Genomic DNA, 132964 nt, shown 5'->3' on the forward strand with positions numbered 1-132964 from the left:
GAAACTTCAAGATTTTATGTAACTCTCTCAAAGTCAGGCAATTCACCACCTTCTGCTGCCTCTCTGCCACAGCCCGGACAATAACTCATGCTTTTAATGGGTCTACTAAGTTTTCAGGCAACGATCAAATGTGCACGATGAGTTCTGCTTAAGAACCCAAGACACCGTGTAATTTATTTTACAAAGATAGACATGCAAAATAGTTACAAATTTCCAAAACTGGGTGTTCAGAGCAGTGAGCTCTGATTCCTGGAAAATGCACTTAAGAGCACATTCCTGGATGATGCCCAGTAAGTGAGATGTGCTTGCTCCGGAAGGATGAGTCAGGGTAGACAAGAGGCAGGGGGCTTGTCAAGTCTGACGCACCAGAGATTGAGCAGGGCGCTGCTTTAGAAAGAGTGGTCTCCTCCCTGAACCACAAGGTGATGTTTAAGAGGAAACCTAAGTTTCCGGAGGGGAGTTAGCCAAGTCACAGAGGAACCCCCGAATCTGGGAAGCCACACAGGAAAGAAAATGTCGAACAGAAAGGAGGCTCTGGCCACAGTGTCCTGATGCAGGACCATGATAATTAAAAAGAAGCATTGGCAGCCACCCCAGAGTGGGGCTCCTGAGGAGAGGCAGAAGACAGCTGCCCTGCAGTTCTGGGGCTAGGGTGGTCCCTGGAGATCTGAAGCTGGGGTGCCAACACGCTGTCAGCATGGCAGAGGATCAGTTCCATGGTTCACTCTCTTCTCCTGCCAAACCATCACCGCAGAGTCCCCGTCTGCCACTTACTAGCTGTGTGACCTTTGGCAAGTTACTTAACCTTTCTGAGCCTCAATAGGCGATAGCTAATACTACCGCTTCCTGTTATTAAAAGTGGATGAGTTTTTATAGGATTGTGTCATGCGCAGCCAATCACCAGATAGCACTGTGTTGGGCAAACTTTTCCTATTAAATACCAGATGGTAAGTATTTTAGACGTTGTGGGCCAGGAAGCAAATATATATTTGTTCCGGAAGGCAGGCACGTGTTTGGGCCCAGATGTGTCTGTTGGAGACAGTCTCGGGAAGAGCAACCTGTGCGTCAGATCAGTGCGGTGGGGGAGTTGAAAGCGACGGAGACCCTTCTGAGACCCCACACCCTCTCCTCCTGCACTCAGGCAGCCCCCTAGAAGAGAGGTCACTGAGGCTCCAGCTCCCAGACTGGGCAGTGCCCAACCACATTGGGAGTAGAGTGGGGAACAGGGTAGGGGAGGACACATCACCTTGGCTTCACAGTGCTCACCAGTTACCCCCAGAGCCATACAAATACAGGTGATAGGTGACACTTGGCCTGAGGGCCGCAGTTTGCCGACCCTTGACGCAGCAGGAGAAGCCTAAATGTAACGCAGTTGTGAGTTGTGGGGTGTGATCAGTGAGCACACCCTCACCGGCATTCTCCAGAGCAGGACCCCGTTAATGGGTTAGGAAAACACTTTAGTGGATCACTCCTGGCATTTTTTTTTAATACAAGAAAGAGAATGGAATATACCCAGGTTTTCAGTTGCACCCTCTATATGGACGTATGTTCTGGGTGCAATGTCAAATGTGTCTCTTACTGAGGATTGGACTCTCGGCATACTTTTTGGCTTCTGTATCCCTCAAGAAGGGGAGTTCTCCCATCTATTCATCAAATATGCATGGAACGCTATGATAAGTCCTTTGAGGAAAGGGGTCAAGTCGTAATCTTCTGATTACCCTGACACCTACCCTCTTAGCTGGTGGGTAGAAAGTGATGGAAGGAAAGGGAATCTGCTGGCATGTGCAGCCAATGCATATTCCTGGAAGGACCCTGGCGAGGGGCAGATCTTTGATGGTAACCCCCCCCCCCACCACCATGGGCCTTACGGGCTTTTACAAGCAGAACTTCTTACAGAGACTCCTCTGTGCTCAGAGGAACCCTAGGGTTCCTTGATGTGCTTTGGAGGCACACAGGCTCTTGCCTTCCCTCCCTGACTTCAGCCAGAGTAGCACCGCATTTTCCTTCCATGTTTTGAGATGTCCTGTACATTTTCTTCTGACCCCAGGGCTCCAGTTCCCGAACATTAAACACCAAGCTGCTCATAGATGCACATTTATGTATACCCGAAGCCAAGAACCCCCTCCCACCGACCTTCCAGTAATTGCTCTTGACCCACAGGGGAGGGAAGGCCTTGCCCTCAGAAGCAAACAAACTTCAAAGAGCTGTTTGAGAAGGAAAACAGGTCATGTGTACTTGAAAAAAGGTCAAAGGACATTTGATAACAGGGGGAGTGATTATTTTTTCTGGAGTACACAAGGGAACGTGGCATAGAAGATCTGTAGAGAGGTTATGAGGCCTGTGCAAGCAAGGAAAACTGCAACTCCTTTTGGTCAGGTGAGTTTATGGTAGGGGGATGAGGGGAGTCTGGTTTCCTAAGCAGGATATGAAAATAACTGACCCCAAATTTACAACTGAAGCTGTGTGCACCTGTGTCTGAGGTTGGGAGACGCAGAGAAGGAGTCAGGGTTCCAGCGGGGCCCCAGTCAGCATGTGACATTGGACAAGAGGGTCAGGTGACACCTCGGCCTCTCCACCTACAAACCCAGTGTAAGCTCATCTATCTGTCTCTCAAAGTGAAGCAGTGCATGTGGGATCATTTGAAGCCTTTCGATAGCTAAGGTATCATGTTATTCATTTTCTCCCAGTCATTTGTTTCCGGGTCTGGAAGGAAAACCTCACAAAAAAGGGGAATTTTGATTAATACCAATTCTCTGACTTCTCCGCATAGCCCTGAGAAACTGGTAACTCATTTCAGTTCTCAAGGGGCTTTCCTAGCAAGGGAGGTGTCCCTGGTGATTCCACACCCTCATTTCTGAAGAGGAAAAAGAATCACTTTCCACTACAGCTGCTGTATCGGACAAACCATTCATCTGAACAGTATGATGCCCAACAGAAGTTACATGATGCAAATGACCACCACGTTTCATAGGAACACAACAGCCCTTGATTTGGGCCAATAAGAGACACACTGTAAGGCTTTGTGAGTCTTCAAGAATCAAGTCCAAGCTTTTTATTTTGACCTAACTTTCTACTTTGGGCTCTGGATGCAATTCACCATAGGGACTAAAAATCTCAGGAAGGGAGAAAGCTCTCCAGATATCCTTAGAGGAGGAGGAAGTGGGGACCAGATTCAGGGCCTGCCTGAGTTTATGACCAGCCAAACAGCTTATTGACCCCACATGTGTCTATACCCACCTGTAATCATAGCACAATGCTACAGTCCCAGAGAAACAAGTACATGATGGAAAGTAATCACCAAACAATGTACCTACATGACAGGCTTCGGAAACAAACCAGAAGAATATTCTTCTCACTACGTTAAGAAATAAGGAAACTGATACAAAGAAGAACACTTTATGAGCTGTGGAAAGAATGAGAACATGTGACTCAGGCCTGATCAATCAGATTATATCATGCTCATGACCACAGTGACTAGTCCAGAGAGGATCATAGGACATAGCTGAACAGAAATATCATAGAAAATGATCTTTTCTCATGTGAATTGCTGTGCAAATATAATGTACACCTTGAGCTACCCGTGGCTGATATGCCTACATTCAGGGAACACATTCAAGAGACAAAGATAAGGCATCCTGATGGCCCCTGGATTCATGCCTGGTGCATCATGCCTGATGCTATTCTGTTCCTGGGTTTTACTTAACTTCACTGTCTTTTGAACCAATAGACTCTCTCTCTCTTCTCTTCCTCTCTCCCCCTCCCTCTCTCATATGCTATTTTGAGATAAGTTGTCACTTGCAAATAAAACAAACAAACAAACAAACTACTAATAGATCTTTCTCAAGAGAAGTTTGGGGCATTTCCAGAGGCATTGGGCATACTTGTATCACTACCTAATAAAAGCTGTTCATATAAAAAAAAAATTACTAATAAAAGAACTTAGTTATGAGTGAGATTATATGTAAAAGCTTTATATTTTTATTCATTTGTATATTTTGACTATGATTCAAAAAGAAAACAAAAATGACCTAAGTGAAAAACATGTAACTTAGAAATCTTGAAATATTATCTTTATAAACATGTCAGTGAGGGAAGTTGCCTGCTCATTCAATACAAATGCAAAGTTAATCCTTGGTCAAAAGTAGTCAAACAGGGGCTTTCCAAATTGGGATGTATAATAGGATTTTGCTGCTCTGAATGCCATCCAAAGGAAACATTTCCAAAACACAGAATGCTCAGTGGACCCACTCAACCGTTCAATTCAAGAAGAGAAAAATGTTTATTGCTGTTAAGCTATAAAAACACGTCCAAGAAACTAAAATCAAATGTTTTGCTGGAAAATCAATTTGCTACTTTGCATTCACTAAGATGTTTTAATAATAAAACGCCTGTGAAACTATGGCTCTGAATTCTAGTCTACTGTTGCCGGTGGGCCGGGATTCTTCTGTCACCCTCGTTCACTACGGAGTCCTTGAGATCTGTCACCATCACAAGCGTGAACGATGACACGAGGCAGACGCTGCCACAGGCACCGTCCAGACTCTGACCCAGCGAGAGACATATTCTGCTAGAGAAACCCCAGAGGGCAAACATAATCATTCTTGCCCAAGGTCAGAGAACTATTCAAGGGAGAAGCTGGAATGAGACACCCCAGTGGGGTGTCCCCAGCTCCATTCGCCGTGGGTCTCATTTAGAAATGATGAAGAAAATACACTTGGTAAGTGTATCAGCCCCGAATCATTGCCATCCTCACCTTTGCATGTCAGAATAGAGCCAAGGCCACGTGATCATCCTCCCCGGTGCTGTGACACTTGGGCTACTGGGATGACCCATGGCCCATGACAAGAGTCTGAAGATCCTATTGCTCCATGACTGTAAGTCAAGGAATGTTCTGCAAGGAACTCGTGGGTCACTAAGGGATGCTTATTTTACAGAGGGGAAAATTGAGACCCAGAGAGGGGAAGTGATTGTTCAAGGTCACACAGCCACACCTGGTCACAAAGCTCAGCCCCAAACCCAGATCTCACTCACCTGCCAGAGCACTCCGCCTCTTGAACTTTTCTACCTTCCCACATGCTTGTCTTCCACCTGGTGCCCAATGGCAGGACCTCCCGTTCATGGTTAATCCTGCAGGGTGATAGATGTGTAGACTCGCAGGGGCTCTGCCTGACCCCAGCTCCCCCAGACTCTGGAGACATTTGCTGTACCTGTAAAAAAGGGATATTTTTTCATTTTTACATTTACATCTACATAAATATATATAGGGAAAGGCAAAAGAGATCATATCCCATAAAATGGTAGCCCAAACTCTGTCCCTCTCTCCACCCCCATCCCTGATCGAGCTTTTAGCATTGCTCACATCCCTGTCTGTGACTCATACTGAAGATGTGGTGTCCTTTGCCCAGTGCAACTGCCCCGAAGTACCTCCAGAAGGGGGAGGTGATAGCTCACAGCAGCTAAGCCCAAACCAGCCAAATTGATAGAATTCCCTTCAGGTGGTGCTCTGCCTGAATTAGCTGCGGTCTCTCAAATGATTCCAAGCTGAGAACAATCGAGAAGCAAACCAGAAAGAAAAGCAGCGATTACATCATGGCTTTGGGTACAAAGTTACAGAGGTTGGGCTTGTCGAATCCAAGTGTCAAAAAGGGACTCATCACCGCAGGACCAGAAGGGAAGCGCCCTGCAAAATGGCTGTCCTCTGGAGTACTGGGAGAAAGAACTGAGTCTCCGATGACCAGGGGTCAGGGCGTGTGAGGCAGGAGGAAAGGAGACGAACCGTCCTGAAGTGGTTTGGGGCCGCACGTATGCTTCATGCGCACAAGAGTAGGGGAATGATTCCTCACCTCGCTGTCCAGATTAACAGAAGACTCTCACCGAGCCCCTAAGTCAAGCCGGCTGCTTGTCTATGACCGAGCATTGACACCGAGTGTGTGAGCGGTCAGAGGACATGATCCCGTGAAGAGTGTTTGCCTGGATGCCTGATCAGAGTGGGCAGCCAAAAAATGTCAGGTCTGTCTGTCCCTATCATATGTGGCTGGGTAGCCAACTGCCTGTTAGGTTGACAGCAGGTTCTCTGATCTGAAAGCCTGAAAGGGTCGCGGGGAGCTGTGTGCTGTCAAAGGCCAGATGCACGGAGCCTCCCAGTAGCAGGGAAACCTGTGGCCTGTGCTGATCATGCGATCACTTCCCCTTCCCCATGCACCTACGGTGAACAGGGAATTAAATGTATGAACTGAGTAGTTCATTTGTTTTCCCCCTTGAAAGAGCCCTCTTTGGGTAATTAGATACTTAAAAAACTGTTCTGGGGCGTGGCATAAAGACGGCCTTGCGTGCTGGCAGGGAGGGCCTAGAAAACCCTCCTTCCGTTGGCAGACGGGGAGCAAGGTCGGCGCTCAGATATTCTCATGTCTTCATAGGGTTCCCACTGGGGAGGAAGCTAATGATTCTGGACCAACAGGTCACCACCACCCTCACACACACGCACACATACAAGCACACACCATCCCCTCCCAGGAGAAGCCTACACAATTGACCCATCCGTTCATCAAAGGAGACCCTCATAACCACCCCAGAGATGACGGCCTTGATGAAATGAGAAATCTGAATGGGCCTGGAGGCTCATCTTCTCCCGCTAGCAGCTGAGCTGGGAGCTGATTCTGCAGGTCTGAGTTAGCTGAAGGGAAGAACAAGCTACCATCACCCCCTGAGTTCTAGAGGCCTCCCCTGTCCATCCAGGTCACTCAGCAGGGAGCATCCATTTTCACATAGTTGCCTAGTCCCTGTCCCTTGACCCCATGTAGAGCTTTGTGAGTGGTGGGGCTCCTCCAGTAGACCAGATGTTCTGTGCCCGACCCCCAATGCAGGGTGATGAACATGCCAGAGCTTGTGTGGGCTCTTAACCAAGACCTGTGTGGCAGCTTGCCCCGCCTCTGAATGTCCCCAGAGGCACACTCTTTCTGAGTATTTACTTCTGCTTTGTGTCATTTTTCTGTTTCCTCAATCTCTTTCTTTTTTGTTTTAATTTTTTTAAGTTTATTTATTTATTTTGAGAGAGAGGGAGAGGGAGAGAGTGCATATGCAAATGCAAGCAGGGAGGGGACAGAGAGAGAGGAGAGAGAGAATTCCAAGCCATTTCTGCGTGCTGTCAGTGCAAAGCCCGATGCGGGGCTTAAACCTCACGAACTGTGAGATCATGACCTGAGCTGAAATCAAGAGTCAGGCCCTTAACTGACTGAGCCACCCAGGTGCCCCTCCTTAATCTCTTCCAGCGGACTCTTCACAGTACAGTCAATGCTACCTGCTTCAGGCAGCCACTCCCCTTTTTATTTTTTTTTTTAATTTTTTTTCAACGTTTATTTATTTTTTGGGGGGACAGAGAGAGACAGAGCATGAACGGGGGAGGGGCAGAGAGAGAGGGAGACACAGAATCGGAAACAGGCTCCAGGCTCCGAGCCATCAGCCCAGAGCCTGACGGGGGGCTCGAACTCACGGACCGCAAGATCGTGACCTGGCTGAAGTCGGACGCTTAACCGACTGCGCCACCCAGGCGCCCCCCACTCCCCTTTTTAAAAGAGCAGATTTGAATCCTCTCTCTACTGAGAGGCCAGGTAAACAAGTATCAGAGGGCAAATATACTCTTGGAGAAGACCAGAGAACTCTCCTTTGTGGAAGAGATCAAAAATCAAGAAAGGAGCAAAGTTCCACAAAGACCACAAACCTTTTGAGCATCTGTAACTAGGATGTTAGAACATCAGAAACAACGGAGGAGACAGTCATGCAACAACATGAAGGGCCCTTCCAAGAGTCCACTCAATAGAATCAGCCCAGAAAACATTGCTCTCCACCTACACGAGAGCCCTCTCAAATCTGGTCCCCCTGTGCTGCAGGCAGCTTTCGCTGGCCCTTTGTAGAAGGATGCTTTGCAGAAGCCACTAGAAGAGCCTCCCCTCATGAAGGAGCATCCAGCTTGAGCCTACGGTATTTGACTTTTCATGCAAAAGCCAACAAGAGAGCAAAGGGCTCCACACCAGCCCCGGCACACAGTGTGCACACAGTCACAGTTAAATAAATAAAATGAGTGACTGAGTGCATGAGAACAGAAGGATCTAGAACACTAGAAACACAGTTAGTGGAACCCATAGGATTCTGTTGGTAGGACCCAGTCCTTTAAAGATGATCCTTAGCAATACAGAGAATCTCTGCTGTGTCAGATGAATTAAAATTGAAAAATGGAGCGGATCATGCGGAATGCAGAAGCTGTCGAAGGTTAACCAGTGAAGAGGACCAGGGGTAGGACAGACACATCACCATCGCTCTCTAGGGCAGAGACTGTGGCCAGTTCTTTAATGGGCAAGTATCAGTGGTTAATGTCAGGATGATACTGTGCATACATTTGGGCGCTATTCATATTCACGTGGACTTTTGACGCTCTGGATGTGGTTATCAAATACTTTTTGTGTTTCTTATGAAGTCCTGAGCCCAAGGACTTCTTTAGGCATCAGTGAGGAGGTATAGCTGAACCAGGTGATGGCAACATCTGTAGGCCCAGGGCATACAGAGGACAGAGAGAGCAATGTTTGCAAAAATAGGGCTGGGATAGGGCCAATTCAGTAAGGTGCTGCATCTTACACAGGGATGTTATAGCATCAGCAGTAGCCAGCCTCCAATATGACCCTCCCCAGATGATCCTCACTTTAACTAGTATCTATGCCCTTCTACCTTAACTATTAAATCAGGACTGGCCTACAGAAATAACAGTAGGTGACCCCTAAGCTAGGTCATAAAAGGCATGTAGCTTCCACCATGGTGTTTAGGATCACACATTCCAGAGGAAGCCAGCTGCATGTTATGAAGACACTCAAGCTGCCCTGTGGGACATGTAGATGGTGAGGAACTGAGATCCCCTGCCAACCACCAGCATCGACTGATCAGCCATGAGTTATCTTGGAAGCGGAACTTCCAGTCCCAGTCAAGCCTTCAGATGACGGCACCCATGGCCAGCATCTTGACTGCAACTTCATGAAAGGCCTGAGCCAGAAAGCAGCCAAGCCAACACTCCTGAATTGCTGGCCCTCAGAGACTGTGAGCTAATAAATAGTTGTCATTGTTCAAACAAGGAAAATCTATTAAACAGCAGTGGATAACTAATGCAGTGTCTCTTTTAGAAAAGGTATTTTTCATTCCATTCCAAACTCTTAACTCTATTAACTGAATAGTTGAGAGTGGCAAATAAATGGCCCATGTATGCACTACCCCAGCCCTCCTCATATTCAGACAATACAGGAGACAATTTTGGAAGACAAAATGAAAAAACTAAACAATATATGTGTGTGTGCATATTATGTGTATACATGTATTATACATGTATATGTACACATTTATATATATATGTATATACACACACACACACGTGTGTGTATTCTCTCTTTCTCCTACACACACACATAATAACGGTACAGTAAAACTTTGGATTGCAAGTAACTTGTTCTGTGAGTGTTCTGCAAGACAAGCAACATTTCTAATAAACTTTAACTTAATAAGCGAGCGATGTTTTGCAATACAAGTAGTATGTGACATTGAATGTCACAGGATCACAAGTGAGCCAATGGTGCTTGAAATTTGCTTTCATGTACGAGTGCTTTGAATTACAAGCACTGTTTCGGTTTCCAGAACGAATTATGCTCGCAAACCAAGGTTTTACTGTACTGAACTAGAACTCTGGTGATTTGGGGTTTACTTTGATCTGCATAAAATGGGTAAAATTTGATGCATGAAAGGTACTTTAAGGGAAAGGAGTGTATGCCAGCCAGGGGAGCTTTGACTAAAGTTAAGTATGTGTTGATTACATATCTAGAAGGGACGTGTTCAGGAGCCAAACCAGGAAAACCAGATGACCCAGGAACACAAGGTGCTGTGAATTTGGCTAGGCTCGCTCCTAACATTTCTGAGGTTTAAAATGAGACTACAGGGGCGCCTGGGTGGCACAGTCGGTTAAGCGTCCGACTTCAGCCAGGTCACGATCTCGCGGTCCGTGAGTTTGAGCCCTGTGTCAGGCTCTGGGCTGATGGCTCGGAGCCTGGAGCCTGTTTCTGATTCTGTGTCTCCCTCTCTCTCTGCCCCTCCCTCGTTCATGCTCTGTCTCTCTCTGTCCCAAAAATAAATAAATAAAAAAAAAACGTTGAAAAAAAAATAAAATGAGACTACAAACAGGGACCACATAACTATGTGTCTGGACATTTCTATGGTATTTAATATACACCTAGAAATGTTATGTCTGAATTTCTACCTATTTGTGTCCCGGGCCTATGGCCAGCAACCAGTTGGTCCCCTGACCCTAAAACTATAGGGGATTCCCCACCATCCCCACCACACCACACCTTACTTTTCTGACTCAGGATTTCTAGGCAGTTCCAAAACCACATCCTCTCAGCCAAAGGGAGGAAGAAAATATAATTATTCAGGGAACCCAGCTCCTGCCTAGACATCTACTTTTAGCGATTGGTGGCAGCCAACTGTAAACAAAAGCAGCAGCTTTCTCCTGGTCTTCAGAGCAGACCTGTGATTTTCTCCTATTCCCACACAAACTCAGTGCTCCCGCCCTGCCACCTCAGGCTCAGAAGAGTCCTCAAGCAACTTTCTTCCATAATCCCTTTTTGCTCAGGTCTTGGCCAAACTTACAAAAAAATTTCTTAGGAGACTGAAATTAAATTTAAAAGGAAGACTTGAGGATTTGTTGCTTATTTCTCTAAAGTGTGGGGCCCAGGGCAGGGACCTCTTACAAATCTGAGGGCAGTTCTGACCTCAGCCATTATGGATGCTATTGCTGGAGGATGCTCTTGGTCAATGCCAGCTGAGGATTTACTCCACACTTCTCCTTGGACAGGATGTAGTTGAGGGAATAGAAGCATCTGATGATTGACCACTAAGGTCTCTTTTAATGGAGATTCCATTTTTCATGATCCTTCAATATCCCCCACTGGAAGCTGGTCCTTGGGTAGGATTTTATGTCCCTCATCCCTTTGCAAACAAACATGATGGATTCTTGCCATCCATGTGAGCACTGAGCTGCTCAGGGTTGGGGGAAAGCACTGAAGTCATGGTTAAGGGAATCAGATTTTGCTAACTTCACACTATGAGAATGAATGCCTCGGTCTCCCTATCTACCTCTTCCAACCTCCCAAAGGGTTGGAGAGTTATTACTTTAAGGATAAAGGCTAAACAATCCTCTTCTTGGTCCCTTGCCCACATTCAGTAATCACGTGGTGCTCCAGTATCACAGGAATTCTATAAATGAGGGGTCAGTAGACCCCAGCCCAAGGACAAAATCCTGCCCACTCCATGTTTTCATGAATAAAGTTTTACTGGAACACAACCATGTCCACTTTTTTACATGCTGTCTATGGCTGCTTTTGTGCTATAATAGCAGAATTGAGTGGTTGAGATAGACACTGTGTGGCCAGCAAAGCCTGAAATATTTACTATCTGACTCTTCACAGAAAGAATTTGCTGACCCCTGCTCTAGATGATGACGGCCATTAACACTCCTTTGCCTCCTATGTGCCGGGCATTGTTCTAGGTGCCATATCTCATCGTCACACCAAACTTTGAAATTATCTGATGAAATGATACCAATTTCATAGGTAGGGAAACAGAAGCAGAGAAAGCGCTTAAGGAAACCTCTCCAATGTCACCAATATAATAGGGGCTGAGACTCAGTTCTGGCCAGTCTGGGTCTAGAAGCCATGCTCTTAATGGCAGTAGTATACTGCTTGAAAATTCCATCAGAAAAATTCTACCTGTATTACTGGTGGCATTGATTTTATGAGGCCTTCAGATCCCAAAATCAGACCCCCAGTTACCTCCATAAATCACTGGGAAGGGAGATGCCAGCTATAGTGGGCAAATGGACATTCAGGAATGCAATAGCTTTTTAAATTTGGTTAGAATGAATCTATCCCTTAGCACCAACAAAACGAAGTTTCTGGCTCCAGTGTGAACCCTCCTGAAGACCTCAGTGGCTTCACTCACATAAGGGCAGTGGTCCTAAGTAAAGTCTTTCCTGAGCCACCAGCCAGGTCCTTCAATGTACACTAAATCAGTCACCCAGGGACACACTCTTAGAAAGACCAAGCTTTGCCTTAATCAGAACACCCTTCCTGTAAGTGACCCATTTTATCAGTTTGCCTCAACTAAATGTTAATGGTAACCTTCAGTCTATTAAAGGCCCCCACTGAAGGAAGAAATCACTATTTATTTAAGCTTCTTGGCTTTAGCAAAGCATGAATACTTCTATTCTGGAAGCGTTTTTTAGAGAATGCCAGCCAGCTATCGTTCAACCGTGGCTTTCAAAGCGCTCGTTGGTATCAATGAACAGCAAAAGGAAAGCTTCTGAAAACAAGGCCATTTGATGGAAGATCCCAGAAGACTTCACACATCCCGATCAAATAGGCTACTGGCTTCCTCAGGCTGTTGGCCTGAATCCCAGTTTTTGGCTTGACTTAAAAGGGTTCAAATAGTCCCACCCATCCACACACACAGGAAGATCTGTTGCATCTATTGGATCTACTGGAAGTGATATACACTCTCCCTTTCTGGTCACGTTAGGAGGCAGAGGGCATGTGCGATTGATCTTAAACATCTCCATTGTCCTGGCTCTCTGTGGAGCAAGGTTGGCCGGGTTTCAAAACACGGTGCAGGCGTCGTGGCCAACTTAAACATCTCAGATGGAAAATTGCTTCTAGGTACAACCTACTTCCTAAAGTACTTCAGACTTAAAATTATCCCTCAGAAGGAGCTAGAAAAGATGTTAAAAGGCCTCTAACTCAAATCCTTTGTTTTTCAAATAAGAAACATGAAATTCAGCAATGTTTGGTGATATGTGGCTAAGATCACACAGTTAGCCCTAGTAGCTCGAGAGAGTCAGTTTGGTAAATGGAATGGAAAAGGAATATGTGCCTTGGGTCAAACAATGCTTCAAAATGTAGCGGCCTTCGCATCCGAAAACGTCTGGCCTTCCCAGAGAAACTACACTTACCATTCTTTAATGCATCCTTTCAGAAACATTCCAGACTGAGACAGCCTCAGTATATATGCCGGTACACTTCTCTTCCACAAGTCAGCAAGTACATGTGATCACTCTGGTCCTTGCCCCCAAATAATCTCCATCTGTAAAAGTTGTCGCAGGCACAGCCAGGACTGTTTGTATTGGTCAGACTCCACCAGGCCCACACGCCTTTCATACAGTCATCACCTGCCAAGTTCTTCAGGGACACCTTCCATGTTCATTCACGTCTGCAGAACACAGCCCCAGCTGGCAGTGCCTAAACTTGGACTAAACGGGCTTAAATACGAACTCCCTGAACCCTGGCTGTGACAAAGGGCATTTAGATGTTACCTGCAATAGGCGGGTGTCATGGCACTGGGTATTTCACCAGATGGGGAAAAATCCGTTTTGGCTTGGACACTATTCAGGAAGTTACTTCTCCTACCAAGAGGATTTGGAAACACCCCTCCATCAAGTGCAGCAGGGCCACAGAGGCAGGACACAGAGCCCCGGACTAGAGGCAGCGGTCACCACCAGATCACCTCCTGACCACACTAATTGACAAAGCAGTAGCTGAAGTTCTGCAGAGCTGGCCAAAACACCCTCCTCAGCCACACCACTGGCAAACGCTGCTAGCAACCGCCTCCTCACCATTTCATTGGCTTCCCGAACAATGACCGAAAATTGAGCCATCTTAAGTCAAACCCCTTTTTCCATGGGGAAATGTCACGGGAGTTCTGCTCTTGGAAACCTACATCATGCAATAAAACAATGCCCAAACTAATAACTAAAATAAGCACGCACATCTGTGCCTTTACTACTATTAAAATCAAACCCAGTTTCAAAGCAGCCTAGCGGCCCCTGGCTGACTCAGTAGGAAAAGCGTGCAACTCTTGATCTTGGGGTTGTGAGTGCGAGCCCCACAATGGGTGTAGAGATCACTTAAATAAATAAAAACTTATAATAAATAAATAAATAAAGCAAGCAAGCAACCTCATAAGAGTGTCTTTGGCAGAATTCTCCTGCCAGGTAGACATACTGCAGTTTCCTTTAAGTCCAATGACTTAAGTGCAAAGAAATGCACGGAAACCACTTCCTTCAGCATCTTCATTTTGTCTCCCTAGAGTAAGCAGATCAGTTTTCACTCCTTCAAGAACCTGGAATTCACATTCAGAATGTAGTCCAGCTGTCTCAAACATTTTATTGCTATTTGATGCTACCAAAAAGAAAAAAAAAACTTTTAATAATATATGGTGGGTGGGGGGCACCTGGGTGGCTCAGTCAGTTAAGCATCCAGTCTTGATTTCGGTTCAGGTCATGATCTCACGGTTTGTGAGTTTGAGACCCACATCAGGCTCTACACTGTCAGTCAAAGACTGCTTGGAATTCTCTCTCTCCCTCTCTCTCTTGCCCCTCCCCCACACTCTCTCAAAATAAATAAATAAACTTAAAATAATAATAATAATAATAATAATAACAATAATAATATGTAGGAGGATGGGGAAATTTCCATGGTAACATCTACTTTTACTTGACCTACCCCATGATCTGCCATTGCAATTTATCACCTAAACCACCTACAAGGTGAGTAAACAGTCTTGTGATCTGAGGGGCTTAAGAAAATTCCCCCATATCTCTCTCTCATGACCACATCATGTTGTCAAAAACTCGACCAGCAGCGGTCAATGAAGACACCTGTTTGAAGGTAAATGCTCTGTACAATGGAGAACTATGAACCTCATCAGTAAGTAAAATCTCAGTACACCTCAAGATAAAACTCATGGTAAAATGAGAAGAAACTGAGGAGTTGGGGACATAAGTCCACTGATGTAGTCAAACCTCAATTAAATGGGTGCATAAGAGCTTCCCTGCCCATCCCATGTTGGAAGAATGAATTGGGTTCAGTATAGACTATATAAAAGTATGAGCTCATGATTTTCTTGCCCATAGCCAGACTCTAGGAAAGAAGAGAAAACCAAAAATGAGGGAGTTCACCACCTGGGACCAAGGTTCCAAGAGGAAGGAGATGCTCAGGGACAAGGTGAAGTGGCCTGAGGAGGGCTTGTCTGCAGAGCACAAGGCTGAGACACTGGGGTGACTGTTTTCCCTGAGGCCAACCTCAAAAGGTTCAGGATGTTCCCACTGATTTCTGGGCACACGTTGCTATGACACTCTCTCTACGACTTCTAGATCTTTGGCAAAACCCCCTCTTCAGTTTGTGCCACCTCTGGGGACAACATGTTCCATGAGGTTACTCCCTGCTCTGTGGGGTCATGTATTATTTTCTTGTAAATTTCCATGCATCCCTGGGCATGCCCTGCTTCTCTTGTTCCAGAAACAGGTGGAAAAAGCCCATTTTCAATCTAAATTTATCTTGTTTTGGGGTGCCTGGGTGGCTCAGTTAAGTGTGCAACTTCGGCTCAGGTCATGAACTCAGTTTGTGATTTCAAGCCCCTCCTCGGACTCTGTGCTGACAGCTCAGAGCCTGGAGCCTGCTTCAGATTCTGTGTCTCCCTCTCTCTCTGCCCCTCCCCTGCTCGCACTCTCTCTCTCAAAAATAAACATTTAAAAAATTTTTAATACAAAATAAAGGTATCTTGTTTTAATAGTTTTACAGATTTGTATTCTCAAGGCTGTTCAGTCTCAACCACTGAGCCTGCCCTCATACACCTGCCCTGATTTGTTCAGCGTGTAAATACCACTCTCAGTTTGCAATGAGTTGCTGGGATTATCACAAGCAAGGTTTGGGTCTGGGTGGCACATATCAGTGTCTCCTGTGACAGTCCTGTGCCCGGAAGGAGACTTCAGGCCAGGCAGCACGTGGGAAGAGACAAAGGGAATTAGAACTCCCCAGTAATCTAGGAAATCAACCAACAAACAGAGAAACCCCTGTAATCCAATAACCTCTAGAACCTAGGCTCAAAGAGACTGGGAGTTGGAAATCATCATCAATGTCATCTGATGATAATGACAATTTAAGCAGTATTTATTCTGTGACAGACAGTCAATATTATTTTACCCCGTTCAATTTAATCTCTAAAGTCACTTTATGAGATAGGCATTATCCTCCTAGCTTATAGAGATTTTAAGGAGTCTGTCCAATGTCACATAGTGAGCAATTAGCTGTGCCAGGATTTGAACCCAGGCTAGCCTGGTGCTTAATTAGCCACCACATCATCTCCCTGGTCTGATACATTCTGGAAAGGTCTGGGAAGGAGATGGGACAGCCAGAGGTGAAGGACAATTCTGAGGCTACAATTTGTGGCCAGATCTTTTTTAAATATAAAATTAATTAGGGTACAAGGAAGAGATCATAGGAAAAACAGATCTCAGAGCAAAGAGTGTTGTAGAAAGGCAAAAACAAATAAAATCTTTCATCTCTGGTATCTCTAATACTTCATCTTACAGACATCTGGTCAACCACTCTCAGTGAATGTTTGCTATAGAAATTTCTACCAGAAATAATTTTTAAATTAGTGTTTCAATTAAAATCAATAATCTGCACTTGGGTTCTTCCAAGATTTGAGAGCTGTCCCTGGTCAGGTGTTGCTTAACTGCCTCTTTGTTGCTAAGATCCTGAAAAGTTGACTCTAGAATGACCTGTCTGCCCAAGCCCTGACCATCTGGGCAGGCAAGGCTCACAGAAACCCACGACAGCATCCCCTCAGAGCCATGTTCCAAGCACCCTCTCCCCGCCCCCTGCTCAGTCAAATGGAGCCTGATTCTAAACTCATAGGCTGAGGATTCTCTGTGGGTTGGCAGCACCAAATGACATCATAGCCACAGCCATTAAATAGCTGATTCCAAACTTTGGGCACATTCCATCCACACACTCGATGTGAAAAAGGAAACACCAGAAACTGAGGGGAAATAAGAATGTTATCTACTTCTGTGTTCAAAGTGTGCATTGTGAAAAGCAAGTGCTTTTCAGTGAATTCTGCTTCCTGGGCTTAGTGGTTCATTGGTCTTGAATTTCTCCAGAAGAAAAATATATTCCTGGCAATGTCAAGAACAGAGACACCCGGGCATCTCCATCACTGCTGGTGAAAATGTAAGCATGCAATACCTTTCTGAGGGTATTTTACTTAAATCCCTTGAAATGCACATCTCTTGGACTCAGCAGGTTCATTCCTGGGAATTTACCATAAGGAGCTAATTAGATAAGTGTCAGCAGAGTCAAGGATGCTTATTGTAGCAGTGTTTATAATAATTAAAAACTAGAAGCAACTTAATGCCCTATGGTAGAGATTTGTTAAATAATTTTTATGATGTTGACACAAAAGAATATAATTCATACCATTAAAAACTATCTTGTAGATATGCAGTTATTGATGTGGAAATATTAACCCCAACCCTACTTGAACCTTTTAGGATTTTAGTGTGTGCCTCCTCTTTATGAATGACTTCTCTGCATTTCTTTAATTATATTTAAATAGCCATTTCATTGTCCTTGCCCCATGCAAACATCAAGTGACTAGTATGTTATAGTATGTTCAGTAAATATGATTTAAATTACCTTATGGTAATGTAAGGTACAAGCTTATGGTGCCCATTCTTGACTTGCCCAAGTGGAAATCCCAGGTTTGATAAATTGTCTTATCCGGAAGTTAGCATCTCATCTGGTTTCTGGTCACACTTTAGACCTACCCCAAATCTAACCTAATGACTTCAAAATACAGCCAGTAGAAAACGAGGCATTTATCAAGCTAAACAGGAAACCCAGTGACCAAAACCAACTTTCAAGATAAATGAATACTTCAACGTGATCCAAAATGAGGGATTTTAAGGAGTCAGTCCAATGTCACACAGTGAGCAATTAGCTGTGCTAGGATTTGAACCCAGGCTAGCCTGGTGCTTAATCAGCCACCACATCATCTCCCTGGTCTGATACATTCTTCCAGATAATAAAATGGCAAGCTACTGAACTTCAAGAAGGTCTGACAAAGGAATGAGTAGTAGACAGGAATCTACAGCTCTAATTCTCTGGGAGTATTTGCGGTTATACTTTTCCTTAAAATGACTTCCAGAAATGTTACCTCTACTATTTTTATAAAATAAAGATGTCAACCTATCGATTATAACCCTGAGAAGAAACGTGGTCATTCACTGCATCCAGTTCTTGGCAACATTTACCCATTGCCCCACTGAGTCAAAGGGTAGCAAGGCCACCACTGTCAGAAACAGTCATTCTGTGTTTGCCTAAAACCGACTTTGAGCTGTATTTGGAAAACTATGTGAACCCTGGGTCACCACAGCTTTAAAAAGAGGCTCAAGGAAGCTCTCAGAGCACAAGTGATGGTTGTGGAGATGTGTACAAGGTCTACATACACTAGGCAAGAAGACAGAGAGCTGGATAAAAATCCCAGTGGGTGTGGCTTGAGCAGACTTCCCTTTCTCAGTCTCTGTTCTCTCTGGACTTGAGAGAGGAATTGATCAGGTAACATTTGTGAAAGTTCCTTTCAGGATGGCTGGAATTGACTAAGGGCTCAGAAAAACCCCGATTTGCCTTTTTATGGGAAGCATGCTATGGGAAGATCCCACCATGCTGAGGATCTTCAACCAGAACAGATCAAGGCACTGGGGATACTAACATTATTACAAAAAACCAGGAGAATGTGTAGAATGAGACCATCCTCCCCAGGACCCTCAGGAAACCAACCAGTGTACCTTCCTACCTCCAGATAGCCAGCATTTAGTGGAAAGCGCCACAAGGACCCCAGGCCAGTTCAAGACAAGATCTAAAAGCAGTGACAACCAGCAGAAAAAAGAGAGCAGCCTGGCCAGGGGCAGGCATCCATGGAAACTTCGAGGGCTTTCTCTGTCCCCCTGCCAGCCCCAACCAACCCAGAGGTGTGCATTCAGGGGAAACAAAGAGGGTGTAAGATAACAGACCTCACTATATACACCAGTACACAACACACACACACACACACACACACACCACACAGCAGTGGGTAAATGGAAGAAATATATCATGAGATTAATTTTTTTTAATGAACAATACTAAGTATGAACAATCAGAACCTGACTGTTCCAATAACCCAACATTATTGAAAAGCTATGAAAATGGACCAATGAGTCATTCGGGGGATCCACGGCCAGAGAAAAATGGGTATGTCAGGACACAACTGGCTATAGTTATTGAAAAAATTTCAAAACCATGTCATGCCTTTGCCCCCAAAGAGGTGAGACACCTGAATAAATTAGTTCCACAATTGGTAAAAGAAGATGTCTTTTTTCCAACAGTACCTGTGTGACATAAGGAACCGTGACGAGGGTGCCTATAAGGTGGAGAAGATGGTAGCCTTATCTGAATGGCCAGTCTCCTGGACCTCACTGTGGCATGGCACACCACTGCTTCCTGCTGGAAGTCCTCCTCAAGCCCGGACGTGAGCTCAGCAAACCAGCCCTCTCATCTTCTGAGCACCCGGCTAGTCACCTCAGACTTCTGGCTTCTTCAGCTGCAGGCATTCCCCCAAATTTTTGTTGTACTTTCTGCTTTACTTTCTCTCAGGAAGCTCATCCATAATCATCGCTGTACCTACTAACCACTCATGGAAACCTCCTCAGATGGCCTCTGATACATCTGACTTATGTTTGCAGGTTGACTCAGAAGACTAAGGTCCACCCCTTAAAATTCAACGCTGAGAATGGAGCATGCTTTCCCCTCTTGGGGACAGTTTCTTCAGATTCTTGATCCCAAATCCCAGATGTGGATCACAGAGGAAAAGAGAGAGGTGCCCAAATTTTCCCCATGATTTCCTAATATGTATATTTGGAACTTAGTCGAAACAGCTGTATTTGGGCCTAAATGTAAAGATGCTACATGTCCTTCTAAAAAGGGTAAGGCTTCAGTGACTACAGGAAACAGAAAGTCGTGGCTAGGTTCCAGTTATCTACTGCTGAGGAACAAATTACTTCAAAACTTAGAAACTTAACATAACAAGTATATTACTTCATCTTACAATTTTGTAGGTCAAGAAGATGGGCGGTTGGGTGACTCATCTGTTCCATGTGGCACCTAAAGAGGTTACTTGGTGGCACTCTGTTGGAAGGGGCCTGGTCTGGTGGGTATCTGATACATCTGGCATCTTGGCAGGGGCAGTTGGGAGGCCAGACTCAGATAATAATCTCATCTAGAGCGCTTTCCTGGGCCTCTCCAGCATGGCACCCTCAGCGAGGTTAGGCATCTAATATGGCAGCTAAGCACCAAGAGCAAGCGTTCCAGTCAAGACGCCCAGCTGTAAGCTGTAGAGATACCTGAGAACAAACTTTGAGAGGCCCAGGAAGTTGCCTCTGCCTCATCCTATGGGTCAAGCAATTCCCTAAGATAAGACCGAATTTAGAAGGAGGGGATTTAAATGCCACTTTTGCTGGGCGAAATTGCGAAGAATTTTCGACCATCTTTTTTTTTTTTTCTTCCCCGACCATCTTTAATGCACCACAGACCCTATTTTTGTCCTTTTCACTATTTTATGCTTGGGTTAGGCCAACTAGTTTGCTCTGTAGATTCTTTTTTTAGAGTTTATTTATTTATTTTGAGAGAGAGAGAGAGAGAGAGAGCAAGGAGGGGCAGAGAGAGAGAGGGAGAAAGAGAGAGAATCCCAAGCAGGTTCAGCACTGTCAGCACGAAGCCAGACGTGGGGTTCAGACTCATGAACCATGAGATCATGACCTGTAGTGTGCTCTGTAGATTACACCATGTCGTCCCTCGCTAGCTCCTGGTGACGTGACTCCCCTTATGCAGGTACTGTGGTGGCAGCAGGCTTAGCATTACTTTTAGGCCTAGAGGAATTAGTGACTGTTAGAAAAATATCATACCGACACTGATGCTAACATCCATTTTAGCAGATGATGGAGGTAAGAGTGTGAATTTTGCAGGCACAGACTACCTTGGTTCAAATCCTTGCTCTGTCATTTACTGGCAATAAAAAAAAGGGGGGGTGGGCAAGAGGCTAAAATTTTCTGACCCTCACCTTTTGAATGAATATAATACCTGAGCAGGTGTCTCAGGGACCCCTCACTCCTGATCTGTGTCCATTCCTTCAGGTAAAACATTATGGGGGAACTTCTATGTGCTTTTCAGGAGATCCTGGGGACAAGAGCCCCAGTGGCCACAGTAGGTGAGCTCCATAAATCACCCTTTGCATGTTTTTCCCTTACTCCCTGCCTCCCTCTCCAGGCTCCCTCCCTCCTGCTTCCTGGTATCACCTCCCCCATAAACTACCTGCATCCAAGTCTTTGTCCCAGAATTCACCTTCAGGGGAGCCAAACTAAGGGAATTCTCACCTAACAGGTTATTCTAGCATAACTTAGAACATGCTTAGAGTTCTTAGAGGCTTAGAGGCTTAGAACTAGCTTAGAGGCTTAGAACTAGCATAGCCTCAGAACATGAGAAATGTCCGGCACAAAACTGGGAAATAGTTCTCCCAATCCTTGCTTATTCTCTGCCTTTCTGGGATGTCAGCACCACTCACCTTTCCCCAAACTCGGCCATCCCTTTCCAGATCCACTCACTGCTCAGCCTTCCCTCCCTCCACTTGGCAAGACCCCACTCACTCCTCCCTAAGCAAGGGAACAGCCCTAACTCTGTCCCTTCCCAATAGCACGACTCTCTCCTTCCTGCACCTTCCACAGTCTCACACTTTATAATACTCATTACGTTATCTTCGTCTGTTTTCATCATGAGACAAGCTCTCACACAGCAGTGGACAAGTCTGTTCTTGCTGGCTAAGGTAGGAAACGTCAGTATTTGTTGAATGAATGAATGAATGAATGAACTAAATCCGCTTTCTTCTGTGATGCAAGCACTGTCCTCATCCCCTTCCTACTTGCCCTCCACCGACCTGCCCACACAACCACGCTGCAAGCCTTTCACCTGCTGCGTTCCCACAGCACACTGGTGTGTCAGGCATGTACCACGCTATTCTCCACAGTACAAACTAGTGGGTTTTGCTTGTGTGTTTCCTTCCTTCCTTCTTCCTTCTTTCCTTTCTTTCTTCTTTTCTTTTTCTTTTTTCCTTTTCCTTCCTTCCTTTTCTTTTTTCTTTCTTCCTTTCTTCATTTTCCTTCCTTCCTTCCTTGCTTCCTTCCTTTCGTGAGAGTCCCAGCATCATGGCCTAAACCATGTGCTCACCAGAACGTCATGAATGTTGGTGTCAGTCCCACCTGGGTCTCCCTTACATGAGCTCCCTGGGATTACTGCACTGCACATAGAAGCTAATATTTGGCCTTACCCCAGATCCACCCTGTTGCAAATCAAGGACAACTGGCTGCCCCTCCAAAATAATATTCTTACTTGGAAAATGAGCTGCCCCAAAGGAAGGGAGGTTGGACACGGGATCCAGGTGTGGGAATACCTGCTGAGGGCTGAGAGCAGAGAAACATGCCGTGTTACCGCACCAGCCTTCTTCCAATCCAGCCCACAGAAACATGTTGCCAGGTTGCTAGGACACTGGGCTGTAATCAGTGAGAAAAGAAAGGCTGCTAACATGGCTGTACTATACAGTAGGAAACTGAGTGCACAAGGCTGGGATTGGCTTTCTCAGGAAAAGGGAAGCCCGTGTGACCGTTTTGTTCCATGAGACGTAGCAGGAAGCTCAGGAAAGGGTTTCCAGATGAAGGTAAAGACAGAACAGAGGCTCCCCTTCTCCTCCCTGCCTTGAATGTGGAAACTACGTCTGGCACTCCAACTGTCATCTTGTGACCATGAGAAAAGGTCAAAAATTCAAGAGTCACTGATCCTGACATCTTTGAGCTGCCAAACCTCTCTACTTCCCGTAATGTGAGAAAAAATAAACACCCGTTTTGGTTCAAACCGCCCTGTATTGGTTTTTCTGCTCCTTGAGGACACATGCATCCCATCTGATACAGGTCTGGACTACAGAAGGCTTTTAGCTGCCATCGTGGCCCCTTCACCGGTGGCACCCACAAGCTGGTGTGGCCTGGAGAAGCAGGTGCGGTCTGTGAAATGTCATGCCCACTCTTGTTCCATGAACTCCTGGAGAGCAAGGAAATGCTGCAGAATGTGTCAGTGTGTCTTCTTTCAAACCCCCACCAAGCCTAGCACCTCATTCATGGTAGTTGTTTAATAGATTTTGTTTGTTTGTTTACATACTTTGCTTCTAAGCAGGAGAAAACAGAGAATCTGCTTTAGGCTATTGCAGAACAATTGTAATTTAGGAAATATTGGAGTCAGTGTTGTCAGTGAGCATGGGGAGGTCAAGAGGCTCATGGTCCCCCAACTTCCCTGAAATCACCCCCACTCTACCACCACATGCTCTGGCTTGAGGGGATGGTGGGGAGACTGAGGACGACCTCTTCGTAAATTTTCTCTCCAGGCAGATTGTAATGTCAAGTGCATTACAGGAATTTGTCTTTTAAAGATGATGGGGGTGGGGGTGGGGTAGGGGTGAGGGGGGCAATGATGCGCTAAAACACAAAGGACTGCCCATGAGATATCATCAGATGCCATTCTCTCTAGGAGACTTCTGAAGTCAACCTGGGCTTATGACCTTAAAGATAAGTCTTCTGAATTTCCTCAGGATGAACATTGCTGCGTAAAAGCTGGCTCAAAAAGTCATGGCAGACTCAAATGTTTACCAAGAAAAGTGTGCTCAGCACTTGACATAACTCCCAAAGGACTTTATTCTAAAAATATTTTTATTGGAGTCTGAAATAACTTAATCATAGGCTCCGATTAGTCAGAGCTCAGCAAGCACCCTGTGCCCAGACTCTCAGACATTTAAACAGGAAAGTCTAAGTCCAAAGAACAGAAAACATTCTGAACCACACCAGTGACTCGGAAAGTGACCCTCCCTGTTCATACCAAGCTGTCAGGCCCTACTTTGTTGTTGGAAGATAATGTTAAATCTAAATCTCAAAGCGGGGCTGGGAGGGTTCTTTTCACAAGGGGATGAAGGAGTGAGGGCAGACAGAGCCTGGCGACACTAGATCTTCGAGAAAGGGAACTCCAATCTCTGGGTGTAGGAGGGAGTAATTCCTGCAGTAGGACTCTAGTGTCCTCCTTTGGCTGCAGAGAAAAACCTCCTTGTTCATTCACCTCAGGACATTTCGCTTCCTATGAACACGTAGCCTGTTCATTCATTCATCTGATATCCTTGACATTGGGAAATCTATAGATCTCTGCTTTCCAAATAATATTTGTAAGGATGGATTCCTTTGAGGCATCCAAGTACACACATGGGTAGATAAATGGGGCCTTAAGGGAAAAGCCCATATAGACACTCCAGGAATAGGTAATGAGCTTCCTGGATGGATGTGGAGGTAGGGGACAGGGACTCTGTTTTCCTGGTCCGTGTGTGCTCCAAACCTTAACACTGTCCCTTGCTCATTCATTCACCAAGTGCCTACTGGGTGCTTAACATGTATTAAGTCAGTTAACCCATGCTAAGCATGTCACTGGAACAAAGCCAAAGGGTATAAAGTAGAGACCCTACCCTTAAGGAGCCTATAATCCACTAGAAAAGACAGGTAAGGATGCAAGCAACTTCAGTGCCCTCAGAAAAGCGATTTCGGGGCCAAGACTGTGGCATCCAGAGCTAGATAATAGGGTTCAAACCCTGCCTCTACCCCCCTTACTACCTTTGTAACCAAGACAAGTAACTCAACCTGCTCAAGCCTCAGTTTCTCCATATGTCAAGTTGGGAGGGGTATTATTACTAGCTGTCTTATAGGTTTGGGACAGTGAAGGAGACAGTGTCTGAAAAAATATATAGAAAAAGCCTAGGCCGTCGGCTCAATAAATGACAAGTATTCTATCTGTGTTGGCTGCCTAGTGCCCTGCGGACACATAAGAGAAGTGTCTTTGCCAGCTTTGGTGGGTTGGGAAAGGCTTTCCAGGAAAGATCTGAACAGAAAGGAGGAGTCAGCCAACTGAACACAAGGGGAAGGAGTTTTCCAGGCCCAGGAAATAGCACAGGCCAAGGCCCCCAGACCAGAGAGAATAGAGACCTGGCAGAAATGCAAGTGGTTCAGTGTGGCCAGCACTGCATAAGAAGACAGGCAGAGACCGGCAGCAGGTGAAGCCAGAGGCTAAGCATTCACCTATTCACTCAATAAGTATTTGCTGGGCACCTGCCTCTGCCAAAGCTGCAAACGCAACAGTGAACAAACAGATATAACCCACTGCCCTCACGGAGCTTACAATCTAGCAAAAGGGGACAGAAGTAGACAAAATAAATGAGACAAGCTGACTGGAAAAGGCCTCTGGGTTTAGACGCCAGAAGGCGGGCAATAGGTAGCCATTAAAAAGTTTGAAGCAGAGCAGCGACACCATCAAGTTTGAGTTTCAGAAAGAGGACTCTGGCTTCCCCTGGCGGGAGGTGGGCTGGAGCTGGAGGCTGGCCTGGACGCAGGGGATCGCGTCCCAGCTTGAGCAAAGTATAAGCCTAGGATGGAACTGTCTGTGGCCTGAAGAAACCGTGAGGCTGTGGCACACGCGAGAGCTGCAGGTGCACGCGTTCCTGCCCGCGGGCCCTCATCACACACCCCTTGGCTTTTGAGCTCCCCCTCCTGCGCCCCCTCTGGCTGGCTCTCTGCGTGTTGGGGTCAGGCTCTCCGGAGAGAATCTGATTGGCTCTGAGATATGAGCTGTATCACGCTGCCCCTCTGGGGCCTCTTAGAGCTCAGCCTCTTTTTTTTTTTTTTTTTTTTGCTTTTATTGCCTTTTTAATTTTTTTTTAATATGAAATTTATTGTCAAATTGGTTTCCATACAACACCCAGTGTTCATCCCAATGGGAAACAATCCCATTGCCCTCCTCAACGCCCATCACCCACCTTCCCCTCCCTCCCACCCCACATCAACCCTCAGTTTATTCTCAGTTTTCAAGAGCCTCTTATGGTTTGCCTCCCTCCCTCCCAGCCTGTCCTAAGCTTTCCTCCTCAAAGCTCTTGCGCGGGTCTACCAATGCTTTTTGCTCTGTGACCCTCTGCAGTCTGCTTTGGAGGGACAAAAAGTCAGACCCTGAACCCTCACTCAAATCACTCATAGGCGAGAAAAGAGAAACATGTGATTAACAGCATAGAAAGTTGAAAGCACTAAATGCTATAATAAAGATACACATAGGATTCAGGGCTGGGAGGCATTATCCCTGTGTTTGGGAAGGCTTTGTGGTGGAAGCAGCATTTGAAAAGAGCCCTAAAGTGGGAGTAGGGTTTGGAGAGAAAGGAAATGCATGGACAAAGCCAGTTGCAGAAAAGCCAATGGTAAATGGGCAAGCTCCTCCTCTGGCCCTATCCATTCAGTGCAGAAGCCATTTGTTGATTCATCCATTTATCCATTAAATCATTCGTTCATTTGTTTGTCCATTCATCCATTCATTTGTTCATTCATCCATTCGTTCATTCACTTATTTATCTATCCATTCATTCAACAAGCAAATTGATCACCTACCAAGTACCAAGCTATAAGGACCTCTTGGCTTCTGAATGTCTCTTGAACAATTGCTGGACTTTTTTTTTTTTCTTTTCTTTTTGGTACAAAGATGAGGCCATATTGCACAGGAAACAAAGGCTTGGTCAATGGCCTTAGAAAGGTTCTGCCCCACTCTCTGGGTCTGGCCTCCATGAAGAGAGCCCAGTGGTACTCAAACTTTTTGACCACAGCCCAGCAATTCTGCCTGTTCTTTCTTCCAAAAAGAAGTTTTTGATAATGAAGAGTTGGGCAGGAACAACAACAAAAGTTGCAGTACAGTTGCCAGAAATAACCAAGAATTGCTTATTTTTAGGAGGCAATATTTGGTCCCCACTCCTAATGTTTCCTTCAATTTGGACACTCCTCAATGTCCACCCTGAGGGAGGAGGTGTGAGGGACCTTCCATGAGTTTCAGAGAGGGGCCAAGCATGCCTTGCTCAGTCACATGCTCCTGTTCCACCTTTTAGGGGCAAGGCTATCAACAGGGAACAAACTTCTGCTGGGCTCCTCCCTTTCCTAAATTCTTCTGGGACTGAGTGCTGGGACCTGTCCAGCTCAGGCATTCAGAATCAGGAAGCTCCTAGGCCACACATCTATGACATACCCTCCAGCAACAGCTCCGTCCGTGATGTGGGTAATGCTCAGGTTCCCCTTCTTCTGCCTACTTTTCTGTCCTTCCTCCTCTGAATTGCTTCAGAACTCAGCTGGGGAAAACAGAAGTGATAAGGAGTGGGATTTGTGGGTAAAATATACACCACGATGGAAACATCTGATGTGGCCCAGGGGACGCCTTTAAGTTGTGGTGGCCCTGCTGGCTCTTCCCTTGGAGGCTTGCAGCAGCCCACATGGGACCATGTGCTGCCTAGGTTGTTTTACAGAGGGTGGCAGGCAATTTCCAATCTGCATTATGCTTTGCCCCGTGGAAACTTCCTCTGGCAGCCATTGCAGCTCCTGGGTGATTGGTTTGCTTGCTTGTTTGTTAGCATGTAGTTTCATATTAAGGCTGTTTGAAGTAGGATGGGGGTGAAACAGGGGGGCAGGCCCTGTAGTGACCAAAGCAAAGACAGGAGCCTTTGGAGGCAGACTGCTCCAGCCAGACCTTGAACTACATTAGCTACAGGCGTGTGTGGCATGATTTCAGGCAAAGCTGAATGAAAGTGGACTAAGCCTTTTCAGTGGTGGTGGTACTGCATCTAAACTGCAAAGCTGCTGAGTGCCTGTGCTGCCCATGGGCACTGAGACGTTCTAGCCCTGCAGTCAGTCCCAGACCCAAGCAGGCAGAGCCAGATCACGTGCCCCAGCCGCCTTCTCCACTTAGGCCAAGGACAGTACTGTGGAGGGACGTATTTTAAATCCATGTGCCTTGTCCATAATCTAAGAATCTTAAAATGCTCAAATAATTACTGAGTGAGTTTCAATGTGACATGATTCTTGCTAGATGGGGTGGCAAGAATTGTTTGTTGAGGGAACGTGGCTAAAACCGTATTTCAGGCAGTTTATTAGGACAGTAATAAAGGAAGGTACAGCACAGATAAGGCAGAGTAAAGGGGCCATTAGGACAATGGCATTGAGTCTGGCCTGGGGTAGATGTTGAACCGATAGCATATAGTGGGATTATCCAGCTTAAGAGAGAAGATGAGCAGGGGGCTCTGGCAAGCCCAAGCTTATAGAGTTTATAGTGTTCACATGCAAGAGGCAAATGAGACAAAAATCTAGAAGAATGTGCCAGGGTGAATGAATGAATGAATGAATGAATGAAAGAATAATGCTTGGTCCAGAAAGCAAAGGAAATTAAATGAAGGAAGGCTTTCAGACCCACAGGTGCTAGAAAACTAAACAGGACAAGCCAAGGTTCCAGTCCAGCTGCTCTGGGAACCACCTGCAGGGCATGGAAATTGCTGGCACCCTGACCACTGACAGCAGAATCTGTGCAGGTGGAGCCAGACTTCAGCAACATTGCTTCAGGCACTCCATGTGATTCCAGTATGTGGCCAAGGCTGGGAACCCTCCTGCTTACCTGGTGCACGCAGGGTTGGAGCACATCCCTCTGCTTCAGAAACATATTTAAGTGAGTGGGAAGTGGACTAAATGAGGGATGGGCATTATGGGGGGCATTTGTTGGGATGAGCACTGGGTGTTGTGTATGTAAGTGGTGAATCACTGGGTTCTTCTCCTGAAATCAATACTACACGGCATGTTAACTAACTTGAATTTAAGTTAAAAAAAATAAAGATAAAGAAAGATTTATGTAGGGGAAATGCTGCAGAGGGTCTTGATCATTCAAAAGCTGAGGGAAAATCAGGAACAGAGAGGCATGTGGTGAGGGGATCACTCTCAGGGAACCTCAGGGGCACAGGCAGGGTCTGCGATCTGCTGAGGGTGATTTTTCAGTCAAAGTGGGGCTGGAAGAGACGCCTGCCCTTGGGAAAGGTGCAGAGGCCTAGAAAGTTCCACAGCAGGAGGCCATGGTCACTGGTGCTCTGGCCCAGGACCACATGGCCTGCTGACAACATACCGGGGAAGCTCTGTCACCAGGCAGGGCCTGAAACACAGGACTCATCAGAATAGGCCATGTAAGGAGTTCTGAGTGGGGAGCTGGGTGGGGAAGAAAGACCCCAGGAAAGACCCAGAGCCTGGGATAGGGGCTTCCCCTGGAGACACATACGTTACTCAAGAAAACATCAGAGATCCAAATGCTAAGATAAGAGGCACAGGTGGAATTTACCAGATGAGGTCCCCATGGTGCTGTCACTAAGGCCTGTGGGAGTAGTTGCCCCAACAGATTTGACATTCCCACATCGTGGATTCTGGACAAACCACATGGGACTCAGACTGTGAGCGTGCCTCACAACCCCCCCCGGGGGCACCACCGCAAGCTTCCCATCAGCGGCTCTGTCATTTCCAATGAGTTCCCTGGGATGCCAATGCTGCTGGTCTGGGGCCGGCACTCCAAGAACCAGCTGCCTGCACCAGCACCCAACTGCCCTTCTCCCCAGCACCCCTGGGACTGCTGTGGTCACTGCTGACACCCAGTGCCAGGTGGGAGCAACCATGGTCTGAGAAATCAGCTCCAGAAGCCAGGAAACAGCTTATTTTAAAATTTGGTGTGAGTGGAGTCAGGGCTGTGCTAATATTGCATTAACACCTGGGACTTTTTATTTTTTTTTTTAATTTTTTTTTTCAACGTTTATTTATTTTTGGGACAGAGAGAGACAGAGCATGAACGGGGGAGGGGCAGAGAGAGAGGGAGGCACAGAATTGGAAACAGGCTCCAGGCTCTGAGCCATCAGCCCAGAGCCTGACGCGGGGCTCGAACTCACGGACCGCGAGATCGTGACCTGGCCTAAGTCGGACGCTTAACCGACTGCGCCACCCAGGCGCCCCCACCTGGGACTTTTTAAAGGGGACATGTGAGAGGCCAATTCGATGCCCAAGGCCTCGGCACCACACCCTTCCCTGCAAGAGACAGAAGACGGCCTAGACCGCAGTCCCCTGTCCCTGGACAGAGAAGCCGTCCTGCTGGGACCAAGCAAGGTAGAATTGGGGAGGAGGAAACTCAGACTTCTATTTCAACATTTTTGAGGTTTGGTTTCTTTACACTCGCATTTACAAGGGCAGGATAATTTACTCTTTGAACTTTAATGTCTCCTTGGGAACCTGATAGTGCAAAAAGAATTTAAAATCAAACCTGGGCTACAGAATATTATTTTACAACCTTTTCGTGCTAACCCTTGACAGGTTTATGGTGACTGCTTTACCAGCTTGAGTTTGCTTGATAAAGGATGTTTGATATTCTTGCAAAAAAATAAAACTGGGGCATAGGTATTTTGTTGGCTCTTTACTTTTGGCCATTTATTTCCTTGCTGAACTTCTGGCGAGCTGTCAGATGAAGCTGGGCATAACTGTATTAACCCTGTGTTTCTGACACCTGAGCTTTGCTGACCCTGAAGGGACTGCCCTTCCCTAGTTAGCCCATTCAGGGAGCATACTTTTCAAATGCACACCAACCAACCCAGAGTCCACAACCCAGTTACCTCCTTTATCAGTCTCTCACGCTCTCAGGGCCACTATCCACCTGCCCTAAACCAGGTACCAGTGAATGAAATTACTCAGTGAAATAAGTCAAACTGGCCAACCTGAAGCTTGCCTCCACTGTCCTGTCCATTCCTTCCTCAGAAACCATACTTGGGTCGCTTGGGTGGCTCAGTCAGTTAAGCTTCTGACTTTGGCTCAGGTCATGATCTCCTGGTCCTTGAGTTTGAGCCCCACGTCGGGCTCTGTGCTGACAGCTCAGAGCCTGGAGCCTGTTCGGATTGTGTCTCCCTCTCTCTCTGCCCCTCCCCCACTCACACTGTCTCTCTCAAACATAAATAAACATTAAAAAAAAAAAGAAGCTATAGTAAAGGCCATGCTCTCCCTTCCCTCCCTCTGCCTCCTGACCCACCCTGGTGCTTCCCCATGTGGCCCCTGCTTGGCATGGGCTACCCCCTTCAGGGATCTATAACAAACCATCTTTTCAATGACAAACATTGCCTGATTTGTTGGTCTCACCACACCTGAATAATAATAAAACTGACATTTTAAAACAGTAATTTGGAACAGGAAATTTAATTTTTTTTTAAGTTTATTTTTGAGAGAGAGAGAGAGAGAGAGAGAGAGAGTGTGTGTGTGTGTGTGTGTGAGAGCAGGGGAGGGGCAGAGAGAGGGAAACAGAGGATCCAAATCAGGCTCTGCACTAGGAGGACAGAGCCCAATGCAGGGCTCGAACTCATTACCGTGAAACCATGACCTGAGCCGGAATTAAGAGTTGGTCACTTAACCGACTGAGCCACCCAGGCACCCCTGGAACAGGAAATTTAATTCCCATGCTGTCCCTAACCATTTCTGAGCCTTCAGGGGGCTAAATCTACATTGCTCACCACGAGGTCCAGAAAAAGTTCATGTGTTTCCAGGACAAGCAGCCTCGGAAAGGCCAACTTCCGGGACTGTGTGGGTGGGCTGCCCACCTTCACCCTGCGGGATTCAGGCTGGTTGGAGTCCCACAAGACAAGAGAACTAAAACCCTGAGGAATTCTGTAGGGGAGAGGGACACTTGGGTCCCATTCCTGGTGCTTCCTTCCCCATGGTGGGACCCCCACTAGAATCACTCTTGTCCCCTCATGGATTCCAGACGTACCTCTGGTGAGTTTGGAGAGGAACCAGACACATGCATCTCAGCTCTTGTCAGTGGCCGGGTCACCCCCAGGAAAGCAAATATTTGCTCTGCTCCTTCTTTTCTGTATTCTTGCAAAGGACTCGCCCCCACTTGGGGCCAGCTGTTCTCCAGCTGTGTTGAGGCCTGGGAGTCAGTATCAGTTGTTTGTTGCCATACATCTAAGCCACATTATGATGTAATATTTAAACTTAGCCTCCATGCCCTTGTCTCCAAAACATGGGTTACAGTATTCGCCCACAGATATTTTGAGGATTAAATTGAGTAAAACATATAAAATCTTGCACATTGTAAGCAATTAAATGTTGGTTTCCTCTTCTTCCTTGCTTTTGTCTCCCTTACCTAAAGCTTTCTCTGGCTTGGTCCTTGCAGCTGGCTGAGCAGCTCTTGGCCCCCTGTGACCCAAATCCTTGACCTCCCTCAGGAGCCTGGTAACTGTAGACAGGCCATTTCTGAAGAACCAGTAAGCAGCACCTCTGGGAGTTTCTTTGCAGGAGACTTTGTTTTGCTTCGCTTCATCTGAACAAGAATGAGGAAGAATTTTCTGCAGTCACGCTAGGGAGAAGAGGCATACTCCATGGCTGAGCCATGTGGGAGAAGGGCTGCAGGCCCCCACCGCCACTGCGGTCGTCTGGCTGGCCACATGAGCCATGAAAGGAGAGCTTCTGGCTCCTGGCACCGCAGCTGACAGAAACTGCAGCCCAGGGTGGCGGCTGGACGGCTTGTCCTCCGGACACCCTGGAACACTGCCTTCCGTGGGGGGACAGTGCTCCATTGGAGGCCAGATACAGTACTGAGGAGCCTTGAAGAGATGGCATGTTTAGCAGATGTCTGTAGACGGGGACAACAGCAGGAAAACAACCACCAAACACGAGGCCCATTTATGTGGCCAAGTAAGCTATTGGCAGGAGTCGTGCAAATAACCAGTGCAGATTTGGGAATAGGGGCAGGAGCCGGGAAACTTGGAAGAGTCCTACTGGTGGGATTCCATTTGTCCACACAGGCTGGCGAGTCCTGGGAAAACCCAAGCAGCACACAATTTCTCTATCCACCCAGCAGACGTTTCTTAAGTACCTACTAGGTGGCGAGACACCATGTCAGGTGCTGGGGATGTGGGGATGTGCCAATGAGCAGAAGCGATCCTGTCCCTAGAAGATCTTACCGTAGACACACAACCCTACCCACTCTGAAAAGACCCTATATTTTACCACAGCACATGAAATACTTGAGACATCAAATTTAATTTGAGTGCATAAATGTTCCTTCGTACCTGTTACTGGCATCCACTGTCACCTGCAGTTAGTTCTTGGGGAAGTGGTATTTCATTACATAGGGCTTGTTTTCCTACAGGTAGCATGCCAAAATGTGAGGTTGTCGAATGCTATTTACTCCCCCATCCCCCCAATTTTGTGGGGGGAGGTGAAAAAAAATCCAAATTGGAAGGTTCAACCAACAGAAAGAACATAAAACAGATGAAAACATTAAGAAAACACCTTGTTTCTTTTGTTTGTTTAATTTGGACTCAGATGTGCAGAATTCATCAGAATCCTAAGTTGAAGATGCACACTCTTCATTGGTCCATGAGTGGCCTGTGCCTTAATCTGTTTGATCAGACATGATGAAACTTACATCTTCCTAACCCATCCCAGCCCTGGTCACCTGATGTGTTCACTATCGTGAGCCTTGGGTTTCTCATGCTCTTGCTTTCTTAAATTTTAGACAATTGTAAACCCTTAAAATCACATATGTACTCTTTAAATACAGATACATACACATCCAAATATAGTTAAAATGTAGTTTTATCACATATGTGCTCTTAAATATAAATATATAAAAATACATGTATGTATGCATATATGCATACAGAGAGAGCTCTTAGTTTTAGTTGTTTTTCATTTTATATAAAAAGGCATCATGCCGGGGGCACCAGGGTGGCTCAGTCGGTTGAGCATACAACTTTGGCTCAGGTCATGATCTCGCGGTCTAGTCCATGAGTTCAAGTCCTGCGTCTGGTTCTGTGCTGACAGCTCAGAGCCTGGAGCCTGCTTCAGATTCTGTGTCTCCCTCTCTCTCTGCGCTTTTCCCTCTTGCACTCTGTCCCTCTCTCAAAAATAAATAAGCATTTAAAAAAAGGCATCATGCTGTAAATAGATGTTTCTGGACTTGTTATTTGCTTAAGATTTCTAAGGTTCATCCATATTGTTGCATGTAGCTGTATTTTATTCACTGTCACCACTGTAGAAGATACCACTGTGCCCAGCTTATGGATTCATTTTATTGTCTGGTGGGTATTTAGTTACTTCTATATTGTTGGTTTTTTCCTCTGTATTTTGGAAATTTCTAGACATTTGCAAAAAGAGAGAGAGTTGCATAAGGAACCCCTAGGCACCCGTCACTAGTGTTATCATTAACACACAGCCAATCATATTTCATCTATATTCCCTTCCCCTGCCATGGTACTGGACCTTTTTGAAGCAAATCTCAACTATCATCCATAAACATTCCTATATGTCTCTTAGAAATATAATGACTCTTCTTTTGAGGTGCCTGAGTGGCTCAGTCAGTTAAGCTCCAACTATTGATTTCAGCTCAGGTCATGATCTCATGGTTGTGGGATCGAGCCCTGCATCTGGGTCCACACTGATAGCACAGAGCCTGCTTGGGATTCTCTCTCTCCAACTCTCTCTGCCCATTGCCCCCCTCAAAATAAACAAACCTTAAAATAGAAAAAAAAAGAAATATAATGACTCTCCTTTCAAAATATAACAATTCCAATATCATGCTTATACCTTGATATTATCATAAATGTGAGCTGACAGCTCAGAGACTGGAGCCTGCTTTGGATTTTGTGTCTTTCTCTCACTCTGCCCCTCCCCCACTTGTGCTCTGTCTTTCTCAAGAATAAATAAACATTAAAAAAATTTTTTAACTTAATTTACAGAAACACAAGGCCAGGCTACATTTGTCCAGAAGGCTGAAGTTTGCCAACCTTTGGCCTAAACAATACAACTATTTTTATTCCTGTCTATTCCTCTTATGGTTTTGATTATTAAACATTGCACTCTAGTCCCTGTTATCAACCCCATTTTCCAGATCAGAAGATTGACATGGAGAGACTAATGGCCTTGCCTAGGAACAGAGGCACCACATGGTAGACCTTGAATTAAACTTAAGAAATCGGTCTTCAAAATCCTTTGGTTTTTTTTCCACCCTTTTCTAGCTGGATATGAATTTTAATATTGTCATAATCACATAAATCGCATAAAATATACAATTTTTCCATAACATTACAAGTATTTCAGTCTCGCATTCTTGTTAATTATAGTTTATAATTGATGCGTAATTGTTCATCATCACGGTGATGAGTTTCACTGAAATATTTCATACATCTGTTTATCTTCTTTTGTTCAATTACTGTCTAAGATTAATTCCCAAGAGCAGCATCCCCAGGCATCTGCAGGGCCCTGGAGTGGCGTACCCGGGAGGGGGGCACTGGTCTGTGGCATTTGCCAGTTTCTATGGCGTCAGTACTCCCAGGGTGGTGGATTTTAAGCTACCAACATGACATCACTGAACAGAGCTCAGAAGAGATGCTACACTCAGCTCTTGCAAGAAGATACAAGCTGTTCCCAGCACCCCACTGGCTTGATACAAATTCCCTTTCTACTTCCCAGTACCAAGTTATAAATGGAGTTACAGGAAATGGGAGTTACCATTTGGAAATGACCTTGAGTTTGCCTTTAAAACTTGATAGTGTGTGTGAGTGCTTTGTTATCTCAATGTCACTTTAATTTACATCTCTGATTATTACTGAAACAGATCACTTTTCTATGGTTTCATTATGTGTTCCTTCCATAAATTCCCTATTCATGTTCCCCCATCTATGAGGGTCATGACACCTTTCTTTAAACCCTGAATTAACTGTATAGGCTATCATTAATTCCTTGAACTCGCCTGACATAATATCTTTTACCTTTTGCTTTCATTCTTCTATTAGGCATAAATTGTAACATAATTAAGTCCATCCATCTGTACCCTGCCCATTCTTGTATTTTATTGGTAGTGAACAAAAGAAAATACATCCTAGTTTCATTTATTCTACAAACGTTTATTAAACGTTCAGTGTATGGCAGGCACGATTCCAAGTACTGGGGATACAGCCGTGACCAAAATAACATCTCTGCTCTCATGCAAATCCGCTGGGAAAACCCACAAATAAATAAGTAAATATGTAATGGAAGGTTTGGTGATGATAAGATCTATCACACACAAAGCAGAGGGAGGGGACAGAGAGGGATGGAAAAGAGGTGCTATTCAGAAGTGCCTCTGGGAAGGACTCTTGAACAAAGACTCAAATAAATGAAGGAGTGAGTCATGCTAATTTTTCTACAATTTGATTTATTTAAATTTAATTTATCAATTCAACTGGGATTCTTTGGGAGGAGTAACATGATACAAAAGGGGTCCTAGTTTTGTTTTGTTTTTTCAATGTGTATGCAATTATCCCAATACCTTTCTTTCCTCCTTACTTTCAGAAGCTTTGTTGTAAAGTTGAGTCTGTTTCTTAGTTCACTAATATGTCCTAATAACATGTATTTTTCTCACAGTCTACTCTATTTTAATTGCTACTTTTTGGCTCGTCCTTTTGAAAAAATTCAGCAATTCTTGCTGATTCTCCTTCTGTAGCATTTCTAAAGCACTCTTTCTGGTCTCAAAATGAAATTCCATCTTCCCCAAAACGCAGCCTACATCTTAACTAGTTTTGTATCTATAACACCTTCCACGGAGCATAGCCAGGGTAGACTTCTAATACGCTTTTGTTAAATGACGAATGAATGAATTATAAAACTCACCTAGATGTTTTTAACTCTAACTCAGGCCTGGGGGCACCTCACTCTTTTAAACAGGTCACAAGTGGCAGGGAGCTACTCACCCGCCCACATGCACACTTCCTCCTGTCATTCAGCGTCAGGATAAACATCACATTCTTTGTTTAGGGCTTCACCATAAACACAGCAGCTCTGTTAAACTGAGGAAGAGCACTATCTTCGAAAAGGTCAAGCCATTTCCATGAAAAAGGATATCGCTTGGATTTGAATTGTTTTATTGCCTTTATTTCACTCGTGTGAGATTGAAAATCTTAAGGGCCAGTCTTTAACGTGGTCAAACCATATGTTTTTCCAGTTCTGTGTTTATACCGTCTGTGCATCCATATTCCCACCAAAACCAAGAAGACCAGGGAGAGGGGGGCCAGCGCAATCCCCCAGGAGAATGTGGCAGCTGTAGGAAGAACAGAGTCACATCGTGGGTGGATGGAACATTCTCTCACTGCCAGGACAGGATAGTGCAGGGCAGGTTTACGGAGAAGACAGGAAGTGGGGTTTGTCTTTTCTAATAATAGTGCACTGATTTTTTAGAAAGCATGTCCCTCACATCAGGTCAAGGATATTTGAGAATGATATCTGTGGCATTAGGGAAACAAGGAAGGTAGAACAAAAATCCATTAAAGAGAAACAGCAGAGCGTGGGGTGACGGGTCACGGGCCCTTGTTCCGCCCGTTGAATAGTGTGCAATAAGATGGTATCTGTTTAGCGGCATCTGGGAGGCTTAGTCGGTGAAGCGTCCGACTTCGGCTCAGGTCATGAGCTCACAGTTTGTGAGTTCGAGCCCCCGTCGGGCTCTGTGCTGACAGTTCAGAGCCTGGAGCCTGCTTGAGGTTCTGTGTCTCTCTCTCTCTCTCTTTCTCTCTCTGCCCCTTCCCCGCTCACCCGCTGTCTCTGTCTCTCAAAAATGAATGAACATTTTAAAAAAATAAAAAAAATTTTAAAAAGATGGTATCTGTTTAGGCCTCACCAGCCAACTATGACTTGCCCAGGGTACAGTCTGCCCCTTTCCAATGAGTGTGGCTGTCAGGAAGATTAAGTAAAGTAGCAAAGGAAGAGAAAACAAACTTCAAATAAAGGAGCCTTAGGTGTCAAGATTATTGCTTGGACCCAGCTATTTTACATTCTACTCCTTGGTATCCCTGTGTTATGAAAATAGAGAGAGTACAAATAAAAACATAACAAGTACACACAAGTACATAAGTGTTACTGGACTCAACGATGAAGCCAGAGCTCTACATTTTAAAGCTATTTATCATAGTCTGTCTACACCTCCAGGAATCAACACAATGTCAGACCATTTCTCCAGATGATTCTTCTCTCTTAAAATCCCACAAGGTTTAGAAATGAGAAGAGCTTTAATTTTCCAAGCAGCCGCCCAGAGGCACCTCTCAATGCTGGTGACAGGCTTTCGGCTATGCCTGCTGCCATGAGGCATGGCCAATCCAGCACAGGACATGGAGGGAGCGGGCTCACATTACAGAAATGTTTAAAGGGTCCCAGCTTCAGGACCAGACAAACCATAGGTTCCTTTGGGTCACAGTCTGAACCCCAGAAGTGAACTCTGCTTTCCGTGGGACGCTTCCTTTCCAAATCTCTACAACTACTGACCCTTTCATGGAAATGATCTAGGACAATGGTTCTCAAACTTGAGTATGAAAGGAGTACCGCCCAACTGCAGTCTTTTGCCTTACCCTGGGAGAAGCTGGGTAGATGTGGGGTGAGCCAAGGGTTTTGTGTTTCCAACTAGTGGCTTAAGACATCAGGGGTGTTGTCATGCTCTGCCCTGAGGCTTAACCAAATCCTCAGCTTTTCAATTACAAGTCTGTCTGCAGCTGCCTTCCCAGCAAACACAGAGAATGTGGAGTGATTTCTTTGATTGCTACAGACTGCCCAGAAGGCATAATGAGACTGTAGCTGGAGATCACTTCCGGCTTGTCGCCTGTTGACCTCTCTGGCTGCCAAGGGTCTCTGCACTACCTCTATTTCCCTTTCCCACTCAGTGCTTAAACACTGGGAAGAAATCAACTTGGTCAAAATGATAGCTTGGGCTTTTCTTCTTTCTTAAAGGTCCATTAAATGGGCACTGGGTTGACTGGACTATAGTCTTGTGCTTTCTCTCCTCTCGACTGATGACTTTAACCCTGAAGCTGCCCTGAGCCCCACATATCTCCCAGCCCCCACCTCTCGGGGAAGGGAGTTTCTCAATTTTGGGATAAAGAATGTCCCACCCTCCCGCTAGAGGCGTCAGGAAGAAACAGGTGGTCTTGCTGATCCAGGGCAGAACCAGATGAGGACACAAGGATTTTTTTTAAGTTTATCACAGAACCACTTTGTCTTTTTTCCAAAAATCAGTTTGCTGCTTAAATTTTGATTTGAATATACTCTCCCAAAGCCAGCCTCCACCCGACAAAAAATAAATCAGAAAAAAATCACAGAACATCAAACACGCTGCTTGATACATACCTTCTTTGACCGTGGTACGTAGCATCTGAGTACTCAGTGTGTTGTGCACAACGCATTTAAAATCCGTGTTCAAATCCTCTCTTATGACTGGATCAAAAATCAGTGGCACTTCAATGTAGTTCTCGTTATTTTCCGAGTATTCCCTGAGGGAGGAAATAATCACTCAAACATGATGTATCAAATGCAAGTTCGTCTTTACAATGGAGACATCCAAACACTCTCAATGAGAAGGATCTATTGTGCTTAAATTGGTCTCAACTCATAAAGTCAAGGGCACTTGTCATTCATTATATTTGTTCCCTATCTGGGAGAATTTCTAAGCCTGTGCCTGAAGGTGAGAGTGACACTGAAGCTGTTGGGAGTGACACTAAAAATGTTGGTGCCTGTAACAGGACGCTTGTCACAAGGAGAACTTAACAGGAGCCAGTTTTGTTTGGATAATGGAAGAATCCATTTTTTAAGGCCATTGATGAACAAAGAGGCGGCAGTGGGAATAGAAATGTCTGGTTTGGGGAAACTTAACTGTAACACCAATAAATCATTTGCATATTGAGGAGGAGGGAGTTTCCAGGAATCCTGGCCTCCTTGGTGTTTCCTCCTCTCTGCTCCTTTGCCAGCTGTCATTCTGGAAACTCAAGTTGGGAGCAGAGAGCCGCAGGTGGGCCAGGGAATGGCTCAAGTCAGCCATTTGTAGTGATGGTAATCTGAAGATGCTTCACTGCTACTGATGAGCATGAATAAAAACATCATGTATGTGGATCTACTAGGACTATCTTTTTTTTCTCCTTGGGAGAAAATAGGCTCCTTTAAGTGAGCGGACAGTGTGAGTAAGCCCACATGAGGCATGTTAGCAATGCCAAGCTTTTCTCAACAACGACTGTGCAAGCAAGCAGCTGTGCTAACCACATAATTCTGACCTGCTAAACTGCATCCAGAAAGGTATTTTTTGATAGGTCTTTCAAAAAAAAAAAAAAAAGATAAAAAATTGGCAATTGAAAGTTCAGGCTAATTCAGAGTACCAAAACTACAGTTTTAAAAATCTTTGATAATTGGGAACATTGAATGGTCTCCTTCCTCAAACAAATGGTTCACACTTACAGGGTCTGACTGTTCTACTTTCAGAGTGAGAAAACATATTCCAAAGAGTAATTCTTATGAGAACAGAATTCTTCCTTTCTTTTAGTATTAACCTTCCTTAGTGCCTGCGGCAGTCCCCAGTTCCTTGAGAAACAAAGGAGGCCCTTGGATACTGGGACTAACCTTTAGTCTTTCTAGGGGTTTGTGAAAATGTTTGACACTCAGGTTGCTGAGTGCATAGTGGAAATGTATTAACTCCAAAGTTTTTTGGGTTCTTTTTTTTTTTTTGAAAACTGCAAAATTCGACACACAAACGAAACAGCTAGAAAATGCAACATCGATGCCAAGTCAGCAGCAACTCAGCTCCTAGAGAAAGTTTGATTCTCAAAAGCAATTGGTAATGCTTAGCAAAACTCAGTGTATAAAATCCTAAAACTCCAACAGTTTAGAATCAAAAAGATTATTTTTAATGTAGAATGTGTGTCATTACGAATAGGTTCAGTATGACCTTCTCTAAAAGGAAGAGCAAAGCCCACATCAGTCCCCTAACAGCTATGCCTAGAAGGTGCTTCTCAGCTGACAAAGATCTTCACACACTTACTGGCGCTGCCCCTCGGTCACGCGGCCTCCCTGGTACGCGCTCTCTATGCTGGTGGTGTTGGCCATCCACCACAGCATGGTGGTCGAATGTGTGCCAGCTCCCAGAAACACCTTACATGGGATTGTCAATCTTGACCCTGCATACAGCAAGACAGCACACATCATACGTCAGAACCCAGCCAGGAAACAGGGGTCACACCAGTCCTTGCGTCCATCAGCAAATCTGAGTGGTGGACCCTTCCCCATCTTCTCAAACACAGGCACAGGCCTGTCTGAACCCCAGCCTGACTTGAGTGTGGCTTTTGACCTTCATTGAGCCACCAGGACCCCTGAGCAGCTTTTCCTTCTGGAAAACAGGAGAAATGAGGCCCTCCTACACGGTCGATGCTGGCATCGAGTGGCATCCCGTTAGACATAGTGACGTTCAACAGTGAAGTGTGTGTGAGCCAGAGTGAAAAATGGAGACCTTGTCGGTCACTTTCCTCACCCCAGTCAACCAGCTGACTAGCTATTTCGGCAACAAGAGACTGTCTCTTGGGGCCAGTAGTGGCAGGATCAGCCTCACTTTACAAATGGACTCTTACGGAGGGGCGCCTGGGTGGCTCAGTCGATTAAGCATCTGACTTCGGCTCAGGTCATGATCTCCCAGTTCGTGGGTTCAAGCCCCGCATCAGGCTCTGTGCTGACAGCTCAGAGCCTGGAGCCTGCTTCGGATTCTGTGTCTCCCTCTCTCTCTGCCCCTCCCCTGCTTGTGCTCTGTCTCTCTCTGTCTCAAAACTAAATTAAAACATTACAAAAAAAATTTTTTTTAATGGACTCTTATGGAAAAAGCTTAGCGTCAGCCAAGTTTGGTAAAGTGAATGATTTAAAATATACTACAGGTGCTGGCTACATGAGGGAATCATGCTGTTAATCCTCTCATACAGTTAAGAACCGTCACCAGAATGTTCGGATTTTTACATGCAGATTTTTGTAGGTATGGTTTTCATGTAACAAAATAGACCTAATTTCAATCAATGCCACTTCTAACATCTCACAGAAGGAAATGTTCCCTCGTATCTGTTATTTCTGCCTCTCACGCTGGGGTCCTGGGGTCCCACCCAGGGGGGTCACAAGGGTCTGGGACACTGCGCTTAGGGACTGCAGGCACCCCTGTGGGTTACACGGTCCTTGCGGGCCTTACCCAGTGAAGCTAAGATGGTCTGGTGGGGGGAGATAATCACAGGAATTGTCTCCTCTTCTTTTTCTGAGAATGATAGGAGGAAAAAAAGATTCAATTAGGAAAGCCTTCATTTCGAGCTGAGAGTCAAGTTCCATTGTTTAGCTAATTAACAAAGTTCTCCTCTACAGTTTGGCCAGCCATTGTAAGATTCGACCTTTGTCTAGCAAAGGAAACAGGCTCTCCACAAAAGTGAGCATCTCTGGCCAATGCCTTTCCCAGAAGAGATATTACTGGAAGAGGCCACACTTAAATACACATTCCACTAACAGATGTTCTTTGCTCTGTGATAAATAATTAACCATTCCCCTCCCTGGCTTCCTGAATAAACCCTTAATAGCAATGTTCACAATGTCCACAAGATAGGCTTTACCCCAACATCTATTTGCCCTAAAATATCTCCATCCTTTCCATTCCTGCCTCTGAAGAGTCACTCGAAAAAAATTTAAAAAGGCACAAGTATTTGGGAACCACCTGTTTATACTGTTAATCCCACACTGAGTGACAAAGAGCACAACCCAGCATTGGCTACTATGTCTTGCTCATTGAAGACGTAAACTCTTTTGGGAAACAGAGGTGGACTTCTGAATAGCAACCCAACTTCCCAAGAGGAAGGTCTCCCAACCACTTGAAGAAACTGGGCACCTGAACTAGAGCAAAGAGCGTGACTGGGGGTGGGTGAAGGGCTGCCCATCTCCATAGCTGCTCATTCCATCCTTACGCCTTTCCTGGCAGAGCCTCTTGAAATCCTAACGTGAGTAAGCATTGGGCAGTCTCACAGCAGAGGACCAGATGGCTTCTTGACCATGACCAGGAGTCTCCTCCCAGCCCCCCAACAAACACACATAATCGCATGTCTGCTGCACAGATGCTGGGGCAACAGAGAGGCGGTGAGAAAAGAGCCTCAGGGGCTAGAAACCTCAGTGCTTCTCAAATCTGAAGGTACATCAGCATCCGTGGGCCGCATGTTAAACACAGATTGCTGTGCTCCCCCCACCACATCCCTGTTTCTAATTCAGTGGGTCTGGGGTGGAGATGAGAGTTTCCAAGTCTAGTGAGCATCCAAGTGCTGCTACTTCTGGCTGGCCCAGGACCACCCTTTGAGAACCTCTGAGAAACAGTGAGATCATAACACTGGGTAATATGAAGGTTGGTCGCCCCCTCGTGTTCATATGCAGTATCACATAAACAGGATAATTAGGAGCCCCTTCAAAATCCTGGGAAGTTTCCATGATTCCCTGTGGGGCAACAAGTTGTTGGTATGAATGAATCCTCATAAGACAGTAAAATAGCCTAGAGATTTCAGTTCATGACACGATTTTCTCTGTAGTAAAACTGAATCTCTGGATTCCCTGTGACAAAAAAAAATGTCTTCTCCCTTCAATGACTAATTATTTAACCTTAATGTATTTTCAAAGCCCTCCAAAATGCCTTAAAAGACTCCAACTGTGTACTTGTTCAGTATATAACATAAAGAAAAGCAGCATACTCTTCAGGGCAGAGTCCAGGACTTAAACACTTTTATGTTCCTTGCACCAAGCTTGATGTCCAGCATGTAGGCGGTATGCAATAAATGTTGAACAATTTTAAATACTAATCAACACTGTTAACAACATTACTTTCAAGTAGAACTCATTTAAACCAAAGAGAGCACTCACTATTTGAAATTCTAGTTTCAAGGGCCACGTGCCTTGGGGAAGACAAAAAAAAAGGGGGGGGGCATTTTCCACTGGATATGCCAATGCACAGCCTTCTAACTGAAAAGTCCAATAAAATTCTAGTATCCAAGAATTATACATAAAGTTATGGCAGCCATGTTCTGATCGCTGGCCCTGGAGCACAAGCCTTCCAAAAGGGGTTTTCCAAAGAGACCTTCCAAGTGAACCACTGTTTGGCCCCATCTGCTGGTGTGTTTTAGCCTCACACTTGGAACCCTATTAACTACCCAGGGATTCAGCTTTCCTCGTGAAAACACCCTGCTTTCTATCTTTCATAGGTTCACACATGTCTTATTAGACTGATGCTTTAGGAGAATTGATAGGTCTGTCTTCCTTTCCTGCCAAAGACATTCAAGGAATTCCACGGGGAATCCTAATTTGTTCTTTACATGTTTGCTATTGACAGGGTGGAAAAGTACCTCAATGGCAAGTACTCACTGTTGACACGTAGTTCAATATTCCTAGTCACGTTGTACTGCATGCCTTCGTGGGCGAATGTCATGGCACAGCTGTAATAACCCGCATCCTCCACAGACACATTATGTATGAGTAAGCGAGAGGTTCCCCTCACACTTAGAAACTTCTCATTGTCTTGATCCAAAAGGACAGAATCCTTAGGGGAAAATATTTTTCAAAGTTATACTATGTACTAATTTATATCTCAAAAGCTATATGAATAGTATCAGTATTAACAATTGATGTTTAATATGCAATCCAACAATTGCCCTGGTATTTACTTTACAAATGTACTTTAGGCATACTATTAACTGTACTTCTTAGCAGAGGGAATTTGTTAACATAGAAAACATAGTTGTAGGGTGTCTGGGTGGTTCAGTTGTTAAGTATCTGACTTCAGCTCAGGTCATGATCTCAGTTAGTGTGTTCCAGTCCCACATCGGTGGTCTCAAGCCCCATTTCTCTCTCTCTCTCTCTCTCTCTCTCTCTCTCTCTCTCTCTCTCTCTGTCTTACCCTCTGCCCCTCATGGGAATCTCTTTCTCTCTCTCCTTCTCTGCCTCTGCCCCTCAATCACTTGTGACTTGAAAAGTAATATTCAGAAGAAATGATATTGCAGTAATTACTTTAAAGATTGTTTCAATTTTAGGAGTCAGTAAAGATGGGAGAAACTTTGTGAAAAAAAGAAAAACTAAATGTGAGAAATGAGAGCACACTTCCTATATGGGTGAGAGATTCTGTGGGTCTTACACAACAGAATCCTCAAGAGCAAGGCCTCCAGTAACAGAAAAAAAAACTGAATGTGATTCAAAAAAACATCCTAATGAGCACACAGTGTTCTCAGGAACCTATCTTTCAAAACCATGATGATCGAAACCTTGCAATAGTCAAACATAACCTTGAGCTGTTTCAGACTCTTGCTCTGAATGGTAGCAGAGACATAACTGGAAAGGTTTGTCAGCTAATGGCTCATAAAGTATTATTTTACAATCTATCTAACCAAAAAGAGATTTTATTGTTCCTAACAGGAGGAGCCAAACATGAAAAAGCCAAACAGGGCTCAGTACCCCCATTCCTCCAAGGCCTCTAAGCCTCCAGGGGTCCCCTGCATGGCAGTGGTATGTGGAGCCTGGCCTCCTGGGCTGGAGTTCTGGCTTCACCATCTACCAGCTGCGTGACCTTGGACAAGTGCCTTACATTTCTGTATCTCCATTTCTTAATCTGTAAAATGGAGATATTAACAGTCCCTACTTTGTTAGTTTATGCCAGGGAATCCAGAATAGACTTCTACCCAGTTCAGACTAAGTAACGATTAGCATTGATATCCTATACATATCTTGTAGCTATAATACCAGTCAACTGGTTGTATTTTTTGTATTTTTTTAATGTTAATTTATTTTGAGAGAGAGAGAGAGAGTGCAAGCAGGGAAGGGGCAGAGAGAGAGGGACAGAGAATCCCAAGCAGGCTCCGCACTGCTGGTGCAGAGCCAGACACGGGGCTCAATCCCACACCCTGCGAGATCGTGACTGAGCCAAAATCAAGAGTTGGATGCTTAACCGACTGATCCACCCAGGTGGCCCTATATCAAATTTTAAACAAATTACAACTTTTCAGCATCAGTCTATGGTCTGTCTATATCAGGGATCAGCAAATTTTCCTGTAAAGGACCAGATAGTAAATATTTCAGGCCTACATTCCACATGGCCTCTGTCCTCTGGTAAGTTTGAAGAGCTATTCAGCTCTGCCCTTGGAGTATGAGACCACAGACACAGAAAGTATGGCCATGTCCCAGTAAAACTCTATTTATTGACACTGAAATTTGAATTCTATGTCATTTTCATATATCATGAAATACTAGTCTTATTTTTTTAACCATTTAAGAAAGTGAAAACTGGGGGCGCCTCGGTGGCTCAGTCAGTTGAGTGTCCAAATCTTGATTTCAGCTCAGGTCATGATCCCAGGGTCGTGGGATTGAGTTCCACATCAGGCTCCATGCTGAGCATGCTTAAGATTCCCTCTCTCGCTCCCTCTGCCTCTCTCCCTGCTCTCTCTCTCTTTCAAATAAAAGAAGAAAGAAACAAAGAAAGTAAAAACTATCCCGAGCAAATAAAAACAGGTGGCCACTCAATTTGGCCACTGGTTATAGCTATCATTTGCCCACACCTGGTCTACACAAGTGATCTGATGATAGTATTTATTCAATCAGGCAAGAAAACAAATTGTCTATATTTACTCCTTTAACACAAAAGTTAATTATCATGTGCTTTAAAAAAGCTTCATTAATATGTGTACACAGTTGTTAAATAAACAATGGGTTTTTTCCCATTGCTATAGACAAATGACAGTAAAAAGCTATTCTCTTCAACTGCCACTTACTCTGCATTCATTTTATATTCTGTCTTCTTAAATTCCTACTCTGAGGACCCTTGCCCCAGCCACATAAAGATGAACAGAACATATTAATCATTGCCCTTTTTAAACTAACTAGTTGAAAAAAATCAGAAATATAAAAGTGAATGTGTTATCTTCAGAATGGGTATTTTATATCCTTCCTGTAGTTGGTAAGACACATGTTAATTAAATGGCGATTTAAAAAAAATTTTTTTTTAATGGCAATTTTTAAAGATGTACCTTGTACCACTGAATCTTCATGTCCATTTTGTTACGGATGAATTCACTCAGCTCAGGGCAAACTAAGGACCCAGAGGTTGACAACGTAAGAATTTGCGGGTATGATATGAAAGGCAGGGAAGCTTCTGTCTTCTCAAAAATCCTGAGCTCAGTGGACATTTCATCACAGTAAGACGTGTTTCTGATATAAAAGAGAAAAAAGGGTAATAAATGACAAGAAAAAATAACAGTAAAGCTAAATGACATTAAGAATAATTTGGGGCGCCTGGGTGGCTCAGTTGTTGAGTGTCCGACTTCAGCTCAGGTCATGATCTCATGGTTCATGAGTTTGAGCCCCACAGTGGGCTCTGTGCTGACAGCTGGGAGCCTGAAGCCTGCTTCGGATTCTATGTCTCCCTCTCTCTGCCCATGCCCCACTTGTGCTCTGTCTCTCCCTCAAAAATAAAATAAAACATTAAAAAAAAAAAACAAATTTCCCCAAACCCATTAAAATCTGTGTTCTGCAGTTTCTTGATTAGTATCACAATGCTTCTCTTCCTGATCTTTTTGAGTCCTTGAGAGACAAAACAACAAAAAAGTACCACATCATAACTATTGTAAAAAAAAATGATGACATGGTCTGCATTTTTTCCAAAGGACCCTCTCCAAGCCTGATTTCAACCCCATTGAGGGTCACTAAGAGATCCTCAAATACCCTTCAAACAGGCCTGAACCTTTCCGGGTTCTAGGGGGTCCCTGAGCACAGCCCCAACACAATTCAACTTCCTAGTGCAGAAGGCCATATCCAAAAAGAGAGATTGTTTGCAAAAAGCCACCATTTACCTAGAATAAAGTTCCCTTTACTTCTCTTGGGAATCATCTATGAGGGTAAGTCGAATTTCAGAAAACTGCCGAGAACTTTGTGTAAGATCTATAAAATATTTTTGCAATACTGCATGGGGAAATGAACTTGGCAAGTTTGTTTTGTTTTTAATTTGGGTGGTGTGTGTGTGTGTGTGTGTGTGTGTGTGTTCTTTTGGTTTTGTTTGTTTGTTTTTTGGTTGGCCTAACTCTAATCTCAATATCATAATTCTATCAAGACCCTAGAGCTGGGGAAATGGCAGAGGCAAAACATTGATAGAAACATAGGAAAAAAATAGAAAAACATGAAAATACAATGGCCTCAGCTAAGCCCCTGGCTACCTAAGAAACAACACCAACAGAGACCATGAAAATGTGTGCTGTATAAGGAAGAGGCAGGGGGAGGGAACCTGTACAGCAGAAGAAAAAACAATCTATATCTGAAGAAGGAACAAAATGTAAAAAATGTATGTGAAAGAAGTAAGTGTAAAATCTTGCTACCTGAGGGGCGCCTAGGTGGCTCAGTCGGTTAAGCGTCCGACCTCAGCTCAGGTCATGATCTCGCGGTCCGCGAGCTCTGGGCTGATGGCTCAGAGCCTGGAGCCTGTTTCCGATTCTGTGTCTCCCTCTCTCTCTGCCCCTCCCCCGTTCATGCCGTGTCTCTCTCTGTCTCAAAAATAAATAAACGTTAAAAAAAATTAAAAAAATAAAATAAAATCTTGCTACCTGAAAGTAAAAAGAATTAATTCAAATATATAGAGCCAATATCTATATTATATTTCATGTCTGGTTTAAAAAAGGAAAAGAATGAACAAACATTTTAGGCACAAAGAAATTCAGGAAGTTAACTATCATCTTGAAAAATATATAATCTCATTGTAAGAAATGCAAATGAGGAGGGGCACCTGGGTGGCTCAGTCCGTTGAGCAACTGACTTGAGCTCAGGTCATGATCTCATGGTCTGTGAGTTCAAGCCCTGCGTCGGGCTCTGTGCTGACAGCTCAAAGCCTGAAGCCTGCTTCAGATTCTGTGTCTCCCTCTCTCTCTGCTCCTCCCCTGCTCCCACGTTCTCTCTCTCTCAAAAATAAATAAACATTAAAAAAATTTTTTTGAATAAGAAAAAAGAAATGTAAACGAGGACAAGTCTAAAGAAGAGTGTACACCTGAAAAGAGTCATCCCAGCACCTGGAGGAGATACATGCCAGGCCCTGTGTTGGGTGCTCTCTATATATTATCTATTCTCCAACCCTATGAGGCAGAAATTATTATTATATCATTTTTAGATGAGGAAAATTAGGTATACAGAAATTAAGTAATTTCCTAAGGCTGTACAACAACTAAGAGGTCAAACCAAGGTTAGAAGCCTGGTAAGGCTTTGGGAAAACCCATAAATTAGGGCAGGATCTGTGGAAACCAAACTTACTACGCATATTGAGAGTTACAAATCTGTTCACATTTTTGATCTGGTAATTCCCCTTGGGCAAGACACTCCGTGAAAATGACGCAAAAGAAAGATGGGTGCGGAATGATTTGATCAACACTCACATTCTCCACGTGGTGTTACATCCCCACAGCAAAGGGGTGGTGGTCATTAGTGTTGTTCACCAAATGTGTCCAATTCCCCCATCCTGAGCATACAGTGGAATTAACATGTCATGGCCCCACTGTGGGTGGGTGCAGTTATGTGACTCTTTCTAGTCAATGAGATATACGTGTGTCACTTCTACACCAAAGTTTTTTTTTTTATGTTTATTTATTTTTGAGAGAGACAGGACAGAGCACAAGTTGGGAAAGGGCAGAGAAAGAGTTTGAGACACAGAATCCAAAGCAGGCTCCAGGCTCTGAGCTGCCCAATGTGGGGCTCGAACTCACAAACCACGAGATCATGACCTGAGTCAAAGTTGGACGCCAACCGAGCCACCCAGGTGTCCTTGCACCAAAGTTTTAATAGCAATCTCCTTCTGGTATGGCAGCCAACATTTGAAATAGTGACTGCCCCCTCAGTCTGGGTTCTCAATTGTCTCTGAACCCAACTTGGGTTTGTTGGCTTGTTACATGTGTGTTAAATAAGCATTTGGGTTTTAAGCCACTGACTTGCCCACCCTGGTTGACAGAAAGGTCTTGTGGGTTCTGGATCAGAAGATTATAAAAATCACAGGAACAGGGCTGTTTCATGACCTGTGACTATAAATCCAAAGGGTATTATGGCAACTGCCGGTGATTCTCAATCCATTGGGAGCCCAATCTTAGAGCTGGAAGAGAGTTCTAGAGATCAGCCAGGTAGACTCTCTCACATGCTACGAAACTTTGACCCACACTGAGATTTCTACCGCCCCTCTCAATCTCAGATCTTTTTTCTTTTTTTAATTTTTTTTTTAACGTTTATTTATTTTTGAGACAGAGAGAGACAGAGCATGAACAGGGGAGGGGCAGAGAAAGAGAGGGAGACACAGAATCAGAAGCAGGCTCCAGGTTCTGAGCCATCAGCCCAGAGCCCGACGCGGGGCTCGAACTCATGGACCGTGAGATCGTGACCTGAGCTGAAGTCGGACGCTCAACCGACTGAGCCACCCAGGCGCCCCTCAGATCTTTTTTTCTACAAGAATAGAAAATAAAATGAGTATGAGGTATAATTTTTTAAAACAACCATAAAAACAAACTTTAAAAGACAAACATCACTCAGCTGACATCTCCCTGATTTTTGCATAGTATCACTACAAGAGTCAATAAGCATTGCCTTCAGGAAAGAAAAGGCACTTTCGTGTATATATTGACCGTCTTCTACGGTGCTCCCTATACTAGGTGCTTCACATGCTGTGATTTCATAGAACTCTCCCAACAACTCTCTTTACAGAGGAGAAAACTGAAACCCATAAATGCCAAGTAATAAGACCAACATCCTACCAGCTAGAAAATGAGAAAGCTAGGATTCACACCCATGCTATTCTAACCCAATTCCGTTCTTTTTCTAATGCACTGTTAAGTTTTCCTAGTAGTGCTCCTTAGGAAAACATTAGAATTCTTTTACACTAAAAGGAAAGAAAAACCATGCATTGATAGCTATTGTAAAATCAAGCATCCACATTTCCCTGCTATGGAAGTAAGAGATTATCTATTTCCTAGGCAGGATTCATTGACAGGATGATTCATTGATACACTGGACTATGACTCAGCCACAAAAAAAGAATGTAATCTTGCCATTTGCAACAACGTAGATGGATCTGGATGGCATGATGCTAAGTGAGATAAATCAGACAGAGGAAGATAGATACCATATAATTTCACTCATAAGTGGAATTTAAGAAACAAATGAACAACAACAACAAAAGAAACAAACAAGACTCTTAAACACAGAGAACAAACTGGTGATTGTCAGAGGGGAGGTAGGTGGGGGAATGGATGAAATAGGTGAAGGTGATTAAAAGTACACTTATAGTGCTGAGCACTGAGAAATGTACAGAACTGCTGAATACTCTACATCTGAAACTAATATAACACTGCATTCTAATTATTTTTCCATTTTTAAAGGAAATTAAAAATAAGACAACAAAAAACTTTGAAAATTAAAACTAGGCAAAGGACTTGAACAGACATTTGGCCAATAAAGGACATGGGTATATGCTTAGCATAACTAATCATTAGGGAAATGCAAATCGAAAGCCCAATAATATAACACTTCACACCCAGTAGGATGGCTATTATTCCTCTCCAAAACAAACAAACAAACAAACAAACCCCAGAAAATAATAAGTGCTAGTGAAGATGAGGAGAAACTGGAAGCTGTGTACATTGCTGGTGGGAATGTAAAATGGAGGAGGCACTGTGGCAAACAATGTGATGGTTTCTCAAAAAATTATTAAACATAGAATTACCATATGATCCACCAATTCTCTCCTGGGTATATACCCAAAAGAATTCAAAGAAGGGACTCCAACAGATTTCTTTTTTTTTTTTTTTTTTTTTTTTTGAGACAGAGAGAGCATGAGCAGGGGAGGGGCAGAGAGAAAGGGAGACACAGAATCCAAAGCAGGCTCCAGGCTCTAAGCTGTCAGCACAGAGCCCGACATGGGGCTCGAAGACTATGAGATCATGACCTGAGCCGAAGTCGGATGCTTAACCGACTGAGCCACCCAGGCGCCCCACTCCAACAGATCTTTGTACACCTATGTTCAGACCAGCATCACTCACAACAGCCTAAAGGCAGAAGCACCATAATTACCAAAATATGGTATATTTATGCAATGGAATATTATTCCATTGAATAATGTTGAAAAGGAATGAAATTCTAATACACACTGCAGTATGGATGAACCTTGAAGACACTGTGCTGAGTGAGATAAGCCAGTCACAAAAGGACAAACACTGTAGGACTCCACTCATATGAGGTATTTAGAGCAATCAAACTCATAGAGACAAAAAGTAAGACGGGGGTTGCCAGGAGCTGGAGGGAAGAATGAGGAATTCGTGTTTAATGGGCTCAGAGTTTCAGTGTAGGACGATGAAGAATTCTGGAGATGAAGGATGCTGATGGTCGCATAACAATGTGAATGTGCTTAACGCACGGAAGTGTACCCTCAAAAAGGGATAAGATGATAACTTTTATGTTATGCATATGTTACCACAACTTTAAAAAAAAGCAACAGGACAAAGAGGGAGGGGGGTAGACCCCACATCAGGAGATTTGGGTTCCAGTTTCAGCTCCACACCCACCACCTAGGAGCACTTCATAAGTGAGCTTGGTCCCCTCACACGTACAATAAGCAATTGGATTAATTCATTCCTACAGTCCCATCCAGTTTCTATATCAATTTCTTTTGTCCATGCGGATGCAGGCATGAACAAAACGGCCCAAGTCCCAGTCCTCCCGGGGTTTACATTCTTACAGGGTAGGCAAACATTAAATATGTGAACACACGTGTGTCAGGTAGGAAAACTACCAGCAGGGTAAAAAGAGAGAGTGTCAGGAATGCTGTTTTAGGTAAAGTGGCTGGGGGAGCCCTCTCTAAAGAGGTGACATTTGAGCAAAGACTTAAATGGAGAGAAAGAGCCATGAGGGTATCTGGGGAAAGCTCTCGGGTAGAGGTATTTCAGGAACAGTGAAGAGGACAAAAGGTAGATTCTCATTTTGAAATCCAGGTCAACACTGAAGAACCATGCAAAAGTCCATTCTGGAAGGAGCTCCACTCCGTACCCTAGTCCTGGGGGGCCTCACCTGACAGTGCAGAGGTAGGTGCCAGCGTCCTCTTGCAAGGCTGGCAAGATCCAGAGAGCACCATCCTGGACCCACATTCGTGTCTCTTCTTCCCCTGGAATCGTTCTAGCAGAATCATTTTTATGCCATGTCACGTTGACGTGGGGGCTGACAGACTCCCGCAACCAATACTGCGCCTGGGGGCACTTCAGGACCACAGGCTCCCCTTCCACTTTGAAGTCAGTTTTGAAATGCTTGCCAAGAAACTGGCAGTTTCCTGCAGCCACTGAAGGACAGAGAGATCATAGTCAGGCTTTGGATCCAAAACCTCCTTGGATGGGCAGCTCTGAAGAAGCCGCGTGCCCCTAACAAGTGGCCTGCACCCCGGAGGCCCCATTAAACCCTCCTGTTATAATGACTTCAAAACTCCCAAAAACAACTTTTGGGTTACTGTCAATTCCAATTTACATTTTGTGGGGAAAATTCAATCTGGTTCACATGGAGATGAAAAAATGATTAAAAAGTTGGGTCATATTTTTCACTTGTTGACTCCTTATCATTAAAAGTAGATTTGGGGGGAGCCTGGGTGGCTCAGTTGGTTAAGCATCCAACTTTGGCTCAGGTCATGGTCTCACAGTTTGTGGGTTCGAGCCCCGTGTCGGGCTCTGTGCTGACAGCTCAGAGCCTGGAGCCTGCTTCAGATTCTGTGTGTGTCTCTCTCTCTGCCCCTTCCCTGCTCATGCTCTGTCTCTCTCTGTCTCTCAAAAATAAATAAACATTAAAAAATTAAAAATAAATAAAATTAAAAAATAAAAGTGGATTTTGGCTGAGTTCAGATACAAAAAGAGCTTAGTTGTGACAGGACATGTGGTTAAAATCCAAAGGCACCTTTTCCTGAGGGCAAATACACCACCTTCTTGGCTCGCTCTTTGGCAGGAATGACCTATGCCCAGAGCAAGCACAGTGCAACAGAGGAGATGGGCAGGAGGAAGCATCTGTCACAACTTGCCTTTTGAAAACAATAGACTTCACTAGATAAACAACTGCTTTCCCCCAGAGAAGCTTCAGGCAAGCCCTTTCCAGCTGAAAGATTCATTTCTCACCTGTGTGTTCCTCAGGCTGAACGGTGAAGGAATAAACGCCGATTATCAACACGTACAAGACGAACATTGTTTCCAGCAACTTCTGAAGGACACGGGAGGTGATCTCAGGTTCAGCACCCCCTAATCTGTAGGAGGAGACAGAGGGGTCACCAGGAGCCACACACACACCCAGAGAGAAAACACCTTGACGATGGTCCCAGCAGGAGGCTCTGGAGGCTTCACCTGAAGATGGAAATCTTTTTGCCCAGACTTTATAACCAAGAAAACACAAAAGTTTTGGATTTTCTCCTCAACAGCTATATTCACTGAGCATACCTAACATCAACTCCCCAGAGCACTAACAAGGTGCCTTGGAAGAGGTGCTCCATATCTTAAGTGTTTCTCTCTCCTGAAGTGTGCCTTAGTGCTCCCTGCTGCAAACCGAGATGCTCTTTCCTTGGTTGTGGCCACTGCCTAGGCTCTCTCTAACCTTCAGGTCTTTACTCAAAATCATTTTAGTGAGGTCTTCCCTGACCTTCCCGTGTAAAGCTGCACCACCCTTCTGTGAATGCTGCACATTTTCCTTTCCTGCTCTATTGCTGTCTGTGGCATTCATCATCAACCACGTTCCCTCCCTATAGAATGCAAGCTCATGTACTCAAAGATCCTATTTACAACTGTATCCTTAAGTTCTACTTGTTGAATGAATGAGTGGCTTAATCACTAGAAGCCAAAAGGTCTTTATATTTTACTTGTTGGAGAACTCTTCCTTCTGTCTCTATGGATTAGCTTTTATTTTACATACAATTCTGACGTACCTGATGGATGCTATGTACCGCTAACTCTCTGGTCTACAGCATCCCAGGAGGAAAAGCAAAATAAGTTACAAATAGTGAATAGCTTACACAAGTTCATAAAGTACTCCTCCCCACACACTTCCCCAAGACTGGAGCACCAGACGTCTCCATATTTCCCTGCAGTCCCTTTCACATCGTAGCGTAATGGTCTGTTGTATTAGGCAACCATTGCCACAACCATACTACCAACAATCCATCTCAAGACTGAAATGCATAAAACAAGCGCCATGGCAATCACGCCAATGGTGTAAAGCGATTCTATCTCACAGTCCGTGAATCAGATGGGGTTGGCTGACCTAGATCGGGCTGTTAGGCTTGACTCCATGCTTCGGGTGGGATTTAAGTCTCCTCCATGTGTCTCTCATCTTCCTTGGACCTACAACCTCCTGGGAGATGATCTTCTGTGATGGCAAAAAAAGGACGCAATGTGGCAAGAGCACTCAAAGCCTTGCTCAGAACTAGCTTACTGCTGGTCTGCCCACATTCCATTGGCCAAAGCAAGTCATGTGGCCAAAGCTGCCATCACTGGGGCGGGGAGATTACTTCCACCTCTAGTGGGAGGAGCCTCAAGTTACACTGGAAATGGAAATACCTGGGAGCAATGATGACGTCTGCCACAACCGTGTCTTGTTGGCTCCCCTGGGTGGGGACAGTCTTGAGAAACGAGGCATGGTCTAATTCACAGCCCTCAAGGCCTATAAAATACCCAGTCCCAGAGAGTACCGGAGATTATTTGTGCTCAAAAGCCTAGCAGGAAATTGGGAGTGATGAGTGAATCCAGGAAAAAAAAAAAAATTCCCTATCACCACCCCTTCCCCATTTCCTTAAAGTTTAACTTGTTCCCTGTCCCTGGAACAGATACCATTCTGAATGTCTCACAGTAAACCCAGATGGACCTTAAGTGGCCAGGGCAGGATTGGCAAACTGAGGAAGTACACTTGCGTGCTAGTAACCCTCCCTCATCCGAAGGCACGGGTTCAGAGTTGCAGTCTGAACTCCCCCTTGAGTGATGAGGAACTGGAATGGGCAGTGAAATGACCTGAGATCTTCCCCTTAGCTGTGTGTCTACCCTAGGGCTGTTTCCCCTAAGCTCTTCCTGCTTCTGCGTGGTCCTATCCTTCACCTGTTTCTGAAACACAAATATTTCCTGTGACTTTAACCACTAACCCCAGCCTCAGGTTAACCAGGCAACTTGATTAGCATAAGAGTCACAACAACGTTGACCAAGTTGCTTTGCCCTCTTTGCACACACATTAGCTTCTCGCATCCCCAACTGTACTGGTCCCAGCCAGATTCACTGGTTCTCTAGAGAGGCTTTGAAAAAAGACGGAGTCAAATACACATGTATAACCAATACCACATATCCAAATAAGTGGATGAAGTCAAAGATGGTGACACGGGGACTGATATAATAGTGAGCTACTGAGCTAAACACTGAGAATATAAGTTTTGCCATTTTACCCCCATGATGTGAATCTCATGATGCCAATTTGACAGATCATATAATACAAGAGATTAAGGAGGTTATATAGCTTGACCAGTATCTCACAACTAGTAAGCAGGAATTGAAGTTTAAACCCAAGACTACTGATTCCAAAGCCCTTACTCTTCAAAAATATAGTATTTATGACAGATGCTGCTAGTTTCCTCCTCTAAGATCTGTCCTCCCTGCTTTGCCAATTATAGAACCCCTGACTCTTAGTGTGACACATTACTATCCCACACAAAGTCTATATTTCCCATCCTCCCTTGCAATTAGGAGTGGCCTAGTGACAGAATTTGGGTCAATGAATGTAGGTGGAAATGTATGCTCCTCCTGGGAAGTCGACTTAAAAGCCTCCTCAAAAGACTTAAAAGTCTCCACTGGTCTTCCTTCCTGCTAACTCAGTATGGATATGGTGGGTGGATTACAGTCACCATATTGGGTCACAAGGTGCAGACCACTTGCAGACAGTGCTGGGATAAGACAGGAACTTGAGTCCTTCAGTGGTTTCATGGGGCTCCCACCCTAGACTACTTTTTTTTTTTTTAAATATGTTTGGGCTTCCTGCCATACATAGGCAAACTGAATCTCAATATGCAAACTTTTCAAACTTTATAAAAAGAACACCGGGGAAGGAGCCCTGACAGGTCAGTTGTTGTGTTCTCACTGGTCCTCTTTCTGATACTCAACTGTTTCAAACAGTTTCTGCTGACTGACTCTTTAAGAAGTCACTTTGACTCAGCTTCCTGGCTGGCTCAGTCAGTAAAGCAAAAACTCTTGCTCTTAGAGTTATGAGTTCAAGCCCCACGCTAGGTGTAGAATTTACTTAAAAGAAAAAACTTATTTTATGGGGTTCCTGGGGCTCAGTGGGTTAAGTATCCAGCTTTTGATTTTAGCTCAGGTCACAATCTCACAGTATGTGAGATCGAGCCCCATAGTGGGCTCCGTTCTGAGCATGGAGCCTGCTTGGGATTCTTTTTCTCCCTCTCTCTGCCCCTTCCCCATTTGTGCATTCACGCACCCTCTCAAAATAAATAAATAAACTTAAAAAAATAGAAGTAATTCAACTCAAAGGCAGGAGGAGCTGAGCAGCCTCCCTTTGGATGAGAGCACCTCCCAGGACACAGGTGCAGGCTTAGCCTTGAGTTATGTGGTTTGTAACCACATTTAAAATTACTTTGACACCAAAGAGTCAGACTGTGTCCATCCAGGGGGAGTTATCAGCTGAGGCTTCACAGAGCTACAGAGCTGGAAGGGTCTTAGGGAAATCTAGTCCTTTCACTTTCTTTTTCACATGTTGAAAGCGATTTGGTCATTAACCTTCTTCTCAAAATCGCATGTCTGGTCAGGGTGAGAAGTAGAGATATTTCAACAAGGACCCTGTTCCAGTGGCATGAAACCCTAAAATGTTGTACTCCCCATCCCCTCTCACCCACCCACCCCCCTTCCAGGGCCCCCTCAGCCAAAGGAATTAATTGCCTTGGTTTCCCTCTGAAGACTTTGCCAAAAAACAACTGCTTTACTGTGACCTCTTCAGGAAGTGGCTTCAGACAACTAAACCACAAACATGCAGTAGTGATCATTTTTAATAATCAAAACCTCAGGAAAAGGCTGGAACCAAAATTGCCCTAGCGTGGGAAATAGTAATTCTTTGGCAGGCCTAAAGGAAAAAGAATTTGTTCTGCAGAGGTGTGCAGCAAAACATTCTTCTCCTGCCCTACTTTCTTTCAACATGTCTTTAAATTACAGACAATTTGACATTTCTTGAATCCGAGTTGACCTTCTTACTGGAAGAAAGAAATTTTAAAGGCAACTGATTCCAAGAATTTGAATGACAATTTTTTTTTCCACACAACTATGTTTCACTACACCCAGTGTATGAAAACCGAAGAATAAGATGGAAAGCAGGGCCAGGAATAAGAAAATGACCAACAATTTGTGGAGAGTTCAAGGAAGGAGAAAGAACACAGTACGGTGGAAAGAGCTGGTGGCCCCGCACTGAGCCTAGCACCCCGCTTACCGCCTTTGATCCCTGGTGTCAGCCTCCTGCTCATGAATGGTACACATAGCCTAAGAGTATGTAGCTGTTTGCTTCACCTTTTAATTTAATTTTGAAAATCCCAACAGACTAAAAAAGTGAGGATGGCATAACACCAGTCTGTATTTCACGAGACTCACCAATTATTAACATTTTGCTTTATTCTCATTCTCTCTCTGTCTCCTTCCCTATATATACACACACACATATGTGTGTATATATACATTATAAGCATGTATATACATACACATATATATACATATATACATACACACATATACACATACACACATATATACATATATACACATATATACATATACACACATATGCACACACATATATACACATATAATATACACATATATACATGCATGTGTACATATATACACATGTGTATACATATACATATATCCACATATGTGTGTACACATGCATATACACATACATACACATATACTTACACATATACATACACATACACATATACATATTGTTCCCCTGAACACTGGAAAATTACAGACATCTCAAACTTCACCCCTAAGTACTTTAGAATGCATATAGGAACACGTTTTAGCAGATTGAGAACAAATAAGCAAATAAATGATAGCTCCAGAGATCAATCTTCAGGCATTTAAAAGGATTAAACATGTTACCCTCTAGTATATTTTAATATATCTCTTAATTCACTGAAAAGATTAAACTTTATTTCTATCTTCACCTTGTTCCGGAAAGATTTTAGGCAGCTGCCCATCTCTGAGTCAGGCAGTACAGTCACCCAAAAAAGCAAAACAAAGATGACAGATCTTGAATATTAATGAAGTCAAAGAGTTATCAGGCCCTACTCATACTATTTAGCCACCTCCAGTTTAAAGTAAATTCCTAAAAACTGACACATGTTGTTGCAGGCATGTGGTATGAAACCTTTTGACACCCAAAGGAAAATAAATATTTGCATCAATGTTAAGCTTGGAATTTTTTAAAATTTAAAGCCAAAGCAAAATAAGAAGTATTTTGAACTAAGTCTCTGGAAAGCACAGGATGTTAAGAGCTTAGGGAATAAGAAGATTCTTTAGTTTCAGATGCAGAGAAATACATGATCAATTTTGAGGCAGCCTTTTTTTTGTTTTTAGTATACTGGCTTAAAGCAGAACCCTTGATGGGTTGTCTACAGAAAGGAGAGAAACTAGTTTCCCCACCACACCACACTCCCCCCACCCAACCCCAGAATTCAGGGAACTCAGTGCAGCATGGTGGGACAATTTCTGGTCTGCATGGCCATGTCAGAATGAGAGCACCTCAATGTCCTTGACTCCAGTGGGGTCTGGGGAGATGGAAATGCTTACTGGAAGCCATGGCACAGGAAGACCCATCTTTGGGCCATGATGGGCTGAATCTCAAAGGGAAAACTTAGAGAAGCTAAGACTTGGCTCCACCACTGGCTACATGCCTTCTTTATGTTTTACTTTCTGAAACCACTCTTTTTTCATCAAACCTCTTGAGCTTGGTCAACTGCCCCAACCAGGAACCATTGGCAAAGAGGTTTGACAAATCAACCCAACTCACCTCCCCACTCATTTGAATCCTCTGTTCACACTTTGCATTCCCAGTAAGCCTGAGTCATTCAGAGCCCCCAGCAAGCTGGACCATCAACCAAGACACTTTCTTCACCTTCTTCCTGCATCAGGCCCTCTTACAGGCTAGCCCCTGACAAGACCCACCCCTCTAGCTCAGAATAATTGCCATCCTCCTAGAATATGACTGATGTGGGGTGGAAGCTCCACCCATGAGGCCCTCAGCACCCACAGTATGAATCCACCAGGCTTCACATTCTCCCAACCTGATATTTGTGTGAGAGGAATTTTCTGCTCTGAACAATTCTAGAGGGCTAACTAAACTCGTGAGTCTGGTAGAGTGCATCATCCCCATTATAAACATGAAGCAATGGAAATAGACTCAGATACATTAAGTAACTTACCCAAGGCCACAGAGCTAATGGAATGATAAAGTGGAATGTAATCCTGAGTCAACACAATCCTTAGCCTTGGTATTCATCCCCTGCTCTATAGAAGCACCAGAACCTGGAGCTAGAGGGGACTCTAGAAGCCATAAAGCTCAGCAGCCCATCCAAACAGTCTTTCCAAACCCAGCATCCTCCATAGATTGCCAACTTTACCCCTCATTAGATGGACACTTCCAGTCTTGGAATATACACATGATCAGAAACTTCTGTCATTTAGGGGCATATGGGTGGCTCAGTTGGTTAAGCATCTGACTGTTGATTTCAGTTCAGGTCATGATCTAGCAGTTTATGGGATTGAACCCCACATCTGGCTCTATACTGAGGGCACCGAGTCTGCTTGGGACTTCTCTCTCCCTCTCTCTCAAAGTAAATAAACATTAAAAAAAAAACCCAGAAACCTCTGTCATTTCAAATGTAAATTTGCCTTCCCCTAAGATCCACTCATTGGTCAGAGTCCATCCTAGAAGGAAGCTCAGAAGAAGTCCGTCAACATTGCACAGTAGTTCTGAGAGTTAGGGAGTCTCTACGGGAAAGAACTGTGGAAAGCACATGGACTTGAGAGTCTGACAAAGCAAATGTGAGTCCTGCCTACCTTGTGTGCCAGCGGGATGGTTTAGGGCCGTGGCGGGGTGGGGACTGGGGGGCGTGGGGATCATACTGCCTCTGAGAGACTCAGTCTGCTAATCTGTAAAATGGCTGTAGCCTAGCATGTGGCACAGAAGGGTCAGATTCCATGTGATATGTAAAGAGGTCAACACAGAGCTGGCAAAGACAAATCACTTAAAATGTGGTGGCTCTCATCAGCACTTTACAGAAGCAGACCCAAAAACTCAGGAGGTGAGTAACTTTATCAAGAGCACACAACTGGCAGAATTGAGTTAGAAGTCAGAGTTTCCACCACCTGCATTCTTACTAACTCCTGCTAAGGGTCCCTCTCACAGCCTGAGAACTTTCTGGTACCATAGTCAATAACTTACCTAATACCAGTTGCTACATTAGAATGGTGTTCAACTTTACCTAATGGAATCAATAAACCTGATGCCTAAATCCATATTATAGAATAATGTTTGGGGCACCTGGGTGTCTCAGTCAGTTAAGTGTCTGACTCTTGATATCAGCTCCGGTTGTGATCTCCCAGTTGTGTGATTGAGCCCTGAGTTGGGCTCTGCGCTGACAGCACAAAGACTGGGATTCTCTCTCTCTCTCTCTCTCTGCCCCTCCAGAGCTTGTGCGTGCATGCATGCTCTCTCTTTTCCTCTCTCCCTCACTCAAAATTAAATAAATAAACTTTAAAAAAAGAAGTGTGTTTAACATGTAAACACACAATTGTAAATACATGCACACACACACATTGAAAGCCTACCACGGAATTCTGATGCTTTCATTCAGACCGACATCTTAGCGGTAAAGTCTTTAAGCACGTTAGAGCAGGAGATTGAAGCTGGATTCACTCTACCATTAACTAGCTATGTGATCTTAGGCAAGCCACTAAGAGATTTACCCAATCTGGGTCACAGTTTCTTCATCTCTAAAATAAATACAAGGACTGAGCTGCTGAAAGCTCCCAGGTCCCTTTCAGCTGTAAAACCCTAGGATTCAAAGTCAGTGTGGATTTGCACTTAGGCTCCGGCCGTGGGCACAGCTCCAGTTTCTAAAGCAGGAAGTAAGGGGCCTTAGTCAGATAACCACCAAATCTCATCAATTCACTTGCAGAAGTCCCAAAGCCAGAAAACATCAGAGCCAGGATTCAACACCTCTGAGTTCTCCTGAGGATGGGAGTTCTAGCTCCACTGGGCTACTCACTGGGTAATGTTTGTTGTGTGTTGACATGGGACAGGAAGCAAACCCTTTAAGCCGAATGTGGCTTTCAACCTCTTGTAATCTGAGTGTATGTAATAAACACCACACAGTCATTCAGAGAACTTATTCATCTGAAATAAGGTGGGCAGAGGAAACAAGGACAAAATGATCTGAACAGCTGAAAGAGAGCAATATGATCCTGGCACAAAGGCATGTATATTTTACTCACAAAAGGAGCTTTTCACCTCTCTCACAGAACCTCTTTCTGGTTGCGTATAGAGTATTATCACTTCTCAGAGTGGCAATTATATTTTCTAAAGATGGCCACAACAGTATCTCCCATCTTACGTGGTCTTCTATGATGTGATTGTGCACTCTGCCATCACAACTTGGAGTCCAACTCCCCTCCATTGAATGGGGCCAGCCTGGGACTTGTGTCTAACCAACAAAATAATGCTGGGTGAATGCTTCCACCTAGTTTCCTTGGGATGCTTACTCTGGGGAAAGTCAGCCACCATGTAAACTGTCCAACTACTCTGAGACCACCTTGCAAAGGAGGCCACATGTAGGGAATATGGTTGACAGTTCCAGCTATGTCTGGCCTCATAGGAATCCCCTCAAAGACACCATCCATGTGAGTAAAGCCCTCTTAGACTCTCTAGAAGAGTCCTTTCACTAGCTGAGTACCACTGTTTGAACCCAATCAAATCACATGGAGTAGAAGAATTGCTTAGCTGAGTCCCTCTCAAATTCATGACCTGCAGAATATGTGAATTATAATAAAATGTTTGTTATAAGCTTCTAAATTCTGGGGCACTTTGTTACGCAGCAATATGTGACCAGAACACTTCATCAGAAGCAGATTCGAGGTGGCAAATTAGAAAGAGGGACTGTACTGGTAGAAGAAAATGTACAGAGAAGCGAGTGACAGCTGATGGCCCAATGACACAGGAGACAGAAAAACATTAAGAGAGATGCAGGAAAAAAGAAAAGAAAAATGTGAAGACACTTGCAAGAACCAGAGTACTTCAATCAAGGACCTTTAAGAGCAGACATCAATGGTCCCTCCACCTCACTATGCCTGACTGACAGTGTCAGGGTGACACATTCCATTGTATTTCTCTCCTTGCTATCTCCAATTCTTCTGCCACCATAGCCCAAAGAAAAGGGAAGAGCAAAACCCTCCCCAGAAAGGAGGGAAGGAAGTGGATGTGACATATTCCTTCCTGGTAGGAAGGGGAAGTAGAAGAAAAGGCTTTGGGGGCTCCAGGGTGAAAGGAGGAAAACCACAAGAGCAAGTAGGCATATTGGCATGCTCCTGGGACACACGGTAGAAGGGATGGGGGTGGGGGAGCAACTGAGAGCAGAGAAACTTTTGTTCTGCTTTCAAATTGGGTCTCCAGAGGAACCCCACCATGGTAAAGCAAGGCATCCTGACCAAGTGGGGGTGCTAAGGAAGAAAGGAAATAATGGCATGGCATGTTCAGGTAGAGGGATGCAAGGGTTAGTCCCCTGCTAGATTGAGTTCTTCACTGATGGAGAAGAGATCCAGATATTCCCCTGTGCTTCCAGTGGAGAACGGGAGGTAAACTGAGATCTGGGCTACTATGGGGCTGACATGATGAAAGACGAGGTGACTTGAAGCCAAGACTGCCAGATATTCAGTCCATGAGGAGCAGTGTGGCCAAATGTGGAAACATACCCCCAACAGGTGGTAAATTCCACATCCTTAAGCCCTGAGCTCTTCACCCTCTACTACCATGGCTTTTCTGGGGCTCCCCTAAGATCCTCTTGGTCCAGCAACAAATACTACAGCATCCATTCCAGTTGGTTGATGTTCGTTCATCTCTGCTGGTTGTTAAATATTCTGAGTATAATCTGCACAAGTGGCCAGTCTAAGCCAGGAGAGAAACGTGGCTATGGCCAAGACACAGAGAACCTATGGAGCCAGTGAGGCACACAGTGGACCCAAGTTGGCCATTGTCATGGCTCTGACCCAGCTGCAAGATCAGACTATGGGTTTTCCCAGCCAAGAACTCAGCAGTAGATTCAGCAGGACACTACATGACCACCCCATCCAGAGACTCTCCATGGAAACCAGTGAAGTCTTCAGGCCATCAGGTGTGGACTGTCACCCTTCCCATCCTGCCCTGAGGACATGGCCTCCCTATTGTCAGACTCCTTCCTGGCTAGGAGGTGAGAAACTCTGAAAGCTTGAGCTCCACCCAAAAGAGACTGAATAAATCCAAGAGAGGCAAATGTGAGCCAGCAAGATGGGGATGACATTTTCCTAATAAAAAGGGGCCTCAAGACCAAATGAGATTCTTATCAAAATAGTGATTAAAGGTACAATTTTTAGCATCAATTTGTAGTGAGTATAAAGTTTCACCATGTTAAATATATTTTAGAAAGAGTTCCTTCCAAAATTAAGTTGTCAAAAAAGGTGGGTTTTTCTCTTTATGCATTGAAAGATCATCTTCCACTCCCTGGAAAATGTGCCCAGCCAGGATGGCTTGTCCTCTGAGGGTCACAGAAGGTGGCAGCTTTCCCTAGCCCTGTGTCCAGCATGTCCATGAGAGCAGAGAAAAGTCAAGCGAAAACAAACAATTAAAAACTCAAACGATTTTGGGGTGCCTGGGTGGCTAAGCATCCGACTTCGGCTCAGGTCATGATCTCACGGTTTGTGATTTCGAGCCCCGCGTCGGGCTCTGTGCTGACAGCTCAGAACCTGGAGCCTGCTTTGGATTCTGTGTCTCCCTCTCTCTCTGCCTCTCCCCTGCTCACGCTTTGTCTCTCTCTGTCTCAAAAAAAAAAAATAATAAAACATTAAAAAAAAAAACTCAAATGATTTTTATCTATACCGTCTGGGGAAATCCATTGCCATGAGAAAGCCCACTAAAGCCCAGACTTACTGGGTTTTCCACAGACCCAAAAAGTCTCACCAGGGAGTCCTTTGCTGTCCTCTGTGGCTGGGGTCAAGCATTCCATTCACACACTAACCCCTCTGGCCGTTTTCAGCCCTGCGATGCCCAGCCGCCTTGTCAAGAAGAGATCTATGAAGCTGGACGGTCTGAAATCCTGCTTCCTCCCAACCTGAGCAACATGCTGTGGTAGACAGACTCACGCTGACCAATATCTGGAACTTTTCTACTTTGGATACACACAGAATTTCACTTCTCCGTACCCTTGAAGTTAGGCATAGTCACATGACTGGTTATAGCTATGTAAAGTAAGTAGGAAGGATATGGATCACTAAGCATTTCATTTCTGGTGCCTACCCTCCAGCACTCTTTCTCTGAGCCCTTGTTTATTGATGGCGGCCACATAGGATGATCAGGTTATCCTGATAGGAGGCTGAGGTCTATCTACTTCCATCCATGGATCCACTCAGTTGTCTCTCCATGTCTTTCTCCTGTTAAGTAGGAGAAACATCTATTTCCCACCCCAGCACTCATGTCAAAACAATCTAACAGATGGTCTTCATGAATTCTCTTTTGAAAATGTCCTCAAGTGGCTACAGCAAGCCGTCCACAGTCTCACACAGCTGACCAATGACAATGAGATAGCATGAGCAAAAGAAACTTGTGTTGTACTAAGCTACTGAGATGTTTTAGGTTTATCTCTAACTTGGAATGATATGCACAGCAACCAAAGAAAACAATTGTAATTGTTTTCTATTGTTGTGTAGAGATACCATGAACTCGGTGACTTAAAATAACACCCATTCATTAGTCATACTTCTGTGGGTCAGATGTCTGGTCTCAGCTTGGATAAAGTCTCTGCTCAGGGTCTAGCAGACTATCAAAGCTCAGGGTCCTGTTCCAAGCGGTTTTTGGTAGGAGTCAGTTCCTTTTGATTGTACAACTGGGGTCCCCACTTTCGTGCCAATTGTAAGCCAAGGCCACTCTCAGCAGCTAGAGGCCACCCACCATTTCCGGCCTCATGGCCACCTCCACAAGATGACAGTTTGTTTTCTCAAGGCCAATAGAACAATATCGGATGTCGCGTCATGTATGTCTGACCTCTTGACTCTGACCTCTAGACTTTTTTTTTTTTTTTATACAGTCTACCTGGTTGTATCAGGCACACCCAGGAAAACTCCTTTTGATCAACTTCAAGTCAACTAGTCAGGGTCTTAAATTACACCTGCAAAATTCTTTCACCTTTGTGGTACAAGGTAAACCTAATCATTACATTCTTATATTCCCTCCTCATTCAGGGGAGGGGATATACAAGGGCCTGGATCAGTGGGGGTCGTCTTAGGATTCTGCTTACCACAGACATTTAAGAAAACATTCTGATGAATATTAGCTCTAGAAAATCCAGGAACTATCCACAGCTTTGCTTTCACTTCTTCCTTGCTCCCAAGTAAGAAAACCTTGTCCCAAATGTTTTGAAGCCTTGCTATTCAAAGTGTCATCCATGACCAGCAGCATCACTTGTGAAGAGAGGTGAAATCTCAGGCCCCATCTCAGACTCAGGCATCAGAATTATGGGCATATTAACGAGATTTCTAGGTGATTGAGAAGCATTGATCTTTAGATTGGTTCATCCTTAAATAAAGTAGGCAGAGGTCTACATGGAGTGAGAGCACAGCTTATATTAAATTCCCATGGCTCCAGGCTTTCAGAGCAGTTTCTGAAATTTTGCTGTCAGAATCACATAATCTGATGATGATATAGAAGATGGTGATACTAGCTAACATTTACTGAACATCAATATACGCCAAGCAGTAGGCAAAGCTCTTTTAATTTCCCCAACGTGTAATGAGCTACATGTTATTATTTTTGTTTTAGAGATGAAGACATGGAGGCTTACAAGAAGAGTTCCTTACTCCTCTATGGAAAAACAAATAAAAGTGGTGGGGCCAGGATTTGCCATAACTCAGGGTGTATGTGATCGTATTGTCAGAAGTTGTCAAAGCTAGTCCGTGAATCACAAACTAGGGTCTGGGCCAATTCAGCTTGTGAGTAAGCATTATTCAGCCAGAATGTTGGTATTACTTTTCACTGAATTTCTTTCCCAAGGGACAACCTTATTCCAATTGGCCACAAGCCCTATCACTCACAGACTCACAGAGTTGATTTACTGCCTGGACTGTGAATATACTCAAGCCTGAAATCCCCAATTAAGTCCACGTATTCTTGAATTTCCCCTTGACATTTCATGACAAATGTGGGTGGTATGAATACTTTCCAGAGATCCTTAACAACAGCAAAGAACCTCTGCTCCCTAACCCATCCCTGTCATCTGATGAGTGAAACTAATGTCCAGAAACTAAGGTACGTGTCTAAGTCACATAGCAAGATAATATCAAGGTTCTAAATTGGGCTCTTTTGGCCCTGCAATCAAATATCACAATCATCTGCCTCCTCATGTTTAGGAAACTATTTATGCTCAATATGAAACAGAGGTTCTTAACCAAAGTATGTTTCAGAAACGTTTGGATGGAGGTTAATACAGATTCTCAGACTTCTCTCCTATTCACACCACTGGTGAGTCAAATGCCCATTAATCTGAGATTCATCAGATAAATTACAGGTTCAGAACACAGAGTTTGAAGTTGAGCTAGTCCCTGAATAGTTAATAGAGGTGGGACAGTAAGGAGTATAAGGGACAGAATAGGGCAGTGGCTCTCAGCCTTGGTTATACATTGGAATTCCTGAAAAGTTTTAAATTTTTCTTTTAATGTTTATTTATTTTTGAGAGAGAGAGAGAGAGTGTGTGAGCAAGGAAGGTAAAGAAAGAGAGAGACACAGAATCCAAAGCAGGCTCCAGGTTCTGAGTATCAGCACAGAGCCCAAAGCAGGGCTCGAATTCACAGACCACAAGATCATGACCTAAGTCAAAGTCAGATACCTAACCAACTAAGCCATCAGACACCCCTAGAAAACTTTAAACACTACTAATGCCTGGGTCCCAGCCCCCGACGTTAATGATGTAATTGGTCCCAGGTACAGAGATTTTTAAAAGCTCCCCAACTGATTCTAACACTTGGCCAGGGCTGAGAACCACTGGAATAGGGTCTCTGAGATGCTAGAGTATTAACAGCACCATCATCATTTTCCTTGTGACCCCACTGGGTTTGGCCCATCACCTGGCCACAGAAGCTTCCATATTCCTTTCATCTTTTTGCTGCCCTTTGCCACCCCCTTCCTATGTTAAGCAATGTTCCTTCATTAGTGAAGAACAAAATTGATAGGAGCCTGAGGTCAAGATTCAGACACTAAGATACCTCTTGTTCCTGCTGTGATTATGTGCCCATCCGTTAAAAGAATTCTCCTATTTAAGACCTCCGGCCTCTGGTACTCATGTCAAACCCAGTGGGTCTCTGAGAGCTGTTTTGAAAATGGCCTCAAAATGTTGTTGTCCTGAAACAACTCCCTGGTCGGTTTGCACTGAGTGTAAAACTTCTTGTTGTTGCCTAAAGAAGTGGTCCCCAGACCCGGAGCATCAGCATCACCGGGGAACTGCTCAGAGATGCAAGTCCTCAGACATTCTGCACACAAGTACTGAATCAGAAATCTGAGTAGATCCAGCAGTCTGTGCTTACTAAACCCCAGGGGTACAGGTACACCCTCAGGTTTGAGAAGCACTGGCCAAAGGCTCTGTCTTGACCATGTACCCCCATACGGAAAGCAGCTGATGATAACATAAAAAGGCAACCTAAACCCATACAACTGCCATTTGTCAGTTGCGTTTTTATGTGACACGGACTCTGCTAGCCTGTCCGTGGCTAGCAGAGGAGGAGGAACAGGGCCTGAGGGTCTTAATCACACAGTAGTTTGTCGCGCAACAGCTGGGGTGTGAGGTCCAGTGGGAGCCAGGAGGTTGAGGGGACACCTGCTGGCAGGACTTGGGAGGTGCTCCCTGGCAGCTGGGAATAAATGGAGCAGAGACTATCCTCACAGCTCCTCTGACCCTACCCAAGTTTCCTGCTTGCCTCTTAGGGTAACCAAAGAGGCTAAAATGTGGGAAAATGCAATGGAAATGGGCAAGACTGTAATGAGATGTGACTGTAATGAGATGTCAGTTGTGTGTGTGGGAATACCACACCGAACCGGTGGGATGGAACCCACTGCCCCCCTTGAGATGGCAGAGCTCAGAGAGATGGGCCAGGGCAAGCGTGAACTGGGTGGGATGGGGTGAGCTGAGGAGCAGGAAGCAGCATCCCATCACAGGCCCTGAGCAGCTGGGGGGGGGGGGGGCAGGGGCTTGACAAGTCAGGTCACTCAACTGTCTGTTTATAGAAGAGGAAACCCAGACAGAGACGAGGCTTGACCTGGACCACACGACACTAATGGCAGAGCTGGGAGCTTCTGAGGACACTGGGGTTCCATGAGGAGCCAAGGCCTCCAAAGGTGTGGGATTCAAGGGAGATAATGCCAAAGAGTGAGAGCCAACATCTCGGCAGCACACACGGTGTGCCAGGCTGCTCCAAGCGCTTCCCATGATTCAGACTCATTTACTCTTCCCACTACCTTGAGATCCTCCTCACCAAGGTCACTATTTACAGATGGGGAAACTGAGGCACTGAGAGGCTAAACGTAAATTGTGCAATGTATTTCATTATAATTGGGGATAAAAATTAACTTTATTTTAAAAATCGTACCTAGTTTTATTGTTTCACGAGAATGAAGCAAGGGATAAAGGTAAGCTTAATGCTTCCTGGCTATTGATTACTGGCCAGCTGCTGGCCACTGGATAGATGATCTCTATCCAAATTGTACTCCTTATGCACTAGAGTACAGAATGGTTTAAAGACAGTCATGTTATAGACATAGGTGTGACATCATACAACTAGTAAGAGGCAAAGTCAGAACTCGAACACAGACCCTTTAGCCTCACAGCTCACACTTTACCACCACTATCTGCTTGCTACTCCTCCAAGACAACCCAGAGTCCTGGTGTTCAGCCGGCTCTGAAAGCCCCAGTGTTAGAAGAGTGACACCCACTTTTAAAAAGGAAACATGCCCTACTAGAAAGTTCCCCAAACTTCCAAAGAAGAAAGCCTCTGAATTCAGTGTAAGCCTCATAGGCACAGCCTCCCCCGAGGTGACCTGTCTACAACTATGAATTTCCTTTTATTGGATTCTGCACCAATTTTACCTGTTGCTTGGAAACATAGAAGATCCTCAGAGACCCTCTGATCCAGCCCTTTTTTGACAGAGAAACTGAAGCCCAAGAAGGTCAAGGTCACCTTCACACAAGTGAAGATCAAAGAGATGAGGAATGTCACCTAGGAAGGCACCCAGAGACATCAGGAAATCTGCTTGAGGCTCCATTCTGAAATGGAACTCAAGGGTCCTGACGCCTCAGATTTCTCTCTCTCTCTCTCTCTCTCTCTCTCTCTCTCTCTCTCTCCCCCTCTCATTCTGTCATTCCCTCTCTCTCTCATTCTCTCACTCTCTCTGTTTCTCCTTCTCTCTCATACCCTCACACTCTCAAAATCCTCTTACCTGCAGCCCTGCATTCTTTGACTTTGTTGCTTCTCGCCTGGGGAAGGCTGCCAGGCCCAACTTTTACCTTCAGTGGAAACTCAGCAGTCCAGGCAGGGATTTATATCCTTGTCCTCCAGGGATTTCCTAATAGGGCTTGTGTCACTCTCTCTGACTGAGTGGCTGTGAACACACCTTTTCCCTCCTTACCGGGGAGCACCCTCTGGCTTATGGTGCTGGGTGCATGATCACTCAGTTGGGGAAGTGGCCAAGGAAACTGTGTGTAAGTTTCCCTATTTTTTTGTGACTCGCTAAAACTTACGTACTTCCAGCTGAGAGGTGGTTTTAAAGTGATGTGTATTCTGCCTGACCATGGCTCCATCAAAGAGAAAAGGAGGTCTTCTGGGCTTTAACTGGTGAGAGAGTTGATGTCTGTCCCCATGGAACCCTTCTGGGATAGAAGGAGAGTTAAGCTTTGAGTCCTCCGTGTCCCAGTCTTATATGATTTCTAATTGTTAAGTGAAGGAAGGGGGTGGCTTTCCAAATCTTTATTACGATTTGTGGAATTTGTCAAACCGAATAGTTTGTCTGCTGGAAATGGAAATTCGGTCCTAAATCATGTCTGTACAAAACAAATGTCTCCTAACTCCCTCTAACAGGCCCAAAGGTTATGTTGATGGCTTCTCTATCCCCTTCATCAGCCACCAGGAGTTAGAGAGGAGGGAGTCATGTGGGGTGGGAGTGGAGGAAGAGAGGCGGTAAGCCAGACCAGTGGCTGCCACAGGAGCTTGCCCACTCACTGGGACCTGCTGCAAATCCTCAGATGCACAGGGCCCCTGATGGTTTCACTGCCTTGCTGTTGGCCCAGATGGGCTTACGAACACCCACCCCATCACCCTTGCCCCCTCCACATACCCCAGGGTCCAGTGCCCTCCTTGATATGAACACGAAGCCACATGGGAAAGAGTAAAAATCTGGCCGGGACCAAGGCATGGGGCCAGAACATGAACCCTCTGGGTCCCCAAGACCTCCTGTTGGGCCAAGTTGCATAGTGTAGGCAGAGGTGTAATGTGGATCCCCCTGTTGGTGGATGGAAAAGAACATTTATCCAAACGTTCTTAAAAATCCATGTTACTAACCTTAATGACACATTCTGTCTAATTTACTCAGATACTCAGGTTCTTACAGGTGAAAAGGCAGATAGAGAAATGCTTTTAGAGAAGTCTTAGGGATTTCATATCCAGAACAAATGGCTCGAAGCTAAAAAGGCCCATTGGCCCTTGTTTTATCCTTTTGCTAACAAGGAAGATAACTTTCAGGGAACCACAGCTCAAATTGGGTAAATAAAATCTGAGAAAAAAGCAATGTTGGACCTAGATAGAAACTTAGAGGTGGTTGCAAATTGAGGTCCAGGCACTTAAGGAGACCACAGGTGAGGAAGCTGTATTAATTTATGTAATTTCATGATGGAAGCTGTAATACCCCCAAAATGGAGTTTCTTGGGCAAAGAGTAAAGGTTACACTGTATCCATGCTTATTTTTTCTCCAATGACCAGTTGAAGGGGGAGCGTTTGGTTTTGTTCTGTAATCTTGACATGGTTAGATTGACGTGTGAGCTATACATTTTGAGTCAAGCCAAGTAATTTCAAGGGTGTAAATTCACCCTAGCAGGGAAATTTCCCCAAATACCTCATCATCCCAGGATGAAGGGTATGCAAATAATTGAGTATTGTCCTCACTCTCTCTGTGGTCAACCAAACATACCAGCCTCAGCTAACCTTGCCTTGGCTGGGATCCTACTTGGTAAATAGCACAGGGAAGCCCACAGCTTAATATAGCCAAAGAGAAGAAGTGAAACCATGCAGTCTGCTTTTGGTCAAGTATAACTGCTGATCTTGTGATCCATAAAGAGGAATTTACATAACCTCACTTCTTCAATGGGAAAGTGTGATCATGGAGCCACAAGAATTGCTTGAATAGCCCTTTGAGGAATTAATGCCTCAGACCCAACCGTCACTGAAAGTACTCATGGAAAAATGGTGACCCTCCCATATCCCTCCATTTCCCATCCATGGTCTACACTGTCCCCTCCTCATTATCACTAGAGTGTTTGGTTCAATTTCTCCACCAACTGATGGGAAATGGACAAGGCACAGAATGTTCTATAGTATCTCGAAATCCTCTGAGGTTTGAGGTGAAAGTCACCCAGGATGTTTATTGCAAGGATTGAAGCAATGAGTCTTCATTTTTCGAACCCAGCCCTTTCCAAAGTCTGTTTGGGGTCAGAAATCGACAGCAATCTTCTGAAAACCTCTGTGGCAAGCTTCCAACCTGCCCTGTGATGTAGAGGCCAGAGGGTACAGAAAAGTGAGGCGGGAGTTTGAGGGAGCAAAGAATCTGTGTTGGTCACTGTGTCATGGATTATAGCAGAGACTATTTGTCCCTGGTTTGATGGGACGGCCTCTGTCAAATTATCCTCATAAATTCACTCATTCTTATCCTTGATTTGGATTCAAGACAATATGGTCACCAAGCCCCTAGGGTCATTGAACATTCCAAGGTCTGCTCTGGTCAGTGGACCAATAACAGAAAAATACTCTTGTGCCTTATTCACAGAGGCAAGAGAAAAGTCTTCCCGTCCCCATACATAATTAACAAACTAACAAACTAAACTATTGACTGCAAATGGGCTTCTAACTCATCTGTGAAAAGAAGTAAATGTATTCTGTGTGGGTTTCCAGTTGCTTCTGTAACAAATTACCACAACCAGTGGCTCCATACAACACCAATTAATTCTCTTACAGTTATGGGGCGCCTGGGTGGCGCAGTGGGTTAAGCGTCCGACTTCAGCCAGGTCACGATCTCGCGGTCCATGAGTTCGAGCCCTGCGTCAGGCTCTGGGCTGATGGCTCGGAGCCTGGAGCCTGTTTCCGATTCTGTGTCTCCCTCTCTCTTTGTCCCTCCCCCGTTCATGCTCTGTCTCTCTCTGTCCCAAAAATAAATAAAAAACGTTGAAAAAAAAAATTTAATTCTCTTACAGTTCTGGAGGTCAGACACGTGGCATGGGTCTCGGAGGGCTAAGCTCCTTCTGAAGGCTCCTGGGGAAAATACACTTCTAGAGGTTGTCCTCATTGATTCACTGAGGTCTCCAGCACCCTCACCTTCCCCTGGGGTCCCATCATCACATGACCTTCTTCTATATGTTCCTTGCTCCCTCTTGTGAGTTACGCTGGTGATTATATTTGGGACCCACTCAAATACACCAGGATAATCTCCCCACCTGAAGATTATTACCTTAATCTCATCTGCAAAATCCCTTTTGCCATAGAAGGCAACATAACCATAGGATTCAGGAATTCGGACATGGGCATGTTCAGGAGACAATTGTTCAGCCATGTACAAGCACAAAGTTTGCTCCCAGTTCTGTTTTGTTTTTTTTTAATACCCACAATAAAGGCAATCTATAAAACTCATTTGGAGATAAAACTTCCAAGTCACCATCCCCGGCCTTTTATGACTGTAAGTCTCAGGTCAAATGGCCTTCCTGGCCACCGTCACTCACACCCCAACCATGGCCCACCCTAATATAGCCCCAGTTTCCATAATGGCTTCTAGTTCCCACACAGCTCTTTTTTTGAGTCATGAGAACTTTCTCTGCCTTCTAATAATCTCTTAGTAACGTATAGAAAATTTTGCTCTTTCGGCTGACACACTTCTGAAAAGCGGTGACGGGGCCTGAGTCATCCTGCAGGGCCCCAGGGGTACCATCGCCTTTTCATCTGTGTATCATGTTATATAATGCACGGCCTCACAGTGACCCCACCTGCGCAGTGACACACCTGGCCTGTGACAGGCACGCACACTTCATGCAGAGCCCCGACCCCTCCAGCACACTCATCGCCCCTGGGGCAGGTCGTCACAAGCAGGCTCAGCACTTGGGCTCAGCAGCCTTCAGCAGCTGGAAGGAGGGTCTCAACTGAAATTAATCACAAAGGAGAATCCACGCTTCTCAGCAGCCTGTCATGGGCTGGCACTCCAGCTTGCCCAGGAAGTGACATCCACAGTTGTTACACATGGTGCTTCATCCAGAGCTACTGAAGCAATTGCCTCTGCCCCCTCGGGCCTGTGGGTGGCCCATGACCTCATGCCACTGCAGCTAGCCTCAGTGCAACAATGCATACACTGGACAGGGAAAGGGTGGTGACGATCACACCCCCTAACCTGGTCTGGGAGAGGTTGAGCTTAGAAGCATGGGGCAGTTACATGCCAATGTGTATTTTATGGACGAGACAGTGTTTTTAGAACAACTTTAAAATGAATCCACAGGGAACTCCATTCCTATGTCTGCCAAGTCAGGGCCAACCATTCCCCTTCATTAACCATGACCTTTATTAACAACATCTGTATTGTGAGGCTCTGACATCCGGGCCTTGCTGAGCCCTCAAGGGCTAGCCAACTCCTAGAGGTGGCAAACGACTCCCCCTACAAGCACACCTCTCAGGCGTGCCCCAACCAATGCGTGCCCATGCCCCAACCACTTACGAATGTATCTACCTCCATGGACTTGGTCCCCATTTGGGGGGTCCATTTCCCCTTCAGATCAAACACCTTTTGAAGCATTCCAATCCTTTGGGTTGAGAAGAGTAGATTAAAAAAAAAAAATGTTAGGGTGCCTGGGTGGCTCAGTTGGTTAAGCATCCGACTCTTGATTTTGGCTCAGGTCATGATCTCCCGGTCTCTGAGTTCAAGCCCTGCATCTACCTCGGTGCTGACAGCTCAGAGCCTGGAGCCTGCTTCAGATTCTGTGTCTCCCTCTCTCTCTGCATACCACTCCCCCAACTCACATTCTCTTTCTGACTCTCAATCTCTCAAAAATAAATAAACATTAAAAAAAATTTTTTTAATAAAAATAAATTGTTTTCTGTACCCTGTCAGTATCCCGGGTCTCAGCAAAGGGCAGGACAGTGTAGAGGCAAAGCAAGTGCCCCAGCAGGGGAAGGAAGAGCCAGCACAGCAGGGGCAGGGAGCAGAGAGCCCTGTGCCAGCGAGAACCATGCCTGGGTCCCTAGGGCAGCAGTTCTCAAAGTATTGCCCACACCAACAGCAGTGGCACGTCCTGAGATCCCAGTAGAAATGGCATTCTGAGCCCTCATGCCAGACTATTAAATCAGAAATAGGGAGGTACCCGGCAACTGGTGCTTAACAGCCCCCCCACCCACATGATCCCCACGTGATTCTGATGCTGACAATTTCTTCTCTTTTTTTCAATTTTTCTTTTTTTTTTTTAATTTTTTAATGTTTATTCTTGAGAGAGAGAGACAAAGCACGAGCGGAAGAGGCAGAGAGAGAGGGTACACAGAATCTGAAGCAGGCTTCAGGCTCTGAGCTGTCAGCACAGAGCCTGACACGGGGCTCAAACCCTCGAACATGAGATCATGACCTGAGTCAAAGTCAGACGCTCAACCAACTGAGCCACCCAGGCACCCCTCTTTTTTTCAATTTTTAACTGAGGTACAGTTGACATACAATATTATATTAGTTTCAGGTGTATGACGTAGCAATTTGATATTTACCTTATGAAATGCTCACCATGGTAAATAGAGTCACCATCTGTCACCATACAAAGTTATTACAATATTATTGACTATATTTCCTATGCTGTTCGTTTCAACTTTGTGACTTCATTTATTTTATAACTTTGTGCCTCTTAATCCCCTTCACCTATTTTGCCCATCTCCCCTCCCCCACCCTTCAAACTATCAGTTTGTTCTCTGTTATTTATGAGTCTGTTTCTGTTTTGTTTTTTTTTTTTTATTTTAGATTTCACTTATGAGTGAAATCATATGGCATTTGTCTTTCTCTGTCTGACTTATTTCACTTAGCATTATACTCGCTAGGTCCATCCATGTTGTTGAAGATGGCAAGATCTCATTCTTTTTTATAGCTGACTGACATTCCATTGTGTGTGTGTGTGTGTGTGTATACACACACACACACACACACATATATATGTATGTATGTATACATATATGTGTATATATACACATATATATATACATACCACATCTTCTTTATCCATTCATCTACCAGTGGACACTTGATTTGCTTCCATACCTTTGCTATTGTAAATAATGTTGCAATAAACATGGCAGGGGACACATATCTTTTCAAATGAGCATTTTTGTTTTCTTTGGGTAAATACTTAGCAGTGGAATTACTGGGTCATATGGTAGTTCTATTTTTAACTTTTTGAGGAACCTCCATACCGTTTTCCACAGTGGCTGCACCAGTTTGCATTCCCAACAGTGCATGAGGGTTCCCCTTTTTCCACATCCTCACCAACACTTATTTTTTGTCTCCTTTTTTTAACGTTTATTTATTTTGAGAGAGAGAGAGTGCAAAGTGGAGGAGGGGCAGAGAGAGAGAATCTCAAGCAAGCTCTGCACTGACAGCCCCCCATTGCAGGGCTCCATCTCACCAACCATGAGACCACGACCTGAGCCAAAATCAAGAGTTGGACACTTAACCAAATGAGCTACCCAGGCGCCCCTCCTGTCTTTTTGATACTAGCCATTGTCATTTGGTCTTGATTTGCATTGCCCTGATGATGAGTTATGTTAGTATCTTTTCATGTGTCCGTTGGCCATCTGGATGTTTGAAGTGACAAAATTTTGAGAAGCACTACTCCAGTGGTTCTCAATTCTGGCTGCACATGAGAAGCTCTTAACAAATACTGGTGCCCAGGCCCACTTTCATACCAATTTAATCTTGAAAGAGGTGGGGCTGGGCCAGTCAATACTTTTTAAGCTCCCGCAGTTATTCTAATGAGGAATTATTAGGAATAATTGCCTGAGGAATTGAACTGCTCACAATCTTCAGAGTTGTGTCTTTACCTCTGGCAGGAAGAAAAGGTAAATAAGTGGGGGAAATTCCCACTGAGGACAGTTATTAAGAAAGACAAAGGTGAAGCTGAGCTAGATCACAAGAGCTGAACTTCCAGGCTCTATCCTGGAATCAGGCCAAGCATGGGGACAGCATTCCCATTCATTCATTCATTCATTCATTCCACTAATACGATTTTGAGCACTTGCTCCAAGCCCAGCATTGTTCTAGAACCTGAAAACTCACACTCTAGTAGAGAAAATGACAATAATAAAGACATAAACAAATGAATGTCAATTTATATCAAGCAAGATGCTAGTCAACCAGTAACCAATACTAAGGTAATTCAAATGTCATTTCTCACTGGGTTTGGTCAGCAACTGGCATCATCTGTTCTCACCCATCGAGTGTTCGGTACATCACCCCCATTACTTTTGGGACATCTATAAGCCTTGATCTGATGACACTAATCCAGTAACAGTAGGGGCGTCAGTAATGCTGACAGTTTGGAAAAAGGTCTAGAGTGAAATTTACTCTGATTCCATCTGGATAAAAAGGGTTGCTAAGTCGGGCACCTGGGTGGCTCAGTAAATTAAGCATCTGACTTCAGTTCAGGTCATGATCTCATGGTTCATGAGTTGGAGCCCTGCATTGGGCTCTCTGCTGTCAGCACAGAGCCCGCATTGAATCCTCTGCTCCTCTCTCTCTCTGGCCCTCCCCAGCTTGTACTCTCTCTGTCTCTCTCAAAAATAAATAAACATTAAAAAAAAAGGTTGCTAAATAAAAAACAAAACAAAAACAAAAACCAGAACTATAGTGAGTACATATTACATACTTATGAAAAATAGTCACATGCCATAAAGTGATGATGTATTGATAACATATCATGATGATTTGTTCTAGGCTTCTCTATTCAGAATACTCTGTTAGCCTGGATCCATTTACAGAGTATACTTGACAGATTTCCAACTGCTTTTTAAATAATTCAAACTAATCTGCTTCTCAAAACATTGAGAGTCAAAGTAATAAATGGCCACTTTCCTGAAATCATGGGTTCATACTTTTTCTTCCAGCTTTTGCAGGCAAAAGTAAAAATCCCTACACTAATGCTACAAGGAAGCACCCTGTCACCTCCATCAATGCCTCAGGAAGATGAATGACCCCACAGTCATCCTGGCCACTCTCCAGGTGACTAAGGTGACCAAGAAGGCAATGTTAGGATCACACACAAGCAGACATGCCCACCTGGTTTGCCTTCCTGGGCCTGTACTCAAAGGAGTTCCATCCCCAGACTCTATCAGAGCCCTGGTGGAGGGGTGGGGAAGAATCTGCTGGCTTCTCTGGGATTCAGTCAACCCACATATTAATCTTCTTCAGATTTAGAACCCCAGGAGCTCCCCAGCCCCAGCTCTGGTTCCTTTGGATTCTGAAAGACAGAAGGGGTCAGCTGGGCCCACTCTAACAAGCCCCAAGGAGCTTTCCAAGCTTTGGGGCCATTTGGGACCAAATACTAGTAGAACTAAGCAAAATGTTATAGGGATTTGTTATGTCAGACCATCACGTATTTTGTTCTCATACTCAGAGATCCAGAGATGCACAGATTGTCCGAGTAAGAAGAGGCTCGGGGCCACCCCGGGGACCCCCTCTCCCTTTGCACATGAGGAAGGGATTTGTGATAGGATTTCACCCAAGCTGAAGACTGAGGGATGAAGTCATCCCTTACCCTGTTCCCTCTCCCCCACCCCATGAGTACTCAAGATCTACTAGAGCCCTGTTCTTCTTTGAAAAACAGGTGGGGAAAACACTTTCCAGACTAAGCTCTGTGTGCTCTGGATGCAGCCAGCTTCCTTTCTTCGGTGGCACAGGGCCAGGCCATGCAGCATAATGCTGGTCTGGGTGGGGTGGGGCAGGGGGCGGGGAAGTAGCTATCACAGAGTCATCTCCGCTTCCAAGCAGACTTAGGTTTGGAACCCAGCCTCAAACCATCCTCAAGTGTGTTAACTCCAGAGACTACACTTCTGTAACTGCAAGAAGAGGGTCCCAGTAGAAGCTGCTCTCACTCACCGAGCTAGCAGTCACTGACTTCCTGCCTCTGTCCCAAGCACTTTATTCACATATTCACTTATTTCATCATCCCAACAGCCCTACGAGGTATTATGAGGGATTGACAGCCCCATTTTGCAAATAAAGAAACTGAGGTATGCAGTCATTAGTAACTTGTCAAAGGTGACAGACACAGTGTTATGGTTGAATTGTGTCTACCCCCAGCAATAAAAGAAGGTAACCCCCAGGACATCAAAATGTTACCTTAGTCAGAACTCAGTTCTTTACAGAGGCAATCAAGTTCAAATGAATTCATTAGGGTGGGTCTTATCCAAAATGATTGATGTCCTTATAAAAAAGGAAAAATTTCAGGTTGCCTGGGTAGCAGTGTCGGTTAAGTGTACAACTTTGGCTCAGGTCATTGCCTAACGGTTCGTGAGTTCGAGCCCCGCATCAGGCTCTGCACTGACAGCTCAGAGCCTGGAGCCTGCTTCAATTCTGTGTCTCCTTCTCTCTCTGCCCCTCCCCTGCTCACGTCCTGTCTCTCTCTGCCTCTCAAAAATAAAAAAAAATTTTAAAACATTACATTTTTTTAAAGGAGAAATTTGGACACAGAGACATACACAAGGGGAAGATAGCTGTGTGATGCATCTACAAGCCAAGCGACCCCAGTGATTTCTGGTAACACCAGAAGCTGGAAGAGGCAAGGAAGGATCCTCCCCTAGAGCCATCAGAGGGAGCATGGGCCTGCTGACACCTTGATCTGGGACTTCTAGCCCCCAGAACTGGGCCAATAAATAACTGTTGTTCTAAACCATCTAGTTGGCAGTAACTGATACACAGAAGGGGTTGGTGCTGGAGCTGAGATGCCAACTCAGACCCTCCAATCCCAGAGCCCATGCTCCTCATCACCATCCCACGGGGTGGCTATGAGAGGGACAGTGGCCAGCTCAGCACCAGGACACGATGTAGCTCACCCGTGGTGGTGGCAGAGGAGGTTAGCTACGAACCCCACAAAGATGAAATAAACAACGTTACTTGTTGGCCATCCACATTCTCAGAAAATAAATATATATGATGGGGATGGAAAATATCTCCAAGACTGAAACCATCCCCAACTCCCCAGCATGTAGCAACAGGACAGTTCAATTCAGAATGCCACGTACCGTGCAGAGTATGAGGCGGTTGTTTACCACTTTCTTTTTCAAACTGATATTTCACTCAATCACATTCCATCAAGAAGTTAATTACTTTGCTACTCTTGCCAAGTGGGAGATTCCAGACGCAAAATGCCTTCCCAGGTGGGGCAGGCGAAAGGCCCTCTCCAGACCTGCTCCCCTCAAGCCTGGTCACACCACGGGGTCAGCAGTGGGTCCCAGACCCAGCACAGAGGGAACCTGACTCAGGGTGCTTGACAGAAGCACAGCCCTCACCCTGGCTGGGAGCCCAGTCAGCACCACTGATCTTGAACAGCCATCCCCAAAACAATCACTGGTGAGCAAGAGTGGGAAGGAAATCAGTCACTCATTCAGTGAAGCCCAACATTTATTAAGCACTTGCTGAGTTGAGTTCAAGGACTGGATGTGCAAAGGTGAACATGACTGTCTACTAGTTAGTGGCCTTGGGCACGATTCTTAACCTCTCTGTGCCTCTGCATTGTCCTCTGTATAGTGGAGACAATAACAGTGTCTGTCTAGGGTTGTTTTACCATTAAACTACCACTTAGAAAAGTGCTGTACACAACGTAAAGCACTCAGTAAACCTCAGCAACTACTACAAAGCTAACACCAACTCGTTAATGCACTGGACATGAAGACCCCGTCTGAAGCATAATGACATGAGGTGCCGAGAGAGAGTCTGAGAGATGAAATCCTCCTAGAAACAGCTCTCTGTTTATCTGAGGGCCGAGTAAGGGCCTGCCCTGCTCCCAGCCTCACCTGCCAGAGTTCCTGGCACCACTCGTGAGCACAGCCCCACCTTGGGCACTGAGACCAGCCTACTGCAGTCGGAAGGAATTTATGAAGCCCCAAGCTATTGGCGCAGTATCGATTCAGCCTTGCCAGGCCTCTTCTGACCTTGTTGCTGCCAGACCCCTCTCCCAGGTCAGGCCGGGACCTGCAGGAGCTGCTGTGCACAGGCATCTAGGGCCAGTCTCTGCGGGGAAAGAAAGGTCAGAGGCCAGAAATTGGTCTGGGCACTTGGAAGGCAGTGACATCTATGGAAGGCAAAGGTGGGTGAGTAAGGTGGGAAGTAGGTGGGTAGATGGGTAGGGAAAGGAGCAAAGTCCACGCTTCCAGAGATATCTCTGGATCCCTGCCAGAATGATCCTTGTGCCTGCCTGGCTCTGGGAGACAGGCCCCTAAGGAAGCAGGCAGTCTGTACAGCTCGCTGGTTCTGATGGCTGAGCTCTCCACTTCCTTCTCAAGATCAGCTCCACTGTGCACCCCCATTCTCATGAAAAGAGACAAAGGGAGCTGATGTTTGTGAATCCCATCTGTGCTCCAGGCACTGGGTTCAATACACAACATGCATCATTCCACTTCAAGTACCAACCATCCAGGCACTGCATGGCACATCAACTTACTTCTCCAGGGATCAGGAAACAGATCAATGGGAACAGGAAATAGGGGCAGAGAGCCCACTTCACACAGCCAGCAAGGAAGAGAGCCAGAGTTCCAACCCAGGGATGCCTCTGAACACCAAACCCTGTTCCCTGATCCTAGATCCCACATCCTAGGGACAGTATGTGCCCCTCTCTGCCAGACATGTCCCTGTAGCCCCCTGCCCCACTCTCTGGTGTGGACTGGGGTGGAGCCCATTTGCCTGGCCTCTGTCTCCTGACCACTTCTAGAATTGACTGCTCCCATTGGCCAGGGGACTACATGCAGGTCTATCAGTGACACTGCTCCCCAGTCTGGCACTTCTGCATTCCTCAGAGCCCTGGCTCTCACAGGGATGAACTTTTAATAACTGGATGCTCATACCGGGCCGACAGAATGGAGACATCTAAGCAATGGGGCTCCTATGAAGTCATAGGCTCAAGGTGGCAGGTGGGAAGCAGGCCATCACTTCATACAGAAGGTGCTGACAGACAGACCAGCAAGACTGGGTCTCTTCGTCTGTGCAGTTAGGGATTCAGAGCAGCCCTTTCTGAGGTGACGGTGCTTCTCATCTTCCCAGAGAAGGTGTTGGCTGTTCAAGGCTCCCTGAATGCACTCAGTTACCTAGCCAGTGACCAGAGTCACACCAGAACTTGGTCCCAGTCTACTTGTGAGAGAAGCCTGTGGTAGTCTTGTCAGTGGCCAAATCAGGGTATGGCCTCCTAGTGACAGGACACAGACCTAGCCACAGGCCTGCCACTCTCCACCATCAGCCTGCTGGCCTCAGTCATCCTGTCCCAGACCTTCACTCAAGGCCCTCTCCTGCAGACACCCATCCCCCACCCCCCACCCCCGGCCAACACTAGGCCCCTTGCTCCCCACGCAGGGTTGTCCCCCTCACTCCCTCTCCCAAGTGGTAGCTTCTTCAAAGTCCCCTCCAGGTTAACCACTTGCTCTTGCAGTCGGCCTACTCTCCCAAATGAGTCCCCAATAGCTTTTGTCCCTGAAGTGCAAAAGTCATTCACATTAGAGCAAGAGAGCCAGCACCTACACACCAATGCCTACTGGCCTTCTCTTAAAAATGAAGAGAGACATTACTGTGTTTGCTCTTTCAGACCCTCTACTGCCCTGAGAACCAGACGGGAAGCAGTATGTCAACAGCCTTTCCTAGGGATGTAATTGGGCCAGCATGAAGACATTAGTTCCCCTCCCAAAGCCACCGAGGGAGGAGGGCAGGGTGTGCTGCAGCACCCCAGGTATGTGAGGACAAATTTGGCTAGCCACTATACACACCCCAAATCTCCAAACAGGCCTTTCTAGTCAGAGCTCTTCCTCCCTCCACATTCATAACCTGGACCTTTCCAAGACACCAAGAGAAGGAAAGGAAGAGGTAACCCAAAGTGATGGGGCAGCAGGGTGGCATCCATGGCACAAAAATCCCCAGCCTGCCTGGCCTCCACCCCTAGAAAAACATTCCAGTCTCTCCTTGGCTCCCTTGTGGGCCCTGCTCTTTGAGGTGGCAGGAGGAGAGGTCCCAGCTGTCTAATCTCCTATGGGACGGGGATCCTTCCTCCAGTTGTTCTCAACCCAAACCACACTTGATCATCACCTGGGCCAGGCCTAAACACAGACATTCTGATTACACAGGTTTGAAGTGTGGTCTGGGCATCAGGTTTTTAAACAATGCCCAAAGGAATTCCAATGGTCAGCTGACTTGGAGAATTGAAGCTCTATGCCCTGAGCAGGACCCACTTTTATATTTCTGTGTGTCCAGTTTGCCAATGCAGGATGGCATCCAAATTTCCCTCATGCCAAGCTAAAAATGGGCTCTTGGCTTTCTTTTTTTTTTTTTCTTTTTTTAAACGTATATTCATCTTGGGGATAAAGAGAGAGAGGGAGAGAGAGAGGGAGGGAGGAGCAGAGAGAGAGAGAGACAGAGACAGAGAGAGGGAGGGAGGGGCAGAGAGAGAGAGGAAGACACAAAATCTGAAGCAGGCTCCAGGCTCTGAGCTGTCAGCACAGGGGGGCTCTTGGCTTTCTTAAACACTCGGTGAGACTCCGGAAGGAGGTTCCCTCAGTTGCAAACTGACCTGACAGAGAACATTAGCTGGCAAAGTCTGAAGTTGGTGATTCCACTCCACAGCCTTGCCATCATGTTACAAGAAAAGTAAGTCTAAGACCAACTTTTATCTCATACATGTAGACATCTTTTTTTTTTTTTAACTAAAAATGCTTACTAGCAAGAAAGGACAAAAAAAAGTTCATATATCTTATTGGGTAGGCTCCAAAAGCTCCAGTTTTCCATTCTTATAAGTACTCCAACCACCACCTGGTGTGAAATAGTCCTGTAAGCTAAAAGCCAAGCCAGTATGAGGTCATGAGAATCCACAAAGGACCTGTACTGCATACAGGATGACTGGACATCATCCCTAAAGGGGCTTTTCATGTCCTGTTTATGCAAGAACGGAAAAAGCTCTCTACGATATCTTAGTCACACGTCTCAAATACCTTTAACCTCGGCAGTGAGAACTGGTTTCTAAATTGTACCCCGCACATTAGCAGGGTCACTCTCCTCACCAAAAACAAAACAAAAGCAAAAACAAAACCATTGTAACCATTGTTTAGTTGTTGATTGAGACGGAGGTGACAGGAAGCCTCCTTTGGGGGACATGCTGACCTTTGGCCTGAACTCTCTTGACCCAAATGCTTACAGCACCTGGGGCATAGCTTAATCTCAGAGCCACACATGAAGGCACATGTAGATGCTTACATGGTTCCAAGGTCAGTTATCTGAAGCATGGAAAGGAGCTTAACCTTAACTGGGCACTCCCATCAAAGGCGCACAACCTGAATCTAGTCAGTAGCAAATGCCAGACAGAAAGCGAGGGACCTTCTACAGAATCCCACACCCTACTTTTCAAAAGCGTCAGTATCACGAAGTGCTAGAAGACTGGTACCTGTTCCAGATTACAGGTGAGGAGCAACAAATGATCTTGGATTCTCTTTCCTTTTAAAGGGCATTATTAGGACAAGTCAAGAAATCTATTCAAGGTCTATAGGTTAGATACCAATATCATGGGAATGACCTGATTTTGCTCATTGTGCTGGGGTTATATAAGAGAATTCCTCATCTTTAGGAAATATAACCCAATGTATGTAGGAATAAATGGATATGCCTACAACTTAGTCTTTATTGATTCAGGAAACAATAATACACACACTTACGCACACATGCACACATACACATGTGGGAGACAGTGGAAAAGAACAAAGAAAATATAATATATTAACATTTGGGGAATCTGGGTGAATGACATGAAAATTCTTTTTATTTTTGCCACTTTTCTCTAGATGTAAAATACGTCAAAGTAATTTTTAAGTCAAAAAAAGCCAGCCCTGTAACACGATCCATACCTGGCTGCTTTTCTCATCTGCTCACAGACCTGGGCCTCCCCCTCCCAGGCCCAGATCTTCTGTGCACACCCAAGGCCACCTGCTGAGGGCAGCTGCACATGACTGTGTGCCATGTTTCAGGGACCCCTTGAGTCAGCAGCTGGCTTTCAGGGGGACCAGCTCTCTGAAATTCCCAGGAGCCTAACACAACAGTCACGACCCCCACTCTTGTGAAACCTCCTCCTATCTCCCCGCCATTGGGCCTAGGAGGGAGCCACTAAAATTGTCCCTCAAGCCTTATTCTCCACACCCCTCCAACCCAAAACCTTGCTCCAGGAACTTAGGGAATTGTTTGGGGGGCAGGGAAGGGCTGACTCAGGAGCCCTCTGAGCTGGCTGTATCTACTTTGTGTTAGGTTTCTTCATGGACAGATCCATGCTTTTGTGGAAATAAAGGAAGTCCACTCAGATGAGAACCAGCAAAAGCTATTTATTCAGAGCTGGCTATAACAAGCATGTCAGCCACCATGTCTTGGTTTTGGGAAAACTTTATGATGGAAAGAAAGGAATGCCCTGGTTGGAGGCTGTCGGCATGGAGAAGCTGTAGGCCCAGTAACCAGAAGCTGGGTACCCTGTGTGATTGGTGAGGGGTGCATAGTTGGTTTTCTCTGGCTGTTACAAGGGTTAACTTGTAACTTGACTTGGTTTCTAGGACTGGTTGCTAGAGAATTACTCTGACCTCCTACAAGGCTGCTTAGAGATAGCAGGCTTGTTTCCTGGGCTGGTTACTGCAGACTGTGGGCCAGAGTGCTGTTTTTACATATATCCTGGCCATTGTCCATTTGTATATTCCATCTCCCAGTTGTTAAGACCAAAGTCTTTCTATCAGTACCCAGTGATCTCAAGTCCCAACTGTCAACCCAGCCCTGGGAGGTTTTTAAGGAGCTAGAACAACCATTTCTCTGATAGGTGCCCCTAAGTGTGTTTTGGTGTGTCTCTGAATCTTCATTCATCCGGCTAAAGGCACCGACACTGAGAGCATGTGCACTGAGAGCCATGGGGCATTTCCTCAGCACCATCCTGCCTGGGCCTCCCAGAGCTGCTGATGCCCCAGGCGCTCAGCTGAGCTATCTAGCCAAGGTTCCATCCCTCCTCCCCAAGGGTGGCATGTCCTCCCAAAAAGCACCCTCGGCTTCTGGTAGCTCGCTGTTATCACCATCTTCATCATCAGTACAGCTGTCCCTGTTTCCTGCCCATCACGTCTCAGGAGTCAGGCCCAAGCTCAGGCAGAACGGTATTGCCACATCCTCATTCCTGACATTATCCTTGCACACCCCTCTTTCTCTGAGAAGGGTTTCTGGTATGGGGAGTTGGATTCTGTTTATTTGGGGAAGCTTTTGTGTTGTGATTGTTGTAGTGGCCATGTTTAGTCAGTCAGAGTCTGAAATAGGATCCCTAACATCACCTTCCCTGCCCCTATCTTTCTGAGCAGTAATTTGCGCATGAATTCTCCAAAATCTGCCTTTTCTCTGGTAAAAAGAAAGCCTCTAGCCCAAGGTAGAGTCACTTGCCCCCAGGACAGCAAACCAAGACTTAATTGTAGTTTCAACCTCTCAAGGAGTGAAAACTTACAACCAATCAATCCCGAATTTTCTGGTCTGCACCAGTAAGGCAGTCTGGGCCTCTGGGCCAGCCATGGGCCTCTCTGGCCCTCAAAAGAAGATGAGATGATCCATCTAATAAGACCTCCTATCCTTCCCTTAAGGGAAGGTGACCTTGCCTGAAACAATCTTCTTTTGCTAATAACTTTTTGTCCCACCCTCCTTCCTATAAAAACTTTCCATTTTGTATGCCTTGAAGCTCTGCTCCACTTGCCAGATGAGATCTTGCCCAATTCATGAATCACTTAATAGAGCCAAATTAGACCTTCAAATGTACGTGGTTGAATTGTGCTATTTAACACTCTAATCAAATGGAGCTGTAGTGAGTCTGTAGTACAGATACAAGCTGTGCAAATGTTCTCAGAAAGCCCAGACCAACCTCCAAAATCAAGCAGCCATGACATTTGCTTCATCAGTCTTAGTCACAAGAAACTTCACATTTCCTAATTTTTCCACACCAAATTAAATCTGGCTCAGACACACCCCCACCACCTCCCAAGCACACACATATACTTTAGTCAGAGCTGGTGAGAAAGCCAATCTCGGTCAAGTCCAGGGTCAAATAAGAATCCATAGGAAGGAACTTACTACCATTATCTTCACTCTCTGTCCAGGAGCCACATGGAAAACCCTCTCCGCAGACAATCCCAGCACCAAAGGCCCTCATCACTCTCTCAAGGACACCCTGCTCTGTTCTCTGTGAGACAGAGAAACTGAAGGGACCCACTTAAAAAAAAAAAAAAAATATATATGTATATATATATATACACAATATATATATTATAAAAAATATAAAAATAAAAATATAAAATATAAATATAAAAAATATAAATATAAAATATTATATATATATAATAGAGGCAAATTTGGTTTTTCCAAGGAAGTAGGGGGAAGCCAATTAAATCTCTTCCAGACAGGACATGATTTACGTATCTATCAGCTCCCTACAATTAACAAAGAGCTGCAGAATGACTCCTAGGTGATGAAGAGGGTTAGACTCTGATAATCCAATGCTAAATGTCAACCTATAGATGATGCATAATTTTCCATTGAAACACACTTTTTCTTCAACGCAAATCTCACTGAGCTCTACACTTGCTCTCCCATCCCACCCTCATCTGGATCAATCCAGGCTATTCCTGCAATGGACTCAAATCCCCTGAGGGGGAAAGGAGTGAGAGATTGAATATACAAACAATGGTCAGACGTTTAAGGCCAGGACTTGATTGGTAAATGACAGCTGTGCTAATATTTGTTCTCCTCTCCCACACACTTCTAATTTAGGACCAGCCAAGAAAGCCAAATACACGCCCCTAAACCATCACAGAGGATGCCCAGCTTCCAGTAAATTCACCTTCAGGTTCCCCATGACAAATATCTCCAATCAGGGCACACCCAAAACCTCCCCTATTTCTACCAGAAAGCTTTCCCACTCCTCCGCCTGCCTTCCAGTCTCTGCAAAAATCAAGTGATGGTGGCTAACTCCCTTGCTAGACCCAGCTCTAAATACATAGTGTTTGCTGCTCCCATTTGGATAGTTTTCCATTTATTTTCACAAGGTTATGTTCTGCACAACAGGATACAAAATATTGGTTTACCTGCCACAATAAGAGAGGCCAGAATTCAAAATCCAAAGGCTCGGCCTGCCTGCCTGTACCAGAGAGAAGAAAAATCTTACCTTGCTTATTCTCTACAGAGGCAAGAATGGGTTAGTTACACTTCATGTATCACCCTGTAGGAAGGGTGCGTGGAACATGGGTGGGTAATTAGCATTGGAAGCCCCCATCATTTTCTGATCACTGAAGGCTATGGAAGGCAAAAATTGAAAAAACACTTCTTTAAAAAGCATTTGAATACCTCAACCCCTCCCAAACCTACCTGCACCCTATGCAAAGTCCCCTCATCTAGGCCTTTGCCCCTAGTGTTTCAGGCACAGGACCACCTACGCAAATCCCACCCTATCCCTGCTCTGGGTCATTGTAACAGCTCCATCAGATGCTGATTCCCACTGCTAAACTTGCCCTTCAGGTGAGATAGCCAGCAATGGAAGCTCTATTCTGAGAAGTCTTTCTCCAGGGTGGTCCACAGAAGGCCCTCATTCCCAACACCTTGGCAGGTGGACCTAAAATGAGTCTTCCTCTGAAGTTTTCCTTGCAAGCTTGGGAGGAGGGTTATAGAGGAGAAGTGGGCAAGGATGGGGAAAATAGGAATTGCAAGAGGCTCTGGAATCCTTAGGAGTTATCAGGAGAGACGGTTAATTATATTCTTATGTTCATAAGTTACCATTTTCCCAGGGTATAGAGATTCTATTGTTGATCCATAAAATAAAAATTCATTGAAAGCGTTGGTGGCTTTTGTATTTATCTCTTTTTTATCAGTCAATACATACTTCAAACACCATTACTGTTATCAAGTAGGAGACTAAAGCTTTTTGCTACCACCTCCTGAGCCCCCAATCTGAGACCTAGTGACCACAGGTCCACCCAAGCTCAACCCCCACCCTTGCAAGAGCCCCTCTGCATTATGGCTCCCTTTGTCTTTACTGGAACAGGAGTGAGCAGCAAGCAACCCGTTCCAGAGCCAACTCTGTCATTTCTCAGCCCATTGTCCTTGGGCAAATCACAGTCACTCTGAGCCTCCTTTCTCAAAGAAGATGCAGTAATACTCTACTGAATAGCTCACCAAGCTGATGTGGGGATCATATCACATGGAGTTGGTGAATGTTCTTTGAAAATGGTTTTAAAAAAATAAACCCCAAATAAAGAAAAACAAAGCCATACACAGAAGGCACTACTGCCTATGAAATGCCACCTTCCTTCTTACCATAATTCTTCTGGAAGGATTAGGAATGAGGGTAACAGCCATTAATACAGCATTTGTATTTCATAAAGGGCTATTTATTACTTCAGGGGGGAAAGACTCAGGGGAAGGGACTAACTTGCATTTGATCCTGTCGGCGGTAAGACCCCTCATAGAGAGCAAAATGGAGTCACTCATGTCAAGCAATGACTCATGTCAAGCAGTGACCTAAGCAGCCAAGGGTGTTATAGCTAAGACCAGATATCACCAAAACCAGCACAGGCTGAGGACACCCAGAACTGATAACCAGCAGAACCAAAAGAGACCTGCAAAGGCCCAAGACAGGAACTGTCAGATTCTCCAGAAGCTGACCCTTTCATGTCTGACCACAACAAAAAGGCCCTTGAAGGCTCTGCCTGACTGATCTCTGAACATAACAGATCCTCCACTGCTTGAACATGATAAGCGGTAAGCACCAAGAGCTAACCTGGACCCAACAGAGTCTGCATCTCATCTGTGTGCTCACAGACTGACTTTGCATTGGCTTTGTTAACTTCTTACCCCTTGTTGTATCTTGCTTGTTGTGTGACTTGGTATTGTGCTTCACTTTGTGTGGCATGTATGAAGCCAAGTTCAATGTGTAGTGATCCTGAACCTGCTTGACAATTGTGTTAATCTTGCTTTATGATCGAGTAAAGCTGAGGTTGTGGAAAGACACAGCTCATATGTGAGCCTTCATAGCATGCTTGCAGACACTCGTTGACCCCCTGAACTCAGGATTGACCCCTGAACTCAAGAAACTCCTAGAAGCTTCTGCCTGTCAATTTCATCTCAATTTCTGCCATTCATTTCATCTAACTAATGAATTTCTGGAACAGGTAAAGAACCATTTGAGGACAACTGTGCTTGAACAATTAATCAGAAAATGCTGGACAGTTACCTCAGCCTCATTATAATGTTAAAATCCTTCTCCTGGAATATCCAACCTTAGCTCTAATAAAAAGAGCCTGCTTACCAGATTTGGAAATTCTTCCCCATGATCTCCTTATTTGCTGCAAATAAAGACAACCTTGTGAGGCAACTCCACCTGGTGTAGTCTCTGTGCATAACTCATCCAGGAGCAGACCCACTTTGGTTGGGTAAAAATGTCAGCCCCTTTACCGACAGCTGTGTGACTTTGGGCACTTGATTTAGCACCTATGAGCTTCCATTTCCTCATCAGTAAATTATAAATCATTGGGAGGATTAAAGGAGATAATTAACCCACTTGGCTTTGGTATCTGACAGTAGTAAGTACTTACAGTAAATTCTCAGCAACTTTTCCATTACTATTAAAAAATTCATTTTAGTAGTTTCCCACAGGGCCAGATCTGAAAAACCAGAGTACTAGAAACTCTTCAACCCAACAAGAATTTATTGAGTGTCAAGTTAGCATTGCACTAAGCATTAACAGAAATGACAATATTCAACCCAGCCCACTGCCCTCAACAAGTCTAGAATCCTACTGTGAAGATCTTAAAGCAGGATCTATGAGTGCATGGTCGTGCATTTTACTTCCTCCTGTTATGTAACTTGGTCTTTTGGACATTAAATGAGACCCTGGGGCACTTAGGCAGCTGTGCGGGAGGAGCCTGGGCACTGAGGCCTCCGTGGCGCCCCTAGTGGAGGAAGCGGATGCGGCTCCCTCCTACCTGGACAAGGTGTGGATGATGCCAGGGAGTAGCTCAAGGATCAGAGCATGCACAGACAAGGGGGAGGGAGAATGGTGCATTTTGCCAAGCAGAGCAGGTTGGTTCTACAATTCCCTTTGAAATCTCCTCTGAACACTTTTAGTTTTTTAAGTTTATTTGTTTATTTTGAGAGAGAGAGAGAGCGAGCATGTGAGCAGGAGAGGGGGAGAGAGAGAATCCCAAGCAGGCTGCCCGCTGTCAACCCAGAGCTTCACAAGGGGCGCGATCTCACAAACTGTGAGATCATGACCTTAGCTGAGATCAAGAATCAGACACTTAGCCACCTAAGCCACCCAGGCGCCCCTCCTCTGAACATCTTTAGAAGGAAGCCTTGGCAGTAGACCCAGCCAGTAGGACCACAGAGTCTGACGCTTTAGAGGACTCAGTATTTTGCAAACCTGAGGATGCTTAAAGGCCAGGAAGATTCCCAAGTAGCAAGAGTACTATATTATACTGCTGCTGGTCCTTTGCAGTTTTAAGACCCTTTCCACCTACGTTTTCTCACGTAACTGTCCCCACACTGCTGAGCAGTGTCATCTCTCTTTGACAGAGGGAGGTTAGGTGGTTTGGCCAAGGTCATTCACAGAGTAAGGGGCAGTGCTGCCTTTCCGACTCAGAGGACGCACCCTTTCCCCAGGGCACGCTGTCTCTGGAGGAGCCCCTTTCTCAAGCACCTGGCAGTGTGGGGAGGCTAGTTGGACATGCAGATTCTGGACTGATCCCCACCCCCAGAGTTTCGAGGTCTGGAAGTGTACAAGGCCTAAGAATCTGCATTTTTACCCTGTCCGGGTGAGTCTGATGTAGCTCTTGGACCATATGTGAGAAAAAATAAACTGTCCTAGAGCCACAAGGAAAGCATTGAAGGAGTCAGTCTCATGCCACTACCCGTGTGTGTGTGTGTGTGTGTGTGCACACACGTGTCCTTTTCCTCTCTCTCCTCTCTAGGGAGAAAGGACAAAAGACCCATTTGAAAGGAACAAGATGTGGGGAGGGGAGACAAATGAGAGTGTCTTTTCCAGAAGGAAGCAAAGGTGTTGCCTGAGGGCAGAGGAAGAGAATGGAAAAAGAAGGGATTGCAGACTAAAAACAGGTTTCCCTCCTCCCAGGTTTAGGCCAAGCCCTACTCCAGCCACTGAGCTTCCAGTTGAACTCGCTGCACCTGCAACATTCAAGAGCATGAGGAAAGCAGGTGGTTTCAGAGGGCGGCCTGAGCTTCTCAGCTGGGACGGAGCCAGGTCCAGTGCATGCCAGTGTCCTGTAGTGTGGGAGACTCAAACCAGTGGGATCCAGGGTCTCGACGGCTCTCTGGGCTATGAGCACTGTCTTCTCACCTGGATAATATAACCCCCTGAGCACCTCTGTCAAACATCAGCTTGGTCCAAATCCCTCTTGCTAAGAGGGGTTTCAGCCTGTGACATGCACATTTGTAATGGAAAATGTGGGTTTTCTGAGTTCCACCAGGTTTGACTGACTTTGGAAATATTAACCCTGAGGGGCGCCTGGGTGGCTCAGTCAGTTAAGCATCCAACTCTTGATTTCTGCTCAGGTCATGGTGTCCTGGTTCATGAGTTCCAGCCCTGAGTCGGGCTCTGTGTTGGTAGTGTGGAGCCTGCTTGGGATTCTTTCTCTCTCTGTCTCCCTGCCTCTCTCTCTCTCTCTCTCTCTCTCTCTCTCTCTCTCTCCATAAATACATACATACATACATACATACATACATACATACATACATAAATAAAAGTTCTAGAAATGTTAGCTCTGAGTTTTCAGAAACCGAATGTGACTATCTAATTAGTCTTAGCCCCGCATCTCCCAAGCCTCAGCCACTTCATTAGGCACAAAGAACCCCATGAAAGACTGAGTCCTCCCCTGCTGCCCCTCTGCAAAGTCCTGCATTGCCCTGGCTGTCCACTTCACTGTAGTCTAAATCACACTCTGAGGTCCCCTCAGTGTGCAAGAGAAAAGGCCCGGCTGACTGGGCAGTGGGGTCCCACACCTTGAAACTCACTATTTGTTTCCCAGGAAAATACAAATCCTAAAGGAATTTGTATTTTTGTTGAATTCTTGTTGAAAATAAGGGAAGAGAATTTCTCCCTTCTCTTTTCTTAAAGCATTTACCTTAGAAAACATATAAGTTCTTTCTTTGAAATGTATGTAAATCTTTCTTAGAACCTAAAGAAGCCTCTTGCCAGATTTATAACCCAGGCATGTCTTTCTCCAGGACCTGAGAGCCATTTCTTTGAAATGTAAACATCAAAGGAAATACCCTCTCAGTTTCTCTGGGAAAACCAGGAGCATAACATCAGCAGGTGCCTGGCTCCAAGCTGCAAGAGTACTTCCTGTCATAAAGCCAGGAGAAGTTTATCTTTCCTTTGTATAAAATCAGTGAACTAAGAGCACCTGGGTGGCTCTGCTGGTTGAGCGTATGACTTCAGTTCAGGTCATGATCTCACAGTTTGTGAGTTTGAGCCTCGCATCAAGCTCTCTGGTGTCAGCACAGGGCCTGTTTCGGATCCTCTGTCTCCCTTTCTCTGTCCCTGCCCCACTTATGCTCTCTCTCTGTCTCTCTCAAAATAAATAAATAAACTTAAAAAAAAATCAGTGAACTAACACGGGCAGTGACTTTGTTTACCGGGTAAATTGAGGATGAACTATGTGTGACAAGTGGTACTGACCAGTGTATCTTGAGGACATGTATATAACAGGTTGTACCCGTCTGGCAGTGTAAGCAGTTGAGATTTCTTTCTGCTTTGCGGTCTCTTAGCAGATCACTTGTGCTGCACATCACATTGTGGTTTGATGCTTATTTACCTATAAAATTGCTTTCTTTCTCTTCTGTCTTTGTCGGGAGATCTTCTGGGTTGGGAGAGTTTCTTTTTAATTCCGTTTCCCTGGTAGGACAAACGAGCCTCACCTCCATCTTTTCCAGACAGGGTGGGATTCCCCCAAACCTTGGAGTCCAGCTCTTGCTCTCTCAGAGCTTCCCACCGCTAGGAAGTGCTTGAAGTTGACATATGTGGGCCACCTGAGCACTGTCACAGGCCTTCTAACCTTGATTAACATGGAGGAGGAGGCCTTGCCAGGTGTTCACCGATGTAACCCAGAGCAGGACACGGGTGGTTGTTCAGAGTCCCACTTTCCAGAAAGAACCAGCAGCAGGGCCCTGGGACTGTGGCTCCCTGGGTCCGGGCTGCTATACCTGGAAAAACTCTAGGTTGGGAGAGATGGGGTGTCATGAAGCCATAATCCAAATATGATTTATTTTCCCAGAGGGCCAAGTGTACTCAAGTAAATAATTTAAAATATCATTTGTAATGAAAACAAATGGAGATTATATTATGCTATTGGATTCAAATGTTCATACTAATTTCTAAGCTAACATGGGAGAAGACAAATGCATTTCATGCTTCATCCTTAGGGCTATATTCTCCCTACCGCTTCCCTACCTCAACTCTGGGCAGAGGTGCCCTACCTCACAAGCTTGAGAAGCTCTGCTTGGGAGCTGACAGAATCAAGCTGAGTGGTAGGCAGGGTGGGGATTGTTTCTCCATTAAAAAAAAAATTGTTTTTAAAACATTTATTTATTCTTGAGAGACAGAGAGAGACAGAGCACGAGCCAGGGAGGGGCAGAGAGAGAGGGAGACACAGGATCCGAAGCAGGCTCCAGGCTCTGAACTGTCAGCACAGAGCCTGACATGGGGCTTGAACCCATGAACTATGAGATCATGACCTGAGCTGAAGTCGAACACTTAATTGACTGAGCCACCCAGGCACCACTCTCTGTTTTTTTTAATTTTTTTTTAATGCTTATTTATTTTTGAGAGAGAGAGAGAGAGAGAGAGAGAGAGAGAGAGAGAGACAGAGTGTGAGCAGGGAAAGGCAGAGAGAGAAGGAGACACAGAATCTGAAGCAGGCTCCAGGCTTCAAGCTGTCAGCACAGAGCCTGATGCGGAGCTCACGAACTGTGAGATCATGACCTGAGCCGAAGTCAGATGCTTAACCGACTGAGCCACCCAGGTGTGCCCCACCCTCTGTTTTTATAGGTGAAGTTCAGAGCTGTTCAGGGATGAACTTGGAACTTTCCATCATGCATGCTCACATGCACATGCACACACACGCAGACACACTCACGCTGTCCTGCTCCGGGCCTGGAGGCTCAGCCCCACACACCGCACCATGCAGGCCTCTCTTCAGCCCTCAGAAGGCCCTCGCAGGATATCAGAAGGTGGGAGGAGGCAGAGGGCATCTCACTCTCACTTGGCTCAGGAAAAACCCTTTTCTCTCCTTGCACCTCTGAAGGATGGGCAGCTTCCACTGTGGCCAGTCCCTGGCTGCCTCAAACACCCCTGTGGCCCCCTACTCTGCCCACACCTTGGAAAAGAACACTGTAGAGACACATGGGGTGAATCTGCTTCCTGATGCGACTCCGGCTGATACAAGAGACCTTGCCAAGCCACAGAACTAGAAATAACCTTGTCCCTGACTTCCAGATCCAGCCTTGGGTTTTACCACAAGGCCTCTTAACTGCCCAGGTGACTACTTTCATTCTAGAATTGTTCACAGCAGGAAGGGGAAGCGACAGCATGAACAATTCTCCTCTTTCTCCTGTGGATTAATCTCAGTTGGCTTGTAGTTGACTGGTTTGGGTGATACACCCCCTCTCCACCCTAATCCAGCATGAGACACCTTGGCTGATTCTGCTTTGTGGTAGCTTAACCTCGCACTGGGCCCCATGGGGTGGGGACCAGGAAACTCAGTTGGAAGTTAGAGCAGGCAGAGGTAGGTGCTTTGAAGATATTATTTCATTTAGTTGTCTAACATTCATCAGGTTGTGTACTTTCAGCCCTGTTTTAAAGACGTGTAAACAGACTCAGAGGGTGTGAGGTGATTTGACCAAGGTCCCTCCCCAGTAAGTGGCATGGCCTACCTATTTTCTCTACACTGACACCTCTTGGTGTTCAAACTCAGGATGGTCTGCACTGATGGCATATGAAGGGCTGAGCCTTCAGGTCAAAAGCCAGAACCCCCAGGGTTTGTTTTAGGAGCTGCACTGTGTTTCAACACAGGGTTGCCTAACACTACTTTGCTTACAAAGAAGCAATGCCAGAACTTCTCTGCCTGGTTGAGAAACAGCATGTGGTTTACTCTACACAAAACAGAAACACGTTATGAAATGCCGCTAACCAGAGTCCAGGTGGCCACGGTTAGTTCCTAGCTCCAGGGAACAGTCTGAAGGAGGAGGTCCTGGGAAATGTTGCTGAGGGCCAACCCATTGCCTGACCACTGGCTCAGAGGCCCCTAAATTCCTTAGACCCTGAAGTCAGTTCACAGACTCCCCCAGGACACTATGAAGAAGGCCATTGACCCAGGCTTTCCAAAGAAAATATTGGCTATTCTTTTGGGAAGCCTTACGTCCAGAAGAGGAGTGGTCAAGTACCTGTGACCAGGGAGAGAAGGTAGAAGCTCAGAGACTGTGCACCAATCCTGCTTTGCTATATGTCCTTTGACAGATCACTTAGCCTCCCTGGATTCTGACCTTCTCACCTACAAAACACACAACCAGCAATTCTGCCTTCGAAGATACCAACATGCCAGGAACTTGGGGAGTGTCTGGGTGGATCTGTACTACCTCTAGGCATGCAAAGCCCAAGGTGACAGCATCGGCTTCTACAAATTGGCTTTATGGTAAAATAAATAAAAGCCAGTTTCCTTACTGTCTCATCAATTAAAAGCAATATACTTTTAATCCAAGCACTGGGAGGAGAAAAGAAGAAGGCAAAGCCTTGGATTCTAGCTCTTGCTCTGCAGAACGTAATAAATAATTTTGAACATAAGTCACAACCTTTCTGTGCTTCAGTTCCTCCCTCTGTCAAGTGAGGGGCATCACCTTTAAGATGACCTTGGAGATGGTTTTCCTTTATTCAGACCCTGGGTGGTCTCAGCCGCCCTGCTGGCCTGCCTGCCTAAGGAAAGCCAGCCCTCAAGCAACTTCTGAGCTGGGCTAGACCAATAGCAAAAAAGTCAGCCTGAACACCCTGGTGATCCCTCCCATCTACTTTCCCCAGTGGCTAATCTAACTAGAGACCATCGTGGAAAGAACATCCCCCTCTGTGGGAACCCACCATTTCCCCTGGTAATACCACTTTCCAGCCCTTCAAGGAGGACAAAAGAGGAAAATAGCAAGGGGACACTGGATCAAGCAAACCCCAACCCCTGTTTGGTTTGCCAAGACTTACCTTCTCAGTGGGATGCTTGGGCTTTCCAGACACATTGAGCTTTAAAGAGTGAAGAGTTGTGTACAGAGGGGAAGAAGCTGCTCTTCAAGGCAGAAGGAATAGCATGGCATGTTGGAGGAATCTCTGACACGTGGTTGGTTCATTCTTCTGAACAAATGCCACCAAAGCTGTATCTTGAGTATGTCTCCAACATGTGCTGCCCTCCCACCCCAAGGTTGGCCCCCAGTACAGTTGCCACAAATTCTAGAGGCATCGTCTCCCTGTCCCTGAGCCAAACTTTCAGAGAGGACTTCTAGTCTCTATGAACAACAAAATAATCTATTGTTCAAGACCAAACAGGTAATATGGAAAGCCTTGGCATTCTGCTTAGAGATCAGTCCAGGTAAATAACCATCATCATCATCTAGATGTTGCCACAAATATGCTTTATAGGCTGAAGTGGATATTGCAAGAAACACTGTTAATGGAATTCCAGAGGCCCAGGGTAAATCACATTATTTTTAATATATGTGGAAGACATGATAAGATGACATTTGGTGCCCATTCCTGCCTTCCTGTACTGAAGATCTAAAAGCCCTTGCTGCTAGGGCTCCAGACACAAACCAGGTACCATCAGTTAGATGCATTTCCTCATGGTTCCGGAGGCCAAAGGATGGCAGAGCTGGTAGTTTCTGCTATTGCTACTGGCAAGCATGACCATAGAGACATTTGGGGGGTTTTTTCCCAGAAAATCATTCCAGGGGTCACTCACCAGCTTTGTGGGTGTTGAGAGATAGCCGCAGTAGGGGTAGTTTGCAGATCAAACTACATAACAAGCCATTAACACATTGGTTACCAGGGTGTTTCTGATCAGGTGTTTCTTCTGATCAGGTGAGCAGAAGACAGTTATGTAGAATTGTTCTGGGAGTCAGTCCTGAAGCCCTCTCTTAGAGCCCCCTCCAGCCCTCATGTAAACACTCAGCATGTACCAAAGACAGAGCTGCTCACCATGGCAACAGCAACACAAAGCTGATGATCCAGGTGATAAAATACATGGAAAGAGACTAGTAGGCTTCCTTCTCCTTGCATTCCTCACTCCCTGCCTCATGCCCATCTCTGCCTATTGAAATCCAACTCACCCTTCAAAATACAGCCAGATCTTACTTCTTCCAGGAAACTTTCCTTGGTGGAATGCTGGAAGCACTCTGTCCTCTCTGTGACTCCCACAACTTCATATTTATTTCTCCTCTATAGCATAGGACATACACCTGGTATTTTAGCTATTTGCATGCAATTATCCTTTTCCGTAAGATGCTAACTTTCTTAAAGACAGGGACTTGGTCTTTTCTCTCTGACAACACTTGACCTAATGTTGATATCTAAAATAATCCCAATAAACACCATGACTGGATGAGGCCTGTTGAGGAGACAAGATACAGACAAAGCCACTGGGGAGGTATATGTAAGGGTTGAATTGAGTGCATTTTACGAAGAATGACAGACCCTTTCCTCCATTTCAAGCAGCAAGGTGACTACCCTCCCTCCACATTTCTGTGCCCACCTCCAACCCCACTCACAATAGAAAGAGGTATATTCTCTGAGCAAACTGAACCATGGAGGTACCAGATTACAGGATGCTAAGAGCAGTAAAAATTTGTGGCCAAAGATAGGAAAAATGAAATGTAATCTGACCCAGAAAAAATTGTTTCCTATATCACTTCTACCATAAGAAGTCAGGGGGTTTGTAAAAATTTAACACATCTCAAATCCCCAGAAAACATATTTCCATATTTGGGGATCCTTCTATGGAAAGGCCAACTATCTGATCACCCTAATGAAGCCCCAACCCACAAGGCCTGCACAGGATATGAAACTTCTAATTGCTATTTCATGCCTCATTTTTAAACATGAATGGATAGTGATGAATCATTAGACATTTCAGGAAAGTGCTCACCATCAAAAAGAGGAACCAAAAGAGACAAACAAATTCACAGAAAATTTAAAGGAGAAGAAACAGGGAATAGAGAGAAAACAAACCAACCCTAGAATGTCCTTGGAGAAATGAATCTACCCTACAAGTACATATCACAAGAATAGGATATTGAGAGAAAAGAATTATCAGCAAACAAGAAGATTTCTTGAGAAACTGGAAGAATATATCCAACTACCAAATTAGTGGACACAATCCACTCAAGACCTCCCTCACCTCTGATACCAATTGCAAGTTTGAGGGATTCCTAAAACTATCCTCAGGTTCTACAATTCACTGGAAGGACTCAGAACTCACTGAAAGCTGCTATCCTTAATTACAGTTTATTACAGGGAAAGGCTACAGATTAACATCAGCCAAGGGGAAAAGTATATCAGGCAAGGTCCAGAAAAAGTACAAAACAGCATCTCCCCATGGAGTCAGGGAACATTATTCTCCCAGGGACAATGTATGATGACACACATGAAGTAAGTCTAACTAGGGGGTTCACCTGAGCCTCACTGTCCAGTTTTTACAGAGGGTCCATTACATGGGCGTATCAGTTCACGTGATGGATCTTGGGCCCCTGCCTCCAGTCCTTTCAGGCATGACACAAAGCCTGGGCCCCATAGCACACTGTTGGTCTTTCTGGTATGCTCAGTCCCCACACTAAGACTTTTGAGTGTGCCAGTCCTAACACTAAACCACATTGTTAGTTTTAGATATGAAAGGACTCAAAACATTTACTTCTCATGCACCTTTCTGAAGAAACTACTGGAATTTGTGCTCCTATAGAACTAAGGAATAAATAAAGAAAAAGATGAAGATGTGCTATGGCAGATTGCAAAACAAAACAAACAAACAAAAAACCCCACTATGAATCCTTTGTAGCCCCTTCTGTCTGTGTCCCCACTCTTGAAACCAGGCTGGCCTTGTGACTTGTTTTGACCAGTAGGATGCGGCAGAAATAACAAGTGATTTTCACACATAGTTCTCAAGAAGCCTTGCAGCTTCTGTTGTCACACTGGGAACTCTTGCACTACTATGTGAACAAGCCCAGGCTGGCCTGCTGGAGGATGTGGAGCCATGTAGAGAAAGGCACCAGCCACCACTGTCATTCCAGCTGAGGCTGCAGACACAGGAGCCTCAGCTGAGCCAGCCCAGACAAGAAGAACCACCCAGCTAACCCATGAAATCATCAGAAATAAACAAAATTTAGGTTGTTTGAGTCATCCAGTTTTGAGGTGGTTTGTTACCCAGTGAAAGCTAATGGGTAATCATGTGAACCAGCAAATAGGGGGCTTATCTTAAGAAAGCTGCAAAGAAGTCTTCCCATGAAGACATCTTGGCCCACCTTTAACATTGGAGGGCCCAGGGCAAGATACAAATGGAGGCCTACATACTTTAAACTGAAACATTTAAAGATATGACTCAAGCAACAAATAGTTCAGTGAAATATATATACTCCTACTTTAGCAAATTCATCAGCATACCTTCTGGAAGGAGGAGGGGTGTTGAATTCCCACTTGGAGTTGTAGGCTGGAATGTGAAGACTTGAGAGGAGAGCTAGCCTCTAGCCCATCCCTTCCTTCTCTCACTGGAGGCTCTGTTCAGCACCACAAGGGACCTTGCATGCAAGGTCAACAGTCAAGAAGTTCTGTCCACTCTCTAGGCCAGCAGCAGCACCCCCAATAGATGCCCCTAGTCACATCTCTGTCTCTCTGTCTCTGGCTGGCTGGCTCTCTCTCTCTCTCTCTCTCTCTCTCTCTCTCTCTATCTCACACACACACACACACACACACACACACACACACACACAGACCAAGGTCCACATTCAGGATAGCAGACTCAGAGAAGAGGTTCCCACAGGTCCTGGAAGAAGACTTGGAGCAATCCAGGGAATTCCAGGATCCAAGGTCCCCAGGGTGTGGTCTGCAAGGAGGAACATGTTTCTGGATGGCCTGACGCCTTTATCTTAGAGACTCCTCACTCCGTGGGAGCCAAATTCCTGGAGAAGGATCTTCAAAGCATAGGACTTGGGTCATGGGTCCCCCTTGGTCTTGGACTCAGGATGGTACTGGTAACGATGCAGTAGTCCTGGAAAGCAACCAACTCAGACTAGAGCAGGAGATTGGAGAATTCCAAGAGGGAGGTCCCAAGAAAAACAAAACGGTTTTGTAAGTCGTTTCATGTTTCACCATCTGGAATATAAATTGATAGATCTAAAATGGATCTTATAACAAAAGAAATATTAATGGTAAGCCCACATAAATCTAAGCAAATGAAAACATGCAATTATTAACTTCAGGAAAATCAAACACCATACATGAAATAAACAATGATTGTACACTATCTGGCCCAGCCCTTGTTTCAGTTGTAAATTTCTGTGTGCCCACTTGTTGGAATGAGCACTTGGTGTTGTGTGTAAGCAATGAATCATGGGAATCTACTACCGAAACCAAGAGCACATGGTATACACTGTGTGTTAGCTAACTTGATGGTAAATTATATTTAGGGAAAAAAAAGTAGTCAGAGAAGTTGTTACTATTCTCTTTCAGTTAGAAGAATATTGTTTTCCAAACTTACATATTTAAATACTTAACTATTGATAATGATAATGAATGATAGTGATAGTGAAGAATGATAATAAAATTTCTATTTTTCATTGTCCCTTGATTTATGATGGAAGAAAATAAAGTTGTGTGTTCAGTATTTGGAGAGAAACAGTAAAAATGTAAACAAAGCAAAAGTAATAAAAGAAAGTTTAAAAAGACCTGTAAATGAGGAACAAACATTTCTGAAAATAATGGGCATTTTGGACATAAAACTATATTGTTTGAAATTTTAAAAAATAAAAAAATAAAGCGAATTTCTGTGTGCCCAGAGGAAATCAGACTAGGTAAACAACCCCTTCCATGGACAGTACAACCACGTTGAAGGAAAAAAGAAACATAGATGGGGGAGGGATCCTTATAGAAGAGAAAACGCTTTGTAATAAATTCTGGATACAGTAATAAGATGGAGAGGGCCAAATTTCACATTAAAGTATATCTTTGAAAGCTACATATTCATTGACAATGGCCTTGGAAATGAGAAATGGAATAAAGAGCAGTATCAGCCAAAGAGTGGGGGGAAGGGCTGGGAGCGAGGACAGAAAGAAAGTGATGTGTTAGTCAGCTTGGGCCATAATAGGACCACAGACTGGGTGGCTTAAACAACAGAAATTCATTCTCTCACAGCTTTTGAGACTGGAAACTCTAAGACTGAGGCTCTATCAAGTTTAGTTTCTGGTGAGAACTCTCTTCCTGCCTTCTTGCTCTGTGCTCAAATGGCCTCTTTTCTGTGCACATGTAGGGAGAGAGGGAGGGGGGGAGTAGAAAGAGGGGGAGGAAAGAGAGAGAGAGATTTCTTCCTCTTCTTCTAGGAACACCAATTCTATTGGATTAGCTCCCTACCCCTATGACCTCTTTTAAACTTAATTACCTCCCAAAGGCCCTATTTGCAAATACAGTCACTTGGGGATTAGAGTTTCAACATACGAATTTCAAGGGACATACTTCAGTCCATAACAGTGACCCATAAAGCATCGCCTGCTACCTGAAACCAGCTCAGTTTCAGTTCAGTGCAGCCTGTTAGGAGTGGTTCCAAACCAGGCACAGCCGAAGTACAGACTTGTTGACCAAATACTGTCATTTCACACCTAGAACAGCATGTTAATAACATTGGGTCTGTGTCAGGAATCAGGACATCCAATGCCACAGTGCTTGTTGAGACTTCCCAAAGCATCCAGTTAAATCAAGGCAAAACAAAGGGAAAATACACTTGCTCTGCTTCCAGGACAGTAGGCCATGGCCATGCGAGACTGTAGGGACCATCCTCACCTGGTCAAAGATATCTTGCTCTCCCATCTCACATGAAATAATGCTATAAGCCCTAATTTCCAGCAAACAAGATAGTTGTGATAGAAGCTGTTGATTGCACTCAAGGCATCAGAAACATGTGGGATTGCCAACAGTCTCTGAACCACGCTGGTGTGGCAAGTAGGTTAGGGCATTGCATATTCGGCAGTATTGGGGCATGTAGATGAAAATGCCAAATTATTGAAGGGTCTGAGACATCACCTCAATTTCTCTTAATTATTTTTACAATTAAATGTGTTTTCTTTTAATTTTTTTTACATTTTTATTTATTAATTTTGAGAGAGAAAGAGACAGTGTGAGCTGGGGAGAGGCAGAGAGAGAGGGAGAGAGAAAATCCCAAGCAGGCTCCATGCTGTCAGCACAGAGCCCGACACAGGGATAGAACTTAAGAATCATGAGATCATGACCTGAGCCGAAACCAGGAGTCAGATGCTTAACTGACTGAGCCACCCAGGCGCCCCATGATTTTTTACATTATGTAAATAATATACACTCAAAACATATTTTTAATTTATAAAAAAGTTTTTAACATCACTTAAACATTTTTAAACTCAAAAAATTAAAAGGGAGAAAGTAAAAATTTGTTATTTGCATATAAACATCATTAACTTTTTAGTAACCAACTTTTCATTATCTGTATATGAATGCACACACATACATAAAATTGTACATACGTGGAATGCATACTTCTTCTCTGTAAATGCCTTTTATAAATATAGTCTTCATACTTTTTGCTTGTATGCACCCACTGCATCAACAAATGTTAGTAACTGGTGTAATCCCTGCATACCTTTCTTGGAACTGGTTTATCTATAGATAAATATTTTGGTCATTGTATTATAAACGTAGGTTCATATTACACACCTTTCTCCGAAACTTGGTTTTATCACTTAGGAATACAACACTGTGATGATTAAATTTGTGTGTCAACTAGGCTGGGCCACAGGCTGCACAGATAACTGGTCAAACATTATTCAGGGTGTTTCTGAAGTTTTTAGATGAGATTAACATTAAATGGGTAAAGCAGATTATTCTCCTTAATGTGGGTGGGCCTCATCCAATCAGATGAAAGCCTAAATAGAATTAAAGATCAGCCTCCCTAAGCAGCAGAGAAGTCTCCAGTTGACTGCCTTCAGACTTCATCTGCACCATTGGCTTCCTGGGTCTCTAGCCTACAGCCCACACTGTAGATTAGTGCTTGCAAGTCTCCACAATAGTAAATCTCTTTCTCTATGTATGTACATCCTATTAGTTTCTGTTTCTCTGGAGACCCCTGACTAATGCAATTGTTTTAAACATCAAGTTACCTTATGACCCAGAATGATCCACTTTTAGGTATATACCCAAGAAAAAGGAAAATATATGTCCACACAAAAACTCATACATATGTTTTTACAGCAGCATTATTGATAATAGCCAAAAAGTGGAACTCACTCAAATTTCCATCAGTAGATGAATAGATAAATAAAATGTGACATATCCATTCAATGCAAAAGAAGGAAGAAAGTATTGATACATACTACCAGTGGATGGTCCTTGAAAATATGCCAAGTAAAAGGAGCCAGACACACAAAGGACCACATGTTATATGATTTAGTTTATGTGGAATGTCCAGAATAAGCAAATCTGTAATGACATAAAGTAGATTAGTAGCTGCCTAGAGTTAGAGGCATGGGAGTGATTTGGGTGGTGGTTAAATAAGTACAGGGTTTCTCATTGGGTTGATGAAAATATTTCAATTTAAATAGTGATGACAATTTTATAACTTCACGAATGTACTAAAAAAACACAATTCACACATCATGTCACTCAAAACAGTTATCACCCCATTTGTGATATTCCCACCAAAGATGCAAGACCTGTATCTTTGATGTATGAGGAAACGTCAGAAAACCCAAATTGAGGACATTCCATGATATAGCTCATCTGTACTCTTCAAAAATGTTAAGGTCAAGAGAGACAATGAAGGACTGAGGAAGCGTCACAGATTGGAGAAGATTAAAGAGACATGACAGGTAAATGCAATATGGATCCTAAGTTGGGTTGATTCTGGATGGTATCCTAGAAATTTTTTTCCTTTTTCCTATAAAGAGCATCAGTGGTACAGATGGTTGCAGAATAAATAATAACAATACCAATGTTCATTTCCTAACTTTGCTACTTGTAAGAGAATGTCCCCATTTTTACAAAACACATAGTGAAATAGTTAGGCAAAAAGAAGAATCATGAAAAATTATCTATATCTACCCAGAGAAAGAAAGAGAGAAAAAAACAATGTGGTAAAAAATTAACTGGGGAATCTGAGTGAAGGGAAATATAGGAATTCTTTGTATGACTTTGCAACTTTCCAGAAAGTCTGTAAATATTTCCAAAGGAAAAAAAAGGGAAAAAAAGAATACATCATAACACTCTCTTCTGGCCACTAGTATAGTGTAACTCATGTTTTCATGGGCTGCATGATATCCTTTATTTGGAGGAACAGAGTTATTTGAGCATTCTCCAATCATGGGCATTGGTCTTGTGTCTAATTTTTGGCACAATTTTTTGTACATTAATCATTACATGTTGGTGCTTTTATATCCATAAGGTAGAGTCTTAGGAGTAAGACTGCTGGGAAGAAAGTTATGTCATATTTTTTAGCTTAGTACTTGTTGCTAGATTTGTTTTCTCAAAAGTCTGCACAATTCATTTTCCACCAATAGTATATGAGATATTTTTCCTAATATATGTCAGTAATGGATGTAACTCTTGTTAATTTTTTATAATCACATTATCCTAATTTGCATTTCCCTAACTGCTAATAAATTTTTACAATTTGCCGGCCTCTTGATTTGTGTTTTCTTATGAATTGTCTATTCACATATCTTGCCCATTTTCCTACTTGTTCACTGTTTTTTTCCTAAATTTAAAAAGATTTTTTTAACAATCTTTCAGGGTGCATTGAAAATATCCACCCACCCCCCAATACACATCCATTTTCTCATTATCCTGTTGACTTCACTGATAGTATAATTTGCCATTTGGAAAACTATATGCAATCAAATACATCTGTCATTTCTAATATACTTTCCAGATTTATTGTCTTGACTTAAAAATTCTCCCCCATCCCAAGGGTAAAACATAGTTGCTTAAATTTGTTTTCATAATCTTTGATTTCATTATTTTTACATTTAGCATTTAATTTATCTGGAGTTTCTATATGAATATAGAGTAAGGAAGGAGTTGATTTTCTTTTCTTTTCCTTTCTTTTTAAAGTTTATTTATTTATTTTGAGAGAGAGAGAGATAGGGAAAGAGAGAAAGAGAACACATGAGCAGGAGAGGGGCAGAGAGAGAGGGAGAGAGAATCCCAAGCAGGCTCAGTAAATTCAACACAGAGCCCAGTGTGGGCCTCAATCCCACAAACCATGAGATTATGACCTGAGTCAAAATCAAGAGTCAAATGCTTAAGTGACTGAGCCACCAAGGCACCCCAAGGAAGAGTTCTTTTTTTTTTTTTTTTTTTGTCTTTGATGAGTGGCTAGTAGTTCCAGCAGCATATAATAAGTAAATCACAGAGAAACCATGAAGGACAGCATGGCATGGTGGTTAGAAACCAAACTGGGATCCCCACTCTGCCAAGTGCTAGCTGTATGACCTTGAGCAAATCATTGAACTTTTCTGTCCCTTACTTCCCTCCTTTGCAAAATGAAATAAATTGAACCTCTTTTATAGGGTTGTTATGACAATTACTCAGGCAATATAAGTGCTTAACACAATTCCTATGAAATTTAGTACTGGTATTTTTCAGCTGCAAAGCCTCTTACTCTACAAGCCTCAGTGTCTCAAATGCCCAATCCACCCCAGAAAAGGACTCGGCCAGGGAGACTAAAAGGACCTCCCCAGACTCTCACTTAGCCATCATTGTCCCTAGGGAACCCAGGATCTTCACCCATCAACTCTCTCCTTGCCCAAGGCTCTTGGCCCTAGTCCCCAGACTCTTATCCTGCCCAATGAGGCAAAATCCTGAGGAACCACAGCCTTTCCCAACTTGCTAACTCCAGCTCTGCTGCTGTTTGGCTTAGAAGAGGAAGTAGGTGCTTGGTGGGAGTGTGTGGGAAAGACTTTGGAGTCATCTTCCAAATTCACCCTTCTTTCTAAACTGCTTTAGCTCTTTCCTAGTTACAAAGGCCAATTGGCCAGGCAATGAGCAAGGTGGGTAAGTCACCTGAGGCCTTAACATTTGGCACCTATTGTGATAAAGCTATATGAGTGTATATGGGATGCATGTGCTCCCACACGTGTCCTCCCTTGGGTACAATAAACCTTTGAACAGTCCGTGGAGACTGTCATGCCTTATGAAAAGATCAGTGTAGGAATGAGCCAAATATAGTCCTTATATGTATTTGTATGTTCATTAAAGTACAACAGTAATGCTGGGGGTGGGAGGCACAGCAATCTCCTTTCTCCGACCTCATATTTCCAGGAAGAGGACCTCTGCTTCAAAAACAGTCCTGCCATTCACCCTCCACCTCCACAGAGGAGGCCATAAGTGACAGGGGAGGGAGGCTCCCATTGGTGCACAGCCTTCAGTGGGTAGAGAGAATTTGACAAATGACCTCAAGCATTGTAAGTCTCTGTTTCCACCTTTTCTCCCTTATTTGGTGCCAGAAAGTCATCCTGGGTTCTTGTATCTGTTCTTTTTTTTTTTTTTTTTTAACGTTTATTTATTTTTGAGACAGAAAGAGACAGAGCATGAATGGGGGAGGGTCAGAGAGAGAGAGGGAGACACAGAATCTGAAACAGGCTCCAGGCTCTGAGCAGTCAGCACAGAGCCTGATGCGGGGCTCGAACTCACGAACCGCGAGGTCATGACCTGAGCCGAAGTCGGATGTTTAATCGACTGAGCCACCCAGGCGCCCATGTTCTGAAAGATCCTAACTTCTCTTCAAATATCTAGAGCAGGACAATGAGGATGAGGGAAGGGTGTTACTACTCTTAAAGCCACTTTGTCCATGCAGAGTTGGGGTATAAAATGAACAACAGAAAGGAAGAGGGCCAACAGCATCCACCTCTTGCCCATGTCTGGTCTTCCTACCAACAGTGCCCACTGGGCTGGAAAGACATCTCTCACCATGCCTGGAGCCTGGCTGCTCTCATCTCTGACTGCACACTGGGATTACCTAACAAGTGCATTGGACTCTGACAAGTATGTTTTTTAAGCCACTCAAGCGTTGAATAAGCCTAGGTTTAACTAGCCTCCTAAGAGTCCAGTGCTCGAACAGCCCAGAATGGAATTCTTCTCTTCTAGCAAATGTCCAAAAAAAGGAGAAGGATTTCTTCCTATTCCCCTCCTGATACCCTGCTGCAGTTCCCATTTCTGTCACTTGGGCATATTGGGATCTGGCTACTGGGAGTTGTTGGCAGACATTGATCTTCTCTACATTTGATTCCTACTCACTGAGTTTGGACTTAAGCCTGAGAGATCCTGGCGAGGGTCAATAGATGCATCAGGCTACAGCAGCCCCCAGATGTACACACAATTCTACCTTCTCAACCACCCAAATAAACAATCCTTTGTGAGGTGCAAAGTATCCCGCCAGTGGTAACAACTAAAATGGGAGAGGGCTCCACCATGACACTACCCCTGTGTCAGTTCAACAAGCTGGTTTCTCCTTGCATAAGGCTGCTTTGAAGCTATAAGCTTTTGCTCACTACACAGGGCTCATTCGGCAGAACCAGCTCCAACCAGTCAGGTCGCTGTGCCCAGTAAGTCCCCCTGGGATGGCCCTTGGAAACCTGCCTAACTTTCATAAGTCTGTGTAAAATTTTGCCCAAGGTGGTCTAGCTGTTGCTTTCCTCAGGTACCACTTCTGGGACACTGAAGTCTGTTTAATACACAGGGAATCCCCTTCCAACTGGGAGTGGCCTGCTGGTAGAGGAATTCTGAGAAACAGTAAGGAATACAAAGGAAAAAAACATTATAAAAGTACATTTGTCAGTGAGCATGACCTCATAGTTCTAAGAAGTCTAGATATTTCAAGCCTTGACTTTCCTTTCCCAGAGAGAGTGGGAGAAATATTCCACCCCCAAATTCTATTTCCTGGATTTGGTGAACACATCCCACTCACTAGAGCATTTGTATAGCAGAAGTCACTTACTTTTAAACTTTTTATCTTTCTTCCTAGTAAGGCAGGGCACCATCTGTCAGTTTTCCTCCCCACATAAGTCTCTTGAAACCTTTCCATGAAAACTATGCAATGCAGAGGCTGACACTAGGACCCATCACCATGTGCTGCTTGAAGCCCAGAGCATGACCAGGAGTGATCCGGTCAAAAATGTTGTTAAGCACAGAGATTTTCAGAATATATTTTCTTGTTCAAATTAAACAATCAAGCACCCAGATGAGTTAAGCACTCTGCTAACCTCAGGCCCTTTCAGGATTTGGTGGCAAGATCAAATTGCCAAGCACACTAGAAGAGCTCCAGAATTGAACTCTATTACAAACCATGGTATTTAATTCACCAGCTTCAACTGAAAGCTTCCCTGCTATGGATGATTATGCCAGAAGTGAGAAGTTAAGGTGGAGAAGGAGTTAAGGAGGGCCTTCAGTAGGCAGGGCCAGGCAGTGGGCAGTAGGCAGGGCCCACAGAGGTCTGTGTATAGAATTTAAAAGGACACCAATCAGTTTGCATATGTGTTTTTTCTGGATCTATGGTCAAATGCATAGGTGCAAGGGAGGAGAGTTTCATATAACCATAGTTGTGCTTTTGTGAAGCAAGTTAAAAATGAGAGGGAGCAAGGGAATGAAAGTTATATGCAAGTGTAACTCCCTACACAAGTCATGAAGCTGGGTAGGAGCTTCAAGGGGAACGAAGACAAATGAGCCCAAAGGATAATCAGGATTGTGATAGGAAGAGAATCACCTAGAAAGATGGATCTTGTGGTCATAGAGTAAGATGCACAATATTGAGATTATAAACAATCTATAGCTTTTGGCATAACAACTCCATCATTATTAAATCTATTTTACATATGGGGAAATGGAGGCACAAAAAGGTTAAGTAACTTGCCAAAGGTTGCATGGATGGTAAGAGGCTGAGCTAGAATTTGAATGCAGGCAGTTTTTCTGGCTCCAGAGCCCACACTTTTAACCACTACACTATGTTACCCCTTGGACAAAAAAAGAAATGAGTGATTCAAGGTTTTCAGGAACAATGCAGGAAGAAGGAAGGAAGGAAGGAAGGAAGGAAGGAAGGAAGGAAGGAAGGAAAGAAAGAAAGAAAGAAAGAAAGAAAGAAAGAAAGAAAGAAAGAAAGAAAGAAAGAAAGAAAGAAAGAAAGAGGAGAGGAGAGGAGAGGAGAGGAGAGGAGAGGAGAGGAGAGGAGAGGAGAGGAGAGGAGAGGAGAGGAGAGGAGAGGAAAGGAAAGGAAAGGAAAGGAAAGGAAAGGAAAGGAAAGGAAAGGAAAGGAAAGGAAGATACCTTAGAACTTAAAAAAATATTCTCAAGCCAAAAATTGAGTAGACAATTTTCAGGAGTCACTGTTATAGCTGCTGTTGAGATATTGGGCATGTGAGCTACCAATGGTGCTGAGGAAAATCAAATAAAAGAAACAGGTCAAAAAATGGGACCCAAATACAGAAGGGTGGAAGTCAGGAAGGGAAAGAAAAGACACCTGGAGGACAGGTCTAGGATAGTAGTCCTTGAAGGGGGGGAAAAAAAGAGCAGGAGAGAGAAAGACAACATATGAACAGTGGAGAATCATTTCCTTGAACTGGAAAAATATTTGAATATTTGCAATGAGAAGATTCAGTGAGTCACAGGGAAGGCTGCTTAGAAAAGATACATGTACAAGCATATCCTGGTAAAACACCTGAACACCATGGACAAAAACAACATCTTACAGGATTCCAGACAGAAAAATCAAATTGCTTAAGTAGGGGGGAAAAAGGTAAACTGGCATGAGGTCTTCTATTTCTTTTTCTTGCCTGATTGCTCTGGCTAGAACTTCCAGGACCATGTTGAATAAAAGTGTCAAAAGTGGTCATTCTTGTCTTGTTCCTGATTTTAGGAGAAAAACTTACAATCTTTCACCATTGAGTAAAGGTTAGCTGTAGGTTTTTCATAAATGCCCTGTATCATGTTAAGGTAGTTCCCTTCTATTGCCAGTTTGTTAAGCATTTTTATCATAAAAGGGTGTTGGAATCTGTCCAATTATTTTTCTGCATCAATTGAGATGATCATGTGTTTTTTCTCCCTTATTCTATTAATGTGATGTACTACACTGATTAATTTTCATATGTTAAAAAAAATTTTTTAGTGTTTATTTATTTTTGAGAGATATAGACAGAGCACAAGGGGTGGGAGGGCAGAGAGAGGGAGACACAGAATCCAAAGTAGGCTCCAGGCTCTGAGCTGTCAGCACAGAGCCTGATCCAGGGCTTGAACTCACAAACCATGAGATCATGACCTGAGCCGAAGTCATATGCTTAACCAACTGAGCCACCCAGGTGCATCGATTAATTTTCATATGTTGAACCACTTGTGTTCCTAGATAAATCCCATTTTATTGTGATCTACAATCCTTTTAATTTGCTGCTGGATTTGGTATGCTAGTATTTTGTTGAGGATGTTCACATCTATATTTACAATGAACATTGGCCTGGAGGCCTTTTTCTTATAATTTATATGTATTTATAGGGTTTTTGTATCAGAGTAACAGTGGCCTCATAGAATGCATTAAAGACTTATCCCTAGTCTTCCATTTTTTGGAATAGTTTAATAAGGGTTCGTGTTAATTCCTCCTTAAATGATTTGTAGAATTCACCAAAGAAGACTTCTGGTCCTGGTCTTTTCTTTGTTGGGAGATTTTGATTACTGATTAAATCTCTTTATTTTATGTCTGTTTAGATTTTCTGTTTCTTCTTGAGCCAGTGTTGGTGGCTTGTGTGTATCTAGGAATTTGTCCATTTTGTCTAAACTATTTAATTTTTGACATACAATTGTTCATTGTACACTCTTACAATCCTTTTATTTCTATAAGGGCTGGAGTAATGTATCTACTACATTACTGAGTCTGCTCAGTAATGACTCAGTATTTGAGTCTGCTCTCTTTTCTTGGTCAGTTCAGTTAAAGAATTGTCAGTTTTGTTGATCTTTCCAAAAACCAACTTTAGATTTCATTGATTCTCCCTATTGTTTTTCTATTTATCTACACTATTTTTTTCTTTCTGCCAGCTTTGGGTTTGGATTGCTCTTCTGTTCCTATTTCCTTAAGGTGTAAAGTTAGGTAATTGATTTGGGATCTTTTTTTTTTATTTCGGTATTTGTAACTATAAGTTGTAGCTGGGGAAGACATTTTACATAATTTCAATATTCATGAATTTATTGAAACTCATTTTATGGCTTAACGTATGGCCTATCTTGGAGTATGTTCCATATACCCTGGAGAAGAATGTGTATGCTGCTGTTCTTGGGTGGAGTGTTCTGTTTATGTTTATTAGGTCTAGTTTAATAGTGTTAAGTCCTTTGTTCCCTTACTGATCTTCTATTTAGTTGTTCCATCCATTATCAAAAGTGTACTATTAAAAACTCCAACTATATTGTAAAACTACTCTTCCCTTCAATTCCATCAGTTTTTGTTGCATATGTTGTGGGACCCTCTTTTTAGGTTTGTGCGTGTTTATAATGGTTAAACCTCAATGAATTGACTTTTTATCAATATAGTATGTCATTCTTAACACAACTTTTTTCTTTTTCTGTTCTGTCCATGCAGGGAGATAATGGATTAAGCCTCTTATTTCTTCCTTCTGGACAAGTTAAAGAGATGAGGACCTTCTCAGATGGATTTTTATCAACTAAACAGTGGGGAAGGGGCTTCTGCTGGTATCTCACAGAGCTCTACCCTTGACGTTCCCCTAAGCAAATCTGTTTTAGGGTCTGCCTCAAAACCAAAAGAACGTATGTATTCCTCAAACATGCAGATGACACAAAATGATAGTTAATTTAGTGGATGACAGGCTCAGAAGAAGGAAAAATTTTTGTAAGTTAGGATTATGGGCCTAACCTAACAAGACGGAATTTACCAAATCCTACATTAAAGACCACCCGGGCAAACATAAAAACCTCACTATTGTGTCCATATTTAGAGTTACAAGGTGTCAGTGCCGTTAATTCGATCGTCTTTCTCTGGCACATACATCTAACACAAATTCAAAATAAGAAATAATGTACATGCATAAAAAAATTTATCATTTGAATAATCATTAAATGATTTTACTATGAAATAGGCCTGCATACAGTTAGATGTTAGAAGGGCAGTTATGTTTTTTTCCTCTCCCTTTCTTTATGTACAGGATGGGACAGGCCATCTTGAAGGTAGCTGGAGGAAAAAAGCCTTGGGGATTTTGTCTGACCCAACCTCAGAGGCAACCCACAGAACAAGCACAGGCTGCATTAGTTTCAATGAAAGCAAGCATAAGTTGCATTATGAAAACATTATTCAGATGGAGGGAAAAAAGAATTGTGGGGCCCTTCACTGATTGGAACATGTCTGGGGTTCCGTGTCTGAACATCAGCAGGCCCAGGGCAGTCCAGAATGCCCAGCCAGGCACAACCTTGCCTGGAACGATGGGGCTGCCATCGGGCAGGAGTGCTGCCTTCTCTAAATGTTGTGCTCTCTGGGGGTGCCATGGTCCTCAGCACATCCACGCCAGCTCATTCTCACCATGAGGCCTTACCCCACCTGCCACCGGCCTCTGGGGACATGTCAGTTTGTGCTATTCTACAGCATCCAGGCTGATCCTGTTTTATTTAGGTCTCTCAACAGATAGGATCACAACTGGACCACCTGATTTTGGTATAAAGGAGAAAGTTCCGAGAGTGAAGTTTCACTCAAAGAAAGTAATTCTGGGCCTTACTCCTCTGCTCAGTGCATTAAAAATAAATACCCTTCTTCAGAAAAGAAAACACATGAAAAATCTTAAGCTCCAAGTAGTGAATATATTTTCAAGAAAGGAAAGGAAAACTGGAAGCCACCACCTGCTTACTGGTCTCAAATCAACTGAACTTTGCTCGCTTGCTGGAGAGGACAGGTTGGATCGAAGAAGGAAAATGTTGTCCAATGGCCAACAGCAGCGAGGATTTCAGAAGGACCCTCTTCTGTCAGGATGCTTTAGGAATAAAGGAACAGAAATCCCAGTTAGAATTGGCTTAAACATGATGACAGTCGTCAGGTCTCCTGCCTCTGCAGCCAGTGGCCGGGCAGCCCCATGCTGGCTGACCCTAAAGCCCTGGCCCCTTCCCTAGGATCCCCCTGCTGCTCTCCCCTGTGTGCTGGCTTCATCCTGTGGCCGCAGTCTCTCAACCTGCTGCTGACTTCGGAGGAACAAAAAGCAGTTGTCTGTTCCTGCAGCTTTTGCTCAAAAGACACCTTTTTCAGAAATTTCCAGGACACTTGCCCACCAGTCTCCTTGTCAGAGTGAGCCATATGCCCCTTCCTGATCATCTACCTGCAGGCAGATGGGGCACCTTCACCCCATCAAGCCCTAGCCAGAAGTGGGTGGGAGGTGCGGGGTCACAAACCTAAACCAGATCTGTTCAGTTTAGAAGGAGACAGGGCAGGTAACCAGAAATGTCTCCTCAGATCTGTTATACCATGGAAATTTATGGACATCCTTCCATATTAAAAGTTCTATGTATGTGGACTGTAGAAAAATGTAGAAAACACAGAAATGCATGAAAAAGAAAACAAACATCCCACAACAGAGAAAACAGCTTTGTAAATATGCATCCTTATAATTCTGTAGATTTTATACAGACATATTTGTTATGCTTTAGAAAATTTGAAACAACCTGTACATGATGTTAATACCCTGTACTATTCAATAAATAATACAGGGAGCATTAAAAGTCTTTTAAACTTCAATAAAGGTAGAAGTGTAAATCTACAAATTTACAAAATAGCGTCATTCATTTAACCTTCTTTTGTACTTATTTAGTGTTTTGAACTCAGAGTAAAAATTTTAACTTTTTTGTTTCATTATCTCTGACTGAACATGGCAAATGTTGACTAACACAAAAATCAAAATATTAAATATTTATTAAATTCATGAGTGCTTAAAGCTGTTAAATATTTTTTTTAATCCGTTTTATTGATTTTGTAGTATTCCACCATAATTTATTTAACTAGTATCATACTGCCAGATGTTTAGGTTCCCCCCCTTCCCCATACACTATGATTTAATGTTCTGGGCAAAGTGGTTTAATTATAACTCAATATAAATTCTAGATGATGTGTGTCCCTGAAGACCTCAGCTCCGAATCCTCCTCTTGGCTCCTTACTTCCCTTCCCCCATCAGCCAGGATTGTGCATTGTCATTTTAAAAAGCCAACTGAAGATATTTCCTAAGAACAGCACGCTATGTAGGCTGCATGTGGTAATATGTTCGAGAGAAGCCTAGGGAAACAGCCAACCTCCTCTGATGACGAATTTGCATTTTGAAATAAGATTTGTCTAAACTATTCTTAGTTAAATGTAGTCCACATCCTCCCATGAAATGGAAATGTAAATCTATAGTTTCCCTGAGGTTTTCTTTTTGTTATCAAATACAAGGCACAAGAACATGATAGTAATTATTTTTCAAAGCCAAATATTTTCTTACAATTGAAATCCACCACGTAAAAATTGTTTGAAGTCATGGGGAACTTGTCACAATGTGTGATTAGACTATGACTGTATTGTTGAATCTGTATGATCATAGATATTTACATTGTCATGTATCAACACTAAATGTCACAGTTTGGTCAGGTTTTCTTTCTTAGCCCTTTGAAACACATTTCGGTCCTAACTGTTCCTAAAACGCTTTTGAGAAGCTTTACCAAAGGATGTAGTAACAGGATTAAATACAATCAAAACAATAAGAATATGGAAAGAGGAAGGAAGTAAATATGCTAATCACAGAGACCCATATCTTTACTAAGAAGGAGTATCAAGTTTGACTCAGAGTTTTCTTGAGCAAAAAGGGGAACAATCACATGGCTCTGCTCTGATCAGAAAGGGTAAAGCACCCCTGTTCTCACCACCCCCCATTTCACACAAACTCAGAAAGACACTTGTTCTGTGGAGTGTTTTGGACAACAAGTATCACAAGAGATGATTTTTTCCAGCAGCATTGTGTAACAAATAGAGAAGTAAATTTCTTATGTGTGCTTCTGGTAAATCTCCTTAGTAAAGATTCCAGAATAAATACTGTGGGGTGAAGTTTGGTTTAGATGAAGTTGAACACATTGGTTCCTATGAAGCTTCCCTTTTCAGACCCTTTAATGTGCAATTGTGCACTTGGTTAATCATGGAACTTCTTTTGTGTGTGAGGACCTGCTGACATCTGGAAGGGCTAGTATTTCACACAACAGTGTTTAGGAAACACTACTTTAGATGATCTTCCTTAAAATTGTTTTTACTGAGCCTGGATTTGGAGCAGAAGTTGCATAGCTGACAGGTTGAGATTCTATTCTCTGGGGAAAATCCAATGTTCTGCTTTTCCATGTGGTAGGCTGATGGCAGAGAGGGGGATGAAGAGAAGTGATAAGCGAACAGATGAGCTGGCAATCTTTTGTGAAGTTTGTGAAGGCTTATTGCTCACCAGACTTATTGCCCTGAAGAGAATTGACTACCAGTGGACAGAACATGGATTTTCCTTGAAACATGTTTAGATTCATTTTGCCACTTGGAAAAGTACTCAGTTGTAAGATTTCAAGCCCCAGAGCTTGTAAACACTAGGATGCCTAAGCTTTATTACTGAAACATGTTGTACAATAAAAAATTCTACAAGTGGGAATCCTGACATGGTTTTCTTCATAAAGGACAGAAGAATTTTTATTCCCGTAGTCAGACTGATCAACCTTCCCATAATCCCCTCAAATTTATATATAACACTGTTTGTAAATATATGTTTCATTTGGATGTTCGTTTACAGGATATTATGTCTGAGTAATTTTAGCAAACACTAAGTTAAGTACTTAAAAGAAGGGTGAGTTAGAAGGTTTCATTTTAAGAGGGTAGACAATATCTGTTTTTCTCCACTTACTACCACTGACTAACAACAATATTAACAAAAGACATGAATAAAGAGAGGGGTATTCAGTAGATTTTCACATATTCTACAAGAAAAGGAAATGAGAGCATGCATGCTGAGAGAAGTCCAGGGGAGGAAGCCATAGACAAATCTATATGCAAAAGAAGTCCACAGGGGGCCAGGGAAGAGAACTTCCTGGAGAAATTCAGGGGATTCAGACCCAGAGATGAGAAGGTTCTGAGGTCCTGGCAGTCCAGTGTTTATCACCAGGCAAAGAAGCCAGAGAGTTTCTAAAAAAATGTACCTGGTTGTGTGGGAACAGGCTAATGGTTTAGGAATCCTAGCATTTTGGAGATTCCCAGCTAAAGAGCTGTCCATCCAGCCATGTACCCAGAGCTCCCCATAAGCTTTCCTATTCAGACTTAATGAAGAAACAAACCTACTTACACAACAGCACAGGAAACTTATGTTCACCACCTACAAGCAATCTAGTCCTAGGAAAATTTAGAACCATCAGACATATGTGGACACCGGGAATGTAAAAAGTAAACAAGCAAAAAGTTGAACTTACAAAATCAAGAAACCTGTTAAAAGATTCTAATTTGTATCACCGTGGAGAAGATACTACATCCATAAAACAAAAGGATGCTATGGAAAAGAAAATCTGTGAACAGTTCAGATTATATATATATATATATATATATATATATATATATATATATATATATATAATGTTTTATAAAATATATATATAAAATGTTTTATGCATCTTATCAAAGAAATTTTTACTTTAAACTCTAAGTTCTTCCATGTTATGCTTTAGAATTATTGTTTTATCTTTAACCATAGAACAATCATCTGGAATTGATTTTGTATGTGTGAGGAATGGGTATTTTTTCACATATCACTATAAAAGTGATCCAGTTGCCTTTACTGAAGAGAACTCTTTTTCCCCAGTACTCTGGACTTTTGTCATAAATATAAGTATCCATATATGTGTGAGTTTATTTCTGAACTTTATTTTACTTGTTTGGTTTATTTGCCTATTCTTATATCAATACCACACTGTCATTTTGCAGCAAGTCTTTTTTTTTCTTTTTTAATGTTTATTTCTTGAGAGAGACAGAGCGTGAGCAAGGGAGGGGCAGAGAGAAAAGGGGAGACACAGAATCCAAAGCAGACTCCAGGCTCTCAGCTGTTGGCATAGAGCCCAACATAGGGCTGGAACTCACTGACCCCAAGATCATGACCTGAGCCAAAGTTGGATGCTTGACCGACTGAGCCACCCAGGTGCCCCATACAGTAAGTCTTGATATCTGGAGTGGAAATACTTCAACTTTTCTTCTTCTACCATTATCTTAGATATATCTACCATTTGCATTTTGGTACACATCAGTTTATTACTTTCACCAAAAAAAAAAGAGAGAGAGAAAAGAATAGAAAAGAAAGAGGAAAGAAAGAGGAAAGGAAAGGAAAGGAAAGGAAAGGAAAGGAAAGGAAAGGAAAGGAAAGGAAAGGAAAGGAAAGGAAAGGAAAGGAAAGGAACGAGGGAAGGGAAGGGAAGGGAAGGGAAGGGAAGGGAAGGGAAGGGAAGGGAAGGGAAGGGAAGGGAAGGGAAGGGAAGGGAAGGGAAGGGAAGGGAAGGGAAGGGAAGGGAAGGGAAGGGAAGGGAAGGGAAGGGAAGGGAAGGGAAGGGAAGGGAAGGGAAGGGAAGGGAAGGGAAGGGAAGGGAAGGGAAGGGAAGGGAAGGGAAGGGAAGGGAAGGGAAGGGAAGGGAAGGGAAGGGAAGGGAAGGGAAGGGAAGGGAAGGGAAGGGAAGGGAAGGGAAGGGAAGGGAAGGGAAGGGAAGGGAAGGGAAGGGAAGGGAAGGGAAGGGAAGGGAAGGGAAGGGAAGGGAAGGGAAGGGAAGGAAAAGACCTGATGGGATTTTGATCAAGACTATTAAATCCACATAGCAATTTGGGGTGAACTGACATCTTTTTCATTCTTCCATCAATAAACATATCACTTTATTTGTTTGGTTCTTTTAATTCCTCATAAAGTTTTCTGTGTAGAGGACTTGCAGGTTTTTTTATTAGAATTATTCCTAGGACTTTGATTTTTTAAAAGCTATTGTAAATGTATATTACATTTTTTTTAGTTTTGAATTTTTGCTGAATAGAAATATAAGTGATCTCTAAAATCTTTTTATTTTGAAATAATTATAGATTCATGAAAAGTTGCAAAAATAGTACAGAAAGGTCCCATGTACCCTTCAAGTCAATTTCTCCCAATGGTAATACCTGGCCTAATTATAATACAAGTGAGAAACACCCACAGACTCTACGCAGATGTCAGGGTTTTTCTTAATTTTTTAAATGTTTCATTATCTTAGAGAGAGAGAGAGGGAGAGAGAACGTGCCTGCACACGCGTGCACACGCACGCACAAGTGGGAGAGGGGCAGAGAGAATTGGACAAAGGATCCAAAGCGGGCTCTGTGCTCACAGCAATGAGCCCTGTGTGGGGCTTAAACTCATGGACTGTGAGACCATGACATGAACTGAAGTTGGATGTTCGACTGAGCCACCCAGGCGCCCCAGATGCAGTTTTATATGCACTTAATTGTGTGGTGTTTTTTTAGCTCTATAAATTTTATCACATGTGTAGGTTCATGTAACACCACCACAATCAAGATGTAAGTACTGTGCCATCAAGGCAAAGATGTCCCTCATGCTGCCTTTTATATTCATATCCATCCACTTCCCACATCCCTAAACAGTGGCAACCACTGTTCTCTCATTTCTGTAATTTTGTCGTTTCATAAATATTAAATAAATGGAATTAAACAGTATGTGATCTTTTGAGATTGCCTTTTCACTCAGTATGCCTTTGGGATCCATATAAATTGCTGCCTGAACATTTATACGTAAGGTTATCATTGATGTTAAGGGCTTTGGTCTGCCCTTTTTATTTATTTTTTGTTTGTTTGGGTCTTCTGTTTCTTTTTTCTTGCCTACAAATGGGTTACATATTTTTAAAGTCTTTATCTTGACTTATTTATAGTGATTTTGACTAATATTACTTTGTATAGTTTTCTTAGTGGTTGTTCTGGTTTGTGGGAAGCTTTTTAACTACATATTCAATTTCTTTAGTAGGTATAACACTATTCAGGTTGTTCTATTTCTTCCTGAGTTTTAGTTATTTTTGTCTTGCGAAAAATTGTTTCTTTTCATCTAAGTTGTCAAATTTACCATCATAGAGTTAGTTATAGAACACCTGTGTTAACACCTTCTCATGTCAGTAAGGTTTTTGTGCTATACTCTATTTCATGGTATGGGTAATTTGTGTTTTCTTTTTATTTTCTTTCTTTCTTTCTTTCTTTCTTTCTTTCTTTCTTTTTTTTTTTTTTTTTTTTTTTTGCTTGATCAGTGTGGTTAGAAGTTTATCAATTTTACTGATATTTTTTCAATAAACCAGTTTCCGTTTCATCAATTTTTTTCTATTCTTTTCCTGTTTTCAACTTTACAGATTTGTTTCTATCCTATTTTTTTTCCTTGTGAATTGTTTGGATATAATTCGCTCTTATTTTTCTAGTACATCTGAGTGGAAGAAACTTCATTCTTTTCAAATATAAGCATTACCAAAATACATTTTTTCCCTCTAAACATTGTTTACAACAACTGTTTATGATTAAAAACTCAGTAAGTCAGGAATAAAGAGAAACTAATTCAATGCGATGAAAAACATCTACAACCAAATCTATAGATACCCTATTTGGTAAAAGGTTGAATATTTTCCAAGATTAAGGACAAAGCAAAATGTTCACTTTACCACTTGTTATTCAATATATTACTCAAAGTTCTAACCACTGCAATAAATCTATAAAAAGAAATGGCATAAAGATCTGAAAGGAAGAAATAAAACTGTCCTACTTGCAGATGAGATGGTTGTCTGCATAGAAATTTCAGATAATCTACACTATAACCTTCTAGAAGTTTCTAGAAGTATACAAAGGTTGAAGGATACAAGATAAACCATAAACATCAATCACATTTCCATGTACAAAAAGCAAGTATGTGGAAACCAAAATTAAAAACACAGTGCTTTAAACAACAATGAGATACTACTATGCACCTATTAGAATTGTTAATGTCCCAAACACTGACTGTCACAGACTACGAGTTTGGAGTTCTCTCTTGTCCAGCAAGAGCAGATGCAGAAAAGAAGATGAGAAAGGCTAATGTCAGGGAAGAGACAAGAGCCCCAAACAGGGGTTTTGTCTCCATATTTATTGAGCTCTCAAGATCTTATACACGTGGTAAACGTGAAGAAAATCAGATAGTAATCATTAACTTGTGTGTGTAAGAAGCAAAAGGTCTGGGGGGCAAGTGGAGTTGAAGTTGTGATCAAAGTATATTGGTGCCAGATGGAAAGTAGTTTTCTGCAGGTGATCTAACAAGTTACTTGTGATCCCACTGTAATAGCTCACTAACCAACCCTGGGAGTTTTCGCCCTGTGGTGGTGGTGGCTTTCCACCCTAAGCTTTTTTCTTTTTCTTTTTTTTTAACCCATTTATGTAAGTACAAGGAATTCTTGAACCCATTTCCCCACAACTGACACGACCAAATGCTGATGAGGATGTGGAGCACCGGGAACTCTCATTCACTGCAGGTGGGAATGCAAAATTGTACAACCGCTTTGGAAAACAGTTTGGCAGGTTTTTTACAATGCCCAAATACTCTTACCATTCAATCCAGCTATCAGGCTCCTTGGTATTTACTTAAATGAGTTGAAAACTTTATCTCCACACAAAACCCTGCATGCAAATGTTTATAGCAGCATTATTCATAATAGCCAAAAAATGGAAACTCAAATGTTCTTCAAAAAGTGAATAGCTAAACAAACTGTGGTACAGCTATACTATGCAGTATTATTCAGCAATAAAAAGAAAAGAGTTATTAAGCCACAGAAACACATGGACAAGTCTGAAATCAATAAGCAGAAGAATCCGGTCTTAAAAGGCTATAATATTGTATGATTCCAACTCTATGAGATTCTGGAAAAGGTAAAACGATGGTGACAGTAAAAAGATCAGTGGTTCCAAGAAGTTTAGGGCACTGGGGTGACTCAAATTTTTTGCTGGTGTACGCATGGCTGTAAAAGCAACGGGAGTATTGGCCTTTCGGTTACAAATGAATTGTAACAAGTAGGCAAATTAACAAATATGGAAACTAGAAATAATGAAGATGGACTGTAATTTATTTTTTCTTTTGGCTTTTTAAAAGATTTTCTCTGTATTTGGCTTCTGACAGAGGTTTATAATGAAGTGCCCAGGTGTATTTTTCTTCCTGTGTGGGGATTACAGAGCTTCCTTCCTCAGGTTGTCATTTAATGTCTTTTCATCAATTTGGAAATATCATTGCCTGCAATCTCTTCAAATACTGCTGCCCTATTCTCACTTTCCTCTTCTTCAGGAACTCCAGTCTCCACATATGTTAGACTTCTACATTATGTCTGTCCCATATATCTCATATGTTCATTTCTGTATTTCCCATGCCTTTTCTCTGTAATTATGGATATTTTCTATTGACCCATCTTCCATACCACTAATCCTCTATTTTACTGTATCTAACCTGCTGTTAAACTCATCTGTGGAAGTTTTTATTTTTAGTATTTAAAAGATTCATTTTTATAAAAACAAAATTTAGCATCTTAACAATTTTTCATGTATTGTTTTTATTCAGGTATAGCTGACATACAAGGATATATTAGTTTCAGGTATACAACACAGTGATCCAACAATTCTACATGTCATGCTATGTTCACCACAATAAGTGTAGTGACTATTTGTTGCCATACAATCTTACTATAATATCATTGACTAGATTCCCTACACTGTACTTTTCATTCCTAACTTATTTTATAACTGTAAGTTTGTACCTTTAATCCCCTCTACCTCTTAACTCCCTCCCTTCTGGCAACTGCAAACTTCTTCTCTGTATTTATAATTCTGGTTTTGGTTTTTTGGTTTGTTTTGCTTTTTAAATTCCACATATAAGCAAGATCATATATGTGGCTTTCTCTTATTTCACTTAGTATAATACTGTCCAGATACATCCATGTTGTCACAAATGGCAAGATCTCATTCTTTTTATGGTTGAGCAATATTCCATTGCATATATATACCACATCTTCTTTATCCATTCATTTATTAGTGGACACTTAGGCTGCTTCCATATTTTGGTTATTGTAAATAATGCTGTAAGCATAGGGCTGTACATATATTTTCAAATTATTTTTTTTGTTTTCAGTGGGTAAGTATTCACTAGTAGAATTACTGTTTGTTTGTTTTTTTAGTGTTTATTTTTGAGAGAGAGGGACAGAGGATCCAAAGCAGGCTTTGCACTGACAGCAGCATGCATGACGTGGGGCTCAAACTCACAAACTGAGAGATCATAACCCGAGCTGAAGTTGGACCTCAACCGACTGAGCCATCCAGGCGCACCCCCAGGAGTGGAATTACTGAATCACATGGTAAGTCTATCTGTAATTTTTTTTTTAGGAATCTCCATACTTTTTTCCACAGTAGTTGTACCAATTTACATTCTTACCAACAGTGCATGAGGGTTCCCTTTTCTCTATCTTAGCCATTTTTAAAAAAATTTTTAAAGATTTTTTTTGAGAGGGGCGCCTGGGTGGCTCAGTCGGTTAAGCGTCCGATTTCAGCTCAGGTCATGATCTCATGGTCTGTGAGTTCAAGCCCCACATTGGGCTCTGTGCTGACAGCTCAGGTCCTGGAGCCTGTTTCGGATTCTGTGTCTCCCTCTCTCTCTGACCCTCCCCCATTCATGCTCTGTCTCTGTCTCAAAAATAAATAAATGTTATAAAAAAAAAATTTAAAGATTTTTTTGAGAGAGAGAGATAGCACAAATGGGGGAGCAAAAGAGAGAGAGAGGGAGAGAGAGAATCCCAAGCAGGTTCAACACTGTCAGCATGGAGCCCAATGTGGGGCATGACCCCACGAACTGTAAGATCATGGCCTGAGCTGAAACCAAGCTAAGCCACCCAGGTGCCCCACTATCTTAGCCATTTTTGAGTGTACAGTTCAATAATGTAACATTCACAATGTTGTGCAACCAATCTCCAGGACTCTTATCTTGCAAAACTGAAAGTCTATACCCATTAAACAGTAACTTCCCATTCCCTCATTCCCCCAGCTCCTGGCAACCACTATTCTACTTTCTGTCTCTGTGGATTTGACTACTTTAGGTACCTCATATAAGTGAAATCATACAGTATGTCTTTTTTTTACTGACTTATTTCACTTAGCATAAAGTCCTAAAGATTCATCCATGTTGTAACATGTGCCAGAATTTCCTTCCATTTTAAGGTTAATTCCTTTCTGTGTTTATACATTTGTGTATCTCTTCATCCATCAATAGATACTAGGTTGCTTTTACCTTTTGATTATTGTGAATACTGCTGCTATGAACATGGGGTGTACATATATTTCTTTAAGACCTTGCTTTCAATTCTTTGGGTATATATTCAGAAATGGAATTGAGTAACAATCCAATTTTTATTCTTTGGGGGGAACTATCATACTTATATCATACTTACTTATGCCTCAGTAGGTGTATCATTTTATATTCCCACCAATAATGCACAAAAGTTCCAGTTTCTCCACATCCTTGACATTTATTATTTTGTTTTTATAGCTGTCCAAATGAGTGTGAAGTGATATCTCATTGAGGTTTGACTTCCATTTCCCTGATGAATAGTGATTTGAGCAACTTTTCATGTGCTTATTGGCCATTTGTGTATCTTCTTTGGAGTAGTATCTATTCAGACCTTTTGTACACTTAAAAAAATACCTATCTATCTATCCACTTATTTATTTATTGAGAGAGAGAGAGAGAGAGAGAGAGAGAGAGAGAGAGAGAGAGAGAGAGAGGATCCCAAGCAGGCTCCACACTCAGCACAGAGCCCAACATAGGGCTTGATCCATGACCATGAGATTGTGACCTGAGCTGAAATCAAGAGTCAAGATGCTCAACCAACTGAGCCACACAGGTGCCCCTTGTACACTTTTTAATTGAGGTTTTGTTGTTGTCGTTATTGCATTACTAAAGTTCCTTATATATTCTGGTTATTAACTCTTTATCAGATACATGGTTTGCAAATATTCTCTCACATTCTGTAGGTTGTTTTATTCATATTCATGGAATTTTTAACAGTAGTTTCTATTACTAAATTTCCATTTTATTCTATTTCATTAATTCCAGTTCCCTGTAGAAATTTTCAACCATTTCACCTATTTATTAAACATGAAAATTAAATAGTCCAGTGTAACTCCAATATTTGCCATCACCTGTGGGTTATTTCTATAATTTTTTTCCAGGTTTATTTTTTGTTATTTCTTGAAGCAGCTGATAATTTTTTATTGCATATTGGACATTATGTATAAAAATTTGGAGACAACATTTGAGATCCACTAATGTTATCTTCCTCCACATAGAATATAGTTTGCTTTCTGGCGTACAATTAGAGTAGAGACACATCATCTTATCCAGTTTGAAATTCGATTCACCAGTCAGGTTTTAGTCTTTTGGGAAGGGTGGTCTTTTTCTGGTTTGTGCTTCATCCTGTAGTGTGGCCTTTCCATGGTGCCAATGGAAGGAAGCCCGGGATATTTACCAGGGCCTCTCCTAATTAGTGATCCATTAACTGAACTGACTCCCCAGACTCATAAAACTGTCAAAAGTTCTGCTTAGTTTTCTAATTTTTTTAGATTCTTGTGCCTATGATATTTGTGAATTAGCAAATGTCTGAGGGAAATATGGAACAAAATGTTGAGTTTATGTCAATGTAGCTTCTATTTTTCTGAGACCTTAGACTTTTAAGTTTGGCTGCTTTGGTAGCCCTGATGTCTACATTTTGTTGCTATAGTTACTAAGGGGTTGCCAAAGGCTAAACTCAACTTCCCAGCCTCCCAGCAGCAACTTCTACTCTTGGACCTACACCACTTTCAAATTAGCAAATGCCTACAGAATCCTGGGCTTACTTGTATGCAACTCCTTCTCTATAGCATCATGGCCCCTTAGGTCCTAACTGCATTAATAGCTTTCCAATGCTTTCAAACTGTGTGTGTGTGTGTGTGTGTGTGTGTGTGTGTGTGTGTGTGTGTGTGTGTGTGTGTTTTATAGCATTTCTAGTTGTTCTCAGTGTTCTGGAACATGCTATTCCATCATTACCTGATGTCTTTATCTGTGCTTAGCAAAACAACATATGATTGCTAAAATGAAAAAAAAAAAATCAGTACACAGGCTGAAAGAAAAATTACGCAGAAAGACAATGTTAAATACTTTAATTAAAAAGACAAAGAAAAAAAATGAGATAGTCAATCTACCAGATAGAACATCCAATTAATAGCAATTCCTGCGGTGTCAGAGTTAGTGAAAGTAGAAAACAAAATAATAGGAAAAAACATTCCAGAGCCAAACAAAGTCACCAGACTTCAGATTGAAAGGGACCACTAAATGAATAATTAAAATGAAAGAAGACTTGGGGCACCTGGGTGGCTCAGTGGGTTACGCGTCTGACTTGGGCTCAGGTCATGATCTCACAGTTCGTGAGTTTGAGCCCTGTGTTAGGTTCTGTGCTGCCAGCTCAGAGCCTGGAGCCTGCTTCGGTTTCTGTGTCTTCCTCCCTCTCTGCCCCTCTCCTGCTCTCTCTCTCTCAAAAATAAACATTAAAAAAATTTTTTTTAATGAAAGAATACTCATGAGTACAGTAGCCACCCTCCTTTATCTGCAGGAGATACGTTCCAAGACCCCCAGTGGATGCCTGAAACTGTGGATAGTACCAAACCCTGTAAATACTGTATTTTCTTATACATACATATGATAAGTTTAACTAGGCACAGAGATTAACAGCCATAATAATCAAATTGAACAATGATAATTATATGTTGTAATGAGAGTGATGTGATGTCCCTTAAAATCTTATTGTACTGTACTCACTCTTCTTCTGGTGATAATGTGAGATAAAATATCTACGTGATGAAATGAAATGTCATAAATGATGTAGGGGTTGTGATGTAATATTACGCTCCTTTGACCTTTTGGTGATAACTCAGAAGGAGGATCTTCTGCTTCTGCACAGCAGCTGACCCCAGGTAACTGAAATCATGGAGGTGAAATCGCAGATTGGTGGTGGTGGTGGTGATGGTGGTGGGGGTGGGGGGGGTGGGGGGTGGATCTATTGTATTCAGAACACCAACGATAATAGAAAAATCCCAGATTCATTCAGATGGGGAAAATTGTGAGTACCAAGAAATCAGAATCATACTGATACAAGTCCTAACATCAGCAACAATCAAATTATAGAAGACAATGGAACAATAACTTCTCAATTCGGAGGGAAATTTCTATTACTTTAGAATCTTATTCCCAGGCAAACTATCAATCAAATATGAGATGGAATGAATATAGACATTTTCAGAAAGACAAAAACCTAAAGTTTTCTTGCCATATACCCTTCCTGAGGAAGTTACTCAAGGATATGCTTCAAGAAAATAAGGAAGGAAAACAGAAAAAGGAAATGAAATCCAGAAAGCAGTTCATATAACCCAGGTAGGAGGAGGGGCAGTGATCAGTGAAGTCCCAAAAGAGAATTGGTTAGCAGTCCTAGATAGCAACCAGTCCAGACTAGAGCAGGGAGTTGTGATGGTCTACAAGGGATGTCTCTAAGACAAGTGGATTTCATTCTGTAGTTGATACCAATGAAAACCTGGATGTTTTGGAGGATAAGATGAGGACTATTTTTTTAATTTTTTTTCAACGTTTTTTATTTTTGGGACAGAGAGACAGAGCATGAACGGGGGAGGGGCAGAGAGAGAGGGAGGCACAGAATTGGAAACAGGCTCCAGGCTCTGAGCCATCAGCCCAGAGCCTGACGCGGGGCTCGAACTCATGGACCGCGAGATCGTGACCTGGCTGAAGTCGGACGCTTAACCGACTGCGCCACCCAGGCGCCCCGAGGACTATTTTTTTTAAAGGTACTTCAGGATTCTAGAAAAAAAAAATCTACTTAGGAAAGCCATAGTTGAAATATGAACCATGGTTTCAGCAATTATAGAGGACAGAAGAAGATAATCCATTTGATCCAGATACCAGAAATATGCTTTCAGTGGTATCGAGGTCATAACATTTGTAAAGAGTAAAAAGTAGTTTCTGCAACCCCTTGACTAGGCAGAGAATAAGATTCAGAGTTGGAAGAATGTAAATAATATATATCTATTTTCAAATTTCATGATCAACCCATAGACAAAGCATGGAATATTTAGAGTAACAATTCAAATGTTATTGTGAGACTGTAAAAAAATTATGCAGATAAACTTCGAGAGGTAGAAGATAGGGAAAAGTGGCAAAGGGCATGGCATGGGGCTAATGCCATCACCTTACTCCTTGAGGAACTAACACATACTGACTGAACTTGCTGCAACCAAAATATGTGATGTTTATGTAGTGTTTATTCTGATCGTGCTGCTGGTGGTTACATGGGTATGTCAGTTTGTCAGACTTCATCAAAATGTACACGTAAAATGTTTGCATTTCAGTGTATATACATTATATCCAGATAAAGTTGATTTTTTTTTTAGAATTAACCATAAATTTAAATTTAAAATGTAACTGGTAGAAGAAAATATACAATTCTGAAAAGCTGGGAAGAGGACCAAGAAATGAGGGGTAAATTGGGCAAAGTCTTGTTTTTTTTCTTAGCAAGGAATTGATATTTTAAAGTGGATAAATCAAGAAAAGAAAAGGCATTTTAACAAATTATAAAATCTCTACCATTAAAACATTGTGGCATTTGTACATGAATAGACAGACTAAGAGAACCAACCAGAAAATCCATTAATAGTCCCAATTACATATAAAAATGTAGCATATGATAAAGATAAAGAAATTTTTTAATTTCATGACCCTCAGGTCAGCACGGATAAGCTGGGTTTTTAAATATGTGTTATGAGAGACCAAGACAACCATACAGAAAAAGATAAAAAGCAGATTTGTTCCTCACACTGCACATCAGAATAAATCCAGACAAATCAGGAAATAAAATGTTAAAGAAAAAAAAGTAAACTATACCAATACTAGAAGCATGGAGGAGCAAAGTACTCCATAGTCAGGGCAGGAGAAGCTTCTCCTGACTCAAAACCCAAAAGAAATAAGAGGAAAAATTGGCTGTTGATCACATAAAAATAAAATGTTTTACCCAGTGTAGAAAAAAAAACTTAGGAAAAAAAAAAGGGATAAATGAAAAAAAATATTTGCAACTTACCACATAAAAAATTATCTCTAATATATAAAGTCTCTAAAAATAATAAAGAATGGTTAACGGATAGAAGCAGACATCTCACTCACACACATACACACACATATTCAAATGGCTCTTAAACTCCTGAAAAATGTTTAACCTTCTTTAGAGGAAGAAGAATGTGTATTAACACTAAATTGAGACACAATTTCTAAGTTTAACTATCTACTCTGTTGGTGAGGTTGTCAACATTACTGGTGGGAATGCTAAATGCTAAACCCCTTCAAAAGGGGAAACTTGGCATTATTTAGAGAAATTACATATTCACTGATACTTTGACTCAGAAAACGCTTCTAGGAGGGGAGGGGCGCCTGGGTGGCTCAGTCAGTTGGGCGTCTGACTTCAGCTCAGGTCATGATCCTGCGCTTGGTCGGTTTGAGCTCCCGTGTCGGGCTGTGCTGACAGCTCAGAGCCTGGAGCCTGCTTCAGATTCTATGTCTCCCTCTCTCTCTGCCCTCTCCTGCTTGCACTCTGTCTCCCAAAAATATTTAAATATTAAAAACATTTAAAACAAGAAACGCTTCTAGGTATTTATTCCAAAGGTACACTGGTGAAAATTCGAACGTGCATAAGGCTATTCATTGAAGCATTGTAGGGGCTGGATGAATGAACTATGGCACATGCATACAATGGGGCACTAGGCAACCATCAACAGCAATGTGAAAGTGAGAGATTATCTTTGCTAGAACCAAGGTGGGATAGCAAAGGGGCAGGAGGGGGCTTTCTGGGATAACAGACATGTTCTAAAACTAGACTGTGGTGATGGCTACATTACTGTATAAATAGAGTGCAAAATATTTTCATTACGTGGCTATAGAGTGATCTCTGGGATGATTAAATGAAAAAAGCAAGGTATAGAAATGTGAGGTGGGCACAGGGTAGACACAAATACCCAAATACATTAGATTATATATTTTTAAGTGGAAGGATAAACCAGAAACTAACCAAAATGGTTACTATAAAGGAAAGAAGGAAACTAAATGGAGGGAATCTTCTGAATACATTTTCTTTTGTAGATTTGACTTGGAAAAGGAATACTCTACATAATTATAAAACAAAATTAAAGTTTAAAAGCAATCCCCTACAATCCAAAGCAAAATATAAAATCAAGTTGGTGGCATAAATGCTCTCAGGTTAAATACAGAAACAAAACCTACCCCAAACAAACCTTAAATTGTTTTCATGTTGTTGGTGATGGTGTTATTATTCTGAGTCTTTGGTGTATACATTGTAGCAAATGAATGATATTGTTGGTGAGGACTTCAGGATGGGAGAAGATATGGACAGTGAGATGGAGGAGATTAAATAAATAATTTATTGTCCTGAATTTCAGTATAAATTAATGATGAATTTTCCCTCATTAAAAAAAAATCGTTTCCATTGAAAAGACCTAGAAAAATGCCCAACTTTGTAGTGATGAGCAACACCAACACCATACTGTGGTTACAAAATACCATGTCCCACTAAAGGAGTTCATACGTCCTGGGGAGATGAGGGGATACCAGGGCTAAGCTACAAAATGAGCAAAATGAGCCTGAAACTTACTAATACCAGAAAGCAAAACCATCACAGACCAAATTAAGTCATGTATAAAACACCCAGGAACTAACTTAAAGAGTCATATACTGGCCAAAGCTGGAACCATTTGAGCATTTAATAACCCTGACTAAAAGGTGCCAACCACTTACTTACATATTAAATTTATATAGATCCTAATACAAATGTACTGTTAAAAATCACTGAGACAATCAGGGAAATTTGAATACTGAATGTTATTCGAAGACATTAAGAGACTTTGGTTAGTTTTTTAGGTGTGATAATGATTTAGGATACTGAAGTATTTGTGAATCAAATGATACAATGCCTGAGGACCACTTCAAAATAATTCACAAGTGGAGAGAATAATTTAAAGAGATGGCTATACATGGATAATAGCTGAAGCAGGGTAATGGATTCACAGGGGTCCATCTTTCTATTACTTTTGTGTATATTTAATTTTTTTCATAATAAAATAATTTTTAAGTATTATGTTAGCTTATCACTTATTTATACATGGCATAGTAGATATGAATTTAACCCACAACAGTCAGGACAGTAAGTGACACATTAAAAAAAAAAAAAATTCAGATCCAACCCTAAGCCCCCACTGGTTAAAATGTTAAGAAATTCAAGCTAAATCATGTCTGGGGCTGGCTTCTTCACCAATATCTTTGGGACTTAGGTGTCACCTGAAAACAGAAAATAGGTCTCGAGTCTTCAGCCCATGGAGCCATTCACTGTTCGAGCATGTGGAGTCTGTCACCTAGGGATCCTTGGCTCTGCCTACTGTGACCTCAGCTTTTCGTGCTCATTTCCCACAACATTTCACCTCTTGAGAGGTCCTGTCACCTGACGGGAGTTGAACCAGTCTCCACTTGCAGAGCCCCTTTCCAAGCTTCTCCTTCCCCTGCTCTAGGAAGCTCACCTTCTCACCTTGGTTGCACCCTGTATTATCTTGCTCAGGCTGCCAAAACAAAAGACCACAGACTGGGTTGCTTAAAGAGAAATTTATCTTCTCATAGTTCCGGGCGTTGGAAGTCCAAGATCAAGTATGTTTTTGTTGCTCTTGAGTTTCTCCTTGGCGCGCAGATGGCCTTTTCTCCTCGTGGGCACTCTTGGGATCTCTTCCTTTTCTTACGAGGATACAAGTCCTACTGGATTAGGGCCCCGTCTTTATGACTTAATCTAACATTAATTACTTCTAGAAAGACCCAATCTCCAAATACAGTCACATTGGGGGTTAGGGGTTGAACATAGGAATTTTCCAGGGGACACAATTCAGTCTGTAACAACCCCCTCTAGCCCTTTTA

General features: G+C 43.6%; 1 protein-coding gene and 1 long non-coding RNA gene across 4 annotated transcripts; both read right to left on the bottom strand.

Annotated features, from left to right (window-relative positions):
* Positions 1-3714: 3714 nt before the first annotated feature.
* LOC123384415 lies at positions 3715-33539 on the bottom strand. Its single transcript, XR_006595466.1, has 3 exons — positions 31656-33539; positions 27084-27183; positions 3715-5207 (listed from the first exon to the last, which is right to left on the bottom strand). It is a non-coding gene; the product is annotated as an uncharacterized LOC123384415 (long non-coding RNA).
* Positions 33540-36069: 2530 nt separating this feature from the next.
* IL1R2 (interleukin 1 receptor type 2) lies at positions 36070-70758 on the bottom strand. 3 transcript variants are annotated; one of them, XM_003983885.5, is made up of 9 exons: positions 70514-70758; positions 53875-53999; positions 52793-53057; positions 46741-46921; positions 44093-44267; positions 41901-41963; positions 40719-40854; positions 39041-39183; positions 36070-36971 (listed from the first exon to the last, which is right to left on the bottom strand). In XM_003983885.5, the coding sequence occupies exons 1-9, from the start codon at positions 70525-70527 to the stop codon at positions 36832-36834; spliced, it is 1242 nt and encodes a 413-aa protein (XP_003983934.4). In that variant the 5' UTR covers positions 70528-70758; the 3' UTR covers positions 36070-36831. The 3 variants fall into 3 exon arrangements, with proteins under 3 accessions (XP_003983934.4, XP_044909932.1, XP_019682548.2); XM_045053997.1 differs by lacking the exon at positions 70514-70758 and adding an exon at positions 64997-65019; XM_019826989.3 differs by lacking the exon at positions 70514-70758 and adding an exon at positions 55007-55160.
* Positions 70759-132964: the final 62206 nt, after the last annotated feature.

Source organism: Felis catus, chromosome A3 (genome assembly GCF_018350175.1).
Source record: "Felis catus isolate Fca126 chromosome A3, F.catus_Fca126_mat1.0, whole genome shotgun sequence".
Lineage (NCBI taxonomy): Eukaryota > Metazoa > Chordata > Mammalia > Carnivora > Felidae > Felis > Felis catus.

Bases quoted from the DNA above. Each gene is read 5' to 3' on its own strand.
- IL1R2 (XM_019826989.3), bottom strand. From the start codon at position 55,035: ATGGAGTCAAGCCTAACAGCCCGATCTAG. The intron at 46,922-52,792 runs GTGAGGCCCCCC...CTTTTATATCAG, and splicing joins ACCTACCTCTGCACTGTCAG to AAACACGTCTTACTGTGATG. The intron at 41,964-44,092 runs GTGAGTACTTGC...TATCATTCTCAG, and splicing joins TATTGAACTACGTGTCAACA to AAAAAGAAGAGGAGACAATT.